General features: G+C 41.7%; 3 protein-coding genes across 10 annotated transcripts in view; 1 reads left to right on the forward strand and 2 right to left on the reverse strand.

Annotated features, from left to right (window-relative positions):
• Positions 1–291: 291 nt before the first annotated feature.
• Positions 292–64,810, forward strand: HEATR1 (HEAT repeat containing 1). Of its 3 annotated transcripts, XM_036829116.1 has the most exons (46): positions 303–385; positions 688–861; positions 1,432–1,648; positions 3,497–3,638; positions 5,068–5,169; positions 5,613–5,753; positions 6,533–6,744; positions 6,899–7,032; positions 8,205–8,307; positions 9,221–9,331; positions 10,091–10,208; positions 11,304–11,411; positions 14,416–14,511; positions 14,953–15,041; positions 16,124–16,335; positions 16,676–16,797; positions 17,705–17,896; positions 19,548–19,731; positions 19,882–20,018; positions 20,774–20,966; positions 25,782–25,951; positions 26,338–26,496; positions 27,828–28,070; positions 28,325–28,456; positions 29,661–29,764; positions 29,935–30,078; positions 30,946–31,064; positions 31,161–31,282; positions 32,824–32,952; positions 34,419–34,649; positions 35,423–35,549; positions 36,954–37,114; positions 39,664–39,710; positions 39,818–39,941; positions 40,542–40,682; positions 41,192–41,481; positions 42,183–42,333; positions 43,300–43,458; positions 43,618–43,752; positions 43,877–43,981; positions 44,068–44,236; positions 44,720–44,874; positions 45,425–45,583; positions 47,228–47,336; positions 48,302–48,426; positions 62,495–64,810. In XM_036829116.1, the coding sequence occupies exons 2-45, from the start codon at positions 720–722 to the stop codon at positions 48,388–48,390; spliced, it is 6,429 nt and encodes a 2,142-aa protein (XP_036685011.1). In that variant the 5' UTR covers positions 303–385; positions 688–719; the 3' UTR covers positions 48,391–48,426; positions 62,495–64,810. The 3 variants fall into 3 exon arrangements, with proteins under 3 accessions (XP_036685010.1, XP_036685011.1, XP_036685012.1); XM_036829115.1 differs by lacking the exon at positions 62,495–64,810 and having other exon boundaries at positions 292–385; positions 48,302–48,603; XM_036829117.1 differs by lacking the exons at positions 303–385; positions 688–861; positions 1,432–1,648; ... (2 more) ...; positions 5,613–5,753; positions 62,495–64,810 and adding an exon at positions 6,322–6,416 and having other exon boundaries at positions 48,302–48,603.
• Positions 49,276–78,382, reverse strand: LGALS8 (galectin 8). 4 transcript variants are annotated; one of them, XM_036829118.1, is made up of 11 exons: positions 78,229–78,352; positions 75,664–75,810; positions 59,535–59,623; positions 58,412–58,622; positions 57,380–57,499; positions 56,730–56,786; positions 55,932–55,958; positions 55,688–55,810; positions 55,110–55,198; positions 54,206–54,371; positions 49,276–51,440 (listed from the first exon to the last, which is right to left on the reverse strand). In XM_036829118.1, exons 2-11 carry the CDS (start codon positions 75,703–75,705, stop codon positions 51,291–51,293), a joined length of 1,074 nt encoding a protein of 357 aa, XP_036685013.1. In that variant the 5' UTR covers positions 75,706–75,810; positions 78,229–78,352; the 3' UTR covers positions 49,276–51,290. The 4 variants fall into 4 exon arrangements, with proteins under 4 accessions (XP_036685013.1, XP_036685015.1, XP_036685014.1 ...); XM_036829120.1 differs by lacking the exon at positions 55,688–55,810 and having other exon boundaries at positions 78,229–78,382; XM_036829119.1 differs by lacking the exon at positions 56,730–56,786.
• Positions 78,383–102,081: 23,699 nt separating this feature from the next.
• EDARADD (EDAR associated death domain) overlaps positions 102,082–144,179 on the reverse strand; it is a 52,944-nt gene continuing 10,846 nt past the window's right edge. For 2 of the 3 annotated variants that reach the window (XM_036829123.1, XM_036829125.1), the window contains exons 3-6: positions 141,252–141,291; positions 135,555–135,613; positions 115,047–115,092; positions 102,082–103,148 (exon numbers count right to left, since the gene is read on the reverse strand). In XM_036829123.1, coding sequence (XP_036685018.1) covers positions 102,766–103,148; positions 115,047–115,092; positions 135,555–135,613; positions 141,252–141,291 — 528 coding nt within the window. In that variant the 3' untranslated portion in view covers positions 102,082–102,765. The remainder of the gene's footprint in view (positions 103,149–115,046; positions 115,093–135,554; positions 135,614–141,251; positions 141,292–144,179) is intronic. The other variant, XM_036829124.1, reaches the window with a different exon arrangement.

Raw genomic sequence — 144,179 nt, forward strand, 5'->3', positions numbered from 1 at the left:
GCCGGTACCTAGTAAAAGCTGGATACGTATATGTTGAATGAATGATTCCGGCTACAGAACCTTAAAGCTCACAAAAGGCCCGCCCAGAAACTGAAACTTCCAGCCACAAGCCAAAAACAGACCACTAGCTCCCAGCTAGCGGACCGCAGATTCTGTAGTCTGTAGTCCGGCGCGGCGGAGGGGCGGGGCTTTGCCGTCTGGGGGCGGAGTCGCCTTTTCTCATTCGGGCAAGCTTGTACCTCTTCACTTGCCGTAGTGCCTGAAACCGGAAGTTCGCGCGAGGAGTGCTCCATATTTCCGGGCGAGAGCTGGACTTATTGGTACCACGTGGGAGCTGCTGTGAAGATTCGCTGGCTATTGAGTCCTGCCTGAAGTTGAGCTCCGGGTGAGCAGGAGCTGTGGGTCGGGTTGGTATACAGGGGAGCGTAAGGTGTCCGCGGGTTTTCGAGTCTCCGCGGAGTCGGGGCTGAGAAACGTTCGGCGCGGCCCCCGGGGCTGTAATTAGCTGTTAACGCTGTTGCTTTAGTGTTTGCACCTCCGGCGTCCGCGAGTCCCTGGGCAGCAGGTGATGTGTCCGCGGCCGCGTTGAGTACGGAGGAAGGTTGCTTGTACGTGAGGCATTTGCTGCTTACCGTTAAGCCACCTTCTTAATTTTGTAGAGGCTTCTCACGGGGTTATGTTTCTTAGCCTGTGTGTTTAGAAATCCACTGGCCTGAAAGATGACGTCGTTAGCCCAGCAGCTCCAACGACTCGCCCTCCCTCAAAGTGATCCCAGCCTCTTATCTAGAGATGAAGTTGCCTCTTTGTTGTTTGACCCCAAGGAAGCGGCCACCATTGACAGGGACACCGCCTTTGCCATTGGTGAGCTACCCTTTAACTTAGGAAAGCTCTGGGAAGCGTGTGTTTCCTGGATGTTGGTGTATTTTTTTGTTTTCTTTTCTGACCCGCCTTCTTCCTTAGCGGTTTCTAACTTGCTAACCTGACTTACGTTGTTAAGGGAAAGAGAATAACAAAAAGCCATGCGCTAGATGCGTGAAATGTATATAGGCAGCGGCATCTGAATGTCACAGGTGATAAACAAGGTTGGGGGGTCATCTAAGCTGTAGAGAGGAGGAACAGTCAAAAGGGGCGGGAGGCTGTGGCTGGAGGGTAGGGGAGGAGCCTTCCTAGGACTGGCCTAATTATTGTATTGAAATTGTATTGTATTGAAAAAAGAAAAAAGGCCCCCTGCCAAAAGGTATTTCTGTTCTCCTAGTTGGTGAGATGAGATTTATTCTCTATGTTGGAAACTAGAAATCTATGTTTGGGACTGTATTACAGATTATATATGCTAAAAGAATTCAGAGAGTTTTAGGCAAAAGTAATACTGTAAAAGAGGGGTGAGATGAGTTTGCTCGCAAAGAATTGTTAAATAAAGTGGCCTTTTCCTAGGATGCACTGGCCTGGAAGAGCTGCTTGGTATCGATCCTTCCTTTGAGCGTTTTGAAGCACCGTTGTTCAGCCAGCTAGCAAAAACCTTGGAGCGGAGCGTTCAGACCAAAGCAGTGAACAAACAGCTGGATGAAAACATTTCATTATTTCTTGTCCACCTGTCTCCTTACTTCCTGCTGAAGCCGGCACAGAAGTGTCTGGAGTGGTTGATCCACAGGTAGCAAATGGAATTACGGAAATAATTATGGGCTAATAACATTGATCTTTTTACATTTGAAGTTTAAAATTGAAAAATCAGGTGTATTAAGAGATTAACACGATTTGTATTGGGTGAGGTAAGCATGCCCTTCTACTGTTGAACTCATTTCTGTTGATATTGAGAAGTAGAACTACTGAAGATCTTGAGTGAATAGTCTAGCCTCATTAGTTCTGAGGGGCTCGTGTCAGTTTGCCGTTACAAATTGTTACTGCATATTTGGGGCAAAGGGTGTTATTAAACTTCTTGCCAAAATAACAAAAAGAATGGTTTGGGAACAGGGTAAGAGTATTCTCTAAAATACCATAACTTAAGAAAAACAATAATAGCTAATGTGTATTGAACATTTATACACCAGGCCTTGTGGTAAGCACTTTGCGTGCATTATCTCAGCACTCACGACATTCCTGTGGGGAGATGCTTCTCTTATCCCCATTTTACAGTTGAGAAGACAGGTGTAGAAGAGTTAAGTTGGCTGAGTCACATGACTGGTAAGCAGAGATGCAAATTTTGTTTCCAAGGTCTGATCTTTACTCTACTTTGGAAATTGTCTCAGTAGGTTTATTCAGTTTATTTTCTCATTTATTTGCATTACACTGGTATTACATCATAGTTGACACATTTTAATTTTTTCTCCTAGGTATGTTTTAAAAGTAGAAAGGCTTCCACTTCATTAATTAGAGGCGTGGGGGTAAGGGAAGCCAGTGAATCATTGAGAAAACATAAGTGTAACCTGGGTCTTCTCATTATCGTATCATTAGATTCATCAGTCAAAAAAAAATCAAACCTGTACTATTTCCCTCTGTCTTCTAGCATTTAATTTACCCCAAATAGATCGTTACTGTAAGGAGTACTTTTTTCGTTTGGTTTTACATTTATATATTCATGTAACTTATTTATTTAGCAAACATTAAGTTCAATACAAGGATGAATAGGCTGCCCTTTCTTACTGTTTTGAAAGAAATGCCACAATAAGGGTGTATACAAAGTTTGGGGCATGTGGTGCTGCCTGAAGTAGTTGAGGAAAGCTTCATGGAGAAAGTGATGTCTTGGCTAGTATTAAAGCCATATTATAGAACTAATAAAAGGCAAGGGGCGTGGTGCTGTAAGAAAGGTACAGGTGAAAGGATAGGAGAGTTAAGACAGATGTAAGAGGGATCACTTGGCTGGGAGAATTAAGAAAAGCATCTTGAAAAAGAATGCATTTGAGCTAGATCTTAAAGGCTAGACAGGATGTAATGGATCTGACAGAATTAATAAATCTGTCTTATGTTATTAGGGTGGCATGACCAATACCAAGTTTTGTAAAGTTCATAGACAAATTAAATATGGTTGTAATTTGATCTTTTTTTTTAATTCAAAGAAGGTAATATGATTTTCTTTATCATTAGTCTTCTGGTTTTAGGATTATGATAGTTAGGTGAGGTGAGGAAACTGAGCTGTGGAAGGTGAACTTTGGAGCATGGAGAGAAGCTGAGTGTTGCTGCCTACTTGACCAGTTTGGTTTGCTGTTGGTTTGACTGCATTGATCCCAAAGTCATGTTAATGTAATAATGGATTATAAAAAAAGTTGAGAGAAAGTGAATGGATGTCAATTTTGATAGTGAATATTTTAAAATGCTACTGCATGAGAATTGGCAAACCCTGTTGAGTACTTTCATGCCTATGCTTTAAGTGCGCTATACCTTGCTTATAGTTGTATGGTTGCTTTAAGTGGGTTTAGCTCATTGTTACACCGTTTGGACACATAAGGAAATACACGCTTGTAAGTTTTGTGTCAGTTAGAATTGTTTGCTTTTTTTTCCCCAGGTTCCATATCCATCTTTATAATCAGGATAGCCTCATTGCCTGTGTTCTCCCATACCACGAGACAAGAATATTTGTGCGGGTTATACAGCTTCTAAAAATTAATAATTCAAAGCACAAGTGGTTCTGGTTATTGCCAATTAAGGTATGCTTGTTGAATGACATGTATCTATAATCATTGCAAACCTTCATTAAAGGTATAATTTGGAAAAAATTAAGTCTTTGGTGCTCCTGAGAGTAGACCAAGTATTACCTCCATCACTTTTATTTCCTAACTTCCAGTTGAAACTGTTATGAATAATAGCTGGCTTTCATTTAGTACCTGATATCAGGATAGGCAATTTGTATTTTATTATCTTGGATTCTCACAAAATTCTGTTTTTACAGATGAGGACAGGTTCAGAGAATTAAGTTACTTGCCAAAGTTCATGTAACTCTAAAGTGGCAGAGTTGGGGTTTGCATCCAGATCTGATTGTAAAGCTTGTCTTGCCACTATACCATGCTGTCTGGCATTTTAAATTTTGGAACTGAGAAGCTTAAAACAAGTTAGAGGTGAAGAAATGCATAAAATACTTACAAAAATTAAAAGGATAAGGATACTTGAAGGACTTCGGGAAATTATTAAAGTTGTGAAGAAGATGCTAGAAAATTAATTTACAGATGAATAATAGGATGGTTGTCTTACAGGAAAGCTCTGGCTGAGATCAGATAGCATGATTTTGTAGTAAAACAACTGACTTGCCATTATCACTTTGTTTGCATCTATAGTAGAGGAAAGTAGATGTATGTTGTTAGCAAGAATTTTACTGAATGTTGAACACGGCGATTCAGGCCAGCAGGAGGGCAAATGGGGATGAAAGTAGGTTAACAGGCTGGGCCTGTGGAATGAGTTAACTTGATGGGTGATGACAGGAGGTCCATGGTCAGAATTAGTAAAAAGAAAGGGAATGGGAATTTTTAATTAGAAGAAAAATTTAAGTGTTTGCATGTAAAGCACTTGAACTTAAAGAATGTTCAAGAAGAGAAGGCCAACCTAAAATAAAGCTTCTTAATCCAACTACTCGACGTTCACTCTGCTAATAACATCAAAATTATTTTTCCCCTAGTCTACACACAGACCCTGCTGTTCTCTAGGCACACATGCCATGCACAGTGCTAGGCAGTGGGAAGAGCAGTATAAGCTGACCGTGTTCCTCTCTGTTTCTATTACTAGTGTTACTGTGAAGCAGTGACAGAACCATATCACATTGGCTCAAAAACCAAATTTAACCAGTAGAGTTACTAAGAATCTAGAGAATCCAGATTTAGATAAATACATATCAAAATGCAACACGTGATAATTGAGCGTTTTTCACCGAGTACCTCCACACTCATTGCTTGGCCTTCTCTTGAATTTCTAAAGTTTGCACAATTTTATGTGTTAATTTCATCTTTACCAACAGCGATAAGGAAAGACTATATTTCGTATTTATGAACTGCGGCAGTTTGAAGCTGTTACTTTGGTAGCTACTTTAAAAATATGATGAGTTGATGAATGTCCTAAGTAATAGCTGGTTCTTTCTGTCTATAATAGCAGTCTGGAGTGCCCTTAGCTAAAGGAACGTTGGTTACCCACTGCTACAAAGATCTTGGATTCATGGATTTCATTTGTAGTCTGGTGACAAAATCTGTGAAGGTGAGTAGTAAACTGTTTCATGAACGTATAATTCCATTAGAAGGTTGCTTCCTCTTCATAGAGAAAACAAATGAAGGCCTTCTCTAATAACAGTGGGACTTTGAAGAAGTGCCCTTTTTTTAAAGGAACTGCTGTTTTGGCACATGAGCAGCTTGATCAGTCTTTCATCACCAAAGCTGTTTTTCTACAAAAATAAATTATTCTCTTCCTTGCCAGATCCTATTTACAGTGACTGTTTAAACAAAGACACAATCTAAAAATGTCAGGAAGGTTGTTCATTCTTGTCATATTTAATTGAACTATTAGATGTGTTTATGTAATGTTACATATGGTAAAATTAAAGTGTCAGCCTGAAGTAGTTGAGAGCTGTAAATATTTTTATACTTTCATCTGATTGGCCTTTCACTCTTAAAACTGTGTGTGGTTTGTGGTTTTTTTTCCAGATTTTTGCTGAGTATCCTGGGAGCTCAGCTCAGTTGAGGGTGCTCTTAACTTTCTATGCTTCTACCATCGTGTCTGCTCTGGTGACCGCTGAGGACTTATCCGACAATATAGTCGCCAAGCTGTTCCCGTATGTTCAAAAGGTTGGCCCCGCTCATGTGTAAAGTAGATTATTTTGTACCTGAAGGAATTTTCTTGCTTTTGAAAATTTCACTTAGACATCAATGTTTTTACATTGATAATTTATTTCAGGTGGTTAATGAGATTTAATTTATAGGTAAAAAATATGACTTCTTAAAAACTTACCAGAGGGGGATCTTAGCTAGGGCTCCTTAGGGATGAATGTTGGCTGTTTGGCCCTGCCATCTTCTCCCAGATTCATGTTACCTCAGTGGAAAGAGAACGGATTAGAAAATCTCTTCAGGGCAGAGGCTCTCTTACCATTCCTTTTGCATTGACTTCTGCTTCTCAGTGTTTCTTCTCCCCAAGTGCCTCATTGCCTCCCACCGTCCCAGATTCCCAGTGGAGGAACTGCTTTGCTTTCCACCAGTGTCCCGAAATTATTGTCTTTAATCAGGCACTGTTTTATTCCTGATTGAAGTCTCCCTTACACAGGTGGATGTTTTCATATAAAAGAAGACTCCTTGGCTCCTGTTAGGATGTGTAGTGGAGGTTTGAGTTGGGAGACCTTCTGAGATCCCTTCTGTCATTCAAGAGACTTGTCTCATTTCCATGTCCCCTTAGGAAAAGGGGCCAACATCTTGATTTTTCACTTCCGAGGAGTGTTGACTCTCAGTGTGTGTTAGGTTGTATTAATCTCTAATTTATGACATTTCCAATTTGTCAAAGTAAAGTAACATTTTAAGTAGGATAAAATAACACAGTTTGTCTTTTTTTTCCTTATATTTAAAAATATATTTAGGGATTGAAATCATCTTTACCAGATTACAGAGCTGCAACGTACATGATAATATGTCAGATTTCGGTGAAAGTGACCATGGAAGATACCTTCGTCAATTCCTTGGCTTCACAGATCATCAAAACACTGACCAGAATTCCCTCTCTGATCAAGGATGGATTGGGTTGTTTGATAGTGCTCCTGCAGAGACAGAAGCCAGAGAGCCTGGGGAAAAAGTACGTATAATTGAATTGGCAATGATAATAATTACAAGTGAATGAAGTTATTTTGAATAGTTTTTTTCCTAAGATAAATTTTACACGATTTTTAAAAATTGCCATTCATTGTCTAACTTGTGAAGTCAACATCTTATGTCTTGCTTCTTCAAAGGCCGTTTCCTCACTTATGTACTGTTCCTGATCTTGTTACACTACTTCACGGGATTTCTGAAACATACGACATCAGTCCTCTTCTCCGTTACATGCTTCCCCATCTGGTTGTCTCCATTGTTAATCATGTTACAGGTATGTGGTTTTACATGTTGTGTCCAGAAACTTCCTTTCTCAGCTGTGATTCTCTTAAAATAGGAACCACATCCTTGTTAATATCTTGAAAATATTTAGAGTTTCTGCTAATTGTTTTTGTGTAATGTATCTATTTTTCTGAATAGAGAAACATTGGAGGTGGGGAGCATGTTTGAAGGAAATCCTTGTTAAATGAGTAATATGCTCAGTGTTGTTTTTTTTTTAAAATATGTGTTCTCACACAGTCTCTACATGAAAAAGACTGGAATTATTTTGAAACAATTAAAACACATTACTCAGTAAAACTTTCCCTTCTCATTTAGGTATTTAATGAACTTTAGTGATTCATTTACAATAAATATCCAGTTGCCAAAACAGTTTTTCTCCCTTGAGTCACTGGAAATATAAGACCAAGAAAATCTCATGCATGAAAATCCAAATTTAAAAAAAGTCCAAAAGTTAATTAGAAGGTGATTATTTGCATTATACATTTTTCACCCTTCAATAAATATAGAAAGACAAGGAAGAAATACTTGGTCCTGTTGCTACTGGACTAAGAAAGACATACTAAGAAAGTCATTTCTAAAGTTATGTCCATTTATTGGAAAATAAGATTTGCTTAACTCCATCTCAGTTTAAACGTGAGTTTCAGAAACATGACTAGCATGAATGAAAGTGTACTTTTCCTGTTCTGATGGTGATGAGTAATGAAGCCAGGGCTAACATTCATTCATAAATGTGGAACGGAAGATGACAGCTCTTGGTTCGGTAAGGAGGCTTTGAGATGAAGCTTAGCCTGTATTCAGGATAGTTTATTGAGATGTAGATTCAGGTCCCAACTTCACCGCTTGTAATGTGGCCTGGGGAAAGACTATATTCTTTGGACTTCCGTTTCATTCATGAGAGAGGCATGATAGTACTTGTTTTTAAAAAATATAGAGAATATCAGGTAAAGGATAAATGAGGGTAATGTATACAAAAGTGGTTTGAAAAGATATAAATGACTAAACAGGTGAAGTACACTTTTGAAAATAGGTAAAAAGCTGGATGTCGTTATGTACGTGTTTTAAAGTAATTCTTGTAGAAAGATTTTCTGCTGTAAAAAAACTTAATAGCATACACATGCGGGAAACGTTTTCCCCAATCAATTTTAATTTGTTATATATGCTAAGGAGAAGAAACTGAAGAGATGGATGGTCAAGTCTATAGGAGACTCTTAGAAGCCATACTTACAAATATATCCTTGAAGAACAACTTAGACCATTTGTTGGCTAGGTAAGCTGTTACTTTTGACATGCTTTTGATTTGTATTTTTGTGGCTTAGTATACTTTTCAGGGTTGGCTAACAGTTTTCCAGTATCCCTTTATAATGTATTTCTTGCTTTGTCCATGCCATTTCATCTAATTATAAGTACTTAGTCCAATAATTGTGGCAACAGAAAATGTAATTTCTCTTGTTTGTCTTTAGTGCTTATATGTGGTCATGGAAAGTTAACAGTGAAACGAAATTTGGGTTATACTACATGTAATTTGTGGTTGTTTAAAATTTTCTAGTACTAAGTGGACCAAAATGCCTGAAACAATACATCACAGTTGGTAATCAGTAAATATCAATTAGAAACTTAATACTGAGGGTTGGCATGAAGTAAAGATAGTTCAGCCTCCCGTTTTCTTTTCTTATTTGAAGGGCAGCTCGATGCAGTGAAAAGAATGTAGTCATGGTGGTCGGATGTAGGTTTAAATCTTATCACCTCCGGCTAGTAGAATAATAAGTTCTGACGGTCAGGCTGCGTGGATCTCGGTTTGCCGTTGTGTATCGTTGGGCAGGTACCTATCTGGTGGGCGTGTCATTTGTGTCCCTTGCTCCCATAGTTGGCTTGTGAATTCAGTGAGGTTAAATATGCAAAGTACTGTTGAGAGCTTGGCTCTGGAGTCAGACAAGGGTGGAAAACCTGCTCTACTTTATGTGGCTCAATAGGGCTCACTGAGTATTGCCTCTTGTTGCTGTTCTTGTTTGACCTCAGGCAAATTATAAGACTTCTTAGTCTGAGTTTTTGTATCTGTAAAATGAGTCTAATTTCTATCTTGTAGAGGTCTGACAGAGAGAATATTTCTAAAGCACCTAGAACGTAGTAGGTATTCAGTAAATAGTAACTCTCATGTCTGCGGTATTTGTTTTGTTCTGCAGCCTTCTTTTTGAGGAGTATATTTCATATAGCTCACAGGAAGAAATCGATTCTAATAAAGTATCTTTGCTTAATGAGCAGTTTCTTCCACTTATCAGACTTGTAGAAAACAGGTGAGTTGTGTGTGTGTTTGTGCCCTTCTTAATGTGTACCTCTTGTTTTATAAAGAGATGATTCACAAATCTCAACTTAATATAGTGAATGAATTGTAAAGATAATGTTCTTTTTTTTTTTTTTTTAATGATATTCTTGTCTGCTTACATTCTTTTTATGTATGTATGTATGTATGTATGTATGTATGGCTGTGTTGGGTCTTCGTTTCTGTGCGAGGACTTTCTCTAGTTGCGGCGAGCGGGGGCCACTCTTCATCACGGTGCGCGGGCCTCTCACTATCGCGGCCTCTCGTTGCCGAGCACAGGCTCCAGACGCGCAGGCTCAGTAGTTGTGGCTCACGGGCCGAGTTGCTCCGCGGCATGTGGGATCTTCCCAGACCAGGGCTCGAACCCGCGTCCCCTGCATTGGCAGGCAGATTCTCAACCACTGCACCACCAGGGAAGCCCAGATAATGTTCTTTTCTACCTTTCAGGAAGGGACAATTATAGGATTCAAATATATTTGAAATATAAGGGAAAATAGGGGTTGTGTGGGGACTATGGAGAGTATAATTTTTTTTATATAGACTTTTTGTTGTTGAAAGAGTCATAGTAACAAACTTGATCAATATCATTTGGTTTTACGTATTCCATTTGTCAAAAATTTAAGTCTCAATCTCAGTAATTTAAAAAATTATATTTTTTCTTTTATACATATACGGTGTGTGTGGTTAATAACTTTGTTAAGAGTAATGAACTAACTCTTTAATTTCATCCCAGATATCCCAAAACGTTAGATGCCGTATTAGAGGAACGCCTAAAGGAAATTACAGACCTAAAAAAACAGGAGCTTTTTCACCAATTTATCTCTCTTTCTGCAAGTGGTGGAAAGTATCAGGTAACTTTTTTTCAGGGGAATTATGACACTTACGGGTATTTGTGTGGTGGTTGAAGAGCTCCGGAAGGAAATTTGCTACTTCACTTCTGTTTGGGAAGTTTCATAGAGAGAGAAGATTTTATACAGTTTGCCTAGTTAGCTGAAGTAAGACTCTGAGGCAGGAATTAAATAATTGGAGAAGGGTACAGTAATTTTTAGATAACTGTGAACCTGACACTTATTTCTGGTAAAGCGTTGTTTGGAAATTTTGCATATGATGCTCGTTAGCAATCACCAAAAGATGGCCTAACTTAGGTTTCTAGTGTTCCTTATCTTTCTCCTCTACCCTTATTTTTCCAGTGCAGTACCCACCAGCCATGTGTGGCTATTTAAGTCATTGATTAGGAAAAGGGAAGTGGATTTTGTTTCATGATTATGTTAGAACTTCAGAAATTTTCTGGTGATTCGCCCTAAGTCTTTATACTAGAAGTTAGACATTTAAGTAGTTCTTATAATTAGCCTTGAAAATAAATGTTAGGATGAGAAATATGATTGTTTGGGTTTTTCTCCTCCATAATTAGACTTTCGTCTTTAATGGTATTTCATTTCCAAAATCATATGTTGATAGACTTCCTTCGTAGTCTAATTATCAATACATAAATAAAGTTGCCACTAATTTGAGTGTCACTGTCACATCATTTAGATGAATTGCATTCTCTTCAGTGATCAATTTTTTTGATTTATATTTTCATTTAGGCGCTAATACAGTGATTTATCTTAGGTGCTTTTCACCTTGGAATCAGATATACATAAAGAATACAAAATTACTTCATAGAATTACTTCACTAATTTAAACCTACATGTAGGCACAAGTATACATGAAATCACAACATTCACAAAAATTTTTTTTATCTGCTGTTACTCATACTATGTTCTGGAGACAAAGATTTTGCTTTACTTTTTACTTTCAGTTTGGTTTACTTTTTGGTTTCTGAAATTAGATGGTGGTTATTGAATAAGTTGGGCAGCTCGGGGTGGTTTTCTCTGGTTCTTCTTGATCATGTGCTGCTCAGATTGAATGGCGAGATCATGTGGTAATTGTGCTGAATCCTGTAGTTTTTAGCAGATTCTGATACCTCCTTGATGCTCAGTCTGAATCACCCACTTGCTCCTGTGAGACTTCTGGCCATTAATCATCTGAAAAATGTCATGACAACATCAAAGGTTTGTGTCAGATAGCCTTCATTTGTGATGTTTTTATCCTTATGATGAGCAGTGTAATTCTAGAATAAGAAATTGAAGTTACCACCTAGAATCAATATTGTTTAATTATAGAGATAAGCCTAATAAAGAATATGGGCATTCATTGGACAAAGATTTAGGACCATACATGCCAGAAGCCACCATTTTAACCTGTATATGTTTCCACGTTGCAGATGATTAGGTTAGCTTTAGTTAAGAGTTTTCCAACCTGGGATTTATAGATTAATTTACAGAGGGGCATAAATTATCTGAGAATTTTTTAGTTTTGAAATTTGAATTTGATAGTCTTAAGTTTAACATGAGCGTATTTGGGGACATCAGAATGATAGCTTTTGGAGCCCTGTTCATGATTTCGGTACCTGCAAGTTGCATTTGTCTTTAAAATTTTGGTGGCTTCTGGTAGTAAGTACAGAAGCTGACTTAATTTGTAAATAAAGCCTTTATAACAAAATGATATTTTACAAAGACTTTGCAGTGATTCAAATAGAGCAGTATTTTCCAAACTTTAGTCATTCAAGCAAATTTTTTGCTGTATTAGCTGACCACTGATGTTAATTTTTTTAAAAATTTTTCTTTAGTTTCTTTTAAATGGACTCATTTTTTCACATAGCTTTCTTTTTTTTTAATTGAGTTATGGTTGATTTACAATATTATATTTCAAGTGTACAACATAGTAATTCAGTATTTTTATAGATTATACTTCATACAAAGTAAATACAAAATATTGACTATATTCCCTGTGCTATGCATTATATCCTTGTAACTTAATTTATACCTAGTAGTTTATACTTCATTATCCTCTTCATCTATTTCACATAGCTTTTAAATCATGCGTTTGAAGTGCTAATTGTATGTAGATTTTACTGTAGTTAATACAGTTTGAAATAAGAATGTTCATCTGTGTACTATCTAAAATCATCTCATGTACTACCATTTGCATATTTGGAAAATTTCTAGATTAGAGAAAAATGCTAGCAGAGTTTAGTTTCTCCATAGCACATAGTAGTATAAACACACTGAACTCTAAACTTGTGTCATGGCCATTAAAACCAGACTCGTATTACAAGTAGAATTTAATTTCAGCTAATCATAATTACCACGTTAAGTTTATTTAATTTTGAATTTTACTGTTTTTAGTTTTTTTACTTTTCAATTTGTAATTTTAAAAATATTTAAAGATATTTTTGTTCTCTTATATTTTTAAAGAGTTATACTTAATTTTTAAAATGGTAGATGTATTCAAATTTGAAAAATATTGCTTGGCTTGATTCATTTCTGATCTGGTACAAATTATGTTTCTTTCATAAATTGCTGGTAGGTTTGTCTCATTGATTTGTTGGATAATTAAACTCAGCGAATACTGTTCTTTGTTGTAATAGGAAGATTTCAGTGCCTAGAATAAAAAGCGGGATTCCTGGAATCTCCTAATATTCTTTTTTTTTTTTAGTTTTTAATTTTTTTAATTTTTTATTTATTATTATTTTTTAACGTCTTTATTGGAGTATAATTGCTTTACAATCTCCTAATATTCTTGAAGCCATTCTTATCCTTCCTGCTTTTACTCTTAATCCCGTCCTACCCTGTCCTCCTCTGGATTTGTTAGTTTTTTCAGTGAAGGGCAGTGTATACATTCAACTTACAGGCTTTAGTATTGTAATTGCAGTTAATGTCTGTCTTTGCATGCTTTGATTTCCTTTTCCCTTCTCTGTTAATGTCCGGACATAGGTTCTGTTCTGTTCTCGAATTCCAGATTGAGCTATTTGGCTACTTATTAGCTTTTGAGAAAATTTTGGCATTTGGCATTAAACTTTGACTTCAGTTTTGTGAATTTTAGGGATTTTACTTTTTGTCTCCCAACCTTCTGACCTACATTATTTTCTGTGGGATTATTTACTTGTTTTTTTTTCTTTTCACCACCTACAGGTAGAGATATATTCAGTTTGGTTAGCAGTCTTATTTTTCTGTTACTGTGAATGATTTTATGCTTTATTTTCTTTTGTTACTTAAAAGAAAAATATGAACTTTTGGGGGCAGACTGCAGTCATCAGCACGTGTCATTATCCTTGTAAAAACCTTGAAAATTAAAAGCTAACTTTTAACACTGCTTACTATGTCTAAAGCACTGTTTTAAGTATTGATATGTATTATTTGATCCTGTAACAACCCTTTGAGGTAGGTATTATTATTAGCCCTATTTTATAGATGAGAATAATGAGACCTAGGAAGGTTAAGTAACTTGCTCAAGGTCGCACAGCTAGTAAGTGGTGGAACTGGGATTTAAACTTAGACATTCTGGTTCTTTAGTTTGTGCTCTCCCAAAATCTAGGTTCTCTTTTTTTTTTTTTTTTTTTAAATTATTTATTTATTTATTTATTTTTTTAATTTTTATATATGGCTGTGTTGGGTCTTCGTTTCTGTGCAAGGGCTTTCTCTAGTTGCGGCAAGCGGGGGCCACTCTTCATCGCGGTGCGCGGGCCTCTCACTGTTGTGGCCTCTCTTGTTGCGGAGCACAGGCTCCAGACGCGCAGGCTCAGCAATTGTGGCTCACGGGCCTAGTCGCTCCGTGGCATGTGGGATCTTCCCAGACCAGGGCTCGAACCCATGTCCCCTGCATTGGCAGGCAGATACTCAACCACTGCGCTACCAGGGAAGCCCTCTAGGTTCTCATTTTAACAAGATGAACTCTTTAATGCAAAAATTGTATTTTAATTGCACATCTTATTATATTTTCAATGGAAACTGGAAAGAGTTTGTACCAAACAATTATTCATCTAAAAAGGACTTCTAGAGTTTGCCTAGTTCAACGCAAGTGTGCTTAGTTTTTAATTCGCATCTGGGGCAGCAGAACCTGTGTTCCTTAACTGGAATTCTGGAGTGCTTTTCACAAAACCATACTTCCTTTCTAATGTAAAGTCTTCAGAGGTTTTAGCAACAACTAAGTTAATATTTTTTTTCTATTGCTCAGGAGAGTATCGATGAGTCTTTCATTAAAGAAGCTATTTTAACCCGATTAGGTGATGATAGCATAGACGTTGTCTTGTCAGCTATAAGTGCATTTGAGGTGAGTGAATTTGTTGTTCATTGACGTGCATGTTTTGTTTGTAAATATTTACTTACCCTTCTCACATGAATCTCTGCTCTAGGCAGCAACATATTTGGAAATTACGCTTTCACTGGAAATTTGTTCTGTTGAGAGCATAGACTTAAGCCTGGTTGGGGAAAGCACATGGGAGTAATTAGATTATACAACTTTATATATTTGGAAGTTCTTTTAAAAAGGAAAAGTGCTTTGTGAATTTTTATCAGTAGTAAATACGTAGGGATCCTGGGAAATTGGATCCTGAATGGCACTTTTAAGAAATTGGTCTCCTAGAACTTTTAAATTATACTGGAATTCTTGGGAGATAAATTCTTTATAATTCATAATTTTTTAAAGTTCGTTTAACAAGCACCATATTTGAAGCAAACAAAAATTTACTTACAGGTATCTTTTTCTCTCTAGATTTTCAAACAACAGTTTAGTTCAGAAGTGACAGTTTCAAATCTCCTGAATCTCTTTCAAAGAGCAGAACTTTCAAAAAATAGGGGATGGTATGTATTTGTATCTCCTAAGTAAATTAATGAAATTCTTTTCTTTTTAATAAATTTATTTATTTATTTATTAATATTTGCCTGCTTTGGGTCTTCTTTGATGGGCGCAGGCTTTCTCTAGTTGCGGCGAGCGGGCTTCTCATTGCGGTGGCTTGTTTTGTCGCGGAGCACGGGGTGTAGGTGCACGGACTCAGTAGTTGTGGCTCGAGGGCTCTAGAGCGCAGGCTCAGTAGCTGTGGCGCACGGGCTTAGTTGCTTCGAGGCATGTGGAATCTTCCCGGACCAGGGATTGAACCCGTGTCCCCTGCATTGGCAGGCGGATTCTTAACCACTGCGCCACCAGGGAAGTGCCTGAAATTCTTATATCAAGTTCACTTTTATTTGGGTTTGTATGGATTTGTTGTAGTATTCTCTATGTTTGAAATTTTTCTTAATAAAATGGAAAAAGAAGTGTATAGTGTATGATATAATACTGAGATCTGGGAAGTAGGATGGGAAGGAGCTTTAATTTTTTGCTTTATATAATGTATTTCTACTTTACAAGGATAATATATTACACTTTATAATTAAAACAATTACAAATATATTAAATAAAAAATAAGCTCAGAGGCACATGATACCTTCTGTAATGTTTTGATGAGCTTTCGTTATTTCACTTTTGGCACCTAAGCTTTTTGCATGGAAAAGTGACTAAGCTCCTTAGAGGATAAGAGCACGTCTTACAGGTTTTTGTGTCCTGTTTAGTTCTTAGCGTATAGTATGTGTTCAGATAATATTTTTTGAACTGATGAGTGAATCTCTGATTTCTAGTGGAGTTGAGATGTATAGTGTGATATGTTTTATGTTACAGTTAACCTAATGATTTCTTAAAAAGAAAGATTTGACAGAGTTGGTTTAAAATTAATGTTCCAAATAACTCCTTTGTTAGCATGGATTTTAAGTGATATCTTGATGTTTCTCAGTAATGTGTTTGGTAAAGAGACCAGGATGGTGTCAATTGAGCTGGAAAAATGTAACAATGATTTTTTGCTGAACTGAAGTCTCTCATGTGTCTCAACCAAATGTGTTTATGTATCTTTTAGGTACAGTGTGCTTGAGATAGCAGCAGACATACTAATTAAAGCAGAGATACTGAGTGAGAATGATCAGTTGTCGAATCAGGTTGTGGTGCACCTGCTGCCATTTATGGTCATCAACAATGATGATATGGAATCTGCTGAGGTGAAAATGGCTATATATTTATCAAAATCAGGAATTTGCTCTCTGCATCCTTTATTAAGAGGCTGGAAAGAAGGTAAGAAATTCAGTTGTTTTTTAGAAAAAGTGAACAGGTGACACTTTAAAAAAGAAGATAACCGTAATTAAAAATTGGCAGTGATTGTTATTTGAAATTGTTCATTGTGTTACATGCCAGCAAGATTTTAAAAAATTTTTGCTAATATGGAAAGTATACAGTGAAAAGGACACTGACCCACTGAAGAATTCGTAATTTTATGAAAAGAAAAATAAAAAGCAAACCTTCGTAGGAAAATTGTAAAACTTTTGCCTAAATTCTTTACTTGACATGATATTTAGGTGAGTGTTAGTAACATAAGGGCCCTCTGGTGTTCAATTATTATTATTTTTTTAAACAGCTCTTGAAAATGTGATTAAAAGCACAAAGTCAGGAGAACTAATTGGTGTAGCAAGTCAGAAGATGATTGAGTTGCTGGCTGACAATATAAATTCAGGGGATCCCTCTTCAATGTTAAAGATGGTAGGTATGTTGTCGAAGTCAACCCCCTGGGTTTCCTTCTCATAATCTTATTGGATTCTCAGTGTTTGCTTTACTAGATTCTTCTTCTTCTTTTTTAAAAATAACTTTTCCATTCTTGAGTACTTTGTTTTGTTTTAAAAACATAGTGTTTAGTATATTTTGCAGATTGTTTGAAATCCTTAACATTTTATGTAATTTATTTCATCCTGGTTTTATATTGGACCAGTAGGAATATAATGTCTACTTTTAAACCTTTTCTCCTCTCATTTAAAATATTAAAGTCATATTTTTTGTTAAAATAGCAAAATATAATCTAAAAGAGGAGAAATTTTCTTTTGCCTTAGTAAATCTTTTTTTTTTTTTTTTAATTTTTATTATTTATTTATTTATTTATTTATTTATTTGGCTGTGTTGGGTCTTCGTTTCTGTGCGAGGGCTTTCTCTAGCTGCGGCAAGCGGGGGCCACTCTTCATCGCGGTGCGCGGGCCTCTCACTATCGCAGCCCCTCCTGTTGCGGGGCACAGGCTCCAGACGCGCAGGCTCAGCAGTTGTGGCTCACGGGCCTAGTTGCTCCGCGGCATGTGGGATCTTCCCAGACCAGGGCTCGAACCCGTGTCCCCTGCATTAGCAGGCAGATTCTCAACCACTGCGCCACCAGGGAAGCCCAGTAAATCTTTTAAAGGCATAAAAACATCCAGTTGGCAAGTGCAGTTGTGTTCGTTATAATTTCTGAAATTATTTATTTTTATAGTTACCCAGAAATCAATGCTTACTACTTTTTTAAGGTTTTATATTTATCATCTCACTCTAAATATGAAATACATGATACCTAGATAGGCAGAGGTAGAGAAAATTGTTTTTATGCAAACCAAGAGCAACCATTCACGGAGTCTGTCTATTTTTCAAGGTGGAGGATTTAATAAGTGTTGGAGAAAAGGAGTCCTTTAGCCTGAAGCAGAAAGTGACTTTTCACGTGATCATGGCTGTACTTGTCTCCTGCTGTTCATCTTTAAAAGAAACTCATTTTCCATTTGCGACAAGAGTCTTCAGTTTGTTGCAGAAAAAAATAAAGAAGCTCGAAAGTGTCATTACTACAGTGGTAAGGAGTGCAAACTCTCTGGAAAGTTGAATGTTAGAAAAGTGACTGCCTGGCCTGTTAATCACAGCAGAACTGAAAATCGGGGGCTGAGATGCTGAGTCTTTGGATTCTAGGGGTGGAATGTGAGGCAGCCTTGGGTAGCAGTAGATAGTGGATTAGGTGCTGTCTTCCTTTTGCAAGAAATTTAATTGAATCATGGAATTTCACGTTTGTGGTGTTTGTGTCTGATAGTTGACTCTCCCCTGTATCATCTTTATTGGGTAATTATCCAAGCTATACTTAACTACGTCTAGTGGTGAGGAATTCACCAGATATATTAGTGCTTGAATAAAGTAGTGTTTCATTCTGTTGTTTACTGGAATAGATCTTTTGTATTATTTTAATTTGGATTTTGCCAGCATACTATTATCTTTGACAGTCTTACTAAGGAACATGTTTCAGTTGTTGATATTTTTACCAAACATCACACCTTGGGGATATAGATTACTTCTTTTAATATCTGCCATAGAATAGTGTCTTGTACTTAATAGCATCTTGTTTTTATTTGTTCTCCAGACTTCAGAGGGTTCCTTGTTGTAGGAGTTGCTCAACAAATCCCATCTTTTTGACGTTCACTTATACCCTCAGGATTTTATAAGTTCTGGTCATAGCCATTATAGCTAAATTTATGTAAACTTTAAGAGACTGAATCTTCATATTTTAAAAAGTAACCCAGGGAATTCCCTGGCAGTCCAGTGGTTAGGACTCGGCACTCTTTTACTTCCAGAGCCCAGGTTTGATCCCTGGTCAGGGAACTAAGATCCTGCAAGCCACGTAGCGTGGCAAATAAATACATACATACACACCCACATACCCAGATGAGCCCTTCTTAACTTCTTTCTTTATTTTTTTGTAAGTGTGGTGACCTGGACTGTATTTGTTCTCAGTTGTAAATTGTGGACAAATCGGGTGTTTTATACATACGTAGATAACAGGTGGTTTTATATTTGATGCCCTTTCTGAGAGACCCGAGCATCTTTTTGGCAGTAGCAGCACTTTGAGCCAATGAAATCCCTCACCAGAGACATTATCTTAAAAGTCTGGCTTTGGGTTATTTTACTACCAAGTTATTATTCTGCGCTCACCTATATGGAGTCTCGTTTGTTGTTTTCCTGCGCCATTTCTCATGCTTCCTTTTGGCACTTGTAGTGTAATATCTAAGCACCTTAACGTTTTGCTTCTTGTTTAGAATCATCCGCAAGTTTGGGGATTTGACCATGTACCTTCTTCAGATAAGCAGTAAAAGTATGAAACGAGAAAAGTCCCTTTAAGGATCTCTTGGAAATCCAGTACCTTATTTTTCTGTTTAGAAACGTGCCTACCCTTTATTTGACAAGGATAAATTATATGAATAACATCTGTTTTTAGGGACGGTGTTTTAAGAAAACATAGATAAAATGAAGCCATGATGAACTTATTTGTGTCTTGTGAATAGTGATGGTTAGATCTCTTTAAAAATCTGATTAAAACTATTATTCCTCTCCCCACCCAAATACACATATAGACAGAATTTTGCAAATTACCAGTCATATAGCCATTGCAGTCCATCTGTATAACCCACATTCAGAACCCCGTTAAACTTGTGCTGTTTTTGCTTCCTTTGACATTTCAGGAGATCCCCTCAGAATGGAATTTTGAGCTGATGATGGACAGAGGGATACCATTGGAGCTGTGGGCACATTATGTAGAAGAGCTCAAGACCGCCCGGAGGACTGCTGTGGAGGACTCAGTTTTACTAGTGTTTTCACTGAAAAATTTTATTCATGCACTAAAGGCTCCTAAATCTTTTCCTAAAGGTAGGAAAAGCTGTGAATCTTTTGAATGTGATACTGTGGAAAACTGAGTTATTGATTCCACAACTTGTTCTTTGTCTTGAATGAGAAGTTCCCAGCGGTGTATTCGCATAAGTTTATGCACCGTTTCTCCTTCTCTTCACATGCCCGTAGACGATACCTGGTGGAATCCTGAACAGCTGAACGAAGACAGCAGAGACTACTTGTGCTTGCTCATTGGGCTCTTCGAGATGGTTCTCACTGGTGCTGACACCGTCCATTTTCGGGTTCTGATGAAACTTTTCATGAAGGTACCAGCTCACCTTTTTCAGGCAGACTCTCCCCTTGAAGAAGATGTTGTAGATTCTTTGAGTTATGACAGTTTTTAATGAACATGAAAGTAGACTTTTAGACAGTGAGGAGCGTGTGGTGATGGATGCAGACCCTGTAAAGCAGTGCTGATTCGTGACACCAGTCGGTAGGTTGGACGGAGACTGACATTGCTGCCGGCCTCCTCACGTGTTAGGCCTACTCAGGTGTTTAATAATCACAGTGGCCAGATACGTTCGGTTGACTACTGTCATTACCAACGAGAAACTGCAGTTCAGAGAGGTGATTTAGGATATGCAGTCGCTCAGTGAAGAGACTTCATCACGGCACCGTGACCTCCATGCTACCAGGCCCAGTGGTCAGTTCTTTGCTTTTGTCTTACTTGCCTTCTCGACAGCATTTGACACAGTTGACACTGCTCACTCCACCCTCACGGTACTTTCTTAGTGAGGCTTCCCGACATCACTTTTGTCTTGGTTTTCTGCTTGGCGACTTCATCCTTTCCATTGTTGTTAAATGTGTTCAAGTGCAAAATTATAGTGAGTCGTCTGAATTCCTTCACACCCTTCCCAGTCGGTTAAAGTACCAAGCAGAGAATAATTTTAAGTGACTAGACAAAGCAAAACGTTGCAATAAATTGTTTTCTGTAATTGTACACTAGTGGAAAGAGGATTTGGAACCAGCTTATGTGAGAAAAAATTAAATTAACCTTCACTGTGTTTTGTTTTTAACGTAGGTACATCTAGAAGATGTTTTCCAGTTATTCAAGTTCTTTTCTGTTTTATGGACCTATGGTTCTAGCCTTTCAAATCCACTTAACTGCAGGGTGACATCCGTGCTGCAGACTCAAGCTCTTTATGTGGGCTACGCGATGCTCTCTTCTCAGAAGGCTCAGTGTAGACATCATCTGGCATCCGCGTCTTCTCCAGGTACTACAAGTAGCATCGTTCTGTTCCGTCGTGACCAGATGGTAATGCTTTCTCCACGTGTGCTGTGTGAAGGTTGTAGTTTGGAGAATTTCTTTTTATTTTTTTATTAGTGTGGGTGCACACTCTTTCTGTCTGTGTATGTATGTATTTGTGTATGTATTTTTGTGTATTTGTAGACTGTTTTTGGTTACTTCTAAGTATTGCTTTTAAGTTCTAAACGTCAATGGCAAAATCTCACCAAAACAGATAATAAAAATGGCAGGTGGCTAATCATGGGTTTTTCATATCCATCTGTTCATTTTTTGAATAGTAACTGGGCTGTCTAGGGAAGCCAAACCATCATAATACAATTCAGCATTCAACTGATTAATTATAAAATTGGTCTCCATTCAGGCAACCCTCCTGGATTTATCTCTTTTATCAGGTATAAAGTAATTTTCAGGTTGGGCGCTCACTAATGAAACACCCAAAAATAAAACTTCTGTTTTTATAAAGTAAGTTGTAAATTTTGCAAAAGATGCAGAATTTCACGAAGTTGATAAACATGCTGTTGAGAAGTGGATTGACTTGCAAAGCTATTGACAAATGAGAGGATCTGTCAGAATTAGACCCTATAGTGATTGAAGATGAGCAAGTTGATGAGGATGACGGAATCATTTAAGTACCAGAGGAATGACAGTGGCCTGTGGAGAATTTGAACATGCTCTTGATTAAGTTTTTTATTCCCAAATCACTTGTTATAAATGTTCTGTGAAAGCAAAGTGAATGACCATACATTTTCCCCAGAACAGTTTCTCAATATTTATCTTTTATTAGCTCCTTGAAAGAGCACATAATTACAGTTGTAACCAAAATTTTGTTATATGTGAGATAGATATACAATTTTAAGTTTTACTTACACAATAAAATCCCATGAATGTAATTTTTTCTCCACTACTTACTGAAATATTGCAGTCCCTTTTTTAGGTGGATTTACTTTAAAGAAGGTTTATTCAGGTTTTTCGGATATGAATTTCCTGGACTTTTTTTTTTTTTTAACATCTTTATTGGACTATAATTGCTTTACAGTGTTGTGTTGGTTTCTGCTGTATAACAAAGTGAATCAGCTATATGTATACATATATCCCCATATCCCCTCCCTCTTGCATCTCCCTCCCACCCTCCCTATCCCACCCCTCTAGGTGGTCGCAAAGTACCGAGCTGATCTCCCTGTGCTATGCAGCTGCTTCCCACTAGCTATTTTACATTTGGTAGTGTATATATGTCACTGCTACTCTCTCACTTTGTCCCAGCTTACCCTTCCCCCTCCCCATGTCCTCAACTCCATTCTCTACGTCTGTGTCTTTATTCCTGTCCTGCCCTTAGGTTCATCAGAACCTTCTCTTTTTGTTTTTTAGATTCCATATATATGTGTTAGCCTACAGTATTTGTTTTTCTCTTTCTGACTTACTTCACTCTGTATGACAGACTCTAGGTCCGTCCACCTCACTACAAATAACTCAATTTTGTTTCTTCTTATGGCTGAGTATTCCATTATGTATATGTGCCACATCTTCTTTATCCATTCATCTGCTGATGGACACTTAGGTTGCTTCCATGTCCTGGATATTGTAACTATTGCTGCAGTGAACATTATGGTACATGACTCTTTTTGAATTATGGTTTTCTCAGGGTGTATGTTCTGGGCATTTAAACTTTTTGAATGAATACATTGTAAACATCTTTCTATATTAATAAATACAGAATTATATATATATTTTAAATGTCTGCAGAATATTCTGTGTGGAGATACCATAGTTTATTAAAATAGTTATCTACTGTTAAACTTATGAGTTTTCAAAAAAACAAAGTCACAAGTAGTTAGATTTTCTAATTAGGTATGAAATGTGCTATCCTTTGGCATCAAAGGCAGTGGCTTCTGAGGATTATATGCCTCTTTGTAAACAGCATGACCAAAGGACCTAACTTTTCCTCTGGTATTGCTGCAAGACGGGCTCCCTTCCTACCCCTGCTGTCTTGCCTTCTGTCACCTCCCCACTTCCTGAAGTACTTTTGCATTTATGCTGCCTAGATATGTCACAGTTACTCCACTGAAAACAGGAGAGATGCACTCTGTTCTTCATGCAAGCTCAAGGACCACTAGAGTCCCCCAGGGCCTCAAGTAGAGGGCCGCTTCCTCATTGCACCGGTCCTCAGAGCACTCCACTGTGAATCCACAGTGAGCTTCCAGCCATACCTTTTCCCTTAGGAGTCTAGGAAGTGTTGGCTGTTATTTGTTTTCATATATTTACAAGAAAATATTATGCTGTGCAAAAGAAAAAGGGTTTGCAATATTAATATAATTGTATGAGTTCACTTTTTGTCAGTGGCTTGGGAATCTAACCAGTTTCTTTACTTTCTGTGCAAATATGTATTCCAGCTCAGGCTTGCATAGAGCAAATCTTTGCTAAATGAGTAAGAGTTTAACGTTTGTAAGCTGGAGGCTGCTGTTGGTTTGTTATGCCTTATCAATATAGTAAGTTTATTTACATGTTTAAAAGCAAAACTCAAGTATTTTTTTCAGCTTTTATGTAAAATATGCTATTTCAAATCTGAAAAAAATTAGTTGGGAGAATGAAGTCACATAGATTTTTAAGTGGAAGGACATACTTAACAGCTGATTGCTTAAATAATGTCGTTTAACCCACCTTGGGTTCCAGTAACTTACTTGAACATAGAAACCATAGTAGTTAGTACTTTGTTTTTGAATTTGGCTTTTTCTGAAAGCTCTGCCCCACTCTACTGGGAATTTTAGCAAACAGATATCATGGCCTGATGCTGCCCTTTGTATGAATTCAACTTCTCAGCTGTTCATTTTTGGCTTTACTTTATAAATTAATGTCATGGAGACCAGGAGGGATTTCCAGCTTTCATATGACCTTCTTGGAAGAGTGTGAAAGCTTGTCACACTCTTTCTTAGCATTCCAGAAGTAGTATATGTAGAATGGATCATTTCTAGCAAGATAAAAATCACCAAAATTTGCCCCAGTAGATAGTATGGAATAAAGCTTAAATAACTAATTACCATAAAAGGACTTCAGATGTCTCTTTATCCTGGAGACTTTTCTTCAAAAAAACCCTGATTCACTTGATTTCTACCAGGTCCTTGAAGCCGGTTATTTCAATGTTATTGAACTGGGCAGGGCATAGAACCAAGGAAAGCTACCAGATTCTTTGTCTAAAACCAGCACAACATCCTTACAGATAAAAGACGATGGCTGTATTTAATAATGATGCAAAAATTCTAAATAAAATACTTGCTGGGTCCAGCAACATTATTTTAGAAAGTAAACATTTCCCCAGAGTTCATTCCAAAAATACAAAGTTGGTTCAAAACAAGATATTCTATTATATAATTGGCTAGAGAAAACCCATATAATCATGTCCAAAGATCTGAAAAGGCATGAGATAAAAATCAGTAATTACTCCTAATTAAGTGACAGCAGAGTAGGAGTAACATGATGAAAATACTTCCCAAATCAAAAGCTAGTATTTTTGCCACGTAATTGGCGAAACAAAAGCATTCCTGTTAAATTCATCATTTTTATTGAACATGGTTCTAGAAGCATAGTAGGCAAAAATAGATACGTTTCAGATACTAATGAGATGTATGAATGACAAAGCTGACATCCCAGATCTGTGGGGTTCTTAGGTTGACTGTTAAACAGGACATCTGCTAGCCATTTGGAAACATTAAAGAAGCTTGACTCTAACCTTATTCCTTAGACAAAAATTTCACCTGAACTAAAGATTTCACATTAAAAAAAACTTAGCTTTAGTGTTAGAAGAAAATGTGGAGTACTAGAGGTAGATACTTTTAAAACTCTTTTAGAGTGGGGAGCACCTTTCAAAGCAACATGTAAAACTAGAAGAAAAATTCTTCTATAAAGCTCTAAAATTTCCGCATCAAAAAGAAAGTGAAAACAAACATCTATTCAGGACAAAATATCTGCAAAGTATCATGCACAAATGGGTTATTTCCTCTGCACTCTTGTGCAGGATGTATGTACAGGGTGTTTGTTGCAGCAGTTTTAATGCCAAAAGACTAGAAACAATCTAAACTTTTACCAGTAAGGTAAAATACAGTAACCAGTAAAGTAAAATACAATGGAGCATTTGTATACAGTTTTAAAAGGATATTTAATGTAGATACGTATGTACTTAAATGGAAAACCCTTCCAATATACATTGAGATGTGATAGCAGTTGGTGCAGAACAGGATATGTATGCTATGGTCTCATTTGTGTGTTTTCAAAAGAATATAACAGAAAATGTCTAACAGTTCTCTAGCATAGAAAACAAATAATTAAACAGTGACTGGTCTTCAGAGAGGGAGTTTGAGTTGAGAGGAAAACTTGCATCATGCACCCTTTGGTACTATTGAAGTTTTATACTGTTTCAGTGGGGTTTTTTTGTTTTTTTAATAATTTTTTTTATAATTTTTATTTATTTATATTTATTTTTGGCTGTGTTGGGTCTTCGTTTCTGTGCGAGGGCTTTCTCTAGTTGCGGCAAGCGGGGGCCACTCTTCATCACGGTGCGCAGGCCTCTCACTGTCGCGGCCTCTCTTGTTGCGGAGCACAAGCTACAGACGCACAGGCTCAGTAGTTGTGGCTCACGGGCTTAGTTGCTCCGCGGCATGTGGGATCTTCCCAGACCAGGGCTCGAACCCGTGTCCCCTGCATTGGCAGGCAGATTCTCAACCGCTGCGCCACCAGGGAAGCCCTGTTTCAATGTTTTGAATCGTTACTTAAATTTTTTTCCCTTTGGTTTTAGTGGTGACATCTCTACTCATTAATCTGGGAAGCCCCATAAAAGAAGTACGTAGGGCTGCCATTCATTGTCTCCAGGCCCTCAGCGGAGTGGCATCCCAGTTTCATCTGGTCATAGATCATGTGGTTCCTAAAGCAGAGGAGATCACCTCAGATGCCACCTATGTTGCTCAGGTAAACTCAGTAGCAAGGAAGATTGAGAGTGTGTATGCCCGTGTGGACACATGAACCTTTTTCTCCTTTCTTGACATTCTGCTTTGCAGGGATTTTTATTGACTACGTCATTGAATTTAGAAATTGATATGTCAATGTCTGCACATCTTTCTTCCCCCATTTTAAAAAGATAGCAATGCCATGTTTCATTTCTGCTATCTTTTTAATGGCTAAAAGGCCAATGTTTAGTTTTTGATAGTAAGCTACCTGATGGGTAGTGATACCCTTTCCTATTAAGGGTATTGAAAATCATGAGCAGTGTCGCATCATTTGGGAAAGAATCTTCCATAAGTAGTACATGTAACTTTTTTTTTTCCAATCCGGTTTTTTTTTTTTTTGTATCCCAGGATTTGGCTACTTTATTTGAGGAACTACAGAGAGAAAAGAAGCTGAAATCTCATCAGAAGTTGTCTGAAACTTTGAAAAACCTACTTTATTGTGTATATAGTTGCCCATCTTATATTGCAAAAGATTTGATGAAAGTACTTCAGGAGGTCAACAGTGAGGTATGTGCAATTTAAGTGGGCTGTCCAATCCACGTGATGTTACTAAAGATTATTGTAACTGCTCACGTGTGCGTAAGACTTTGTGAGGGTTGCATATATACACTCAGATGTGAACATTTTATTAATTTGGGAGGGGGAAGAGTTGAGGTGGAGAAAAGAGATACAGGATACAAAAAGCAAATATTAGTGAGTTTCTTTCCATTTAAAAATTGTGTGTTATCCCTGTCTCATCATTGATGTGATTTTAAATGAATTTTACAGTTACACAGGGAAAAACACTGGCGATGCACTGCTGAAAAACTGTTAGTTTTTGTTTGTTCTTCAGGTGAAAATCCTCCACAAAATAATATATTTGAACATAAAAGTCTGTGCACATTCCAAAATCATTTACTCATTTTTAAAATGTATGTGGCTGTACATTTTTCTGTGGGGAGAATCCAAAGCTTTCATTATGTTGTCAAGGAAGCCTGTGATTCAAAAGAAAGAGGTTGTGAATCACATGTTTGTGTGGTGGTTTGTGCTGGTACAGAAAAACTGCTCCTCATCCTCGTGTTCCAGAAATGCCCGTGGACCTTACCGTTCTTGGACTGACTGCAACTTGCAGAACTAAAAGAGGGATCCAATGGAGTAAAAGCCATTTGATTATATTGTCTTGTTGTCAGCAAACAGATGGCCTTTATCAGCTCTGTGTCGTCCCTGGTATAAACAAGGAATTGACAGTCTTGGTCTGTAAAAAACCAAGTAGTAAATATTTTAGGCTCTGTGGGCCATACAGATTGTGTTGCAGCCACTTAGCTCTGCCATCGTGTTGCGAAAGCAGCCTCAGACAGTATGTAAACAAATGAGCATGCCTGTGTTTCAGTAAACAAAATTGACAAAAACAGATGGTCCTCTGGACTTGGCCTGCAAGCCATAATTTGCTGACTCCTGGTTGAGTTATTAAAGACTTCAGATACATAATTTTAATTAATATTAATTACACAGCATTGGAAATGTAGTGTAGAAAAACTAAAATTTATTTTTATAGTCCAAAACTTTAGTTTGTATTTCCTGTTTTCAGAAGGTGTTAGGATGCTCACAGATTATTTTTCCTGTCATCTCTAAAGGGTTTGGATCTTTTGACTGTTATAGACTGAACTGTCAGAGGGGACCTGGGTGCCTTAGTTGGATTAATAGCTATCCCTGTGTCTTAAGAGGTCATTATTTTATTGTTTTTTTTCCTCCAGGCTAAGCTCGCAGTCTTGCAGAATATCTTTGGATATCTTTGTACAGCAAGCAGAAACTTATATCCATATAGATAACTATTTACTAATAAATTTTCCAAACTTTAGATGGTGCTTTCTCAGCTGCTGCCTATGATTGAGCAACTGTTAGAAAAGATGCAGAAGGAGCCCACAGTTGTCCTGAAAGATGAGCTTATTGCTCTGCATCTCATTCTGGGAAAATATAATGAACATTCAGCTTCCCTTTTACATAAGGACCCGAAGAGTCTAGATATATTTATAAAAGCTGTGCACACAACAAAGGAACTTTGCACAGGAATGCCAACCGTTCAGATTACAGCCCTCGAAAAGGTTAGTGATTTCTTTCAGAAACTGAAGCATGTTCAGGCTTTCAAAAATCTGTAATGTTTTACTTCAAGAAAATAGACTGGGCATATTTTAAAGGAATATGATATATTTGACCCATTTTGCAAAACTGAATGATGTTCATGAGTCATTTAAACTGACAAAATGGAAAACAGTTTCACATTGTAAAAGAGAATGATAAATCATGTTTGGAATTCAAGTTTGTTCATTTATCTCAATTGCCTTTTTTCTGCCTCTAGATTACGAAGCCATTTTTTGCAGCTATTTCAGATGAAAAGGTTCAGCAGAAGCTTTTGTGCACATTGTTTGATTTATTGGTGAACTGTAAAAACTCACATTGTGCTCAGACTGTTAGCAGTGTTTTTAAAGGGGTAAGTTGCAAACTTCCTGCCATTTGTTTATTGATGTTTACTCTCTTGCAAGTAACACCATGTTTAAGCTTCCTCTATTTTTTTTTTATACATTTGGTGTAGGATTTTATTATTTATTTATTTATTTATTTTTGGCTGTGTTGGGTCTTCGTTTCTGTGCAAGGGCTTTCCCCAGTTGCAGCAAGCGGGGACCACTCTTCATCGCGATGCGTGGGCCTCTCACTGTCGCAGCCTCTCTTGTTGCGGAGCACAGGCTCCAGACGCGCAGGCTCAGTAGTTGTGGCTCACGGGCCCAGTTGCTCCGCGGCATGTGGGATCCTCCCAGACCAGAGCTGGAACCCGTGTCCCCTGCATTGGCAGGCAGATTCTCAACCACTGCGCCACCAGGGAAGCCCTAAGCTTCCTCCATTTTATAATGCTTTTAGGAAGTCAGATGTTCCCATTAACCAGAATCATGGAAAAGGAGGTCATAGAGAAGTGCAATATCAATGTTATAAGTCTTCATCATTATTTTTATTGTATGAAATAATTATAGTTTTGAACACGTAGGGTGTATGTTAGTTTGGATCTTATTCATATTAGGGAGAATCTCCCTCTTATGCAAGAACAGGAATGAATGGTGGCTCCATGTTCAGCTGGGTCGTGGATTATTCTGCTTGATTTAAATAGTTGTTTAATGACATATAGAATGGAATTGAGAATCTGCTCATTGGTTTATATGTATATTGAAACCTAGCTGTAGATCAGAATAACCACCTAGTTACTCAGTGTTTTGCTTTGTTGTGCTTTTTTAGGAAAATACTTTCACAAAAATAGATAATAGTGTGGTAAAGTCTTAGTATCCAGATTCTGCAGTTTTCAGAATTTTAACATAATTACTTAGATTTCTAAGATGAGTTAAGTGGAACAAATTAAGGCACAGAGCAGTGTGTATAATATGCTCCTCTGTGCATGTGTGTGTGTGTGTGGTCTGTCTGTCTGTCTGTGTTTAATATTTATAGAGCTGTTGGTATATGGAAAATTTCCCAAGAATACATAAGAAATTGTCAATGATATTTGCCTTTGGGGGTTGGGCTGGGCTGTAGGGTTGTAGGGGGACAAAGTGGACAGAAACATGTTCATTGTATCTGTTTGAATCAACGTAAACTGCTCTAATTTTCACCCATGGAATCCTGTCATCACCCATTCTTCCTTCATATTCCAGATTTCCGTTAATGCTGAACAAGTCAGAATAGAACTGGAGCCACCAGATAAAACTAAGTCCTTAGGCACAATTCAGCAAACAAGGAGGCAGAAAATGCAGCAGAAGTAAGAGCTATGAATGCATGAGAACACTGTTGTCCCCCAGGCCTTGGATGTTTTGGAACCATTGTGATTTTTTGATACCCATCAATTGGGCATAATCGGATACAGTAATTTTTACTTATTAGCGTTGATAATGTTTGCTCTTCTAACTTTTTGTCTTGTCTGTTTCCCAGAAAATCACAAGATCTAGAATCTGTTCAGGAAGTTGGAGGTTCTTACTGGCAAAGAACAACCCTCATCCTAGAATTACTGCAGCACAAAAAGAAACTCAAAAGTCCTCAGATATTGATACCGACACTTTTTAACCTGCTCTCAAGGTAATGACACTTGCCTTTGATCTGTGAGAGAATGAGATTCTAATTCTTGCCCATCTTATTTTATTTAACATTCTCTTTTCACATTCTCTTCTTGCTTAGCTAGTCTGTAAAATAGAGCAAGTTGAATACTATAGTTGAAAGATTTAAAGAATGGTTATAGGAACCGGTTGCCAGGGCCCGAAACTAACCTTCATCCTGTATTACATAATAAATGAGCACTTTCTCCAGCCTACTTTCCTTCCTCACTTTCAACGCCATGTCCCCGGGGGCATCATTACTTGTATTTAAGGATACAGTGTGACACCCGCTATATTTTTTAGGTGTGCGTTATTAGATAGCTGTAGTGTACGCATTGCATCGCAGATGTGTGCTCTCGTCCAAAAAAGAAAGTAATTCTCAAGGTTGTCCTCTAAGGAGATTTAAAATAGGTTGACGGAAGGTGCAATAGAGAGGAGAGGTAATGTGACGTAAGCGCCTGCCTGCACTAGAAGACTCAGAGTTAGAAATCTTACATCATGTTTATAGACTTGATGTTTTTGGGTTTTTTTAATAAGTTTATTTATTTATTTTTGGTTTGGTCTTTGTTGCTGCTCGCAGGCTTTCTGTAGATGTGGCAAGCAGGGGCTCTAGGCACGTGAGCTTCAGTAGTTGTGGCACGCGGGCTCAGTAGTTGTGGCTCATGGGCTTTAGAGCGCAGGCTCTAGACTTGATGTTTAATGTTAATGTTTTATTAACATTAAATGTTTAATGTTAATGTTTTAAATTAAATGTTTATTTAATATGTGTTCTGGACAGTGGTCATTAATGCAGCACTGAAATTGTACAACTCTTTCATTTCCCATCATTTCTGTTCCGGGCATCCTGAAGGTGTTTAGAGCCTTTGCCACCAGAGCAGGGAAGTATGGAATACACCAAACAGTTAATTCTAAGTTGTTTGCTTAACATCTGCCAAAAACTCTCTCCAGATGGCAGCAAAATACCAAAAGGTGTGTACTTTGTTGGAAGGAAAGGGGGGGAAGGATTATCTACTCTGAGTATGAATGTACCTACCACTTAGAGATTTTTTATTTCTCGCCCTGTAGATGTTCTCGATGAGGAGAAGTTCAACGTGGAATTGATAGTTCAGTGCATCCGCGTTTCTGAGATGCCTCAGACCCATCACCATGCCCTTTTACTTTTGGGTACTGTTGCTGGAATATTTCCTGTAAGTGTTAATGATTTAAGACTTACGCAGATATTTTTTTCCGTGGAAATGCGTAGGCCTGCACTGTTGTGAATTCAGTGGACATTTTGGATATTACAGCGCTAATGGGACTCTTGGCCCTGCTTCTTCAATAGCTGAGACAGTAAGCTGGTTGATCTTGCTAAGCTTTGGTTCCCCTTTTTGTGAGGTGGAGAATAATAGTAACCTTCTTCGTAGGATTGTTGTGAGAATGGGATTGGATAATTTATTGTTAGCACTTAGCACAGTGCTTGGTGCAATGTAGCTATCCAATAAGTGGTGGTATTAGTGTTATTTGGAAAAAATCCCGTGAATCCTCAGGTAATCCTCACACAGCTTTCAACCAGTGACTTAAAATTAATTTGATTATAAAGTACCTCAGTTAAAGAAATCGTGTTCCTTATAGAAATACGTCGTTTAAAAATTTTTGAAGAGATTGAAATTATTTTCATGTAGGGGATTTAGGTCAGATGTACTTAACCTGGAGTTGGTTCTCCATGACCTTTAGCGAGCGGGTCTCTTAACCTGCTAAAATCATATGCAAGATTTAATGTGTATGGGTTTTTTTCCCCCTTGGTGTAGAGTCAGTAGCTCTCAAAGGGGTTGATAATCCAGAAAAAATTAAGAATCATTGATATTTTTCTTTTGTTTTTATTGAAATGTAGTTCATATGCCATATGAATATATAGTTAATTGCCACCCATTTAAAGTATACAATTCAGTGGTTTTAGTTTATTCACAGAATTGTGCAATCATCACCATTATGTACTTCCTAAACTTTTTCATCAACCCCAGAAAGAAACCCCGTATGCATTAGCATTCACTGCCCGTTTCCTTTACCACCAGCACCCCTGATCGACCTTCTCTATCCTAGACGTCTCCTGTGTAAATGGAATCATATAATACGTGGCATGTTTTGCACTTCATGTAACGTTTCCAAGGTTCATCCATTTTGAAGCTTGAATCAGTATTCTTTTTATGGCTGGATAATATACCATTGTACGTGTATACCACATTTTGTTTATCATTAGTTGACGGACATTTAAGTTGTTTCCACTTTTTGGCTCTTAACAATTATGCTGCTGTGAACACTCGTATAGGAGATTTTGTGTGAACATGTTTTCAGTGTTTTCAATAGGAGTGGAATTACTGGGTCATATGCCAACTTAACTTTCTGAGAAACTGTCAGACTATTTGAGCGTCTGTACCATTTTGTACCCACCAAGCAGTGTCTGAGGGTTCTATGTCCCCACTCCCTCACAGCTGTTATTGTCTTTTTTATTATAGTCATCCTAGTGGGTATGAAGTGGTGTCTTCCGATTTGGATTTTGCATTTTCTTAATAACTGATGTTGATCATCTTTTCATGTGCTTATTGACCATTTGTTTATTTGTGGAGAAATGTCTTTGCAAATCCTTTGCCTATTTTTAATTTGAGTTATTTCTTTTTATTGCTGAGTTTAATGAATCTTGATACTTGATGTGCTTAAAATGGAAAATATTGAAAAATGTGTTTTCTTTCAGGATAAAGTTCTACACAATATCATGTCTATTTTTACATTTATGGGAGCCAATGTGATGCGTCTAGATGATACTTACAGTTTTCAAGTTATTAACAAGACAGTGAAAATGGTAATTCCAGCACTTATGCAGGTAAGCTGTCTTTCCACCATCATTGGTGTTATTTTTCTGATTTTTAAGATTTTTAAGATTTTACATAGCATGAAATTCAAGAAGTGGTAAATACATGACATGAAAAGCCTTTCTGAAATGCTCAGGTATTTGTGCCCCTTAAATTTGAGTGGTGAACCTAAGGAGTAATCTTGGAAACAATGTCTTTTCCAGAAATACCTATAAACATGCCAGGCTGGTTCTGCTGTACTGCCAGGGTATAACTCTATAAGTGCCTGAACATTCCTCTGACAAAGTGAATTTACATTTACCGTGTATCTCAGGACATCGCGTCAGTTTGATAAGACCCCTGTGTAGGTCGATGAAATAGGAAGTTTTAGAGCAAATGTGTTAACATACAATTCAACAGACATTTACCAAGCATTCCCTTGAGAGCTCAGTACGCAAAGAGATGAGTGAGATCTGGTCTCTGCCAGACTAGTCTCAGCAAGGAGTGAAGATTTCGAAACTAAAAAGTAGCCTTGAACGTGAATGGGCATGGCTGTCCACTTGCGTTTTCTGTTTACCCTCACTGTTGTCACTGTCTTTCCTCATGCTATTGACCATTTCAGCGATGACCATACCCAGCACTTCCTCCTTTTAATCTTGGTATAAGGTTGGTGTTCTCTGTCCAGCAAGTTAGCCGCGACAGGAGACGTATATAAAAAGGAAAATAACGATACGCATTAATATGGTATATGCCAGTGGAATTTGATAAACACTAAAGAGTTCAGAATAGGGGAAGGTCCACGCGGGCCGGGATGATCACACAGACTTGATTAAGAAGTGGACTTTGAATGGGTCTGAAGAGGAGGTAGGATTTGCTCCCTGAAACGGCAGGCAGTCCCGGCCTGGGGATGGTGTGCGCAGTGTGTGTGAGGGATGTTGAGAGCCGAAGCGGGTGGAAGTAGGGGCACCGGGTTAGCCATTCGTGCAGGTGTCTGTTCCTTCATCCTTTCATCCGCTAGGCTGTTATCTTCTGAGCACCCATACCAGATGGTTTGAACTTTATTCTGGAAGCAGCAGGGAGCTGATGGCCTTACCGTGCTCTGCTTTTCAGATTAAACCGTTCTTCTCGAGGCACAACTCAAATCCTGCTTGGTTTTTGCAGGACGGCCCGAGAGCAGCCTTGCTATCAGGGCCCGTCCTTGGCATCTGCCATCTAGTGCCGCCTGTTACCTTTTCACAGGTGTATTGTGTCTCGTGGAGATGATACATCTCCTTTGGGGAAGTGCTCACGCCTTGCACTTTGTAGTCCCCTGGGGGCCACAGAGTGCCGAGGACATAATCTGTGTACTCCTTGAATACTTACCGATTGGTCTCTGATTATTAGAACTCCTTTGACAACTTTTTGGGGGCACATCTGAAGGCCTTTCTGTGCCTACTTATAGCTTGTCTCGCGGAGGGTTATTTGCTTCTACTCACTGCCCCTGCTTGCTGCCCTGCAGTCTGACGGTGGCACCTCTGCAGAAGTCACGAGGAGCGTGGAGGACATCGTGGTCAAGATCATTAACGTGTTCGTGGATGCGCTGCCCCACGTGCCCGAGCACAGGCGCCTGCCTGTCCTCGTCCAGCTTGTGGACACACTGGGCGCAGAGAGATTCCTCTGGGTTCTCCTCCTCCTGCTCTTTGAACAGTATGTCACTAAAACCGTGCTGGTGGCTGCCTTCGGAGAAAAGGTCAGAGCGTAGCGCGCGGTGACAAGAAAAAACGGGTGGTGTTTCACACAGATTTTGTGTCACTTTCCACTTGAAACATGGGGCTGGTGATGGTTAGTGTGCGTTACTTAACAGTGTGTGCTCAGAAGGGCTTTTAAAGGTGTTTCTAGCATTCTCTGAAATTGCTTCCAGAGCCCGAGGCACGGAATACCCTCAGGAGCAACAGGGCTTCTCCTGAGGGTGACTTGACTTTTCTAAGAAACTAGGCTGATGCCGTGCTGGGTGGGTGTATTTTAATTAAGCCCCAAAGAGTACAGCTGTACAGGAATTAAACTGTGTCTCTTGAACATGGTTTTGAAGGCATTTTAGGGGGCAGGGGAGGAAGGTCGGTGTCACTGAAGTCAGTGAGATGCAGGTGACAGTTTTGAAGAGCCCTGTTTTGAAGAGAGATGAGGGCAGAAGTTACACGTCCAGGGCTGTTTTTAAATGGCTTCTTAGACGTTGGATCCAGGAATAGATCTAGAACCTACTCCAAGTAAAGTAGTATGTTCATTTCTGCCAGATATCATAATGCAGTGTATCCTGGAATTATGCCTCATAATTCTCATAAATTGGCTTTTTTATGTAAGAAGCTCAGTACCTGATTCCTCTGGTCATACACGTGACTATAAGGAACAGCATGGAGTGGCTTTGTGTGCTAAGAAGTACTTTTAAAACATTTCCCTTATTTCTACTTACTAAGTAACATAAATTTGAGAGGTACAGTTTATTACCTATTTCTCTCCCCTACACAGGATGCTATTTTAGAGGCAGACACTGAATTTTGGATTTCAGTCTGTTGTGAATTTAGTGTCCAGCATCAGATCCAAAGCTTGATGAATATCCTTGAGTACTTAATGAAGCTGCCAGAGGAAAAAGAAGGTGGGCGTTAAGTCTGATGTTAATTACTGTTTAATCTGGAAGCTTGAGAGAGGCAGGAGGTAATGCAGCTTGTCTTCAGAACCCATGGTGCGTCTTTAGAAGGATTTTTTTAAGTAAGTTAGTAATTTTTATTCGAGTATACGGTTGTTACCTTCTCCAATGTTTATGGAAAACAGTGAGCGGGATTTCTGCTTGCCGTTCCTCACACGTTGGCTTTCAGGCCTCTGTGCCTCTGCGCTGATGTGTGGGCTGTGGCGTGTTCCACGTGTCTGGGATGAATTGACGGTGAAGTGACAGCAAGTTAGCAGCATCTTATTAGCTATATCTTAGTTTCCCATTAAAATGTGAAGCCTTTTTTTTTTTTTCTGTCTGCACCGTGCGGCTTGAGGGATCTTAGTTCCCCAACCAGGGATTGAACCTGGGCCACGGCAGTGAAAGCACAGAGTCCTAACCACTGGCCCGCCAGGGAGTTCCCGTGAAGACCTTTATAAGAAGAAAAACAAAACAGGTACCACGGCAGTGGTAACTAAATATGAAAATTTTACCACGTAGGGGTCTTGAAGAAAATTCCGCTCATTGCAGCACCGATGAGGTTGGCTTAAGAAAGGGCTGACGTGTTGACTGTTCTTAGTTCTCTGCCCTTTGGAGCAGAACAGTGAGGTACATTAGAAAGAAGGGTCTGAAGACTCCGCAGGGACTGCTGTCTGGGTGACCGGCCGTTTACCTTGCCTGCCCTGCTTGGCCGGGTTTGGGAGGGACAGAGCTGGGAGGCGCCGGTGAGCTGTGTGTGGTGACGTGTGGAGGACGAAGCCTTCATTCGAGTCGCTCTCCAGGACGGTGGTTTTAAGGGGCCCACCACGGACCCCCAGCCATGGCGCCCCAACCCCTTTCGTATTTGATACATTTGAATGCGGGATTCTACGGAGTTTTAGGACAGACACCTGCAGCTTTTAGAGTTAAATGTTGAAGGCAAGGGATGACCCCCCCTTTAGTCTGTTGTGGGCCATCAAAGTAAATGTCTCTGCAGCTTCGGAAATGGGGCATGGAGCCAGTTGAGACTCCTTTTGCAGTATCTTTGTCTTCTATTTGTTTGTCTGAGTTACCTTGTTTTTTGTTTGGTTGGTTTTGTCTTACATACTCTATTCTCAGGGCTGTTTGGGTACTTTCTTGGTAAATATACTCCTATCTTTCACTGGTTTAGAAGAGGAAAAACTGGGTATAACAAATTATATATACACATGCATATGTATAATAATATACATATCGTATATTATGTGTATAACAGAGTAACAAATTTCTCTCTAAAAATTGTATCCATTTACCCTGCTCATTATGTCTGTATCTAAATACCAAAGAATCAGGTCGAAGATGAGTGAGGTCACTTGTTCTGTTGCTCTTTTTCAGAAACCCTTCCCACATCAGTATCTTACAAGAGCGACTCACAAGAAGAAATGCTACAGGTTTTTAACATAGACGCTCACACCAGCAAGCAACTGCGGCATTTTAAATTTTTGTCAGTGTCCTTCATGTCTCGGCTTCTGGCTTCCAATAATTTTATCAGAAAGGTGAGATGTTCTTTAAATGTGTTTGCTTTTTCTGAAGGAACTGTGTTTTAGGCTAGGAAAAACAGCTTGGCAAGTCTCTCATGAAAACGTGAGGCATGCCTGTAATAGAAACAGACAGTGCTGTTCACCTCAACATGAACACCTGTTGGGCACGATCTACTAAGATTGTATATACGTAAACCCTGTGGCTCAGCAGTTCTGTTCTCAAGTGGTATATACCTGCAGAAGTGTGTGAACATGTGCACCAAAAGACATCGACAAGAATCTTCGTGGTAGCATTGTTCATGGTGCCCAGAACTGGCCACAACCCAAGTGTCCATCATCAGTGGAGTGGACAGAGCGTCTCTTCATAGCTGGACGTGGGTGAACCTCAGGGACACACGGCCATCTGGTGACTCTCATCAGCATAATATCAAAGGAGAGAAGGCAGACACAAAGGAATGCATCCTGTGATTCCGGTTGTATGAAGTTCAGAAACAGGCAAAACACACCTGTGGTTTTAGAAGTAACGACAGTGTCTATCTTTGGGAAGGAGGAAAGGGCAGGGTCAAGTAGGGGAGGGATTCTGAGGTGCTGATAACATGCTGTTTCTTTACCCAAATATAGTGAGCTCTACACACATGATTTGTGCACCTTTCTGTTTGTGTGCTTTAAACTTTAAACTAGAGAGAAAGAAGGAAATACAGAAACAAAATGAAGAAATAAAGAAACAGAAAGGAGGATCCAGGGTCATGACCAGGAACATAAGAATGGCTGAGCATTCAAATATCTGTATTCTGTTTCTGTTATAACGCATGAACAGATCCAGGGGGAAACCTATGATCATTGAAATATTGAGAGAAAGAATTTAGTGAATCCAGTGCTTATTCGTGATTTCAGAAAAATAATCCTCACCATTGTGAGATGGACAGAACTCCTCAGCCTGATAAAGACATCCGTCGGAAGCCTGTGGTTTACGGCACACTTCATGATGAGACATTAACATGTGCCTGTTAAAGTCTGGAACAAAGGTGCCCTCTGTCAGTATTCCTACTCAGCATAAGAAATGAAGTGTAAGAATCAGAAAAAAAGAGAATTGATGAGCTTGTAGAACTGGTAGTTAGCTCAGCAAGCTCACTTGAGAGTGATCAGTGTAGACACTGCTCTGTGTCAAGCAGGCTTGCTGAGGATGGTGGTGCTTCCCAAGCACGTGGGTGGGTCAGTGTGACTGGACACCAGGCGGACACACCCACGCGATGTAAGACACGTGCTCCATGGCTGGTAGCACCACATGGCAGTGGGGAGAGAAAAATGTCCAAGAACTAGAGCTGGCACGGTTTGTTTTCCAAGTGGGGGGAAGAAAGACTGATCTCATATATAAACAAAAGACAGTTTTAGGTGGCTTAAAAACTTCAGTGTGAAAAGAAGTACTTAGCACTTTGAGAAGAAAACCAAGGGAAAAACATCGTTGTAACTGGAGGGTGGAAAAGAATTTCTTAAGAACTTCAACCAAAAGCCACCATAAACAAAATGAAAAGAAAGCCACAGACTAAAAGAAGGGTATTGCTGTTTATAAATCAAGAAGCGTCCGTTTCCGTTAGAACAACTGGCAAAGAATAGGAATTCACTGAAGAGGAATCACAAATGGCCAATGTGACGAAACAACCTCCCTAGTAAGAAGGAAAATTCAGATTATAGAGGATACCACCATGATGTTATCAAACTGGCAGGAAGTTTGAAGTTAATACAAGCAGTGGCAAGGCTGGGGGGACACGATCATTTGTGTACAGTGATGGGTAGCAGGAGTCGGTACAACCACTTCAGAAAGTGCGGGCAGTGTCCGTTCAAAGTGAAGATGCTCACCCCTGCCATCTAGCAGTTCCCTTTCTCTACGAGAACTTGCCTGGATGCTCAAGGAGAAAGGTTCTTTTTTAGCACTGTTACTAAAGGGGGAAGAAAAGGGCCATAAAACTAAATATCTACCAAGAGAGGTGAGTGAATAAATAAGTCGTGGTACCTGGAGAGGAATACTGTGTGCAGTTGAAACGAATGAACTAGAACAACGTAAGTCACCACAGACAGATCTCAAAAATCTAATGTAATCAAGAAAGCGTGTTGCCGGCTGATACGTACTCTGATAACATTCAGCCGCAGATTCAAGTTTGTGGGGCTTGGGGTGGAAGGAGATTGGGATTAGGGAACGATACAGAGGGGACTACAGCTGTATCCTTAAGTTTAACACCTTAAAATTAGATATGGGCTAACGAAAGATTAGTATTTCAGAAAACTAATAGGTGTTAATCACTTGCTGTATTTTTCTGAATCTTTGTAGTACTTTACAGATAGTATGAATATCTATAGAATGTAATCAAAATAAGTGAAAAGACTAATTAAATTAAGGGAAATGGAGTTATCACAGTATGACAGGGGTGATCTGGACCTGATTAAATTGTAATGTCAGAAAACACTGGGGGAGTGAGTTCGTCAGTCTCCGATGTTTCATTGCACTTCAAATGATTTTTCATCATCGGCTGTCATACTGTTCTAATGACGCCTTCTTTAAAAATTAGGTAGTTGAAAGTGGCGGTCCTAAGGTGTTGACAGGCCTTGAACAGAGGTATGTTACCTTTTTTAAAATTTGTATTTGTAAATAATTTCAAACTTTTAATCAAAAAGCTGGAAGAAGAGAACGCAAGACTCCCTCATGCGTCTCCTGTGTTTCAGGTTGCTAGAAATGGTTCTTGGCTACATTAATGCTGTAGCACAGTCCATGGAGAGAAACGCAGACAAGCTCACTGGGAAGTTTTGGCGAGCACTCCTCAGTAAAGCTTATGACATGCTGGACAAGGTGGGTGTTTATTTCTCCCTGTCTTCTGTGTTTTGTTGCTGTTCTATGTCATCGTAAAGTTATTTAACAGAAAGTTTTACTGTAAGGGTAAACTTAGCAATAGCTTAACAGAAAGCAGCCCAGATTTTTCTTGGAAAAGAATCTCTTGATGACTGGAGATCATTTTATCAGGAAAACAGTTGTTTCCCTACCAATTGTGAGAACATGTGCCTCAATAAATATGATGCTTTAAATATTGATTCATGTCCTGCTATATAATGTTCGCTTTATTCAAGTGGAATAAAAGATAGCTATTCAGTGGAGCTTGTAGTTCACCAGTAAAATCAGTGGCCAAGACCGCTGTTGCAGATCCAGCTGAGGCGCTTAGCCGCGTGGCGCTGAGCAGTTCACAGTGTGAGCATCCTTTTGTCGTTGTTGTTGTTTGTTTGATCAATGTGGTTAGTCACGCCTCCCTGAAGGGTTAGTGCAACAACTAGATAGTGAGAGAAAATGCCTCGCACCTAGAAGGTGTGCAGCGAATGGAAGTCTGTCTTAAATGAGTCATCCTCCCTTGTGTATTTTTTATTTTCCTTTTTTGTTAAATGTAAAACTGCTGTGTAGGTCAATGGCTTGCTGCCCACAGAAACCTTCATCCCTGTGATCAGAGGGCTGCTGGAGAACCCACTGCCGTCTGTTCGCCGGAAAGCTTTGGATCTTTTGAACAACAAACTACAGCAGAAAACCTCCTGGAAGAAGAAAATTGTAAGTGAAGACTGCGCTACAGACCCATTTCCCATTCTTGGCTTTATCAGAGCTGCATTCAACTCCTTGAAGTTTCTCCAGCGGTACAATTTAAATAGGGATATTATTATCCAAATACAATGCTGTGGTGCGTGTGTGTTTAAAATGTGATGCTAATTCTGATAGGAGCACGTATATATGTGTTATAAGAGCTCTTAGAGTGGAATTGCAGCCTAGTAGTATTCTTGCTTAACATGGACCATATGTTGCCTTAACTTTAGCACGATTCTAATCCTCTTTCACTCCACATGGGTAGGGTGCTTTATATAAATACAGAATTGGTCGCAAGCACGTGCGTCCATTTATTGGTAAATAAAGCAGATGGAGAAAAGGTCGCTTGTGTTTAATCGTGTGGCGTAGGACGTCTTGGTCTGATCTCCATTTAGGCAGTCTCAAGCAGTAAACATGGAGAAAAGGACTAGCATTTTGTTTGTAGCTTTAATTATTTGGGAAGTTTGGCTCTTTTTCAGGTTTCCCATTTCCTGGAACTGGTCCCAGTCCTTGTGGCCATGGTGAAGCATAAAAGAAAGACATTAGAAGAACAACCAATAAACAGACAGACAGCTTTATACACCTTGAAGCTTTTATGCAAGAATTTTGGTGCAGAAAATCCAGAGCCTTTTGTCCCTGTGCTGAACACTGCCGTGAGGCTGATTGCTCTAGGAACAAAGGAGGAGAAGAACGTCCTGGGGGGTGCCCTGCTGTGTGTGGCCGAGGTGGTCTCCACGCTGGAAGCCTTGGCCATCCCTCAGCTCCCCAGGTATGTCGAGGGGACCTGACACAAGACCACCGCACGAGGTTTCTGGTATCAGCTGGAAAATAAAACCTTAGTGACTTTTTCCCGACTGTCAGTAGAAGTTTCATAAAATTAGATTTGTTAGAGAAGTGACCTTTTCTTCAAACTGGAAAATAATAACATTCTCGTTTACCTGATGTGTATTGTCCCCCAGTTTTTGCTCCCCTTTGACCAGCGTTCCTAGGAAGCAGTAGGTGACAACACTGCTTCGTAGAGGGGCCCAGCCGGTTGGGCCACAGCTGCCAGGTGCTGGCCGCGCCAGAAGTGGCCGCTCCTGGCTCTCTCGTTGGCTCTGGTGTTGGCCAGCGTGCAGCCTCGCCAGCTTGCCAGGGTTACGCAGCCTGTCAGAGCTTTGCCGTCTACAAACCGAGGCAGCACCAACCTCACAGGATGCCCGTGCGGCAGTGTGTGCGGGGCTTTTTTGCCCAACACACAGCAAGTGTTAAACTGAAAGGTGGTGTTATTATTTAAGGTGATGCTGGGTCAGTACTGCGGGCACTGGGAGAGCTCTTGCTCTCGGTCACATAAACCGTGTAGACGTTTTGTGGGACGTCAGAGATGTAACGGGCATGGTTATTTGGATGTTTTCAGAGTGACTTCTGCTCCGTTCTCCGTTCTCTACTTCTGCTTAAAGTTCCTCTGAAGCTTGTGCCCTTTCTTTCCAGCCTGATGCCACCCTTGCTGACAGCCATAAGGAGCACCCGCGACCTGGTCTCGGGCGAGGTCTACCTGCTCAGCGCCCTGGCGGCCCTGCAGAAGGTGGTTGAGACCCTGCCGCACTTCATCAGCCCCTACCTGGAAGGTGTCTTGTTGCAGGTGAGCTGGTGACCACGGGGGGGGGAGGGGAAAGCTTACAGATTTGATCATTTTATTCGTGCTTGACGTTTTTCGTTTGGCAGGAAGATTCTTATTTCTGAAAAGAGGTGCTTGTTTTTAGTGAATGTGTCCCTTTTTCACTGCCATCATCCCTCCTGTTCAGTCATGACGTTGGTATGGGTGTCACTTTGTCATGAGGCTCTTCTCTTTTTTGACTTTGCAGGATGTATTTTATTGCTTTTCCCCCCATGAGCTCCTTGGCCTTGGTCTGGTAGAGCTTCTTGTAGAAACAGGCATGCCCACTTAGTTCCTCACGTGAAGGTTTCTTAACCCTAAGGCGTCTGTCGGAGCAGAATGCCTGTGTGGCAGTCCAGACGGCGGGCTAGTGGCGTTTCCAACGGAATGCAAATGCCCGAGAGTGGCCTCCCGCCCCACCCCATGCTGTTGCATTGATCACTGGCCATTTATGAGGTTAGGAGCCTTAAGTGCCGTGACGCAGATGACTTAACCGATTCACATACTCTCCAGCCAGGCCTTGAAGGCAGACTTCTTATAGAAAGGGACCTCTGCATCTGAGGAGCTTTCTAGATTCTTTAGCAAAGGAGAACGTGACTCTCTCTCCTCATGGTCCCCGGATTCCTGTTCTCTAAGATCGTCGTTCTGAGTGCTCTGTGTCCTGCCGTCCGCCATCTGCCTGCATTCCTGACTCCCTCTTGGAAAGAGGCATCGGTCCGTTTTTATCTACTTAATACTACAAATAAATATTTATTTTTATTTCTTGTATTTTAACATTCGGGGTTGGCATTGACAGGAATGCTGCGTTGATGGTAAGTGCGCTGAGCTTTCCCAGGCACCAGCGTTTGGACGGGCTTTTCCGTCCTTACCAGGACTTCCTGTAGGTGTGCAGACAGGTGCTCCCGGCGAGGACCCGCGGTGGCCTTGATCGTTGTTGTTACATCCCTACAGGTGATTCACTTGGAGAAAATCACTAGTGAAATCGGTCCTGCCTCCCAGGCTAATGTCCATCTCACGTCCCTTAAAAAGACCCTGGCTACCACGCTGTCACCCCGAGTCTTACTGCCAGCCATCAACAAGACATACAAGCAGATTGAGAAGAACTGGAAGGTTAGACTGTACTGGGTATTAGACTTTGGAGGAGGGAGATGTGGTACTGAAATGTTTAGATTTTCACTTAAAGAAGAATATGGTGGTTTAGTTCCATCATAAATGCATTAATGAACTAGAGGAATATTAACAATTGGCGTGTCTCGTGACTGTTTTCAGAATCTCATGGGCCCATTTATGAGCATCTTGCGCGAGCACATTGGGGTGATGAGGAAGGAGGAGGTCGCCTCCCACCAGCCCCAGCTCACCACGTTCTTCCTGGAGGCCCTGGACTTCCGCGCCCAGCACTCTGAGGTAGGCGTGTTTCTCCCCCCACCCCCCATCCTAAACTTCTCACCTAACTCAGACCTGTTGTACTTGCCAAAGTTAGGGCTAGATGTCACTACTCTGGCTAATAAATCAGCTCTTCTGGTTTCAGAATGATCTGGAGGAAATTGGAAAAACGGAAAATTACATCATTGACTGTCTCATGGCCATGGTTGTAAAACTTTCTGAGGTCACATTCAGGCCCCTGTTCTTCAAGGTGAGCTCTTTTCCTCTACTTCTCCTTTTACTCACGTATCAGTTACAAGATCTGAAGAAGAAACTAATGCTACTTTGTCTTTTTAGCTGTTTGATTGGGCTAAAACAGAGGACGCCCCAAAGGACAGACTGTTGACATTTTACAACTTGGCAGATTGCATTGCTGAAAAACTGAAAGGGCTTTTTACCCTGTTTGCTGGCCACTTAGTGAAGCCTTTCGCTGACACCTTGAACCAGGTGAACATCTCCAAAACGGGTAGGTAGCTGACTCCAGGTCAGTTGGCACACTTGCTCTGTGAACCTTGCGTGAGATACAGTAAGTATAAGGAAGGTGAATTCTTTATAGTCAGTTGTCAGACACTGAAGTGTTTTAGCATGTTATTAATTAACTGACTCACTTGCGAGGAAGAATAAATGGGCAGTCCTATGTTATTGGAAGTAACTCTAAAACATTAAGATTGGTTTATTCTTTAATGCTAATAAGCAGTCCAATTGCCAAACTAAGCAATCTTAATAACCAAGAATCTTAACTCTGAAAGAACAAGTCACCCCCCCGAGAGACCGTCCGTTTAATTTGTGCTCTGCCTTCGTCCTGACTGTGATTTCTGGATCATTTTAGAAATAACCTTCTGGTTATAGTTCTGTTAATAGCGATTTGAAGTTAAACACTGGAGATTAAATTGTGAAATTCAGCTTTTTTGTTGTTTTTGTTTCCATTTCTTCTCTCCCCTATCTACAGATGAAGCGTTTTTTGACTCTGAAAATGACCCTGAAAAGTGCTGCTTGCTACTGCAGTTTATTCTGAACTGTTTATATAAAATCTTCCTCTTTGACACCCAGCATTTTCTGAGTAAAGAGAGAGCAGAAGCCTTGATGATGCCCCTGGTGGACCAGGTAACCAGTGGAATCATCTTCTGTTAAAAGATAAGGAAGCCATCAGTGTTACATGCCTGCAGGGTTTATATCGACCAGAACCACAGTTTGCTGGTGTTTTTTTCCTTTTCATGAAGTTTTTATTTCAAAATTGATTTCTCATTTTTCATGGATGTATTAATAACTTATCTTTGTAGTGGCGTTTACCGAGTTTTACTTTAAATTTTTTCAGATAAGAGGTATGATGTAAGGTGTATTAGTTAAGTTTTTAGTTCTTAAAAACTGGGTTCATTGAGAGTGTGTCGGGATCTGGCTGCCCTCCTCTCAGAGGTTCTGCAGGGGGAAAGGGATGATGCTAAGGGCGGTGCTTCCATTTGAGTTCTTAGAAGGTAGTTAAATTTGCGCGCTCTCTCTCTCTCTTGAGCAAACAGTACCTGGTTTTTGAGAATAAACAGCACCTTGGGTTTTGAGCCTGCTGATATCAGGAAGGGTAGTAAAGTACTATATACATTGAGTATTTTCTCAAACAGCAGTGAGACCCGTTGCTCAGTCCTTGTCTCACTGTGAACAGCTGGAAAACAGGCTTGGAGGAGAAGAGAAGTTCCAGGAACGGGTGACGAAGCACCTGATCCCGTGCCTTGCACAGTTCTCAGTGGCCATGGCAGACGACTCGCTTTGGAAACCACTCAACTACCAGATCCTGCTGAAGATGAGGGACTCCTCACCCAAGGTTAGGAGCTGCAGTGCCAGCAGGGACGCTGTGCGCTCTCCCTGGGGCCTCACCGGTCTGCACTGCTGCGTGTCTTCTAGCACCAGGGTCCAGCTGTGTCAGGCCGAAGGTTGAGCTGAGAAACCTGGTTTTCACTTACAGGCCAGTTATAAATAATGGCAGTCCTCCCCCAGCCCCATGGTGTGCTAGACACGAGCACTAAAATACTTTACACTTTTAAATATTGAAAAGACTTGAATTCCTCATGTTTCTTATGCACCATTTAAATGTCAGTGTGCTCCCAGAGACAGCATGCTTTGTCTACAGAACACTCCTTTGAGTTAGAGCAGAGTATTATCCCTGTTGTGTATCGATCTCAGGCTTAGGACTTGGTGGAGTAACGCACGGTAAGGGCTAGCGGTTGATGCCCATTAACGTGGGGGGGGGGGGATGAGCGGAAGTTTGGAAGTTTTCAAACTGTTCTAGCAATGAATCGCCATTCCTCAAGCTAATTATCACACTAGAACCTCAGTGGATAAAACAGACTGAAGCAGAATTTTGTTAATAAATTTATTAGTTGAAATTCACAGCATTTCTTTATTAGGAAGTATGAAAACAATGAGGCTGTTTCGAAGAACCCCCAAATTTTATTTTATTCTTTTTTTCAGATTAATGTTTTTATTACTTTAATTTTTCTAGTTCAGTTTCCTTTTTACACATGAAAGGATCGAAGTGCCCAAGGTTTTCTTTTTCTAGGTTGGCTTGAAAGATCCTGGAAGTAAAATGTAATTAACAAAATATATTTTTCTTCTTCTTATGCTAATTCTTCTTCATAGATGTATGGATGGGAACCCCCAAATTTTAAATTGTAGGATCTTACAAAGTTGCAGCATTAAATTTGTTGTTTTGTAATATGTTGTTTGATTGTACAATATCAAGAAAATCCTGATTGAACACAGGCAGTTAACAAACGTTTTTTCAACAACTCACTTTGCTCTATCCATATATTCTTTACCAGAATAACCCAAAACCAGAAAGAAGACTAACATAGCTTTTGTTTCAAAGTGAATCACTAACAAAACAAACAACTGGTTGCATTCCTTGTCATAGACAAGTCATGTGAGCAACACTCCCATCTTTAAGTTCCAAAACTAGGACATTTATGACACAATGAGTGTGTTTTTTAGTCAGGCTGGGGTGGGGGTGTGGCCAGAGCCGGCGCTGGCCCCTCACACAACCACACGGTGACCCCACTCAGGGTCCTGAGGGCGGGAGTCCTGCCGGGTCAGCGTCACCAGCGGCCAGGCCAGCCGGCGGCTCCAGTGCAGTCACATCTGATGACATACTTGAATTTGCAGGTGGCATTTTTACTGGTTTGTTTTAAGAAAAATGTTATAAAAAGACATTCACATGAAAGGCTTGTAGTACTAGAACACAGATTGAAAAGCACTGATTTATAAGGTTGCCCATATTATAGGCGGATCCCGAATTGTTAAACAAACTGGTATTCCAAGATGAAAGTTGGCCAGAAAGTGAAATAAACTCACGTGAGGTAACAGTTTAAAATTCGGAGCTCATCTCAAGTTAGATCATAAAGTAATACAAGAATACTAGTTTGTTTTTTTTTTTTTTTAATTATTCTTCACCTTTTTTTATCCCTTTCAGGTTCGATTTGCTGCTCTGATTACGGTGCTGGCACTGGCTGAAAAACTAAGAGAGAATTATATCGTCTTGTTACCGGAATCCATTCCTTTCTTAGCTGAATTGATGGAAGGTAATTCCCAAACTATTAAGAAATAATTAGAGTGAACTTCTGTGGGAACGTGCCCAATGAGAATGCACATTTGGATAGCCTGTGCTGAGCTCGTGTCTCCAGCGCTCTGTGCAGAGGCTGAGCACCTGGTTTGAGTGGGGTGCAGGGGCCGCCTCGCTGTCGTTTGAGATTTGTTTATAGCCTAATCGCGCTATCTTTACTTTTGTGTTTTTTGCTGACAGTGCAGTCTATGGTAGTGTTTTTCTTTAACCTCATGCATGTCTACAATTGAATATTTTGGTCCACAGATATAGGGTTATTATACCAGAACATCCAGTGCCACTAAGGCTGCAGTGGGGTGGCTGCGTGTTAACGACCAGCACTTACTCCGTGCTCTATGTGGATGATGCCGTTATCCCCCTTTTATAAAGGAGAAAACTAGAGGCTTTAAGAGATTAAGTAATCTAGCTGATAAAAATGTGTGACAGGTGGAACTGGGGCTTAAGTCCAGGTTTGGGCAGTTCTGGACGAACGGCAGGACGAGCAGTGTGCCACCACGCAGCCCAAGAAATAACAGCGCAGCTTATTAGCGGGGTGATGGAGGCGAGCGGACAGATGCCTTCACATTAGCGATTCACTGCTGATCCAAAACCAGGTGCCTGCACCTTTGTTTCCTCCCTCCTGGAGAGGGGCTGTGTGAACTACTAAAAAGAGTGGCTTCGCTAGGCATCTGGAATTCTCATCTGTGCACCACTCTTTTGGGGTCTGTCTTATTCTGCTTCCCAAGTCCTAGACCGAAAGAAGGGAAGGAAGGAGGAAGGAGGAAGGAGGAAGGCAGAGGAGGGGTTCCCAGGACGGCTTCCGCCTCCACGTAGTACTGCGCTTCATTCCTCTCTCCTGGCCAACGGCCAGCGGATGCGAGGCGTGAAGACCCAGGCTCTGAGAACTGAGGCAGGAAGACGGACTCATTTTCATTGTGTTTTTAGATGAGTGTGAAGAGGTGGAGCGCCAGTGCCAGAAGACTGTCCAGCAGCTGGAAACCGTCCTGGGAGAGCCGCTCCAGAGCTACTTCTAACACCCGGGCTTCTGGTATTTCATGCTCTGTGCAGAGGTCAGACTTATTTTTCATATTTTTATTTGGGTGTTTAGGACATATTACTTTGGTGCCGTAACACCTACTTGGACTTCTTTACAAAATTCCCACCTGGTTTGTGCTACCACATAACCCTCTCCTGCCAGTTGTACAGAATATACAAAAAGAGTAAACGATACATGGTATTTTTATACAGACTGCTGTTTGTTTAATTAAGACCATCGATTATGGTCTTTTCTGAGTGATGTTATTACCATTACATACATGATTAATTTTAGCACCCAAAGCTAACCCCCCATTTAGACGGTAAAAGCCTTGACTTTCCTGGTAAGGACTATCTTTTGTACGTGGTATCCGTGTCAGAGATTTCACTCAAAGCAGCTCTTTTACTTCACAGAAAATGAGAGTTAGTTATTCAGCACCCGGCAAGAATGCTTTGAACTGTAAAGCTATTTGGACTTGTACTTTTCATTTTGGGTAGATGACACGTCAGTCTTAATCTTTGCGCGTGCTCCTGGAGGGGAGTCATTCTGGAATGCATTTTCTACTCTCGACTATGATCGTCTCTCCTTTATCCTTCAGTCTGTTGGGGGGCAGGGGGTGGAGGCAGTAGGCTGTTTTTATAAGACAGCCACACCTGACTGCTCCCACAAATAACGAGGGCCCGGAAACACCAGGTGGTAAGAAGGAGCCCCTTCAGGGTTAGAAATGCTCACATTTCTATTGGTGGTTAACCAAGGATTACTTTTATGAGGAGTAAAGTAAACAGATTTTTTTTCAAAGCTTTGAAGTTCTCTAATCTCTGTACTATGTCCTGGTGAAGCTGCAAAGTGAGGGCGCAAAGAAAAGTAAACAAATCTGCCTTTATTTTGTTTAAGGCATTTTATTTATTTATGCCTTTTTAAAATTTAAGGCATCTAAGCACTGTTCCATAGATGTTCAAATCAAGTCTGAAAGCCCTTGATCTAATTTAATACAGAAACTTAGTGTGGAATCGTGACAAGCAAAAGGCTGACGTGCAGTTTGGAGACAGCTTGCTAGGAACGCATATTTCTCTTTATGAAACATCTCAACGTGATTCATTAATAAATGCTAATAGCGTCTTTTCAAAAACAATCTTAAGATTTTGTACTTATTCTATCAAAGAAATGGTCTGACTTCTTAGTGTCATCCACATAAAACGGAAATGAACTACGTTTAAGACTTACAGGAAGCAAGGCAAGTGGGCTTTTCTTTTTTCCTAAGTGGTCCACAGTTTCCACCATCTGCCAGGCCCTCTGATGTTCTTTTCTGGAGGGGGAAAAAAACCTTGGGGGATTCTAGACCCTTCTTGCCTTCTATAGCTTTCCCAACATCCTCTCCTCCACCAGTGTTTTTTTTTTATTTGTTTGAGCTTGGCAAGACTGAGCATAATAAATTAATATGAAAAGGTGGAAAAGAATTAGGTGCTAGAAGTTTCTACACTGAGTACTTTTTAAAAGTAAGACTGGTAATAGTATTCTTTCCACTATAGGGATACAAATAATACCTAACCAAAAGCTGTTATGAAAATATTCCCAAATCCTGGCAGAATTCAGCCCAGCGATTTAATATAAAATGATCTGACTGATCTAGCTTTTTACCTCCCCACTCCCAAGGCTTTGAAATCCCCTGTGACAAGATCTGACCTGTAAGAATTCTACAAAGAACTTCTGCCAACTCGCTTCAAAGAATAACAGAAAAAATTACAGAAATGCAACAACAGTTTAACTTGCTGGTACAGGTTTGATTTTAATTACTGAAGGGAGAATAGCGTTTTGATCTCAGTCACTAACGATGATGGGGTCGTCTTAGAGGAGGAGAGGCCGTGCTGGCTGCGTGCGGACAAGCAACAGACTCACACCGCCTCTCTCTACTCCACTGGTCTCTGCTGGTCTATTTTACTTTCTGATAGGGCCTGTTCTGTAATCAACCATTAAGTCTAATGTTGGCATTGCTTTGTTACCCGCAAACATTTTACAAATTGAATCCATCTCTCGTCTACCTTAAACTTTCTATAGAGTATATGCAGAGGAGACCTCTGACTCACCCTAAATTCCAATATTCTAAAATAATACTGGTACAGAAGATCAGTGGCCTGGAGATTGACGTCAAGTTTATTTCAGCACCATTTGGTTTTGTTCATTTTGCTTTGTTTTTTGCCTCTATCTTGTGCTGTGTTCAGATCTCATAATGATATTTGGTAATGCTTACAGCTAGAAGAGCTAGATATTATGCTAAAGAAAATCGCCAGATGTAGGTCAACATCAATCCTCTCAATTACGGGATACGATCAAACACTGGGTATGAAGGGCAGCACTGGAGGAAGAGTGGTGTCGCCTATAGATTAGTGTCCTTACGTGATCTAATAGAATAATTCTTTCTTTTCAGTGCCTGGTGGGTTTATATAGTGCATGGAGGAGAAACAACGGCACAGTGGCAAAGCACGGAAGGCTCTGAGCTGAACAGAACAGGGAACGTACGTGCCCCACTGTGTCCTCCCAGCTCCCAGCACAGTGCCGGCAGGAGACGAGCGCTCCGTGCAGGGTGGCTACTGTGTCACGGCAGGCTCTTAGTAAACACTTGCTGAATGTGAAGCAGGTTTAAAAAAGAGGCGGCCAGGGTGCAGGAGAGCGAGCAGAAAGGCCTGTTATAATAATGGCTATAAGCTGCTGTTGCCTCAAATGTCCTCATTTTTTGCTTGACAAAGCCTCACTGCATGACATGGACTGAGGACACCCAATAGGACTTCAGCTCACTTTAACAATATATATAAACCATATCATGAGAGTAAGATGCATTTTAACAAGGCCAGTGTTACACAGAAGTCATCTGTGTTTCAGTTTTTGTAGCACACCTGTCAGCTACCAGCTCCTTACTTCCAGTAAGTGGATATCGCCATCAATTTCCAGCGTGTCGACATCACTCAGGTCTTTAAATCTGTGTCTGTACTCCAGGCTGTGCACACCATTTACCGCAACCTTGAATTCTCTAACATCACAGTAAATTATCATCTGGAAGGAAAGTATACACAACATTAGTGGTGCCCCTGGGCTACAGAGTTTGTTTCCCGCGCACGAACGGCGTGTCACAAAGTAAACCATTTGGTTTCCTCTCCCAGCCTGCCGCCACCGACTCCCGGCTGCAGTTTCCAGGATCTGACTAACGTGTATCTGCAGTGGCACTTTCTGCCTTGTCCCACTCCAGGAAGTGACTCTCACGTGCCTGGACCCTCACACTGTCCCCAGGGCCTGCTGGCTTCCTGTCCTCGGCACGCGCCCTCTCCTGCCCCGTGCTCCTGGGTAAGCGGCAAGCCGCCCTCCTCGCCGACACTTGGGAAGGAGAAAATGGCTGACCGTGACACTCGTTCACAGAAGAGCTGGTTCCCAGTCACAGGCTGGGAACCAAGGGGCTTGGATCCTCACTTCGCTGCCTCAAACTCGAGGGTCTTGGGCAACTCGGACAATGTGAAATCTCAGAAGTTTAGGGCCCTCGCTAGGGATTGCACAGCTGCTTGGTGACCCTGATTCCCACCCAGCTCAGCACATCCTGCCTGTTTCTCCAAAGCTCTTCAAAGCTCAGTGTTCTATGAACCTATGAGTTTTGGCAGAGATACGGTTCAGAGTCCTCACTGGTGTTAAGCCCTTCAGAGTTAACTGCTATCCTTTGAAGTCGCTCGTACACCTAAACCTCTTACTTCTGCTACCACGTTCCCCGTGCCAGTCTGGCCACTGACTACCATGTTTCCCACCCACACTGCACGGGCCAGTTGGGTGAACCCACACTGTGCTCTCCCCGGAGGCCAGACTGAGGCACAAAATCTGGATCTGCAAAGCAGCCAACTGAGTGTCTTTTTTCTTTTGCTAGGACTAGTGGAAATGGCTGCTGGGGGAGATTAGGAAGAGGGGGAAGTTCCATGGAGAACAGCAATAACTGACACAGATGAAGGCGGCAGGGCTATACAGAGAACTGGGGAAAATAGCCGTAACTGGGGATTATATGCCCACAACGATGGTGGAAATCCCAGTTTCAACCAGGTGGAAGGGACCTTGGTGATGGACATTTAACAAAATCTCAAGAGAACACGAAACACACAGCCTCATGCTCAGAAGGGAACACAAACTGGCATTAGATGGAGGCAGCGGGAGAAGAGTTCTCTAGACTAAGTCAGAGCAAGTGCAGCGCCAGCACGTTCTGTTACAAATGGAAGAGAAATGGCAGGCAGCCTAGTGGACACACTGTTGCAAAACAAAGAGAAAAGAAAAGTACATACATGCAAACATGGAACACCAAGATCCCTCAACCACCTGAACAGCTCCTAAGAACATGAATTTGATAAAGAGCTCACAGATGAAGTTATAAAACCGAAAGATATTTTTTAAATGATTACAGCTGGAACTAATAGGTGAATCTGAAATGCCACGGAACAGAAGATACTGTTTAAAAGCAAAACAATGGCTTTAATGGAAAGATGTGAGAATCTCAATGAAAGCCTATTAAAAAGGCAGGAGTTTAAAGCTATTGGAAAAAAGCTATCACTACAAAAAACCTGACAACAATGATCCAACATGAGGACAGCTACTCTTCTTCCTGAAGTAGAAAACTAACAAAAGGAAAAGATTTTTTAAAAGAATGTATTATTGTCCTCTTTTATTTTAATACAGTAGTCCCAAACTTGGGGCTCAAATAGGTCAAAAACCAGGTCACGAGTTTCCAGCCACCAACCACAAGGATCAGCTTCCTGCTGGAGCGGCCGCCTCTGCCTCCAGTGAACCCACGCCACCCTTCACAGCCTGACGGCCGCCTAGTCAGCAAGCCCTGTGCCGCCCTTCCCACCTCCAGCGACTTGCCCGTACCATCCCCGAAATCCGGAAAACCCAGATTACCTTCCCCCCCACCTCCTTCTGAATTCCAAACGAGTACCCACCACTCCCAGGGAACCCGTGATGAGCTCACTCCTGTCTGTCACTCCCCACACCAGGGCGCTGCATTAGACGGGAACTTACGAATAAATATTAGTGCCAAATCACCACCTTCCGGTCAGCCTGATGTTCACGCTTTTAACAACTCTGAGGAGTCTTGTGAGCTCCGACGGTCCAGAGCATGTGACAGTTTAAAATGCTGGAGAAGCATGACCGAAATCAGTGACCCTAAATGACCACGTGAGCAGTGAGTCACGGAAGCTGGTGAGGGCACCCAGCCAACCACGCAGCACCCACGTGGCGAGACTACCCAGAAGCACATCTGGGGAGAAGCTGTGTTAGAATGTTCGCATCTCTGGGGGCTCAGGACTACATGCCTTCAAGTCCCGATGGTCTAAATGTGTCTGTCTTTGAATATATACAAACAGGACTGCCTGGAAGAGAGTACTGCCACCTAAGCTGTGTGTCACCGGGACGACGGATAGTGCCGCCAGTCTCGTGGCTCCTACGTCCTCACGTTCACTTAGGATTAAACGCGCTACTCCCGCCCTGAGACAAAGTTCCTGTTAAAATTCCTATTAACTAATATGGGGCTACACAGAAATTGTCATCATGAAAACAAATGTCAGATAATTCCAATGCAAATAACGTGGCACTCGACTGGCTTGGCCGTTTATGCTGATTATCTGCGTTATAAAAGACGGCATTCAAAATACAATCTCCAAATAAACAAAAACCACACACAATCTCCACATATTAAGTTGGACTCAATTTAAATGGACCATTTATCTTACATCTTACCCCTGCCCGCAGGATTCTTTTTCCTGTCCCATTTTCAAAAAAGATAATTATCTCACCTCAAAGTACATCCCAGGACTAAAAGGGAAACAGGTAATATTTCTCTCTTCTTCTCCCCAGGACTGCTGAAGAAAAGAATTTCTTACAAATGCTTTAACATTCAGGCGTGGGTTCAGGTGGAGAGCAATATCCTTGGATTTTCCTGATAGTAGATCAACAGCAAAGCTTTTGAGAGAATTTAAAACAACTAATTAGCCAAGTAAAAGAGAGGAGTCCAGTTTCTGCAATTTTAACAATCAGAATTAAACTCTGATTACACAAAACATGTACACACAAGGACCCAGGAATGCCGATGAAGGTGGAATTTAAAATTCCGAGTCAGCATACCGTTGGTGTAAGTATGTTATTTGCAAAATAAAAATATGAAGAACTTTAAAATCCACGTTTAAGGCTACGGGAAGAAATTAAAGGGTGAGAGCAAGTGACCCAAAGGATCACGTCTGCTGCAATAGGGTCCTTCCAAGCAGGAAGTCTTTCAGCATTTACAAGTGCACTGTTCTTCTTCAAAGTGTACTACTTGCTAGAAAATAGCTCTCATTTCAAGCTTTCAGAACTCTGAACACCTCTGGAAAAGGTTCTAAAAGCAGGAATCTTATAAGACCCATGGCAAGAGGAACGAGCCCTAATAAAAGTGATCTGCTCTCGCAGAGCTGCCCTGCAGTTCTACAAGGGTGGGCCTCGTGGACAAAAATGCCACCCTCCTGCCTGGCCACAAAAAGCCTAGGTGCCGCCAACTACTAGTTGTCAGCAGTCCAACTTCCTCTGGCTTTCAGAGTTTCACTTTTCAAATGAAGCTTATGACATTAGCCCGACTTACATCTCACAAGATTGTTGACAGGGTTACAGCTGTAAGAGACACACGCAGCAGCAGCTGCATTATTACGGCCACTTACTGATACTGACCCTTTGGCGTTTGTATTTACTTCTCCTTTTATGACGACAGTCCGTCCAGGGCCCATTGAGGAGTTCAACCTCGCCACGAACGGCAGAGTCTGCAAAGAAACCCCAGTTAGCATCAGGAAGCCTGCAAAAAGGGATCTTGAGGGAAAACTGCCGAAAGACACTGGGAAATGTTTAAAGGCCATGAACCCCATGAAGGGACAGACCAAGTCTGCCTTGGTCCCAGGTGGGTCCCTGGCTCACAGCAAACACTCCATGTTTCAGACAGTGAAATGAATGGATGTGGGGAGGGACCTGACATCCTCTGCCTGAGTGAAATGCCCTCTGAGAAAGTCACCTCGGCTGGCCTGAAGCGTGCGCTGCCTTCAGCCTGGAGGGGAAGCGGCTGAGGTAGGGGGAGTTACAGAAACACACACTAATGGCTCAGGGACCTGATGTCCAGTTGACTGACAGCCGTCCAGGACACCAATGCAAACGCAGAGTGGCTGCTTTGGGCTTGTACTGAGGGTAGAGGTTACACATACCAGCTAACTAACACTTAACTTGTTAGACAGAATTAAGAAAATTTTGGCTCTTCAAACCTTTGACAAACAGTCGGTAGGTAGTATTTTGGCGCAAGTCAAAGTGTGATTGGCCGGCGAACCTTTGCTCTTGGTGTAGACAGTTCTGGGGACGATTTTAGAAATGTCTCCTCTATTACTAGGCTGTAGGGAAACAGTTCTGCAATAAGGTATGGAATGAATGAAGCTGTCTTCCAAGGCTTCAACTATTCATTTCCTGGGCAATCTTATAAAAGGTTCCACACGTTATAGCAAAAATACTTACAAACTGTGACACGCCAGACTTTTGTACCTATTGGAAGAGAAAGAAAAAATACAGACGTCTGACGGGGAAGAAATACATTTTATAACATGAGCAGTTGGGTCTTACTGGCTGTACCACCCAGAGCCGGGCCGGCAGTGCCTGCTCCACTCCGGGGGGACACGCAGGTGGCCAGTGCTTTCTGACCGAGTGCTTTGGAGCTGCAGAGTGCCACTCAGGCTGGGAACAGACTGCCTGTCCTGTTCATCTGAACCCTATAACCTCCACCACAAGCTGAGCATTTCCCAAACGCCACATGTGGGCTTCAAACACATTTTCCTTGTTCTTCCCAGGGTGCTCCCCAAATGCTGAGATTCTAGTCTGTCTAGGAACGTGCTGAGATCAGTAAGGCCTCACTTTCTCCACACTAATAACAGCAAAAAATGTCTGAACCGCAGTTGTTTCCACAGGGGGAGAAGATACACGTGGAAGTTCGTTCGCCGATGCACTGGCTTTGCTCACTATTTATAAACACCTCCTGACAGCCCTATTCAGCAGTTCAGAGAGTTCTTTGTACAGAAGATTGGTGGGTAGTGGTCAGATCCACTGAGAGTCTAAACAGCAAAACTTACAGCACGTGGCACCCTGACGTATATGCCTCAATTTTCAAACGATTACTCCCAGCCTATTAATTACTAAAAACATAAGTTTTCATATTAAAAACATAGTTTTTTTAAAACTCAGCCTGCCTGCCACCTAATTTACATGGCAACTAAAAAAACATTTTTAAACTGGTGGTTCATTAAGAGATTTAATATTTACATTTTCTTCACTTATCTCTGTCCATTCCAGAGTAGATGCTTGGCTACTTCTTAAATCCTGAAGAAAAGTTCAGATTAATATTTAACATCCGTCAGAATTCTAAATATAACCTGCTTGACATACCAAAAAAAATTATAAATGGTATTAAACATGAAAATATGATAGAAAATTATGATCCAAAAATGCATGACATTAGCTTCCTTCTCCCCTCTCTCAAGCTGGCAAATGTTAAAATCAGAACTAATGTCAAGAAGAATGTGAGCAAATGAATACAAATCTTGAGACTACTTTGTTTTACTCTCTTTGGAGGGCAGGTTAGCAATTTCAATCCTAACTTAAAATGCAGGTATCCTTTGACGTCCCACTTCTAGAAACGATCCTAGCGAACTGCTCCACTGTGCTCCTGCGTCAAGGAAACAGCCCCTCTCCAGCTGTAAAGGCTGTTTGTTGTGTTGTTACTGTTTTGGGTTTTTGTTGGGACCATGCTAGGTTTGAGATCCTACAGACAAGCCCTGGGCAATGACTAGCATCCTACTAGTCTGAAAGATTTACTTCCAAGACATTAACACATTAGCGAGGGACATATTTACACAGTTTTCAAGAAAACATCACCAAAGACCCCCCGCCGCCCCCTGTGGAAGGGCACTGACCGAGCTGAAGCTGAAACCCACGGAGTGAATGATCACTTTGCCATAAATGCCCAGGGTGTCGATCTTCTCTAGGCTGATCCTGTGGGCGTAGATCAGGGTATGTTTTCCATTGACAGCCACCTGGACAAACACAGAAGACAGGCCCCCCCACCCCGAATAAAACAGTTAATAAATGCATTTTAGCGGGTTCCTCCCTCTCCCGCCAGATGTCAGTACTTGTAGGAGTGTCGGGAAGACACGCCGAACACAGTACAGTGTCTGATCTCAGGGAGCTGAAAATCCCATTGGCAGGCAAAAGAAACACAGGAAAAAACCAAAGCTCTACAGCACGGACAAGCATTAAAAAGAACAATACAGACCCAAGTACTCCAACGGCCAGAGGAGGGATGAGGGGAGAGAGGAGATTAGGGGAGAAGCGCTGGTGGGAGCGGGCTCTGAGGGTCGGAGGGGTCTGCACCTCGGGTGGGGGGTCTCCACCTGAGCCGTCAAGTCCCCCGCAGGCTCACGGGCCAGGGGGTGGAGGCGCCCCCCCGGACCACACACACCCGAGGGAGCACTGACGACACGCAGCGGGGTTGCTGCAAGCTCCTCTGGGTTTAGAATCCCAAGATCCTACAGGACTAGGCCGCGGCAGGACGCAACTTTACAAACCCCGACTCCTACGCCAGGATCCCATCTGTCTGTCAGTTCAGACTCCCCCACCCTGCGGGTCCTGCTGCCCGGGGTTTACTTTCCCATCCTGAGTGTAAGGCTGTGCCAGGTCAGAAGGAAGCTCAGCCCCGCGAGGAGCAACGATCTAACAGAAAGCCGGCTGCGCTGGCCTCGCCCTCCGCCGGCACGGCGACCCCGGCAGGGACGCTGGCTGTGCCCGCCTCACAGCAAGGTCCCCGCCGGGCCCTCCTCTGGAGGAACATGATAAAGGTAAACTCTTCTTCTGGATTTAGGACACGCAAGGGTGAGTTCACTCGTGAAAAGCTTCCCTCGTGCTTATTCTCACAAATGAGGATCTAACCCCTGTTCTCCAAAACCTGCCTGGAATTTGTCTTTCAGCACCATGATCACGATCTCAAAAGATTTTTCTTTCTTGAAAGGCATGTCATAGGTGATCTCTTCCCAGCCCCACTTCTCATTTTTCAAAGTGTTGCAAACAATGCAGTTGGCCCTTCTGAACCGTGGGTTGAAATGAAAGGCCACGTCCGCTCGAGGTTTCACGCTGCTGCCACACTGTAAGTCCACCTGGAACCTGAGGAGGGGAACACAGGCCGCGTGAGGACTCAGGAAGGAAGGCGGCCTCGCAGGCCTGGCAGCGCAGAAACCCAGGCCGAGTGACAGCTGACGGATCCTCTGTTCACTCGCATGCTTTTGGGGGTGGTCCACCACAAGCACCCACATTGCGCAGTCTCCCCGCAGGTGGGTTCGCCCAGGTGCCCCAAGCTCTGCCGATGCGGTAGAAGTGAAGTGTGCAAGGAAAACTCCTGGAAACGGTCCCAAAAGTCAGTTGGCATCTGCCTTCTGTCCACCCCCCACCCCTTCCCCCCAAATAGCACATGGTCCCATGCAGCTACCCAAACACAACGTGAGGACCAGAGTCCTAGCTTCCAGGAACCATGAGAAAGAGGACCTCACCCTGCGATGGCAGGGTGAGAGCGTGAAGAGACCCACTCCAACAGCTTGCTGGTGTGCGGCCTTCAGCCCTCTGGACTGTCCCCTTTAGATGTCACGTTCACATCTTATTTAAACCACTGTTGTTCAGGCATCCACCACATAGAGCCGAGCCCAACTCTAGCTGATAGAGCCTCGTCCAGACTTTACCCAAAGCAAGCATTAGATAAAACCACCCAGAACAGGTCTTAAGAGATGGTGTGAAAATGTTACACTGTAACTAGACTGTGTCCCTGTCATCTGACCACAATTCCCTTCATTAACCGTATCTCTAATTCTTTATACTAAAATCTGACTTATAGCAACAAAAAATCCAAATAACCTGTATTTCAGTTTTTCATTCCAATTTCCTCAGCACCGTGGCCAGGGCTGCTATAAAAGCAAAATCAGGCCTCCGAGTATCCAAAATGGTCTCTCCCTCATGATTTTTTGTTGTCCCACAATCACAACGAGTTTATTCTTGTTCTTTTCTCATCTAACAGAATGACTTTACCTGTCTGAGTCACTAGGAACATGCCCACGTAGTACAATCAAAGTTCCAGGCTCCAACTGCTCAGAAATGGTCCCAACATAGGGGATTATCTAGGAAAAAAATAATTTTAACAAATGTTCATTTACAGAATCAAAAGACTACATTCTTAAAGGCTGCACATAAATATTACTCAGCCATAAAAAGGAACAAAACTGTGCCATTTGCAGAGACGTGGCTAGACCTAGAGACTGTCATACAGAGTGAAGTAAGTCAGAAAGAGAAAAACAAATGTTGTATAGTATCGCTTATATGTGGAATCTAGAAAAACGATACAGATGAACTCATTTGCAAAGCAGAAATAGAGACACAGACGTAGAGAACAGACATATGGATACCAGGGGGAAAGCAGGGGTGGGATGAATTGGGACAAGGGAATTGACACATATACGCTACTATGTATAAAATAGATAACTAATGAGAACCTACTGTATAGCACAGGGAATTCTACTCAGTGCTCTGTGGTGACCTAAATGGGAAGAAAATCCAAAAAAGAGGGGATATATGTGTATGTATAACTGATTCACTTTGCTGTAGAGCAGAAACTAACACAACATTGTAAAGCAACTATACTCCAATAAAAATTAATTAAAAAAAAAAAAAGGCTGCACACAAGTCTGCTCAGACCCTAGCATTTTCCAGGTCCTCCTCACCATTCAAACAGCTACACCGGAACAACATGGCTAGGAGACTCGCAACACCCGCACACCACTCCGAGTTCTTTAGGAAAAGACATATTCTTCACAGTACTTTTTATGTGGCTGGGGGTTCTGTGAAATGCCACGCCCCACCCCTCGGTCTTTCCTAAAGTTCCACTGATCCCAACAGCAGGATCCAGAAGAGGCCAGGCCCTAGGCCGGTGCTGACAGAGAAAATGACAAGCACTCACTGCCTGCAGAGGCGCCCCAAATTCAGCCACTCTGCCGCAACTGGGATTGCGTGCCGCGCCTTCCCCCCTGGGCTTCCAGGCTGCACCCCACAGGGCACTGCCAGGAACCAGAGAACTGCATGGTCTGAAGGATGCGCTGTGGGCGCCTGTGGATCTCTCAAGACACAGCATCTCCATAGCCCGCCCGGTCCAGGGTGCAGGCCTGGGCCCCGACTGGTGGTCCCACACAGGATTCGGGTCTCCCCCTCCCCGCTTCTCACCTGGAAGCCAGCCTCTCTGTCCGGGGCCTGACATGATCAGATCTTGTCACTCCCCTCCCCCGGGTGCTCCGCCATCCTCCCGGGCCACTGGCTACGTGGATGCATCTCCTGCACCACGACCACCTCCCTCTTCCCCCTGGGAGCCTCTGACCGCGCCAAGCAGGCCAGACACCAGCATGCCTTACGCCAAGCCCACCCGCGTTACATCTATGCTAAAATTGATCCAAGGTAGCTCTGACTGTCAGGAAGAAAGAAAGAAAACAAGAGAGGTCGTATAAAAGTAGTTGTAAATCAGTGGCTCATCGGCTGAACATCTCAGCTCAAGCAAAATCTCCTCTGTGGAGCCTTTCTCAGACTCCCTGGGCCAACTGAGTGAGCCGCCCTCTGAGGGTCATCACGGCACTCTGTACTCTGTTCATTTGCAAACATATGCCTGCCTACACTATGAGCTGCATGGGGCAGGACTGGGTCATCACCTTTACACCCCCAGGACAGAGGTCAAGAGATGATCAATAATCACTTGGTGAATGAATGAGCTCTCACCAGCCCGGAAACTGGGCTCTGGCAGGCCTCACATGTAGGCCTCACATGTGCAGAGGAGCGGCAACTAAGCGGCTGCTGAATGGAGTGTTGCTGCCTTAAGCAATACGACAAGAAATCACCGAATCCAGTTGTCATCTGGTGTCACGGCAACTGCTGAGGGCAGCACGGGGGGGATGAACAGAGCTTATCAGACCAGAAAACGAAAAACATAACATGTATAGAGCACGGCCACAGCTGCACATCAGAGTGGATGGTTTTTGTGTATAGAGAATGTGGAAGCAATTACTCCTCTTGGCCACAGCCCAAGAATAAATACCTGCACGTTCCATTCTGTAAATCTCTTAATAAAATGAGAACAGTTTTTGTAACTTCAGATTTTTTTCTATGTTCAACTTGTATTTATGCAGATTATTTAATAACACAAAAATGTCAGTGATACAATTATCGGTGAGAAAGTGGCCTACAAAACTCCATACAGTATGGTCTTAACCAAGTTAATAATAAACATTAAAAGGGAAAAAGAAAACACTGTAAAGAAATAAGCCAAAAATGTTACAACACTTTTCTTGAGGGATGACATTTTAATTTTCTTCTTCATATAGTTGTATATTTTCCAGATTTATATAATAAGTACTTATAATGTTTATAACCACAGATTTTTTTTTATTATATATTTAATTTTAGGGTGAGAGTTTTTTTTTTTAATTGAAGTATAGTTGATTTACAATGCTGTGCCCATCTCTGCTATACAGCAAAGTGGAAAGAGCTTTTTGAGACCAACCATCTACTCCCATCACTGCTAACAGATTGTTACAACTGTTAATGAGTTGTTCCAGTCTGAGAAACAACTGCACTGCAAGCGTGGGCCAACTGCTGTTTCAGTTGTCCATATTAACGCTGTCTACTTAGGAAAGTACCCTAACTTCTATCAACAATACTCAACTTTTTTGGACCATGTGAAGGAAACAAATGCCCGACAGCCCACTCACTTACTCACAAACATTGCTCCTAAGGAAAGGGAGAAGGGTGGTTTTCTAGGCAACTCCAAGCTGAGGCTTTGATGTTTCAAAAATAATTGATGTAAAACAATAAAATACAGATATGAACACACTAGAGACAATACCATAAGCTTAAGCCCTAGTTAGGTTTGGTGTTACCTGCCCAAACATCCTAGCTGATTCATATTGCTTTGCCTTTTTTTTGTCATTCATTAAATGTCTGCTCTACACCAGGGTCATGTTACGGTAGCCTGCAGCTGGAAAGAAATATGAGTCCCGTCCATCTGGGAGGAGCTGATACAGTTGGGAAGAAGTCAGATACCTATGGAAAGATGATTAGAGTGGCAATGTGATACTGTTTAGCGGTTCAAATTGGAATCTCCTTCCACAGCTGGAAAATCCTCTGCCTTATAAACATGAGACCTCATCTGAACTGTGGCGAGAGCATACGATGAAAATCTGTCCATCGGTACCCCCAGCTCAGACTCTGAGTCAGAACTCGTGACAAGCAGCAGCTAGAATCATGCAGTATTCGCTCTGGCCAGGGGGCAGCAGCTACATCTAGGGTCAGAGGCAGCAGTGGCACCAGTGGTGTCGCCAGTGCAAGAAGTACCACATTTGTTCAGTGGTGGTGACAGACGTCTCTTAGTGAGAACAGCCCTGCAGCCTGATTTTGGCTGTTGTCTGTGATGCTGTAGTTGACAAGCCTGGTTCTTCAGTCCTGCCTGCTGATAGATATCACTTAATAAATTCCTTTTCTGCTTAAATTAGGGGTTGGCTTCCGTGTTTACAACCACAAACTCTGACCAAGTCAACATCCATAAAAATGGGGCAGTAAGTAAGTGTTGAATAAATGCTTCAGAAAAATGTATAAAGAATTCTAAATGAGGTGGCCAAAGTTTATGAAGGAGGTATGATTTGAGCTGGGAAGAATATGGTTAGGCAGAGAGGAGAAGGAAGCCAGTTCAGGCAGAAATGTCCGTTTACAAAAGCAGAGAGGCAGGAAAAGACAAAACGTATCTGGGAGCCAGTAAATAGTAAGGGAGCAATTAAAGACAGACAGAGTTAAGGTCAGATTTTGGAAGGACATAAGGAAAGTGGGGTTTGGGAACAACAATCCAGTGGGGGTAAAATTCACTGGAGGGCAGGGGATTATCTGTGAGACTGACTCCTTCCAGTAAGCCTGGCACAAGGAGATAAGGACATAATCCAGGCTGATGGTGGCAGACACTGAGGGGAAAGGGGAGGCAGGAGATAAACACGAGCTATTTCAAAGGAAACTGTCTATCTGGGGCCACCACCTACAATGGTAACACTGGGGAAGAAAGATTTCAGAGAGAAGATGCTGAGTTTAGCTTGGAATACTTTTAGTGTAAAGGGTCGGCAGGACATCTAAGAGGGAACATACTGAAAGAAGTGGAACACTCAGGACCAACATTAAGTGAATGGCCAAGACTCAGAAGTCAGAGTAGAGATGATTACTAAGTAAAATGAGAGCTACTAGATAAACAGAGAGAGGAAAAGTCAGGAGCAAAGCCTCAAAGGCTGCCAGATTAGGGGGTGTGCATAAAGAGTTAACACAGAAGACCTGGCTGCTATCTTTGAAAGGCCTCCGTCCAAGGCTGGCCCGTGGCTGCTGTCTAGGAACTTGGATTTGGAGAGAGCACCCACCACCCTAGGTGAGAAGGGTGGGTTACCCACCTAAACTGTTTGTGCAAACACTATGGTTTATGCTAAAAACCTGCTTTCCTGTTTAGAGTCTGGAGTTTGGGTACGTGCTAGGCAGACGCTATCTACGCACCAAGCCCTCGATAAAAACCCTGGGCAAGTGAGTCCCTAATGAGCTTCCCTGGTAAAGAACATTTCACACGTGCTGTCACAACTAGTTGCTGGGAGATTTAAGTCCATCGTGTGTGACTCCACTGGCATAATACCCTTGAAATCCTGCACTGGTTCCCCCTGGACTTCACCCCATGTGCCTTTTCCCTTTGTGATTTTGCTTTACATCCTTTCACTGGGATATATCACAGCCATGGGTATGACTCTATGCTGGTGAATCATCAAAACTGAGGGTGTGTGGGAGACCTCGATGCAGGGGGTGAGAAGAGAAAGAAGAGAGAAGGATCCATCAGAGAGGGCAGGCATATCAAGGAAGTCGATTTCAAAAATGGGAGGACTGTCAATGTCTTTAACATGGAAAAATAAGGAAGATTCCCCCCCGCTGCCCCCAAAATGATACTAAAATGGATATCATACCCTCTGACCCAGTGATTCCACTTCTACAGATTTATCCTGTAAAACACTAGCACATGCGCAGAAAGATGCGTCTAAAGGATGTACAGCACAGCACTGGATACAATCATAAAAGGAAACAGCTCTTTAACAGGGGACTGGTTAAATAAGTTACAGTACATCCATACAGTGGAAAAATTATGCAGCCATTAAAAATAAGTGAGTAGAAGAATTAAGGACTCCAGGAGGAAACAAGATGGTGGAGTAGAAGGACATGCTCTCACTCCCTCTTGTGAAAATACCAGAATCACAACTAGCTGCTGGACAATCATCGACAGGAAGACATTGGAACTCCCCAAAAAAGATACCCCACATCCAAAGACAAAGGAGAAGTCACAATGAGATGGTAGGAGGGGCGCAATCACAGTAAAATCAAATCCCATAACTGCTGGGTGGGTGACTCACAGACTGGCAAACACTTATACCACAGAAGTCCACCCACTGGAGTGAAGGTTCTGAGCCCCACGTCAGGCTTCCCAACCTGGGGGTCCGGCAACTGGAGGAGGAATCCCTAGAGAATCAGACTTCGAAGCCTAGTGGGAATTGATTGCAGGACTTCGACAGGACTGGGGGAAACAGAGACTCCACTCTTGGAGGGCACACACAAAGTAGTGTGCGCATCGGGACCCAGGGGAAGGAGCAGTGACCCCAGGGGAGACTGAACCAGACCTACCTGCTAGTGTTGGACGGTCTCCTGCAGAGGCGGGCGGTGGCTGTGCCTCACCGTGAGGACAAGGACACTGGCAGCAGACGTTCAGGGAAGTACTCCTTGGCGTGAGCCCTCCCAGAGTCTCTCATTAGCCCCACCAAAGAGCCCAGGTAGGCTCCAGTGTTGGGTTGCCTCAGGCCAAACAACCAACAGGGAAGGAACCCAGCCCCACCCATCAACAGTCAGGTGGATTAAAGTTTTACTGAGCTCTGCCCACCAGAGCAACAGCCAGCTCTACCCACCACCAGTCCCTCCCATCAGGAAACTTGCACAAGCCTCTTAGATAGCCTCATCCACCACAGGGCAGAGAGCAGAAGCAAGAAGAACTACAATCCTGCAGCCTGTGGAACAAAAACCACATTCACAGAAAGACAGACAACATGAAAAGGCAGAGGGCTATGTACCAGATGAAGTAACAAGATAAAACCCCAGAAAAACAACTAAATGAAGTGAAGAGAGGCAATCTCCCAGAAAAAGAATTCAGAATAATGATAGTAAAGATGATCCAGGACCTCGGAAAGAGAATGGAGGCAAAGATCGAGAAGATGCAAGAAATGTTTAACAAAGACCTAGAAGAATTAAAGAACAAACAAACAGAGATGAACAATACAATAACTGAAATGAAAACTACACTAGAAGGAATCAATAGCAGAATAACTGAGGCAGAAGAATGGATAAGCGACCTGGAAGACAGAATAGTGGAATTCACTGCTGCGGAACAGACTAAAGAAAAAAGAATGAAAAGAAATGAAGACAGCCTAAGAGACCTCTGGGACAACATTAAACGCAACAACATTTGCATTATAGGGGTCCCAGAAGGAGAAGAGAGAGAGAAAGGACCAGAGAAAATATTTGAAGAGACTATAGTCGAAAACTTCCCTAACATGGGAAAGGAAATAGCCACCCAGGTTCAGGAAGTGCAGCGAGTCCCATACAGGATAAACCCAAGGAGAAACACGCCGAGACACATAGTAATCAAATTGGCAAAAATTAAAGACAAAGAAAAATTACTGAAAGCAGCACGGGAAAAACGACAAATAACATACAAGGGAATTCCCATTAAGGTTAACAGCCGATTTCTCAGCAGAAACTCTACAAGCCAGAAGGGAGTAGCATGATATACTTAAAGTGATGAAAGGGAAGAACCTACAACCAAGATTACTCTACCCGGCAAGGATCTCATTCAGATTCAATGGAGAAATCAAAAGCTTTAAGACAAGCAAAAGCTAAGAGAATTCAGCACCACCAAACCAGCTCTACAACAAATGCTAAAGGAACTTCTCTAGGCAGGAAACACAAGAGAAGGAAAAGACCTACAATAACAAACCCAAAACAATTAAGAAAATGGTCATAGGAACATACATATTGATAATTACCTTAAATGTAAATGGATTAAATACTCCCACGAAAAGACACAGACTCACTGAATGGATAAAAAATCAAGACCCGTATATATGCTGTCTGCAAGAGACCCACTTCAGACCTAGGGACACATACAGACTGAAAGTGAGGGGATGGAAAAAGATATTCCATGCAAATGGAAATCAAAAAGCTGGAGTAGCAATTATCATATCAGACAAAATAGACTTTAAAATAAAGACTATTACAAGAGACAAAGAAGGACACTACATAATGATCAAGGGATCGATCCAAGAAGATATAACAATTGTAAATATTTATGAACCCAACATAGGAGCACCTCAATACATAAGGCGAATACTAACAGCCATAAAAGGGGAAATCGACAGTAACACAATCATAGTGGGGGACTTTAACACCCCACTTTCACCAATGGACAGATCATCCAAAATGAAAATAAATATGGAAACACAAGCTTTAAATGATACATTAAACAAGATGGACTTAATTGATATTTATAGGACATTCCATCCAAAAACAACAGAATACACTTTCTTCTCAAGTGCTCATGGAACATTCTCCAGGATAGATCATATCTTGGGTCACAAATCAAGCCTTGGTAAATTTATTAAAATTGAAATCGTATCAAGTATCTTTTCCGACCACAACGCTATGAGACTAAATATCAATTACAGGAAAAGATCTGTAAAAAATACAAACACATGGAGGCTAAACAATACACTACTTAATACAAGTGATCACTGAAGAAATCAAACAGGAAATCAAAAAATACCTGGAAACAAATGACAATGGAGACACGACAACCCAAAACCTATGGGATGCCGCAAAAGCAGTTCTAAGAGGGAAGTTTATAGCAATACAATCCTACCTCAAGAAACAGGAAACATCTCAAATAAAAAACCTAACCTTGCACCTAAAGCAATTAGAGAAAGAAGAACAAAAAACCCCCAAAGTTAGCAGAAGGAAAGAAATCATAAAGATCAGATCAGAAATAAATGAAAAAGAAATGAAGGAAACGATAGCAAAAAAAACTAAAAGCTGGTTCTTTGAGAAGATAAACAAAATTGATAAACCATTAGCCAGACTCATCAAGATAAAAAGGGAGAAGACTCAAATCAATAGAATTAGAAATGAAAAAGGAGAAATAACAACTGACACTGCAGAAATATAAAGGATCATGAGAGATTACTACAAGCAACTCTATGCCAATAAAATGAACAACCTGGAAGAAATGGAAAAATTCTTAGAAATGCACAACCTCCTAAGACTGAACCAGGAAGAAACAGAAAATATGAACAGACCAATCACAAGCACTGAAATTGAGACTGTGATTAAATATCTTCCAACAAACAAAAGCCCAGGACCAGATGGCTTCACAGTCGAATTCTATCAAACATTTAGAGAAGAGCTAACACCTATCCTTCTCAAATTCTTCCAAAATATAGCAGAGGGAGGAACACTCCCAAACTCATTCTACAAGGCCACCATCACCCTGATACCAAAACCAGACAAAGATGTCACAAAGAAAGAAAACCACAGACCAATATCACTGATGAACACAGATGCAAAAATCCTCAACAAAATACTAGCAAACAGAATCCAACAGCACATTAAAAGGATCATACACCATGATCAAGTGGGGTTTATCCCAGGAATGCAAGGATTCTTCAATATACGCAAATCAATCAATGTGATACACCATATTAACAAATTGAAGGAGAAAAACCATATGATCATCTCAATAGATGCAGAGAAAGCTTTTGACAAAATTCAACACCCATTTATGATAAAAACCCTGCAGAAAGTAGGCATAGAGGGAACTTTCCTCAGCATAATAAAGGCCATATATGACAAACCCACAGCCAACATTGTCCTCAATGATGAAAAACTGAAACCATTTCCACTAAGATCAGGTTGCCCACTCTCACCACTATTATTCAACATAGTTTTGGAAGTTTTAGCCACAGCAATTAGAGAAGAAAAAGAAATAAAAGGAATCCAAATTGGAAAAGAAGAAGTAAAGCTGTCACTGTTTGCAGACGACATGATACTATACATAGAGAATCCTAAAGGTGCTACCAGAAAACTACTAGAGCTAATCAATGAATTTGGTAAAGTAGCAGGATACAAAATTAATGCACAGAAATTTCTGGCATTCCTATACACTAATGATGAAAAATCTGAAAGTGAAATTAAGAAAACACTCCCATTTACCATTGCAACAAAAAGAATAAAATATCTAGGAATAAACCTACCTAAGGAGACAAAAGACCTGTATGCAGAAAATTATAAGACACTGATGAAAGAAATTAAAGATGATACAAATAGATGGAGAGATATACCATGATGTTAGATTGGAAGAATCAACATTGTGAAAAAGACTCTACTTCCCAAAGCAATCTACAGATTCAATGCAATCCCTATCAAATTACCAATGGCATTTTTTACGGAACTAGAACAAATCATCTTAAAATTTCTATGGAGACACAAAAGACCCCGAATAGCCAAAGCAGTCTTGAGGGAAAAAAATGGAACTGGAGGAATCAGACTCCCTGACTTCAGACTATACTACAAAGCCACAGTAATCAAGACAATATGGTACTGGCACAAAAACAGAAACATAGATCAATGGAACAAGATAGAAAGCCCAGAGATAAACCCACGCACCTATGGTCAACTAATCTATGACAAAGGAGGCAAAGATATACAATGGAGAAAAGACAGTCTCTTCAATAAGTAGTGCTGGGAAAACTGGACAGCTACATGTAAAAGAATGAAATTAGAACACTCCCTAACACCATACACAAAAATAAACGCAAAATGGATTTGAGACCTAAATGTAAGACCGGACACTATAAAACTCTTAGAGGAAAATATAGGAAGAACACTCTTTGACATAAATCATAGCAAGATCTTTTTTGATCCACCTCCTAGAGTAATGGAAATAAAAACAAAAATAAACAAATGGGACCTAATGAAACTTCAAAGCTTTTGCACAGCAAAGGAAACCATAAACAAGACGAAAAGACAACCCTCAGAATGGGAGAAAATATTTGCAAACGAATCAACGGACAAAGGATTAATCTCCAAAATATATAAAGAGCTCATGTAGCTCAATATTAAAAAAACCAACAACCCAATCCAAAAATGGGCAGAAGACCTAAATAGACATTTCTCCAAAGAAGACATACAGATGGTCAAGAAGCACATGAAAAGCTGCTCAACATCACTAATTATTAGAGAAATGCAAATCAAAACTATAATGAGGTATCACCTCACACCAGTTAGAATGGGCATCATCAGAAAATCTACAAACAACAAATGCTGGAGAGGGTGTGGAGAAAAGGGAACCCTCTTGCACTGTTGGTGGGAATGTAAATTGATACAGCCACTATGGAGAACAGTATGGAGGTTCCTTAAAAAACTAAAAATAGAATTACCATATGACCCAGCAATTCCACTACTGGGCATATACCCAGAGAAAACCATAATTCAAAAAGACACATGCACCCCAATGTTCATTGCAGCACTATTTACAATAGCCAGGACATGGAAGCAACCTAAGTGTCTATTGACAGACGAATGGATAAAGAAGTTGTGGTACGTATATACAATGGAATATTACTCAGCCATAAGAAGGAACGAAATTGAGTCATTTGTTGAGACGTGGACGGATCTAGAGACTGTCATACAGAGTGACGTTAAGTCAGAAGGAGAAAAACAAATATCATATATTAACGCACGTATGTGGAACCTAGAAAAATGGTAAGGATGAGCCGGTTTGCAGGGCAGAAGTTGAGACACAGATGTAGAGAACAAATGTATGGACACCAAGGGAGGAAAACAACGGTGGGGTGGGGATGGTGGTGTGCTGAATTGGGCGATTGGCATTGACATGTATACACTGATGTGCATAAAATTGATGACTAATAAGAACCTGCAGTATAAAAAAACAAACAAGCAAAACAACTAATACTAAACTTTCTTTGGGTTATTTGTATGGAAATATGTTAATATAAATGTTTCAGACATTACATGAAATTTCTAAAAATCTTATATGTTCTGGTATAATGTTACAAGTCATAATTCTAGTTATTACTTTAAAATGTATATCTCAGAAATGGTTAAATTTCCTTGTCAATTGCATTATTATGAACTTTCATCATACCTTTAACCATGGTCATTTTTAAGTCTTTTGTCATTTACAGACAGTTCTGGGTGTACTGTGATGCTTTTGCAAATATGTTCCTGTAAAAGGGTTTCATCTTCAAGGAATTCATGGAAAAGACTCTGACAAGTACAGGTTTCTGGTAACTGACTGTACTGCTGAAGTGAATGAATAAGCATTTTCAGAACTCTAATGGAAAACTGATGAACTCATAAAAGTGCTAACAAACTATCAAGATGAAAAAAAAATTAATTACATGGGACTGAGTGAACTGATGAGGATGATTATAATTTTTGTGACTTTCTGTTTGAATAAAAAAAAAAATCCCACAAGGACTCAGAGGCAAAAAATATACAAATCAATTTTCACTGCAAAGTAAAGGAGCTGTTACAGTGGAGGATTACTGGACTGAATGTCAATATTATGACATAGTATGAGTATGTTTCGTGTTTGGTAATTGCAATCATTGTTGCTTTTGTTGTGGTCATCCATTTACAATGCTTGGTGTCAGTCTATTTATCTCTTGTAAAAATAAAATACAGTGTGTGTGTATGAAAAAAAAAGTGAGTAAACTCTAAATATGCTGGTATCTGCAAAATGTGTTAAATGAAAAAAAGCAGGGTATAGCAGTTTATACAGTATGATATAAGCATGTAAAGAAACAGGGTATACAAAAGGTGACACACACAACGCATGCACACAACACACATATTCTCAGGAAGGATATACAAAAATCTGGGAGGAAATGATTGCCTTTAGGGAGGGCAACTGAGCACCAGGTAGAAGGAAAATTCATGTTTTAATGAAACCCTTAAATACTGCTTGAATTTTTAAAAATGATTTACACATATTTTCTTTATACTTTTAAAATAATAATAAAAAAGGAAAAGCCACTGAGTTTGATGACATCAATGAATTTAAAATTTTAAAGACAGATTATCTTCAAACTGTTAGGGGCTTGACAGCGTGGAAGGACACTGAGAGAAATGGAAAACCACAAAATGGAAGCTGGTTTGGGAAAGAAGATGGGAGTTTCATTTTGAACTCACAGTCTTCAAAGGCTGGCAGGGCATCTAAAAGGGCTGGAGATTCACCCTGGGTGAAAGGGCAGAACTGTACGCAGACTGTATGCAGACTGTATACATATTCAAAAGGTGGTCAGTAAAGACATCAGAGAAATAAAGACAGACACTGAAGACAAGATTGATAAAGAAATTAAGAGAGTAAAAAAATCAGAGGGCAGGGAGGGATAAATTAGGAGCTTGGGATTAATAGATACACACTATTGTATATAAAATAGATAATCAGCAAGGACCTACTATAGAGCACAGGGAACTCTACTCAATATTCTGTAATAACCTATGTGGGAAAAGAATCTGAAAAAGAATAGATATATGTATTATGTATAACTGACTCACTGTGCTGTATACCTGAAACTAACAGAACATTGTAAATCAACCATACTCCAATATAAAATTAGAATAAAAAAAAAGAATTAGGATTCAGAAAAAAAAAAATCAGATGGCAGAGCCATGGTGAGGAAATTAAGGCAGCAGAAATCGACTCTCTCAAGATGGAGGTCAGAGACTTCCCTGGTGGTCCAGTGGTAAAGAATCCGGCTTCTGAGGCAGGGCACGCGGGTTCGATCCCTGGTAGGGGAGATAAGATCCCACGTGCCGCGGGGCAACTAAGCCCGAGTGCCACAAACTACAAGGCCCACGCGCCCTGGAGCCTGCGCCCCACAACTAGAGAGAGAAAACCCACACGTCACAACTAGAGAGAAGCCCACGCACCGCAACAAAAGATCCCGCGTGCTGCAACTAAGACCTGACACAGCCAAAAATAAAAATAAATAAAATAAATATTAAAAGAACAAAAAAGGGAAGTCAGCAAAAGAAGAACAAGGGAACAAAGATGGGGGAAGGACCTTCAGAGGTTAAAAAGAAAAGATTTTATTGTTTTGTGTTGTATTAAATTGCAAGGTAGAAACGGAGCTACTTAGAATACTAAGGAAAAAAGGATCAGTGTGGAAGTAAGGATCTGAAGGAAATTGGAACCGATGAGCTTTTCAGGGCCAGGTGGGATTAATGTTAGTAAGTGGTTTGTTAACTAGGAGTGACAACCAATCAGTTTAATTTCTAAATAACTTCTCAACTAACACTTAATCACGTCTTAACTCTATAAACAACAATAATAAAATATTTAAGCAGATATTGAGTTGCCAAACAAGAGATTTCACTAAGGGCATTTCTGGTATGAAGATACCGTCTTCCAAATTATTCACTCAATTTGAGTGGAAAGAAAAGTGAGCCGGGCTTCTCTGGTGGCGCAGTGGTTATGAATCTGCCTGCCAATGCAGGGGACACGGGTTCGAGCCCTGGTCCAGGAAGATCCCACATGCCACAGAGCAACTAAGCCCGTGCGCCACAACTACTGAGCCCGCGCGTCACAGCTACTGAAGCCCATGCACCTAGAGCCCGTGCTCCGCAACAAGAGAAGCCACCGCAATGAGAAGCCCATGCTCTGCAACGAAGGGTAGCCCCCGCTTGCTGCAACCGGAGAAGGCCCGCGTGCAGCAAGAAAGACCCAATGCAGCCAAAAATAAAATAAAATAAATTAAAAAAAAAAAAAAAAAGGAATAGAAAAGTGAGCTGGACTTTTTTACGTCTTGGAATTCTATCAACTGAACTAGTCAATGAAATATACTACGTAGGAAAAAATTACACAGGCCAGTTATACAATTTATCTTTTCCAACAGTTAATATGGACAGAATTTGTCTACCACAATTTTTAAAATATATTTTTAAGTCATTTTTATTGAATTAATTTTAATAACACTGTTTCACCTGGTTGGCAACTGCCCCAAACCAAACTAAAACAAAGCCATTGTGAATGCTATTCAACATCCTCAAAGTAATCCAGTTTGTTTTTGTATTTGGAATATATTGTTTCAATAGTTACACTTTTTTTTTAATAGTTACACTTCTGACATCACATAATCAAGTAAATAGAGCATACTATATTATTCAAAAAGACTTTATGCATTTCATTTAAAAAATCATTTTGCAAGAGGCTTCAGCTTTATCATTGACACATTCAGTACTTCATGCTCTCAAAATAAAAAACTGCCCTAAAGCTAAGTTTTTTACTGATATTAATGAATAGTATTCAGGGTTATACGAACTAAAATTTAACATTTTACGGTATAGGAGGCAATAAATGTGGACCAAAATTTTGGAAACATTAAGAAATAAAAACAGAAAGATGGCAGTTCCGTGTCTTCACAAGGCTTAATAAAGAGTATAGCAGAAACTCAATCAACACTCCCCTGTTGTTGAACTGATCACTAACAAAATAACCAGAATGCAACAAAATATTTACTTTGGAAAGTTATCATGACGGTATCCTCAGAACAGCACAAGGCCACCAGGAGCCCTGAATGCAGCTTCTGCTGGAAAGCAGCACTACTTCTGCAGGCCCCCGTCCTCAGGAAATGATACGTCAGCTGATTTTTGTTTGAACTCTGTAGTCGAGGGTGCTAACCCCAGAAATTACAGGAATCATCATTACACTCTAATACCAAGACATGCAGGCATTTTAAGCTATAAAATTATTTTCTAAATAACATTCAAATAAGACATGTCTGTGATGAAGGGCAGAGCCGAAGAGCATTAACCCGACCATTCATCCCTCCTGGCTTGCACCAACATTACTTCGGTCTCCCTTGGCAGGCAGCCTTTTTTTTTTTTTTTTAAATCTTTGCAGAAAGTCAGTCTACAACTTTGAGATGTTTTTAACTCTTAAGATGCACGAAATTATTTTAAATGTCTAGCTGACTTCAAATTCAGCAAGTCTTCCTTTTTAAACATACTACAATTGAAGGCTATTTCTTCTAAGCCTCATTCCTGCACAATGACAGTAAACCTCAGGGGAAAAAAAAGAGCTACAGCTACAAAGTAAATAACAAAAAACTGAATCCACTTACACTAATAGGACTGGTTTAAAGCCTTACTTGAAGCCTTACCAAGAATCTCCTATAAAGGGTTTACAAAAAACAAAAACAAAAAAAGGCAGCAACTCTATCTCAGACGTAAATTCAGGATTCAGCTTCAGACACATGGAAACTAGAGATTTCTAAAGATTCGCACACCACATGAAACTGGAACAAGTTCGTTACTTCCCAGGACGTACACTGAAATTTCCAGCAATTACATTCAGGGGTTCCTGGACCAGCCTGAGGCTGGGACATGACCATTAGTTTTTCTCATTCTCCATCTCACCACTGGCTTTTGACATTCCCCTGCTCAACTACCAAGCAGGATTTGAAAGGCAGAGGGAAAAGCTGAGAAATTAACTTCTCGTGAACAGGTCTAATTAAAAAAGAAAATTAAAATGTGTAGACAAAGAAATCCATTTTCCCCTGAAAATTATGTCTTACGATGGTCTGAGCCTTCCCTCCACTGTCCTCCCACGTTCTCCGTTCATAACACGTCTCATCGCCTTATACAGTTGACCCTTGAACAACACAGGTTTGAACTGCGCAGGCTTGAATCCACTTACACTCGGATTGTTTTCCATAAACACACACCACCTGATGGGTGGTTGGCTGAATCCTCGGATGCAGAACCTCGGGTACCGAGGAGGGCTGACTAGGGAACTTGCGCATCCGTGGAGCTCCAAGGGCTGGATCTGGTTTTCAGTCAGGGCCCACTGCAGTCCCACCACATAGCAGGTGCTTTATGTTCACTCAATTTTACTTCTGCCCCTACCCCACAGCAGTGGGTAATTACTATCCAGTTGGACTTGCTCTCAACCCTGCCACAGGCAAAAAGTGATTTTACAGAAATTACTTACCGGGTTATAGACGACATTCTGTAGACTGTTTAAGGACATCATTCTTTTCCACCTTATTGTTGACTGGGGTCTCTCTTTTGGGTAGGATCTAAGATTTTAAACAAGTTTCATTTAAAGAATTCCCAGATTGAAACTGAGGCACTTGACCTGTGTAAAATCAAAATAGAGGGAAAGAAAAATAAGCACCATTTTTCTTCATAACTATTTTTAAGTACATAAATTATTTTACTGATATTTACCAAATAACAGGATGCTATTACGAAGATCTGACTCCAATTCTTATCTAATGTACTTTACTAAATAATTTTGGATTATGAGTACAGGAAATATTGATTTTAAAACTACATCAGTAGAAAACTTCTAATTTGGAAAATTTATTAAAAATACTTATTACTGGGAGTTCCCTGGTGGCCTAGTGGCTTTCACTGCTGTGGCCCGTGTTCAGTCCCTGGTCGGGGTACTGGGAACCCGCAAGCCAGGCAGTGCAGCCAAAAAAAAACAAAAACAAAAACTTGCTATTAAAATACTAAACCAAATAATAGCAAATACTCCTGTACAGCTATCTGAGATATTCATTTAACTTTTCTCATCTGTATAATGAGAATAATAGTATTCACCTCACAGGTTTGTTCTGCGGATTAAATGAATTAATAAAGCAATGGAATAGTACGTGCTTTATAAGTTTTATCTATTGTTATTAGTAGAAGGGATTGCTCTTCCTCTTCCAAATTAACAAGTCAAAAGGAAAAAAAAAATCCAATGCCTCAAATATTAATTTCCATGTGGCTAAAAAAAAGATAAAAGATAAAAGCTTTAAAGGTAAAAGTACCCATCAGTACTACATATAACAGCTCCAGGGAAGACCTGAAGACTAAGCAGAACCAAAAGAGAAACGAAACTCAAGCTTCCTACCATTTTACTTCCTCCAATTCTGTCATTATACCAAAGGGCAACACGCACTGATCACATCTATTACTTTTTCTCTATTAAGAAAAAACTGCATCTCCAACCCTGGATGCAACATAAACTGAGTGGTTAAGTTATGGCAAGAGGTGTTAGGTGAGCAGATGCAGGTTGTGAAAGAATTCACAGAAGTATTAACAAGGGAAGAAAAGAAAGCTTTTATTCACTTTCCAAGGGAGGAAAGGGGCCAGACGCATAGAGTGGCATCGGCCCTGAAGGGTGGCGGTCTGAGTCTTTTAACGGGTTTCAAAGGGCAAAGTGCAGGAAAGAGCGGGTGGGTTCACATCTATTTTGGCCCACAGTTGTGTTGGGGCTTGCTGGGTTTCTATAGGATGTGGTTTTTCTGAGAATCTGTAACTTTTTGTCTTCAGTAATTTTTCAGTCCTTGGGTGTCAGAAAGAGACTTGATAGTGGCCTTTGACAGGCATTACTCTATTTTGAACAATGTCAGATGGGCTCACAAGAGGGATTTTGCAAATGTAATCGACACCAGCTGATGTCAAGATAGGGCGATTGTCCTGGATTAACTGGTGGGCCCAATGTAATTACATGAGCCCTTAATAAACAAAGAAGCCAGAGAGATGCGGTAGCAGAAGAAATCAGAGATTTGAAGCCTGAGAAGGATTCAACACATTCTTGGTGGCATTTCGATGGAGTGCGGGTGGGCACACACGGAAACTGCAAGAAGGAAACAAACCTAGATAACAAACTAAAGTATCCCGTAAGTTGATTCTTTCCCAGAGAACAGAGCCCAAACTGGATAACACCTGAACTTCAGCTTGTGACACCCTAATCAGAGTACTCAGCCTGGTCCCCCTAATTTTTTTTGGTCCCCCTAATTTTTGATCTAAGATCTGTTAAGAAAATAAGTGGGTGTAATCAAAACATCAAGTTTTATGCGCTAAATGTATACAATTTCTATTTGTCACATATACCCCAATAAAGCTGGAAAAACAAAAACCCTGCATCCCTCTTGGTTTATAAATGTAACCCCATCTATTAACTTACACGTTAGTCAACACCTCAGAACTGTCTTGCTCCATCAAACTCAGGAAGCATCAACAAGAGCAAAAACAAAGGATACAGAGATGCCATAGCCACATTCATAATTTACATCGTTAGTAGACAGTGGAGGACAAACGTCTCCTAACGTTTCACACTGCAGGAAATGACTCTGCATCTCAAAAGAGTATGTTCAGAGCCCGGGAGGGCCACGGAGGTCTGTCATTAAATTTAAAGAACCCGTCATTTAAAACACCGGGAAGGAAACGTCCCCGGATTCCACTGCGCGAAGGCGGCGCTCGGTCCCGGGCGGGGAGGTCGCAGGTGCGAAGACAGCCCCGGGCGAGGCGGTGGTCGACAGCGGGGCTCCCCACAGGGACAGCGCCGGCTGCCCGAGGGCCGCGACTCCCGACCATCGCTCGTCCCCGGGGCGCAGCGCGCGGGGCACTGCCCGCCGCCCGGCCCGACCCTCCGCGGTGAGGACCCGCGCGACGGGGCTACCGGAGCCGGTCCCGCCCGTCTGACTCTGACACGGGGCCAGAAACACCGCATCCCCTCCCCGGCCGGCGAGCCCACCGCCGTGACCGCCCCCCGACTCACCCCGGGACTGGCGTCGCGGACGCTCTGCGCAGGAAGCTGTTCTCTGGCCGCGGCGCGTTGTGCGGGTTCCCGGCCGGGCGTGCGCGGGCGGCGACGGGAAGCGAGAGGAGTCAGTCCGCCGCCATTTCCTGGTTCGCGCGCCCCTGGCGTCGCCGTCGGCCTTGCGTCTGCGTGCGGGGCGCGCTCGCGGCTCCGCTGGGCTGGTGGCGGGTCCGCTGCTGGCCGCCTCCCCGGCTGGGCCCCCTGCACGGCCTCGGGGACTCGGACCGCCAGCGGCTTGCTGCGAGACGAGCAGAGAGGGAGTGGGCAGAGTGTGTGCTTCCAAAATTCCCGGGTGGATCTGGCCGACTCTGCCCCGCCGCCGGGGTTGGGGGGCCGGGAAGTGGGGAAGAGAGAAGGAGAGACCTTCTGCTCCCTCGGCCCGCGTGTGCCCGGCCTCCAAGGCCGGTGTGGACGTCGCACAGGCCCCGCCTCGACCCGGCGATGGCCGAGAGGGGCCCACGCGGCCAGAGGGGCCGTCTGTGACCTTCCCTGGTCGCCCGGGTCAACGGGGTCGGTGCCAGGTATTTCTCAAGGTCTGCTTCCTTGTCTGCCTTGGGTCGGAGTCCAAACAGTACATACAGTGCAATAAAGGAGAAGCTGACTTGCAGGCATCCCGGTGGGTTTTTTTTGCCACACCTCTGGGTGTAAATAAAATGACGGGGGAAATGGGTTCAGTATAGCTGGACTGAGTCCAGCCCGGAGCCCCCATCCAGTGAGTCTAACTTGGACTTAAGCCACTGCGGCTTATCTGCCAATTTTGTGTGTTGTTGTTTTCTAAGTTACATACTACCCTGGGGAAAATGTCAGCAGTAGAGAGCACAATTCTGAGCACGGTAGATGTTCAGAAATAACCAACTTTTCAGGCAAGTGCCCATAATGACTGCCAGTTTGACCTGTTGGCTGTAAAAAACGTCAGCGAGAAATACAAATAAAGTTATGTAAGCTACCTTGAACAGCTGGTATAGTTTGTTTTCTGTTAGGGATCACAAAGTTCTTATCTTCCTACTTGTCTCTACTTGATTTTTAACCACGTTTCCTTTGAAAGGCATGTTTTGGTGTCCCTGCTCTGGGCTTTCTCCTCTGTAGCTTTGGGTTTTATTATTTTTTATTTAAATTGAGAAATTCATTACACACCCAATACCATCGAACTCACATTCTGATTCCCTATGACTTTTCTCTCCTATTCATTTTCCAAGTTTGCGTCACTCTTTAGGATACAACTTCGATAGCTGTATTTAACCGTTAACATACACTGCTTGGGATTTGTATTTATCTTTCTGTGTGTTGTGTTTTATCTATCCAACTCGAATTTAAATTGAGGAGAGGAAACTGTCTTGAATATTCCCCAATGCCTAGTGTAATGCTTTGCATGAAGTAGACATTCTGTAAATATTAGGTTGAAATGATAGGTTATTGATAAAGTGAGGAGCGATTGAATGTCTTCACAACTTTGCCTGGGTTGATTACCTCCCCCCTACAAAGTAAGTTGAAATAAATACACATCAATGCTCCACTTCTTTGGTAATTAGAATTTAGGTATAAATGGGACTGTGCAAAAGGGCCAGAAATCCTGTATTGGTGCAGTAATTCTGCATTAAAAGATCCACAAATCCAGAGAATTTATCTTAGAAAAACCCCTTCGTTGGTCCGGTTTTGTTCAATGAGCTCCGTATGTTTTTCTATCTTTTAGAATCAACAAATATGTACTCGATGTCCACCATGACAAGGCACAGTGACAAGTATACAAAGGGCTTTGTAGTATTTGCCGTACAGGGCCCTCTAGACGCAGAGAAGTGATATAAATATACGGAAGTCCCACTTCTCTTCCTTGGATTGTTACAGTAGCCTCTTCATTGATCTCCCTGCTTTTGCCCTTCCCCCTGCAGTCTATTCTCAACACAACAGTCAGAGAGATCATGGGGAAACACAACCTAAACAATGTTACTTTGCTCAAACCTTCCACTAGCTTTTGCTCCTTCTTTGAGTAAAGATCCAAGTCCTTACACTTCATGACCTGCCTCCACCTCCACACGCTCTGACTTCATTTCCTACTAAGTTCCTCCTCCCTTATTCTGTACCAACCGTACTGGCCTTTGTGGTGTTCTTACCGCCTGCCTGTCACACTCTCAGCTCAGAACTTTTGCATGTGATGTTTCCTTTACCTCCTTAAAGTTGAGTAATGACAGTGAGTAATGTCGATTCTTAGTGAGGCCCTTCCTGACCACCGTATTTAAAATTGCAAACACCCTCCCAAAACACACACACACACACACACACAATCCCTATCACTCTTTCTTGTTTTTTCTCTAGCATTTACCACATTCTAATATGCTACATTATTTACCTTTTTATTTTATATTACTTCATCCACCAGACTACAAACTCCATGAGGACAGGGAGTTTTGACTGTTCTTGTTTTAATGGTGCTTAATCCAGTGGGGGACACAGACAGTGATACATTCCGGAGAAGATTAAGATAGGATGATGTATAATTGGGAGCACTTGGGTGGCTACTTTAGTTGCATGCCTGGGAAAGCTTCTCCAAAAAGGTAAAGTTTAAGTTGCTAGTGAATGAAAGAAAGGAGGCAGCTAACCAAAAGGAAAAGACAGCTTATGGCGCGGGAGAAATATTTGCAAACAATGCAACCGACAAGGGCTTAATTTCGAAAATATATAAACAGCTCAATATCAAAAAAAACAAAAAAACAAAAAACCCAACAACCCAATCAAAAACTGGGCAGAAGACCAAAATAGACATTTCTCTAAATAAGACATACAGATGGCCAAAAGGCACATGAAAAGATGCTCAACATCGCTAGTTGTTAGAGAAATGCAAATCAAAACTACAGCGAGGCACCACCTCACACCAGTCAGAATGGCCATCATCAAAAAGTCCACAAGTAACAAATGCTGGAGAGGGTGTGGAGAAAAGGGAACCCTCCTTCACTGTTGATGGCAATGTGAATTGGTGCAGCCACTATGGAAAACAGTATGGAGGTTTCTTAAAAACTAAAAATAGAGTTACCATATGATCGAGCAATCCCACTCCTGGGCATGTATCCGGAAAAGACAAAAACTGATTTGAAAAGATACGTGCACCCCAATGTTCATAGCAGCACTATTTACAATAGCCAAGACATGGAGACAACCTAAATGTCCACTGACAGATGACTGGATAAAGAAGATGTGGTACATATATACAATGGAATAGTACTCAGCCATAAAAAAGAATGAAATAATGCCATTTGCAGCAATATGGATGGACCTAGAGATTATCATACTAAGTGAAGTCAGAGAAAGACAAATATATCACTTCTATGTGGAATCTAACAAAAATAATACAAATGAACTTATTTACAAAACAGAAACAGACTCACAGACATAGAAAACAAATTTATGGTTACCAAAGGGGAAAAGGGGGGAGGGATAAATTAGGAGTTTGGGATTAACAGATACACAGTACTATATATAAAATAGATAAACAACAAGGTCCTACTGTATACCACAGGGAACTATATTCAACATCTTATAATAACCTATAATGGAAAAGAATCTGAAAAAGTATATATATATGAATCACTTTGCTGTACACCTGAAACTAACACAACATTGTAAATCAACTATACTTCAATTAAAAAAAAGAAAAGAAAGGAGGCAGCTACATGAAGATCTTGGGGGAGAGCATTCTCAGCTGAAGGAACAGCTAATGCAAAGTCTCTAAGGCTCCTGAGAAGACATTTAGTGTGTTCGGGCACAGAGAGGCCACCAGCACGGCTAAGCATAGTAAAAGAGGGGGAAATTATATGAGATGAAGTCATGGAATTTGATGAGGTCACCTGGGCGAGTAGATAGACGGAGAAGCTGACCTAGGACAGAGCCCTAGGGAGATTAAAAAAAAAAAAACAATAAAAGAGGCTGGGAAGAGGCGACCATGGAGACCTGCTGAAAATGTGTCTTAGCAACCAAAGAAAGGAAGTGTTTCAAGAGAGTAGAACAACCAGTTGTGGTGTTAAGAGGTCAAGGAACACAGAAGTGACCAATAGATTTAGCAACATGGAGGTCATTGGGGACTGACTCTGAAGTGGGTTGAGACCTGAGGTAAAGAAGTGGTGGGACTAATGACTATAAATATCTCAAGAAGTGTCGCTGTGAACAAAGAAGTGCAGAGGCTAAGGAAGCAGTGGGGTAAAGGGAATGTTTTGATTGTCTTGTTTTTGTTTTTGTTTGTTTTTTAAAAGAGAAGATACTACAGTGGTGCCTTTTAGACTTTTATCAAGTAAACCACAATAAGAAATAAATACATTTAGGGAACCTAAATGTATTTAGTCCAGTGGTTTAGTCCTAAATTTAGTCCAGTGGTTAGGACTCTGTGCTTTCACTGCGAGGGCCCAGGTTTGATCCCTGGTCAGGGAACTAATATCCCACAAGCCATGCGGTGCAGCCAAAAAAATAAAAATAAAAATAAATACATTTACATTGTGACTTGTTACATATGTACTTAAAATCATGGAAAAAAAATTTCACAAAACGATACTCTTGTTATGCATGAAGCATTCTAATTTTTCATTTAAAAAAATATTGCTTATAACTCACTAAAATGTGTGCAAGACTAGATGTTACAAATTATTTGTAGACAACTGCCTTAGACTTCCAGAGATGAAGGGATCATTTCTGGTTGGATCAACTTCTTTTCCATTTATCTTTATTGTCCTCTTTCCTTACCCAAGAAGCCACATTCACAAAGTACAAATTTAGAAATAGTGTGATATAAAAATATTAAATATACACACACTACTTTATATAAAATAGATATACAACAAGGAGCTACTGTATAGCACAGGGAACTATATTCAATATTCTGTAATAACCTACAATGGAAAAGAATATGAAAAAGAATATATATATATATAACAACAAATCACTTTGATGTAAATCTGAAACTAACACAACATTGTAAATCAACTATACTTCAATTAAAAAAAATTAAAATGTGAAGTAATATATATTGCCCCAATTTTCAAAAAACTAGTAAAAAAAAAATCACATGATTTTAGACTTATGAATTGAAACTGTATATACTCTTGCTACTTGGCAGGATTAGTTGACTAAACAAATACCTGCCATATTTTGTCAACAATGTGAACTATGTTGTTTCAAGCTAGGAAACACCTCTGGTAGTGATTTTGCTTATTATTGTGTTGCTGTGTTATTTTTGTTATTATAATAATAGTAATTTTTTTAAATGTTGGCCTTCCAAACATTCATTAAATGGTGGTGCCATTGATGGGAAAATATGCTCCCAAATCAATAAGTTTGAAATACAAGTTAGATGTGATAAAACATTGTAAAGAACTTTAAATAATTACTTTGATTTTTTTCACTAGAACTTCGGAGCCAGAACTCTAGAACCTTTAGCAATAATAATGATAAATAAAAGCGATATTAAAGTAAAAATTTGCCACAAAAGTTATAGACTTATGAACTCTGAGAACACATACTCGGCTTTCCATTTATTCCCATGGAAAAATTAGTCTTGAACTATGCAGGTTTTAAATTATGCAGTCTTTAGGAGCGCATTCTTTACAAAATCACAGCACTCATATTTCTCATGCGTATGTCTACTTCCCAGGGAAGTTTGCATGGTTGGCGTCATCTTCCTCCTCTATCTTCCCCATTCTCAATGGACTCATTTCCTCTTTGAATCGTCATGCTTTGAACTCATGTCTCCCACACACCAATACTAGTACCACCTATAAGGACTCAAACTCTTTTCTCACCCTCCAGACACCCTGTGTTCAGACTGATCAGCCTTACCTCTTATGTTCTACAGGATCATGTCCCAAATCTAGTCTTTTCAGGTGTGAGAAACAAGCTTCTAGAACTATGGCTCTGTCATAAAATAAAAGAATCTTGGAGATGGGAGAAATCTTCAGAGTAGTGTGGATTAATTTATCCCAGTGGCTCAAAGAATGAGATGCTGTCCCATTTTTAAAATACTTTTCCTGAATGGCTTGGCACACTATGGTATGTTAACTAGAAAATGTTGTATTGTTATTTGACATGAAAATATATCTGAAATTATCTAAAAGTCAAAACAAAATAGAATCCTTTAAAAGTTTATATATATATATATGTATATATATAAATTGGGCAACATGTTAGGCTCTAGAGACACGGTAGGTAAAAAATATAGCTTTCCTGGAGCTTAAATCCAGTGGGAGTTAGACATTCAGTAATCACATATATGGAATTTTAAAAGTGCAAAAGAGTCCTGTCAGTAACTGTCAATGTTCATTGTGATCTTTGTTCCTGCAAAGTTGCTGCAACTCATAAAACCATTAAAAGGCCTCCCTCAGCCTCGCTCTCTCAATATTTAACCAACCCGTCTTGCACATAGCTAATCTCCTTCCAGCTTGTATTTACACAGCTCATTATAAAATAAAGTGACAAGCGAAACCTCAAGGGAAGAATTTCCGTGACAGGCTGAAGCAAGTAAGAAATCCAGGTGGTTTTTCCAAACAGAAAAATGTTATTAAGTCCAAATACTTAAAATTTTTTTTATTTTGGAAATTTCAAAGCATACACATAAGAGATAGTGTGATGAATTCCCATCCACTCACGGTCCAGCTCCAACATGGACATATCTTATCAACATGTCCTATCTTGGTTCATCTACTCCTCACCTACTGTCTCCCCACCCCGGCCCACTTTGAAGCAAATCTCAGACTTCATTTAATCTATAAAACTTCAAAACTGGTTGTTAGACTTTAAGGTTAATAAGACCCAGGTTCAGTTTTTTTGGCCAGAAGGCTTCATAGGTGGTATGTGTTTCCAACTGCAAGTCAGCAGGAGAAACTGAAAGTCTGGTTGTTTTTCTATTAGCAATAATCACTCCTCTGATAAACCTCACTGGTGATGACATTGCAACTACGCCAATACTGGTTGTTTTTCTTTGTATGATATCAAGACTGGTCAGTGGTTTCAGCTGTTCTCAGCCTGATCCATCCATCTATTACAAAATTCCCATCAGTTTTTGATCAAATGGTTTTAGCAGCTGGCTATTGATGTTCACTGCCTAGAGCCATTATTTCATTAGAAATTGAAAAGTGGTGATACATCAATTCCAACATTCCTCCTGCATTTATGAGTTAGAGTTCTTCTATAACGAAATATTGTTTCCTATTTGGTGACCCCAAGGTGAAGTTTACGCCAGAAACGCAGGCCAAATGCTTGATTCCTTCCCTTTACTTAGGAGTTTTCTTAATAATAAGCTGCTTTCCTAGCCTCCACAAAAGGTAACCAATGAGTTGGTTTTTTAAAATGTCATTATGAATTCATGAATATTAATATATTTGATGTGTTTCTTCTTTTTCCTGATACTTAAATTATCCCATCTATAACCAAAGGGGACCCCTTTGAGCTGGCATCTGTCTTCTTTTGACACAACATAGTAATCTTAGTTAGTTTCCTTGCTTCCTGGTATGACAAAATATCCCAAGATATCATTTTCATTTCCTTCCAAACTTGGACTTAGCAGTTTCTCCAAGGAAAGTTTTAGTGGGCAATGGTATACAGAGACTACAGTTTTGGAAAGGGGTGTTCATGGCAACTGGGTTGGTTTCTAGACTTCCTCAGTGGATAGAGCTAGGAAAAAGGTTTTTTGATATTTGTTTTTTGTTTTTAATATCTGAGTTTATACTGATTTCATTCAATTTAGGATTACAATGTTTTCATTTAGCTTTTTTATTTTATATTTGTACCTCATTTTTCTTATGAAAATCTTAGTTTCTAACAAAATTACTTATTTACTTTATCCTGTCATATATAATAGTTTCAGGATAAAAATATAAATATTATCAAAACAATATGATTACATAACCAAACTAAGGTTTATTTGCCATCTTTTTCTGTCCTGAGGCTATATCTCACAAGATATATATAATCAAATTTTTGTGTTTTAAAGTAATTTGACAATACTACCCAAAGTGATCTATAGATTCACTGCAACCATTATCAAAATCCCAACAGCATTTTTGCAGAAATAGAAAAAAAAAATCCAAAAATTTATATGAAATCTCAAGGGAACCTGAAAAACCAAAACAGCCTTGAAGAAGAACATAAAAGTTGGAGGCCTCACGCTTCCCGATTTCAAAACATATTACAAAGTTAGTAAGCAAAACAGGGTAGTACTGGCATAAAGACACACACACAGACCAACATAACAGAATAGAGAACCTTGAAATGAACCCTCGTGTATATGGTCAAATGATCTTCAACAAGGGTGCCAAGACCACTCAACGGGGGAAAAACAGTCTCTTCAACAAAGGATACTGGGAAAATTGGATGTCCACATGCAAAAGAATGCATTTGGATCCTTAACATACCATATACAAAAATTAACTCAAAATGGATTGAAGAACTAAACAAAAACCTAAAACTATAAAATTCCTGGAAGAAAATAGGCAGAAAACCTCATGACATTGGATTTTGGCAATGATTTCTTAAATATGACACCAAAAGCATCGATAATAAATTTAAAAATAGACAAATAGGACTACATCAAACCTAAAAATTCTGTGCATAAAGGACACAACCAACAGAGTGAAAAGGCAACCTGTAGAACGTGAGAAAATATTTGTAAATTATATATCTGATAAGGGGTTAATATCCAGAATATATAAAGAACTCCTACAACTCAACGGCAAAAAGACAAATAACCCAATTCAAAAATGTGCATAGGACTTTAATAGACATTTCTCCAAAGATGATATACAAATGACCGACAAGCATAAGAAAAGGTGCTCAACATCACTAGTAATTAGAGAAATGCAAACCAAAACCACGAGATACGCCTCACACCCATTAGGATGGCTGTTATCAAAAAATAATAAGTGTTGGCAAGGATGTGGAAAATCGGAATTCTTTTGCACTGTTGGGAATACAAAGTTGTGCACCCGCTATGAAAACCAGTATGAAGGTTCCTCAAAAACTTAAAAATAGAATTACCCTATGATCCAGCAATCCCACTTCTGGGTATATGTCCAGAAGAACTAAAAGCAGGATCTCAAAGAGATATTTTCATAACCATGTTCATAGCAGCATTATCCGCAATAGCCAAGAGGTGGAAGCAACCCAAATGCCCATTGACAGATGAATGGTAAACCAAATGTAATATATTCTGCCTTAAAAAAGGGAGGAAATTCTGTCACATGCTACAACATGGATGAATCTTGAGGATATTATGCTAAGTGAAATAACCCAGTCACAAAAAGACAAATACTGTGTGATTCTACTTATATGAGGCATCTAAAGTAATCAAATTCATAGAAACAGACAGTAGAATGGTAGTTGCCATTGGCTGGGGGAAGAGGAAATGGGAAGTTGTTTAATGGGTAGAGAGTTTCAGTTTTGAAAGTTCTGGAGATTTGGTGCACAGCAGTATGAATGTACTTAATACTACTGAAATTTACACTTAAAAATGGTTAAGATGGTAAATTTTATGTTATGTGTTAAACACAATTTTTTAAAAAAAGTAATTTGAAACAATGTATCTCTGTGAGGAAGCCACCATCTCAATACACCATTAGACTCATTGGTTTCATCTTGCTTTCAGTTCTTGGGCCTTGCTTTTCATTTATTTCATTTTGGTTTAATTTTGGTTTATAATTTTGTGAAATATATTACATGGTTTCAAAGTCAAATTTACAGACAAGATACATTCAAGGAAATCTAACTTCCACCCCTGTCCTCTCCATGCTGTTCCCTCCCTCTTTCTACAGGTAACATAGCTCGATGGTTACCTCTCTCTCTATTCATATTCTCACCTTAGACAAGAGGTGGCACTCCATCAATAGTTTTGCATTTGGCTCTTTTATTTCACATATAGCTTGAAGATCTCTCTGCACTAGTATACTACAGAGACATTCCTCATTTCTTTTTATAGCTTCATATTACTCCATGGTGTCAACATACCATAGTTTACTTAACCTGTGGACATTTGGATTGCTTATCTATCATAAGTAATGCTTCAGCACATAACTTTGTGTACATGTCCTTGTATATTTGGCACACTGCCTCTGTGGGATTCCTAGAAGTGGCATTTTTATGTCAAAGGTTAAATGCTATGTAATTTTGCTAGATATGAGTCCAAGCACTTTTTGAGAATTCATTCAAATTCTCTGTCCCTACTCTACTATAGAAGAAGATCCAGGCTACTCTGATGGGAAAGGGGTGTTGGAGGTGAGGCCTGAGAAGCTGTACTGAGAAACCTCTCACCTGAGATGAGAGAGGAACAAAAAAACCAAAGGAGTAAACAGGACCAGGAAACACATGGAAAGTCAAAGTCAAGAAGCCAGGAAGGAAATCTAGGGGATTTCAAATAGGGACCAGGAGGAGATATGGAAGCTTCAATCCAGGAACAGAAGTGTGGGAATAATGAATGCACAAAGGTTGGGAGCAAATTGGGAAGTAGTCAAGGTAATTACCCAGAACAGCAGCTGCTTTTCTACATTCTTTTCTTGGCTGGCTGGAGCATAATGCAAAGTCACAGAGTCATTGCATATGTTTATAAAATGCACAAGGGCGATTAGCTGAAGGAAGACATGGTAGCTGAAACCCAGTTTCTACTTTACTTACTAAACTGATGAAGTGCTCCATCTTCAGGTGCAAAGGAATAGTGGTAGGGTGTAGACCACCTTTTTCTAATTTGTACAAAGGTGACACATTGTCCAGCCATGGCCTTGCCCAAGTTAGCTGGGCTTACGGGCCATGCAGAATGGGCAACAATCACTCAAAATCTCCTCCCACCTTAGTAGTTATATTCATTTTTCTTCTATAATTTAGCTATAATATTGCACTTTTAAAGTGCAAGGAACTTTAGGAAAGTGAGGGTAAATTTTACGGTCTTTTGCATTTGAGCCATAGGTAGAGTTGTTTATTTTAATAAAATGGTTTGTTTTAATAAAAATGGTTTCCAGGTTGGGCTTCCCTGGTGGTGCAGTGGTTGAGAATCCGCCTGCCAATGCAGGGGACACGGGTTCGAGCCCTGGTCTGGGAAGATCCCACATGCCGCGGAGCAACTAGGCCTGTGAGCCACAACTACTGAGCCTGCGCATCTAGAGCCTGTGCTCGGCAACAAGAGAGGCCATGATAGTGAGAGGCCCGCGCACCGCAATGAAGAGTGGCCCCCGCTTGCCGCAACTGGAGAAAGCCCTTGCACAGAAACGAAGACCCAACACAGCCAAAAATAAATAAATTAATTAATTAATTTAAAAAAAAATGGTTTCCAGGTTAAACAGCCAACTGGTTAAACCTTAGGGTTGTGTGAGGTGAGGCATGTTAGTACTTTTGTTTATTTGGAGGTAGGAGAAGCAGGAGAAACAGCAAACCATGAGATACCTGGAGATGATATAGATCTTTATGTGTAAGATCTTGAGCTTTGGCGTTTAGAGAGACAAGGAATTTAATCCTAGCTCGACGATACACTAGTTCAGGTAAGTGGTCTTTAAACACTTCTGCTCACATAACCTCTAATGGAATTTTGAAAAACTATGTAACCTTCCCTTTAACATTGTTCTGGAAGTCCTTGCTTATGCAATGAGGAAAGAAAGGGAAATAAAAGGTATACAGATTTGGAAGGAAGACATAAAACTGTCTTTGTTCACAGATGACATGATCATCTATGTGGAAAATCTGAAAGAACTGGCAAAAAAATTTCCTGGAACTAATAAGTGATTATTTCAAGGCTGAAGATACAATGTTAATGTACAAAAGTTATTGCTTTCTAATATACCAACAATGAACACGTGGAATTTGAAATTAAAACCACAATATCATTTATATTAGCACTCCTGAAAATGAAATACTTAGGTATAAATCTAATAAAATATATATGAGGAAAACTACAAAACTCTGGTGAACGAAATCAAAGAACTAAATAAATGGAGAGATATTCCATGTTTATGGAAAGGAAGACAATATTATCAAGATGTCAGTTTTTCCCCATTTGATCTATAGATTCAATGCAATCCCAATCAAAATTCCAGCAAGCTATTTTATGGATATTGACAAACTGATTCTAAAGTTTATATGGAGAGATAAAAGACCCAGAATAGCCAACACAATATTGAAGGAGAGAACAAAATTGAAGTACTGACACTACTCAAATTCAAGACTTCAAGCTACAGTTATCAAGAATACCATGGTATTGGTGAAAGAATAGACAAATAGATCAATGGAACAGAACAGACAGCCCAGAAATAGAGCCATATAAATATAGTCAACTGGTCTTTGACAAAGGAGCAAAGGGAAAAAAGTGGAGTAAAGATAGTGTTTTCAGCAAATGGTGCTAGAACAATTGGACATCCACATGTAAAAAAATGAATCTAAATACAAACCTTAGGCCCTTCACAAAAAATAGCTCAAAATGGATCTTAGACCTAAATGTTAAATGCAAAACTTATATAAAACTCCTAGAAGATAATATTGGAGAAAACCTAGATGACCTTGGGTATGGTGATGCCTTTTTAGATACAACACCAAAGACACGATTCATGAAATAAATAATTGATAATCTGGACCTCAATAAAATTAAAGAATTCTGCTAGCAAAAGACAATGTCAAGAGAATGAGAGGATAAGCCCTAGACTGGGAGAAAATGCTGGCAAAGATACCTCTGATAAAAGACTGTTATCCAAAATATTAATATATAAAGAACTCTTAAAGCTTAACAACAACAAAAAACTACCCAATTTAAAAATGGGTCAATGACCTCAATAGACACCAAAATATACAAAGAACTATTAAAACTCAACAATAAGAAAATGAACAACCTGATTTTGAAATAGGCGAAAGACTTGAGCAGATACCTCACAGAAGAGGACATGCAGATGGCAAATAAGCATACGAAAAGATGCGCTGCATCGTGTGTCATCAGGACAATGCAAATTAAAACAACAATGAAATAACACTACATACCTATTAGAATGGCTAAAATCTGGAACACTAACAACACCAAATGCTGGTGAGGGTGTGGAGCAACAGGAACTCTCATATATTGCTGGTGGGAATGCAAAATGGTAGAGCCTCTTTGGAAGACAGCTGGGCAGTTTCTTACAAAACTAAACATACTCCTACCACATGATCCAGCAATTGCACTTCCTGGTATTTGCTCAAAGAAGCTGAAACCTTATGTCTACACAAAAAGCTGCACATAAATGTTTATACAGCAGTATAATATAACTGTATTTATAACTGCTGAAACTTGTAAGCAAACAAGATGTCCCTCAGTAGGTGAGTGGTTAAATAAACTGTGTTACAACCAGATAATCAGTGCTAAAAAGAAATGAGCTACCAGGGAATTCCCTGGCGATCCAGTGGTTAGGACTCTGCGCTTTCACTGTGGAAGTTGAGGGTTCGATCCCTCGTTGGGGACTGAGATCATGCAAGCCGTGTGGCATGGCCAAAAAACCCCCCAAAAACCAGAAATGAGCTACCAAGCCATGTTCCCACTGACCTCTCCCTCACCTTCCTCCTTTAGACCTAAAGATGCCTACATCTGTTAGCTCCTCACTGGTTTCCTTTAACTCTTGTAATTAGCTCCTTTATTAAATCTCCCTGATGGAACTTACATTTGCTTCTCCAAAAAGACACTGACTGAAACAACTAGAAATTCTAAATTCTAGCTATCAAAGATAACCTTTAGCTTCCTAACACAACAGTTGCCTGTCTTCATTCCTGGACTTGTTGGCCCCTTGAGGCTGGGGGCTGTCAAGAGCTGTCATTGCATTCTCAGAAGTGAGCTGAGGGCCTGACCACAGTAAACGCTCAGTAAATGTTTGTTGACTGAACTAATGTGGTTTCTTCTATTAGTGTCTTTTTTATTTTTTTGGCCACGCCGCACACGGGGTCTTAGTTCCCCCACCAGGGATCGAACCCGCGCCCCCTGCAGTGGAAGCTCGGAGTCTTAACCACTGGACCGCCAGGGAATTCCTCTATTAGTGTCTTTTTAACATTAAAACTAGAAACAGAAATCATCTAAAAGAGGTAAAATCTGTCCGAATCGGTCACTCCAGAAAACTAACTCTTTTTTTGATCTGGCTTGTTTCAGAGACATACATGTAGAGGAAGAACCAATTTTTGCCATTTATTTCTCTTCGTTTACCTGGTCCGGTTGGTTCTCCCGTGTTGTTATTTACTGAGTCCACAGCAAATATATGATGACTTTCTGTAACTTGGCCCAATCCACCAGCTACTGCCCTGATCACTTTGGCCTCTTCGGTGTTTTGGCCTGTGCTGTGCCGGGAGAGGGCGGCAGGGCAAAGAGGTTAGATGGATGGTGGTACTTGGATCAGGGTCCCTAGCTCCACAGACTGTCTGAGGAGCAGGATCTTCAGCTCCCCAGGGGACAGCAGGGGTCCAGGGCGCTCTCATCGTCTAGCTGTCACCAAGGAGACGGAAGGCGCATTGTTTGGTTGGACTCACTGAACAGTCTTCACGGGCTTCAAGACCAGCCTCTTCCTCACTTAGCCCTCCACCTTCGCCCCACTCCCCTCAGCCACAGACGCCTGGCTCTGAGCTGGGAGCTGCTGTTTCTGCTTTACTCTCCCCTGTGGAGGCAGCTTTGGTTACTTTTTTTTTTTTTTTTTAACGTTTTTATTGGAGTATAATTGCTTTACAAGGGTGTGTTAGCTTCTGCTTTATAACGAAGTGAATCAGTTATACATATACATATATCCCCATATCTCTTCCCTCTTGCATCTCCCTCCCTTGCTTTGGTTTTTTTTTTTTTTTTTTTTTTTTAAAGATTGATTGATTGATTGATTGCTATGTTGGGTCTTCGTTTTTTTTTCTGTGCTAGGGCTTTCTCTAGTTGCGGCAAGCGGGGGCCACTCTTCATCGCGGTGCGCGGGCCTCTCACTATCGTGGCCTCTCTTGCTGTGGAGCACAGGCTCCAGACGTGCAGGCTCAGTAGTTGTGGCTCACGGGCCCAGTTGCTCCGCGGCACGTGGGATCTTCCAAGACCAGGGCACGAACCCATGTCCCCTGCATTAGCAGGCAGATTCTCAACCACTGCGCCACCAGGGAAGCCTACTTTGGTTATTTTTTATGTTTGTTTGGTTTTTTTTCCCCAACTGGGATACAATTCACATAACATAAAATTCACCCCGTTAAGCATTTTAAGGTGTACAATTCAGGTGCTTTTTAGTATATTCACAACGTTGTGCAAGATTCACTACCATCTAATTCTGGAACATTTTTGCTTTGATCTTTGAAGCCCAGAAAATGAACGAAAGGGGTTGAACCTCATTAAAATAAAAGCTCCCCATGTCCGAGAAGAATTCATGGTTTGGTATGTAAACCCCCTCATTTTGTATTTATATTTATAACCTTTTTCCTCCTCAAGGACCATGATATTGTAAAAAAAAAAAAAGTTTTTGCTTTATTTAGAGTCTCTATTAATTCATTAGTTCCATTTCATTTTCTCAGCATATTTCCAATTGCTTCTGGATGCTGACGATACAGAGTGAACAGCGAACAAGGCCCCTGTCCTCTGGGGTTTGCAGTCGGGCAGGGGTGAGACCAGTAATCAAGTTATTACTATTGGGGTGAGTGCTACGGGGTGAATAATAGGAAGGCAACCAAGTCTGGGAGCCAGGTGCCCTTTCCCTGAGAAAGTGGTGTTAACGGTGAGACCTGGAGGCTGAGGAGGCTGAGCTAGGGAAGGCTGGTGTGTCCAGGTCTGAGTGTAGCCAGGGTGTGGACGGGGCAGACGAGGCAGCTCGCGGTGAAATCTTGGGTGGGAAGGGAACGACGGCCAAGGGGACCTCGCAGTTCAGTGTGGCTGAAGCATCAGGAGCTGCGGGCGAGTGGAGCACGATGACATGCCGCACAGGCAAGTCACAGGGCCTTGGAGGCCACGCTGCCAATATGGGACTTGATCTTCAATGGGAACCCCTCGAAGGCGTTCACGTGGGGATGGCAGGATCTGTCCACGGCAGGGAGGCCACTTGGGAGACCGTTATCGGGTGAGAAAGGGTGCCTGCTTGGGTGAGGACGGTCATGAGGATGGAGGGGAGGGAACAGACTTAAGAGACATTTAGGAGGTGGAAGAGCGAGGGATGGAGAGGGGGATTTGATGATGACTTAGAAACAAGGTGGATGGTACGACAGGGAACTCTGGTGAGGAACAAGTTTGGACGGAAGAGTCATGGGTTCCCTTTAGGATGGGTTGGGTTTGAGGTGCCTGGGAAACATCCGCGTGCGTGGCGATGTCACGCTGGTAGTTGTGGGTGTCTGGCAGCTCAGAGGACAAGCCTGGACCAGAGAGATAAAGTTAGGAGAGGCAGAAAGTAACCAAGAAACCGCCCTTCACATATAGATATCACAGCGTCTGAAGCACTTCGTCAGACTGCTTATTTACTTGTCTTTCTTTCTACGTCAGTGATTCTCACTTTGTTCTGCCCGTTCCTGGACGGGTGTGGCATTTTCTCCAGGAACGTCTCTCATCGTGTACAATGACTCTCCCTCGTCTAAGGTTCCTGGAGGGTAGGAAGGTGTTGTTTATCTTTGCATCCCCGGGACGCATTTTAGAAAGTCACTAGGTTTCTGACTGATGACTGACCAAGAGAACACATGAATCAACGATTGTGTTAGAATCTGCATAAAAGCACCAATTAGAGATATGGTTGACATCAATTTAATTTTGTAGCACCCAGTATTACAGTTTAAAATAATTTCTATTTATAAAGAAAACATAAAATCATGCAGGACATCAAAATGAAGGCAGGTTAAAAAGTACAGCACGAAGATACAGAAAGGATCACAAAAATTCAGTCGTTTAGAAGCATAGCTGAAGAAGTGTCCCCCATGGAGCTTTCAAGGGTATGCCTCAAAGGCAAATGGTCACTGGCGGTCACATCAAACAGAAGAGCACGGCTCAGCTCAGGAAGCCACGAGAAGCTACCCTCTACGTTTCCAAAAGGGTTGATAAACTCACAATCATTTCATTTCGAGTTGCACCGTTGACTGCTCTGATCTCTTCGATTCAGCTGTGGAGTGATTTCCAGGAGGCATCCTCGGCTAAACATGGCCACGGGGAGAGAGAGAAGAGCCTCTCCTCCTCTGCTGTGGGTCTTCCTCTGGGTGATCTGGACCCCCAGGTGTGGCCCCCCCACGCGCCCGGCACTTGGATCAGCGTCACGGCCGTGACCCTCTAAACATGACGGAAGCAAGACTTACCCTCTCATCCATTTATACCCAAGTGCACACGGTTCAGAAGGTGGAGTCGGAATTTCCAGGTAGGAAATCATAGAACAAAGAGGGAAACTGTTTCTCAGTCAGTTCCTTGGGTGCACGCAGTTCCGTATGTTTCAGTTACAAGGGCAGAAAACAGTTTCAACGTTCTTAGGGCCAAAGTGTCATTAAATATGAAAGACAATCCAACAAATTGCTTCTGCGTGTCTAAGTGAAAAAAGGAAGCCGATGTTAGCCCGTAGCTGGGAGAGAGAAGGCCACAGGCATATAGAAGAAACCTGATTCAAGGAGTGAGGAAATGGCCCTAAAACAAGCAACACACAGAGCAGAAACATGGACCTGGAGGAGAGGAAAATTCTAGAACAGAGAAGGCAGATGTGGAAAAATGTTATAAGGAGGATAGTCATGGCTCAAAACTAAATGAAACATATTCATTCATCTGAAAAAGGGAAAGAAAATTTGCTAGACCTTAGTTATTAGGACTGTATTTAAAATTATGTGTTTTTCTATCATATATCATAGAGGAAGAGGAAAGTCTAGTGCTCCTGGTTGAAGTCTGCTGTAACTGAGGGAGATCGATCCCTTTGCCTTTTTGCATAGAAGCCACTGTTCTCATGATGTTAAAGACGGAGCATCATTAAATTGAAAGCCAAAGAGACTGACTAACCACAGACAGCTAACCTTAAATCTCCACAGAAGAAAAGTCCTTCTGAGTGTTCAGGAAGAACCCCCAGAGTGAGGAACTGTTATTAGAGTTGCCTGTTACACATTTCATCTGAATGACGGGTGATGTCATGATGGGGACCTTCAGGGGAATGGAACCCTCATCTCAATCATGCCGGCCCCATTCCACTTCTAATATTTGTCAATCTGTAAAATAACTGCACTCTTCTTATCTTTTAGTGGGGCTACTTCTAAGGGTTCTAACATAAAACCGATAATCAGTAGAAGGTTGGTTCTCGGCTGGTCTTAAACAAGCCTGAAAGGATGGGAATAGATTTCATCCTCCAGCAGAGGGCAGTACCACATTAAAATTACTATTCAGAAAAAAACAGAGGTGCAGCATCTTTTGTCTATTACCATGTATTTCCTATATTATTATTTTTTTTTCTTTTTTGCCTCGCCAGGTGGCTTGCAGGATCTTAGTTCCCCGACCAGGGATTGAACCCGGGGCCCCTGAAGTGGAAGCACGGAGTCCTGATAACTGGACCACCAGGGAATTCCCTCTATATTATTGAGTACTTATTATTTAGTGTCACAAAAGTGGAATACTCGTTCATACAAGTTATCTGAAATATTGATGGGCAATCCTGGCATACAATTGAAGCCCTAACAATTTTAAATCTTATAATTTTAAATAACCCTGTGCTTTATTTGTGTCTATCTTCCACTTGAGTCTGCCTGTGTGTGTATATGTCCTGGGGGTGTGCGGTGTCTAAAACAGCTTTGCTTTCCATTCCTTTCCAAGTAGAAATTTTCTATTGCAACCAAATAAAATGCTTATTACACAGAGCCTCATCACATAACATCATAACATTGCAGATAGGAGTTTTGTTTAAAAGAGTGTATCTCGGAACTTAGCTAAAGAGATTTCATCCTTCTAATAGCAAAAGGACCTCATCAGAAGCAGTTTAGTTCATAAGGTGGTCAATTTAACATGGATCCCTACAGACAGTATAATAAGCAAAGCTCTTAAGTATTTTCTTTAATATAAACTTATTTATTTTATTTATTTTTGGCTGCACTGGGTCTTCGTTGCTGTGCGCGGGCTTTCTCTAGTTGCTGCGAGCGGGGGCTACTCTTCGTTGCGCTGCGCGAGCTTCTCATTGCAGTGGCTTCTCTTGTGGAGCATGGGCTCTAGGCATGCGGGCTTCAGTAGTTGTGGCATGTGGGCTCAGTAGTTGTGGCGCACAGGCTCAGTAGTTATGGCGCACAGACTTAGTTGCTCTGCAGCATGTGCGATCTTCCTGGATCAGGGCTCAAACCCGTGTCCCTTGCATTGGCAGGCGGATTCTTAACCACTGCGCCACCAGGGAAGCCCAAAGCTCTTAAGTATTAATGAACTTAAATAATTTCCTTTCTTTCCACTTTTGCCTTTGTAAAGTATTGGGTTGGCCAAAAGGTTCATTCGGTTTTTTCCGTAAGATGGCTCTAGTAGCACTTAGTTGTCTTCAACTTCATTCAAAACAATTTTGTTAGATTGTATGTGACAGCTGTCATATCAGCGTGCATTTAAAAAAGACTTATCAAAATTGGTGAATTTTTGTGTAGCCATTTTAATATTGAAGATGGAAGAAAAAAAGCAACATTTTCCGCGTATTATGCTTTTATTATTTCAAGAAAAGTAAAAATGCATGGAAATGCACAAAAAGATTTGTGCAGTGTAGGGAAAAGGTGCTGTGACTGATTGAACATGTCAAAAGTGGTTTGCGAAGTTTCGTGCTGGAGATTTCTCGCTGGACGATGCTCCACAGTCAGGTAGACCAATTGAAGTTGATAGCAATCAAATCGAGACATTAATTGAGAACAATCAACATTATACCACGCGGGAGCTAGTCGACATACTCAAAATATCCAAATCAAGCGTTGAAAATCATTTGCACCAGCTCGGTTATGTTAATTGCTTTGATGTTTGGGTTCCACGTAAGTGAAAAAAACCTTCTTGACTGTATTTCCGCATGCGATTCTCTACTTAAAGTAATGAGGACGTTCCGTTTTTAAAACAAATTGTGACGGGCGATCAAAAGTGGATACTGTACAATAATGTGGAACGGAAGAGATCATGGGGCAAGCGAAATGAACCACCACCAACCACAGCAAAGGCCGGTCTTCATCCAAAGATGATGTTGTGTATATGGTGGGACTGGAAGGGAGTCCTCTATTATGAGCTCCTTCCGGAAAGCCAAACGATTAATTCCAACAAGTACTGCTCCCAATTAGACCAACTGAAAGCAGCACTCGACGAAAAGCATCCAGAATTAGTCAACAAAAAATGCATACTCTTCCATCAGGATAACGCAAGACCGCATGTTTCTTTGATGACCAGGCAAAAACTGTTACAGCTTGGCTGGGAAGTTCTGATTCATCCGCCGTATTCACCAGACATTGCACCTTCAGATTTCCATTTATTTAGGTCTTTTTTTTTTTTAATTCATATATTTATTTATTTTTGGCTGCATTGGGTCTTCATTGCTGTGTGTGGGCTTTCTTTAGTTGCGGCGAGCAGGGGCTACTCTTTGTTGTGGTGCATGGGCTTCTCATTGCGGTGGCTTCTCTTGTTGCAGAGCATGGGCTCCAGGCGCATGGGCTTCAGTAGTTGTGGCTCGTGGGCTCTAGAGTGCAGGCTCAGTTGCTCCGCGGCATGTGGGATCTTCCCGGACCAGGGCTCGAACCTGTGTCCCCTGCATTGGCAGGCGGATTCTTAACCACTGCACCACCAGGGAAGCCCCATTTATTTAGGTCTTTACAAAATTCTCTTAATGGAAAAAACTTCAATCCCTGGAAGACTGCAAAAGGCACCTGGAACAGTTCTTCGCTCAAAAAGATAAAAAGTTTTGGGAAGATGGAATTATGAAGTTGCCTGAAAAATGGCAGAAGGTAGTGAAACAAAAGGGTGAATATGTCGTTCAATAAAGTTTTTGGTGAAAATGAAAAATGTGTCCTTTATTTTTACTTAAAAACCAAAGGTACTATTTGGCCAACCCAATATCAGCATATTTATGCTTTTACAGTATTTATTTGCTAAAAATTAATGTTAAAGAAAGTTATTTGGGGTTATTTCACAATTGAATTATAGTTCTACTTTAGTTGAGATTTACTTTTGATATTTCTGTATGTAACACAAATAAAAGTCATCCTCCATTTGGTCAAGGTCTAGAATCCGAAAGAACTTTAATTAAAAACAATGTTTGGTTAAATCTCTCTCTGCTAATATCATACTCTTAATAATTAAAACTTTTCATAAGGTAAATGCCAACAGATACAGATGTCAATATGAGCAAATATTGGTAGAGTGAAATTAAAACAACACATTTTTATCAAATCCCGTATTTTAAAAAAATCCCTTCTACCCTGGCATGTCCCCTATGCAATTATAATAGAAACTTAAGCTTTCATAGCCAGTGATGGAAATTATTAGCCATCAGGGCTTTCAAACTAATGCCGCCAAATGGAGAGATGAGTGGGTGGTGCTCTGTGGTCTCACAGTTTTCCTGTAATTCCTGAATATAAAGGACAGGACCTCCCTGGTGGCACAGTGGTTAAGAATCCACCTGCCAAGGCAGGGGCCATGGGTTCGATCCTTGGTCTGGGAAGATCCCACATGCCGTGGAGCAACTAAGCCCGTGCACCACAACTACTGAGTCTGCACTGTAGAACCCGCAAGCCACAACTACTGAGCCCACATGCTGCAACTACTGAAGCCCACATGCCCTAGGGCCCGTGCTCCGCAGCAAGAGAAGCCACCGCAATGAGAAGCCCGCGCACCGCAACGAAGACCTAATGCAGCCAAAAAAAAATATATATATATATATATATATATATATAAGGAGCGTGCTTAGCTCTGCCCATAGCTAATCCACCTGAATTCTATGTCTTAACATTTTTGAGCCAACTCAAAGATAAGTTCAGCTGACACTTATGAACAAGAGCCATGTTCAAGAAATCTATGAGGATAAATTCTGCCTAAAGTCAGTTTTGAGACTGAAATCCGAAGTTTGGAATTTTGGAAACATGTCCCATAGAAGCAGTGCCAGTAGGGACCAGTGTTCCCAAGTCGGCCCACAAAAAGCTGTTAATTCAGGAACTTGTGAAGCACAGAACTGTCCGTTCTACAGAGCCTGACCACCAACAGTGTTTCCGTGAGAAAATTTTCATCATTTTCCGGATTTCAACTCGGGGATGTTAGGAACTGGTTCTTGATTTTATTTGCAGCTGTGGCCCTATTGGAGGGAGTTAGAAGCCCATCTCCTTCAGCTGCCGTTCTGACCACCAAGAGTGGCCCTTCCATCGCCTCCTCCCAGGCTGCCCTTCATTACTGCAGGTGGAGGGAGACTGTGGAAATAAGGGAAGCCCTCCCACACGCCCTCCACCGGATGATGCTCAAGCTGGGGGTGGACGTGCCATCTGGAGGTCAAGGCCTGGAGGGCGAGGAGGAAGGCGCAGGCTGGGGAGAGGAGCAGAAAGGGGTTTTCGCTCCCATTCTCTGCCCTCTCCCCTCCCCCACTGCCTCTAGGGTGGTCACAGACCCCGCAGGCTGGGGTCGAGCTGAGGTGACAAGTCTGTCTGGGTGGAGAGGACTGTGAAGGGAGGAGTGCAGGGAGTCCCCAGCTGCAAGGGGAGGGAAGGGAACTTCGGGGGGCTCCTGGCCAGGCAGCAGTGAGCAGGACGTCTGGCAGGCTAGGACCCGCTCCTTCTATCCCAAGGTGGTGTCAGGATGCAAGGAGGATCTGGTACCACAAAACACTAAATAATCACAACCTTTCAGTTCCACTTCCCTAAAATGTCCATAACAAATGCCAAAGGCTCATCTATACTTTCCCACAGTACATTCCGGGCTAACACATGAGAACATGTCACACGCAGCCTAATGAGAACACGGTACATAAAATCAAACTCCTAGAAGATAAGAGCGCCCTTACAAGCTCTGTACGGTGCCTGGAACACGGCTGACAATCAATACATAGCAACCACTCCCTAGATGTCAAGTTGCAAAAGACCCCGTTTTTTAAAAATCTCTACATTTTATTCCTGGCTGTTACTTTGAGTACATCTTTTGATAAACCTGACATTTATCTGCTAAATCTGACAAGACGAGCTAGGTGTGACTAGCACTGACTGAATCAGAAGTGATAAGTGAGTCTCTATAGTAATTTTGCAAGTTTAGAGTTTACATTTGACGGTGAGGCTGACTGTATACCAGCAACCTCATAAAAACTGCTCTAACTGCTAGCGGGAAAAAATGTCAGTGGTTTAGGAAACAACTTTCTTTTGAGTTAATCCTAATCTCTCTTGTACTCCAATCAATGTCATTCATCATTTTGGCTTATTTTAGTCAGGGATTTAAACAGAATCCTCCCAAATTGGACAAAGTGCTTTAATTTTCTAAACTTATAGCCAAAACCAAAGAGCACTTCTATGAAATCGTCAAGTAAACCAAGGCTTCTCTCTCCCTCCCCCCGCCCACCCCCCAAACCTAGAAAATTCTAATAACAAACCCTCCCATCCACCCCACCTTCCACAGTAAACCATCAAACAAGAACATGGGATATTCTTTGGACCGAATTTTTCATTTGGTTTAAAATCCTTTGAAATTTAGGTTTTAATGCATAGCTTCCTTCCCCGTATCACCAGTAAAGATTTCTCTTTCTTCGCTAAAGTGCTGTGTAGTATTATTGGGCCCTATTTTAAGGTGGGGTAGTAGGTGCTAGACGGGGTTGCATTTCACCCACAGGCCAGGTAATTTTTACTTCTTAACTGAGCTTTCTCTCGGGGGTGAAACACTCAGCCTGATATACAAGACATATAAGTAAATATTAAATTAATTTTTAAAAAGCCAAGGGTACCAAAAGGGCCTACTCTTTGTCAACACCTTTCCCATGGTCCTTATTACCCTGCTAATTCCTGACTCTGTCCTCCCAATAACCATCGGTTTTTGCATTTCTTTCAAAAATACTCAAGCAAAGTTCTCTTTGATAGTGCACAGATTATACAAGTATTTGAATAAGAAAGATGGCATGTGTCCTGAAGAGTATCACCACGCAATGCCAGCAGCCTGTGAATTCACCTAAGTACTTTACAACAAAAAGAGTAACAGACTAAAGGGAAACTTCTCTCCGGGGTTTTCTTCTAAGCTGTGGGAGTGTCATTAATCATAAAGGATCTTGTGGATGAGGACTTTTAGTTCTGACTTCAATCTTCAGTTTTTAAGGGAGAGGATACTTTTATTTTCATCATGGCATGAATCCACTCTGATTGTAGCTTTGGCCCTGGTCCCTATAGGAGCCTACAACATATTTTTCCCAATTCCAGATTCAAATATTAAATAAAAACAGATGTGCAAAACTAAAGGAAAATCCGCCACCAAAAACACACCCTACCCTCCACAAAACCACCAGCTTTGGGGAAAACCAAGGTCCGCTGTCCCACGTCCTTCGCCTAAACTTAAAAAAGAACAGATTCACATTGCTACTTAACCTGGGCTCGTCTCAATGTCCGAAGAGGCCGATGAGAAGAAGCCGAGGTCTAGAAGTTCCTGGGGTGCTCTCCACGCCCCCTCCTGGGCCATTCTTCGTCCACCCACCTGCGCAGGACCTTCTCCACGTCGGCCCTGTGGTAGAGCCGGCAGAGATCCATCAGCTGGCCCACCGTCCTCTGACTGTTCCGGAGTAAGAACTCCAGGGTGGGGCTCTGGGGCCGCTGCTCCAGGAAACACAGTTCATCGTAGGGCATGCCCCACTTGCTTGCGAAATTCCTCCAGTTTTTGACTGTTGGGTGACAGGGATCCAGCTTTATCCTGATCACGTCTAGTAAGTCCTGGTCATTGAGCAAGTCGCTGATGGTGGGGGCCAGGAGCGAGCAGGAGGAACAGGTACAGTTTTCTGCGCAGGACGCGTCCTTGCTTGTATCTGCGGGGACAAACGATACGGTCCACGTGTCAGCAAGAGGCCCAAGAGGCGCGCTCATCTCTTCCGTCCTTTACTTTCCCGCTGAATGGTTCATAGCGTCAGTGTAAGTACCACAGCGCATCTTACAGAGATTATTTCAGGATACTCATTTCTACATACTCACCAATAATGTGTTCTTCTTTATGCCAAGGATGGCTGCTTTGCCGGAAGCGGTGGCAAGATTTTATAAAGCCAGTTTTCCTTTCTTTCTGAGACTCTCTGTCGCCCAGGCTGTGCATTCGTGAGACTGCTGGCCAGAACGAGGGCTCCAAGGAGCAGAGCTTTCTCCGTGGGCAAACCGGCAGTCCAGGGGTGTCGGACTCTGCCATCTCACGAGAAACCAGCCCATCCTCAACCCTCACCCCTTTCAACTTACAAGTCAGCCCTGACAGCTTCTTAATGCCAAGCACAGCATGTTAGGGTGTAAAGGATTGCACAATTCTTTAAAAGGTCTTTTTAAAAAAAAAAAAATACACACACACCCAAAACTGGAATATCCACTCCATATGCGTTATTTGAAAATGAGTGATAATTGATAATGCCAGAAAACTTACTTTTTAGATTTACGGCCACCTTATCATGCCTTTGCCTTTATCTCTGTTTTCTTCACCCATGGGGTTGCCTTTGAAGTGAAGCCAACACCCTGAGGTGCGCAGCAGGTGGGACGAGTGGGTGGCTTTGAGCTCAGCCTCAGCAAGAGCAGCCCCAGCGCGGAGGAAGGACAACCTTCCCCATCAGTCATCTTTGGCCTCATGCAGTACCCGGCAGCATGTTAGCAGGAGGGTGAAGTTAGTAGGTAAGCGGTGAGTAGGTCAGAGGTAAGAGGTTAGCAGGTAAGAGGCAAACCAGTTATAGTAAAATTTCAAGCAGGGTCTGTACAGCATGGCAACCCAAGCGACTTAAAATATGCAACAGCACTGGGTCTCCTGAGCCCTCTGACCAGGGACATTAACAGCCAAAGGTGACACTAGAGATCGCTGGCTTGGAGAATTCTGGGAGGTTATGATGACCTTTTCTACACTGAGCCGTGTGGACTTCCCAACTTCGGAAAGTAAAGAATTCAGAAAAAGGGACTCACTTTGGTGACTGTAAAATTGAGAACCAGCAATTTTGAGGCAAGCACAAAGTAAAAGATAACAAGAGCCGTGAAAATTATGTTCATTCTCTTTGACCTACTAATGTAACTTCTGAGAATCCAGCCTAAGGAGATCATCTAGAATATGTATATACATGAACATTTTAATTACAGTTTATTCATAGTACCCATTTTTTAAAAAACAGTTTAAAAAGTTAGGGGACTAGTGGAATAAATTATAGTACTACTTGATGGGATATTATTTAAGTAATTATGAAGACTACGTAGCAACCTAGAAAATGTTTGTGCTCTCACATTAAGTGGAAAACGCAAGATGTGAGGAATTTACGTACTCATTAAAACTATGGAAAAAGTCTCTGTTAATATTACTATGGAAGGAAATGTACAAAAATAATAATAGCTGTTGTGGTTAATGTGGTAGGATTATGTTTCTATTTTCCAAACTTTCTCTAGTGGTGGTGTATTTCTATGATAACTAAAACAATGTATTACATTAATAAATATATTGTTTAGCACAGAGAAGGGTTAGCAGTGGAGTGAGTCTCCTCTTTGCCAAGCTTTACTTAGGCCTTTGAGCCCACCCCTTACTTCTTTCCCCATGATTTGTTTCATCAAATATCTCCTTTCCTTCCCCTCATCTCCAGCCACCCAACTCTACTGATTCTCTTTCCTTCATCTACAAATATGTACAGGGCTCCTCTATCATAAAAAATAAGAACCTCAAATTGCCCTCCTCCGGCTTCATAACTCACTGAAGTGACTTTCTCTTAACTCTTATTTACTGTTTTTATAAAATGTATTTATTTATTTATTTTTTTTTGGCAGCACCACACGGCACGTGGGATCTTAGTTCCCTGAGCAGGGATCGAACCCGTGGCCCCTGCAGTGGAAGTGTGCAGTCTTAACCACCCGCCAGGGAAACCCCGATTTACTATTAAACTTCTAGAAGGAGAATTCAAAACCTGTTGCTTCCAATGCCTCATCAGGTTCTTAATCTTCACCTTCTTTGGCTTTGAGCAGCATCTGACCCAGCCTAGTTCTTGCCAAACCCTGTAGAGACTGGACCCAGTTCCCTACACCACAACTGTGGGCCAGAGTCCAGTTCTGATGGGGTAGAAGAGTCCAGAGAAGCAGATCCCCACCTGACTTTGAGGATCACCCAGACCTCCTGCTGCTGCTAACGCCCCCATCACACCAGCTCCCCTTGGATTTGGCTGCCTCTGGAACTGGGCCCAAGACTCTTTTGCCCCTTTGGACACTGTCTATTGCACTGCAGGCTGTGTTTTCCCTGAAGGTTCCTTCTGAAAGCCAAGCCCCATATCCCCAGGCATATCCTACCATGTCCTGGACACATGCCTTCTCTTGTCAGCTTGATATGCTAAGATCCCAGCCGGTCTCATTGCTGAGTCCTTGGGAGTTCCAAGGAAGCGCTCCAGCCCTGCTCTCAGCCCGAAGTTTTCCCCTTCCACGTTCTCTCCCTTTGGTCACCTTCTCCACTCCCAACAACCTCTACAAAACTCTCCCACTAGAACAGAAGACCCTTTCTTTTTGCATCTGCAGGACCCAGTACAGCCCTTGGCATACAGTAAATGCTTAACCAACGTGGACTGAATGAGTGAGTGAATAAATGAATGGTCAGCCCTGCCCACTCACTTGGGCTCCAGAACTGACTACTGGAAAGCTCCTCTTGATGTTCAGAAGACATCTCCAACTCAAAGGACCCAAAACAGCACTTAAATTTCTCCCGCTGTGCACCCAAAGCACCTCAAGTCCCCTATTTACACTTGCAGTTTCCCAGCATCCTTACAGACTTCTTCACTCTATCCAACCAGTTACCAGGGTCCCAGCCTCCCCTGGAAGCTCTCCACACCTCTCTTACTATTCCCCGTGAATTCCTTGAATATAATCTGGGCTCCAGAGAAGGGGGACTACTCAGTTCCCTGAACAGACCACCTGTATTTTCTTTTTTTTCAAAGTTTAATTAAATGAAAAGAAAAAAACTAATATAAGCTCAGTGTAGAACATTTAAAAATTATATACAATTGTGAATTTTGTATAAACTTGAACATTTAGGGTTTTCCCACATTTTCATGACTATGAGTAACAATTCAATGCAGATCCTTACATAAAAAAATTTGGGGCACATCTTTAACCATCTCACCAGTAATGGGATCATTAGGCCAAACGTTATGAGCATTTTTAGGCTATCAATGCATATACGCTAAATTGCTTTCCAGAAATAAATGCTGCACCAATTTATACTCCAAACAGAGTATAGTGATGGTGCTTATTTCACTTCACTTTTGTCAGCACCAAATATTACTTTAAAAAATCTTTGTCAGTTGCATAGGTGGAAATTAACAAAGATTTCCTCCATGCCTTTTCTGGTATTTTCTCTCTGATCAGTTATCTATCTCTCTTCTTTCTCTCGCCCTTTCACTGAACTTCCCTTCAGCTACTGAACTTCATCCATTCTATAAAACCCACCTCAGATACACCCCTTCATGAAATCCCCCAGCTCCTGCCTAGAATGCTGTCTCACCCAGAATCCCATCATTTTGTTTGCATCTCCTGACTCTGCCTTGCAGTGAGATACTCTGTATGGTTTTTGTTGTTGTTTTTGTTCCTCATTTACCTTAAATGCCCTGAGAACAGATCCATATCCTTCTGTAGTATGTCCCACATCTTACAGCTCTAAAATGTTCAGGGGGCTTCCCTGGTGGCGCAGTGGTTGGGAGTCTGCCTGCTAATGCGGGGGACACGGGTTCGAGCCCTGGTCTGGGAGGACCCCACATGCCGCGGAGCGGCTGGGTCCGTGGGCCACGACTGCTGAGCCTGCGTGTCTGGAGCCTGTGCTCCGCAACAAGAGAGGCCGCGATAGTGAGAGGCCCGCGCACTGCGATGAAGAGTGGCCCCCGCTTGCCGCAACTGGAGAAAGCCCTCACAGAAGCGAAGACCCAACACAGCCAAAAATAAATAAATTAATTAATTAAAAAATAAAATAAAATAAAATGTTCAATTACATTTACATGTAATATAGTGAGTTATTCTTCAGCTTCATTAATAACGGTGTACAAAGAAGTAAGACTAGCTACATGGTGGGACAGAAGTTTATTTATTTAAAAAAAAAAAAGAACTGTCTAATGGTGAAGGTGGTTTTGCAGTAAAAGGGGGAAACTGCAATTTTCTTTGCGTCTATTTAAAGGTAGGGTCAAAATAATATTCTGTCAAGTGGAAAAGAAAGCAGCTTACCAAAGGGTATGTATAATTCAGTTTTTGTAAAAACAAAATAATACAGTCATTTATATCCACATAAAGTATATGTTATGCACACATTCATGGGCATAGAAAAAATCTGGAAGTACATATAACAACAATGTTAACAATGGATATTTCCTAATTTTCTATAGTTACTGCGTTTAGTTGGGTACTTAAAAATATTTTTTAAATGTCACAGAAAAATAAAGTAGGATTTACACCTCTAAGTCCAGAATTAAATGTATTAGTGTCTGAAAGTCTGCTCTGTATTACCTCCATAAGACTCAGGGTTGGCAATGTTTTCTCCTTTAGTGTCAAGAAGAAGAATGAAAACATCATTAAGGATTCTGTGAAGCTCCTCTAAGCCTTCTAGTGTATAAGAAGCTTCTATTTCTTTGAAAAACTACATAGACCACAAAATTATCAGTTTGTTTTAAAATATATGATGTGTCAAAAAGCCTATTGACGTTTTCCTTTTGTATTTTCAATGACACAAATGCTAAGCCATTTAGTGAACTGGAATCTACCGAAACCGCCAACAGTTGTGAATTTAAAGTTGCCTTTTAGAATCATAAACTGTAATTAGCTCTCTGAGGACTTAAACAGAGAAACGTGTTTCTTTTCCTATGAAATACATCTTGTCCTGCCCTGCTATAAACACCTATCATGTAACAGTGCACATGAAAGGAAAGATTGGGTGATGCCTTGGGGAAGAAACAATCGTGGAGAGAGACAGACTTAGGACCAAAGAAGTTTTCATCAGAAATGGGGAAAAATGGGATTATTATTTGATGCTTCTCAATAGCAAGCACAGGATGGCTGTAGAGCAGAAACTCAAAAACTGTTTACTAAATGAATGAATGAGAACTGTGCTTTCTCCTCAGGAGACAAGGTAGGTTCCTTACTACTGTTTGATGAATTTTAGGACCTGAAAAGAGAATTACTAGTAAAGGGAAGAGAATGTTGCTGATGTCTGCTGGCAGTTAACAGATACGGTGGAAAATAGAACAGAATTGGCCTTCAAATACAAAAAGACGGATTGACTCTAGATTTGGGGGAAGGAAAGGAGAGTGTTATTGAGAAAAGGGAAGTTAATTATGTATAAAAATTCACTTAGATTCTCTAACAAGTAGGGTCCTCACTTGTCATATTTTGACACTTGACTTGGGTATTTTCCACCGATGCAAAACAAGAATGTATTACACCATTAATTTATGATGACTTCTTATTGTAGCGGTCAAAACCCTGGAAGGACTTGCCCTCTGTAAGTTCAGTCTGAGTACTGGCTTAAACTAAGGAAGAATTTGTCAGCGGAGAAAGGGCCAAATTTCTCAGCGATTTTCATCACCACAGTAACTGTCATTTATCAAATGCCTAACGTATAACCGGCCCTGCACTGAGTCCTTTACACACATAATCCTGAAGCATCCGATTCTGCATGTGTATCAGATGGGGCCCGTCAAACCCTGGTGCTCCAGCTTCCCAGAGCTTGACTGCTCATGGCACTGAACGTCCATGGACTTTAGATTCCTCATCTATCACATGGAGATGATAATAATTCCTACAGCTCATGCATTAAATGAGATAAACGATGTGAAAGCATTTTTGTCAAGTCTTATGTAAATGTTATTTAATGATGTTAGGTTTTACATTTATTTTTTTTTAAGTAGACTGGGAAAAAAAGAATCCCCATGTCATCTGGCCTCTGTTGACACCGCCTAGCTCACCACCTTTTCTACTGCTCCTCACTGCCCACACTTGTCCCTAGAACACTAAGCTCAATGCCGCCTCAGGACCTTTGCACCAGCTAGTTCTGTCCCCTGGAGTCCTCCTTCCTCAGATCTCCACATGGCTGGCTTCTTTGCATTATTTAGACCTTGGGGCACCTTCTTAGCTAAAGCAGCATCCTTTCCCTGCAGGCAAAACCCACTGTACTCATTTATTTTCCTCAAAGCACCTACCACCACATGAAATTACTTATTTGTGTTTATTGTCTGTCACTCCCAACTAGTATATAAGCTCCAAGAGGAAAGGGGTGTAGATGTCTGATGTCACCACTTCATTATAGGCACATAGTAGGCACTCAATAATGTCTGCTGAGTAAATCAAATGAATGAAGAATGGGACACAGAGAAATAGTCAAATTAGAAACCTCTGGGCAGCCTATGAAGAGCTATCAAGAGATTTTCAGACGAACTGAAAGTTTTTTAGTGCTGAGTATATACAAGGCAGAAGAAAGATGACTGGTTGCTATGGAGACAGAGTACACTGAGTACCACAGAGATTATCCACATGAGCTTTAGAGGCGTGCCGACCGTCAATACAATCGACACTGTGCAGGTGTGCAGCTTGGACAGGTTACTGAACTTGCTAACGCCATGGCCTCCCTCTCTGAACAGGGAGAGCGATACCTATTTCATAAGGTTGTTGAGAGGATTAAATGATATCATCCCTTAAAGCCTCATCCCAGTGCATGATAAGTATGCAACAAAGAATTAGTAACTGCGGGTAAGGAACCATAACCAACAGTCTTTTTTAAAGCAGTGGTTCTCAACCTTGGCCAAAAAATGGAACTCTCTGACCCCCCTTACCCTGCCCCTCCTGCAGAGATTTACAAAATCCTGATGTCTGGTACCACCCACGAGATCCTTATTTATTTGGTCTAGGGTGCAGGCAGGACATGGGAATTTTTTTTAAGCTCTCCTGACAATTCTAATGTGCAGTCAGGGTTGAAAACCATTGCCTTAAAGACATCTACAGAGTAAGTTCTTAGTCAGAAGGGCCTGCCAAGAGTAGATTTTGGAATGACAGCTACTTCTCTTTGAAAGATACCGTGTCTGCTTAGTGATTAGGAGTCTGTGGATAGATAATACTTCCCTACACTCACAAGCAGAAGAATGGATTTTCCTACGGGGCTTTTTTTGCCCCTCTCCCCCTATTCTTCATCCTCTCTCTCACACACATTTTTCATCAAACCTTAAAGAAGAGTTCAGAAATCAAGCATGTTCATCGACAAGGTATGTCTATGTCATTTAAAGCAAAGTAAGAAACAGTTCGTGTCCAATGATGCAGTGTCTAACTCTCAAGTTTGAGGCTGGCAGGTTATAAAATGCTGGTCAATTAACAGTTAATTGGAACAAGATGCAGAATTCACAAGGGTCATGATTGGTTGAGCCTAGAAAATGGCTTCAGTCAGGATGTCAGCAGTGGATCACAGATTGACTTAATGTATCTCCCTGCAGGGGACGTGCCGTTTTATCTTGTACGTCCTGGCTTTTCAAGAGCGATTACCACACGGGTGTTTTCCTCCAAAGTGCTCAGTGCCACTGCTGGCTCTCAGATCGTTTATAATAATGCTCCTCACGATAACTAGGTCTTGAGTTAGCTCAAACAATTAAATAGTAAACATTTTATACTGGCAGCTTTGCAAACAGCAAAACATTGTGGTTCTAAAATAAAATAACTGTCTCCTAGGTGTCTATTAATTATGAGATTTGGAAAATACCAACAAGTGTCAAAAGTACGGTCAAATACTTCTGCAGTTATGTTTGTTAAGGGTGTAAATTCATGCTTTTTTCTGTGTATGGTGTCCGATGTGGTTGGAAATAAATATATTTAAAATGCCAGTTTACGGCTTTGAGAAATCACTGGGGTGCCCACACACCACACGACTCATCAGAGGTAGTTATTTGCTATGAGCTGGAAAATGATGAAGAATGATTTTTATCTATTAAGAAACTGACCCAAGGGCTTTTGGTGGGTGTTTGATCTCTTAACCAAAGGGAAAAACAATATGGTTTCATTTTCCCTCTCTGAAATACCCTTTTAAGAAGACATCAAGTTACTAACGTCACTGGGGAGGATAATTGACAAACTGGATGGATCTTGGCTAGTAAACCACGCAGGGCCATTCTGTCATCAAACAAAACTGGAGTGTAGGGTTTCCCTGGTGGCGCAGTGGTTGAGAGTCTGCCTGCCAATGCAGGGGACACGGGTTCGAGCCCTGGTCTGGGAAGATCCCACGTGCCACGGAGCAACTAGGCCCGTGAGCCACAATTGCTGAGCCTGCGCGTCTGGAGCCTGTGCCCCGCAACAAGAGAGGCCACGACAGTGAAAGGGCCGCGCACCGCGAGGAAGAGTGGCCCCCACTTGCCGCAACTAAAGAAAGCCCTCGCACAGAAACGAAGACCCAACACAGCCAAAAATAAATATAAATAAATAAATAAATTAAAAAAAAAAAAAAAACTGGAGTGTAGAAGGCACGTTTAAAAAAAAAGAAACACACATAAGAAAGGACCCAGGTTAAAATTCAACATAGAATTTTACATGAATTCTGAAATTATGTGACACAAACATATTTACTAAGTGTCACTTTATGGACCTAATTTGAAAAAAATGAAAATCCTATTGTACATTCACTTCTATGGGGAAATTAGGTTTAGATTAAGCAAGTGCTGAATTATACAAGGTCGTCAGAAAAGTCAGTCTTGAAAAACAGGTAACTGTGGAGAATAGGTGGGGAGGCGGGTCATGGTCCAGGTGATAAATACCGCCACCAGAAGGGAGAACAAGAAGAGGTTTTTAACTTTACTATTTGGGAGTTTTCCATTTCTTGTTTGTTTTTATAACTGAGGCTTATTCCTTTAATGCCCAAATGTTTTCACTTTGAAAAATTGCCTGAAAACGTTGTAAAACTTTAATGTCTCCTGGGGGCTTGCTTCTGTATTCAATGGTTCCACCCAGGGGGCTTTGCTTTTCTAGTAGTAGCTGATTCTGAATTGTACTCTTATTCTCTCCTTGATTACAAACTGTCATTTCTCACTCTGGTCAATTCCCTCCTTCTATCCTAGAGCCCTCCGTTCTCCCCATATTCCTTATTTTAACCAGATATAAACTGGATTGCAGGTAACTAAGGTTTTCATATTGCAAGAATTAAATAAAAGCCAGGCTCTGAGTTAAGGCTTGACCAAGGGCCTGATGCGGGGAAAGCAGCAAGCTTCTGGGAAAGGTGTTTCAGCGGCTCGGAGGCTGACTCTGTGGGAGTCGGGGTGGACCTTGGCTTTGTTCCAGATGGAAACTCTGAGCTGGAAGCCTGACCTTCACCCCCATGTGTGACACTCAGGTATTCAACGCGTGTGCTACACAGGTGATGCGTCTGACCAATAGAGAGGCAGCCTGGTCTGGTAGCTGGTGGGGACGGGAGTGTTGGGTCTGGCCTGGGGCTTGACTCCCACTTAGGACCTATGTGATGGGGCACCAGCCACGGGACCCAGGGCTACTTCTGTTGCATCCACCTGGTGAAGAAAATAACTGAACCCACAGAGTTGCCATGAACACTTTTTTTTCTGAGTATATCTCTAAAAGTGCTTGAAGGGGGCCTGGTACATGGCAAATGCTAAATTAGTGTAAGTAAAACAATAAGATAAATCTTACTTAGGTGGCTACTCTCATTCAAAGAGGAAATATAGGGATCTGCTTTTGCCCTTTCTTCCAAGAGCAAAGCCAATAAGTCAATGTCTCTCATTTGCTTGTTTATGGAAAAAAAAAACCCCAAACCCAACCAAACACCTGTACACTCCTCTGGGCAAAGCATCATGCTGGGTGGTACAGCTGTTGACTTCAGCACTACAGTTTCTGCTGTCAGTAATATTACCTGTTATCACTGTGAAAAGTTTATTTTCTTTGAAAATCTTCCATTTCATTTTGACACAGGTAAAAATTTTTAGAGACAACCCGAAATTTGATTACTCTATTAATGACCTTAACTCATAAGAGTCTTTGAACGGTTTATAGATATTCCTGAACAACTTACTTGATTCATTCTCATTTTAGCTGACGTTTCACATTAGAGTGCAGGGTGTTAGTCTTTAAAAAGTTTAAATGTAGATTTTTTTCAATTAGAAAAGAAATATGTACTTGTCACAGAAAATCTAAAAACTCAGATGAGCATGTGGAAAAAAAATTTCATGTTCTCATCACCCAGGCCCATCACAGTTAGCCTTTTAGGGATTTCCTTGGTTATTTTACCACGTATTGTATGTATTTGCCTACACTGGATCATTTGTTATATATACATTTGTATATACAGATTAAAGTTCTGGGGGTAGATTTTTCTGATACCCACTCATGCTAGAAATTTTTTAAATACAGGATAGTGAAAAGATTATTAAAATTGCCTCTGCCTGTATGCAAAGATGCTTTCCCCTCCTCCACCTCACTCAGCTAGGTGCTTCTAATTTGAGCCTGTGTCTGCTGCAGTATTTGTGGAAGAGGGAAAATTATTAGCCCACGGCCTTAACCTCTAGTAGGGGCAGATTCTGGTCCAGAGAAGGTGAGTTCCATTGGGTGCCTGGATGGGACCCCAGACATTGGGCCTGTCCCATGAAACCTGGTAGGTAAGCGCCACCGGAAGTTCTCCTGGCCCAATTTCTCCTGGATTTCTCTAATCACAGAAGGACAGAAGCTGAACTGGAACCAGAATCCCAAATTCTGTCTTCCAGAACTACACCTTTGCCATTTGGCCTCCTTAGAGAGCCTGGCACACAGTGGGTCTTCAAGAAATAAAAATCTGTTGCATGACAAAAAACCACCTGGAATCTCACCACCCAGAGATAAAACTGCTGCTAACATCATGTTTCTAAGGGAAAAAAGTTGATTATGCACCACAAGTTCTGATTTTCAGCACTGTTACCTGGGCACAGCCTGGGATTGATGACAGATTATCCTAAGGCTTTTATGAGTCACCAACCCTTCCTTAAAAAAGAAACAAACAAACCCCTGATGAATCAGGCCATTCAATAGGTGTTTTGAAAGACATTTTAAAATGTTGGTGAGTTTCTTTTTTTTTCCTAATTATTATTTTGGTAGCTTATTTTAATGCTCACTCCATATTTTCCCCATGATTAATTAATGAGGAATCTAAACATTGCCAGAGTTTCTATCCTACAATAAAGAATAAAAAAGGCAGGAGGGGATGAGGCAGGGGAGACAAACTTCAAATGTTTCTTGGTTAAACACACTAGAAGCAGAAAACGGTGGGCACCAGCACATGGTCTAGCGTCAGGAGGGGCCCCTTTGGCTCCCTAAGTGCCGGACGAGGGAAGCAGGCAGCAGGTGCTGAGCAGCCCTTCCCACGCCGACTCAGTTTGCCTACATCCCATTGTTCGTTTCCACCTGGCAACGCTCTCCGCCAACACTGTGGCTCCCAGAACTCAGAGGGAGGGAGGGTCAGTTCGACCCTCACCTGATCCTAAACCCGTCCACTTGAGCAGCCTGCTGTACCCCGCCCAAGCAAAGGAGGGTTATTAACACAGAGAAAATACTCTCTGAAGGCTTTTGTGAAATCCTGTAAGATTTCTTTGCACTTCACTGTGGTGTGTGGTTGGAAAGCTTCTCTAGTGTGTAATACAGATTTTGAAAGTTAATGATAAACATCTCAAATGATCTCGAATTTAGCCACATTAGCTATCACTGAAGCCCAGATACCTTTAGAGTCAATCATTTACCTGAAAGGGGATCTCCAGTACTGTCTGGAAAGCCATTTTCTTCTCCCTTAAAAAACAAAAAGCAATCTTCGTTAAAACCATACCCATACATGATTGGAGATGTTATCAATTTTTCAATTTAGTTAAATTTCCACCAAAAACTGTCGGTGGGGGAAGGAGGACGGATCTTAAGAATGGTATTTTAATGCGTAGTAAGGCAGACAGAGAAAGACAAATATCATATGGTATCACTTATATGTGGAATCTAAAAAAATGGTACAAATGAAGTTATTTACAAAACAGAAATTGAGTCACAGTTGTAGAAAACAAACTTACGTTTACCGGGGGGAAAGCAGTGGGAGGGATAAATTAGGAGATTAGGATTGACATATACACACTACTATATATAAAATAGATAACTAATAAGGACCTACTGTATAGCACAGGGAAGTCTACTCAATACTCTGTACTTACCTATATGGGAAAAGAATCTTAAGAAGAGTGGATATATGTATAACAGATTCACTTTGCTGTACACTTGAAACTAATACAACATTGTAAATCAACCATACTCCAATAAAAACATTTTTAAAATGGGTAGTGAATGATGTGTCTCTCCCTATAATATAAGCTCCTGGAGGGCAGGGGCCCTTGCCTATTTGCTCTCCATGCTGGATCCTCAGTGGCCAGAACAATGCCCAGCACACAGGAGACACTCAACACATGTTTGTTAAATGAATTACTGTCCTTATTTTTTAAAAAAGTATAAGTGCACATAACAACATGCTACTGTTTTGGGTTTTTTTAATTTCACATTATGGACTATTTCCCTTATTTTATTTCCTATTTACTTTTTGTTGGGCTTGTTGTTTGTCAGTCCAGGTTATAATTCTTTCCTGTATCTATTATACTTTTTAAGTACATATTACAAAGCAGCAAAGAGAAACCGTTAAAAAGCAGCGACCAATTCCCTTGAGAGGTAACTGTGTTTCTGCCTGCCTGAGGTTCCATTTTTACAACCAAGGCCATGTTACAAGATACACTACCTGGAGGGATTTATCTGATCTTCTTGTAGGGTGTGTGTGTGTGTGTGTGTGTGTGTGTAAGGGTTTTCAATGAAGTCAGCAGAGGAGACCGACCCTAGTATATGTCTATGTTAACTCCACCTTTATAAAACTAAAATCTCTCAGCAGCTAACAGTACCCCCTCCATCCCTAGTATTGCAGAAGAAGCACTAAGAGTTTGGTCAAAGCCCTGGGTGTAAGTCCAGCTGCACTCATAACCTCAGGCACATCACTCACCAGCACCGGCTTCTGATTCCCTATTTGTATACTGAGGTGGCTGATAGATTCGCTTATCGCTAAGATGCTCCACATTCTCAGGTCTCTGAAAGTTTCACCCTTAATGATGTGTTAACTCCCTGGTGTATCAAACATTTTAGACAGTCTCTTCCTCTTAATCCCCTAAGAAGCCTTTCTCCTCGCTCCGAGCTCATAAATTCCCATGTCTCGGCAGTGCACAGACACTGGTCTAATTACAATCCTATTTTTTTTCACACAAGAAGTATTCCTATGTCTTACCAGCTAGATTTTGTCCCCTAACTCATCTCAATACTGTTTTTGTTTGAGTCCTGTTCCTTCCCACTGTCCTCACTAGTACAAAAAGCAAACTGTTCACCATAGGTATATACAGTTTGTAAGAGTTTGGGCAGTTTCTAAAAGAACAAAAATTCCTCTCTGCAACTTTTTACTTCTGCAAGGCGAAACCCAGAAGCTCCGAGATGTTAAGGCCACTATTCATTATTCACCCGGTCGTGTGGAGACCTGCCTTTTCGCATCTGCGCGGCTCCAGCAGGACCAGGCAGGCTTGCCTTCCCATCAACACAGTCACGGTTCTGCTCACTGAGTTGGAAACTTGCGCGGAAGAAGCAAAAACAGGACCTTCAGTGTCGAGACACACAAATGTGAGCACTTGACGGATTTTTGTGGTACTAACGAGGTCCTGCTAAAACATGAACTATCCTTTAAGTAAAGACCATGTTACACGGCATATCTGACTTGATTTCTCATCATCTGGAGAAAATGTTACCAAAATCAGTGTCTGGCCAGACTCATTCCCCTGATGCAGACGAGGGACATGACTCAGAATTACTTGTGAAGGTTGATGGGGACAGAATTTAGATCTGCAATCTCTATTCTTGCTCTGATTATTATGTTATGCTACTTTTTAGGTTAGTTTTGTAAGAGCGAAATCAGAAAAGACTGATTTTTGTGGTTTTTAGGGTCTTACTGAAACCTCATTCATCAACTCTTTTCTGAGTAGCTAATAGGTACAAGCTCCTTCAGGGGAATCCACCTACAAAGATAAAAGGACCTGAACCCTTGACCTCAAGGCCTGCCCTCAGATATGCTGGGGAAACAGAGTCGCACACGAGTAACTAAAATACAAGGCAGAAGACGGTGCATTTCAATAGGAAGGAATAGATCAAGTCAGAGGGCAGAGGTTTCTTCCAACAAAACCACCCAGAGGAGCTTTCTTCAAATCAGAGGCATCTGAGATGAGCCGTGATGAGGGTCTGGAGAGTGGGGACGGGGAGGAAAGGGCATTTAGCCGGAGGTTCATGTGAGCCCAAAAAGAATGGAAACAGATGGGGCCCCTGTAGGGTGTTTTGTCGGAAGCAAAGGCAGTGAGGGGGTGATGGAGGGGGATGAGGTGGAAAAATGGGCTGAGGCCTGAACGCCAGTCGCAGGCGATGGGAGTCACTAAGGGGCTCTCACCAGAAGCAGGGCATCCTCGCAGCTGTAGAGGATCAGAGCGGGAACACGCGCCCAGCTGCGCGGTGGAGGGATACACGGGTGGCCAGGGACAGTGGGGCGGCCAGGTGATTTGATGGAGGCGGGAAGCACGACTGACTCAAAGGCAAGGATTATGAGGCCCCCAAACCACTCCTTTGCAAGAGGAAGGGATAAAGCTAGAGCCACGGCAGGGATACAGCCAGGACGTGGGCAAGTGAGCGGAGGTGAGACGAAGAGCGAGTCTGGAAGATGAGATGGATGAGACAAGATCTCGGCAGGAGCTGAGGATGTCTCTGGTCCTTGGGAGAGGCCGGGGCAGGAGACAGAGACATGGATGCTGACATGGTCACGGGAGAAGAGACAGGCCACGGAGGGCATGCAGTGAGGTCACAACCTCGAGGAGCACCCAACGGCCTACATTTCGGGGGCGAGGGAGGGAATGAGAAAGGAAAGCAGAGGAGGCAGGTCGGAGAGGAGGAGAGAAAAGGTCAGGGCTCCAAGGGCCACGTGAAGATACGGTTTGGTGAGGAGAAGAGTGGTTTCTGAAAGCAGCTCTAGCAGAGCGGTGGGAGCCAATGCACCGCTTCTAGCTGCTTCATTTTCTCCCGTCTTTGAAGCCTCGGCTTAGACATCACCAGCTCTAGGAAGCTTCTCCAAACTCTCAGTCTGGGTGACGGGCCCTGGGTGCTCCCACAGCATCCTGGACCTGCCACCCCCCAGGGCGCTCGTTACACTGGGTGGGGAGGTTTGCAGTATCTCTTCTGCACTAGACTCTAGATTACGAGGCAAAGGGTCTCCTCCATGCTGTCCAGTAGTGATTAACACACGTCTGAGACAGATAACACAGAAGATGTGCGGGAGGGGAAGTGAGGGAGGAAGGGAGGAAAATGTGGGAGGGAGGGAGGAAAGAAGACTTAAATCCAGCCCAGGCTCTGAGTTCTCCAGACCCGAGGATGTTGCTCTTCACGCTGCGGTCCTTACCCGTCCCCCATTCCCTCCCACCCTGCTCTCTGGCCTCATCTCCTTGGTCACCAGTGTGCGCCTCCACCCCCAATCCATCCTTCTCACCTGGCTCCTGTCACTTAGTCACTGTCAACCATCTTAGTGATATGTTTAAAAACACCCTAGATGTGTCCGTCAGCTGTGGGCCTTGCCAGTCCTTAGCTCTGCATGATTCTACTCCACCAGACTTGCTCTAAATGCTCAGTATTGCTGGGGAAAAAGAAATGACAAGCCTCACACATTCATGAGCTCACAAATCTGATCTCAGCTGGGTCCCAGCTGCTTTTTGGTCATTCTTGGTTTCCTTTCAAATTGTCCTCATCAAGGCCCTGTTAGGTCCTGTTCCAAAGCTCTTCTGTTCAGAGATTTCTGTTCAGAGGACTCGTTTTAATTCTGAGTGAAGTTCAAGTGCAATCTGTTGGTTTTTTTGGAAACAACCTAAATGTCCATCAATAGATGAATGGATTAACAAAACGTGGAATACTATTCAGCCTTAAAAAGGAAGGAAATTCTGACACATGCTACAATAAGGATGAACCTTTAGGACATTATGCTAAGTGAAATAAACCAGTCACAGACATACAAATACTATATGATTCCATTTATATGAGTTACCTAGAGGAGTCAAATTCAAAGAGACAGAAAGTAAAATAATGATTACCAGGGAGTGGGGCAAGGGAGAATGGGGAGTTAGTGTTTAATGGGGCTAGAATTTCAGTTTGGAAAGATGAAAAAGTTCTGGAGATGGATGCACAGCAATGTGAAGGTACCTAATGCCTCTGAACTGTATACCTAAAAACGGTCAAGATGGTAAATACTGCATGTGTATCTTACCACAGGGGTCCCCAACCCCCGGGCCGCGGACCGGTACTGGTCTGCAGACTGTTAGGAACCGGTCCACATAGCAGGAGGTGGGCAGTGGGCGAGTGAGCAAAGCTTCATCTGCCGCTCCCCGTCGCTCGCATTACGGCCTGAACCATCCCCCCCCCCAATCAGTGGAAAAATTGTCTGCCACGAAACTGGCCCCTGGTCCCAAAAAGGTTGGGGACCACTGTTTTACCACATAAAAATTTTTAAAAATCGCCTTAGGAAATCTGAAGGTGATCACAAAGTTGAACACCAATGGTTTATATATCCAAGTAGGCTAAAGAAAATCCCCATTTTGTAAAACCTTTCCATTGTGAATACGGGGGAATTGCCTTGTATTTGGGCAAATTTGTTAACCACTGCTGAGAATTCTTTGAGTAGAAAGTTGGCTAGGTGACACTAATTTTGCACTTTGGTGAGTTAATAACCTGGCCGTCGGGTCCCATTTCTGCTTAGGGAGCTGCAGGAACCAGTTGCTGAACAAGAGTCCCTCGTGGAGACTTACACGTGGTGATTTCACACCAGGCTCCGAGCAGCAGCAACCCCAGGGCCAAGAAGACACTCGGGGGAAAGCTCTCAACTCAGAGATGAACATGTACTCCGTGTGCCGTCCACACGGGGGGATGGACTGATGGGCCGAACATGCTGACAGACTGATGGGGAGGGTACTAACCAGCACCAGATTGATGGGGCCAGGTACCAGGTTTCTGGGAAATGTGCTCTTCTGGACTGTTCGGTTCATCTTTAAATGTCTCTGCTTAGGGACTTCGCTGGTGGTGCAGCAGTTAAGAATCCGCCTGCTGATGCAGGGGACACAGGTTTGATCCCTGGTCCGGAAAGATCCCACATGCCACGGAGCAACTAAGCCCGTGCGCCACAACTACTGAGCCTGCACTCTAGAGCCCGCGAGCCACAACTACTGAGCCAGTGTGCCACAACTATTGAAGTCCGCATGCCTAGAGCCCGTGCTCCGCAACAAGAGAAGCCACTGCAATGAGAAGCCCGCGCACCGCAACGAACAGTAGCCCCGCTCACCGCATACTAGAGAAAGCCCGCGCACAGCAACGAAGACCCAACGCAGCCAAAAATAAAATAAATAAATTTATTTTAAAAATGTCTATGCTTAGCTAACTAATAAAGAGCCCCATCTTTATAATTTTGCAAACTAAGGGGAGGATTACAGTGGGAAAGCACTCAACAGGTTGGTTAATTTGACTGTAGCCTAAATCTGGTTGGAAACCACCATGAAGACCAAAGTTATCACTGCCCACCTGGTGGCAGCAACCTACACGACAGACAAAGAGCCTGAGAAGAAATGCCTCCCTTGCAAATGACTTAACACCGAATTACTTAACTAGCTGCTTTGGGAGAACAACCAATGCTAAAGCTTAATGTCTCTGCTTTATGAAAATATTTTAGTAAATGGCTTTCAAAATAAGATTTTAAATGCCTGAGTGTGCCAGAGTAACAGGGCTTATATAGCATGGATTTAGACTGTTCTAAATCTTCTCCCATCACTCAGCCAGTGCAACTCAAGCACCTTTCAACGCTATGAATTCCCAAGACAGACCCAACATCTGTGTAACTCTTCTGAATGTGTTTACTGATTATCCACTTCTAAACATTAGGACTAGACTATGTCTAGTGTAGGGTTTTTCTAAGCAATTTATACTCGATATTTTTTTGTTTGTTTGTTTTTTGGCTGCTTCATTGTTGCGCGTGGGCTTTCTTTTAGTTGCGGCGAGCATGGTCTACTCTTCGTTGCAGTGCGCAGGCTTCTCATTGCGGTGGCCGCTCTTGTTGCAGAGCACGGGCTCTAGGTGCATGGGCTTCAGTAGTTGCGGCTCGCGGGCTCTAGAGTGCAGGCTCAGTAGTTGTGGTGCACGGGCTCAGCTGCTCCGCGGCATGTGGGATCTTCCCGGACGAGGGCTCGAACCCGTGTCCCCTGCACTGGCAGGTGGATTCTTAACCACCGCACCACCAGGGAAGCCCTATACTCAATTCTTTTCCTGCAAATTAATTACTATTGTAGTAACTGTTTACTTTCATTTTTATTTTTTACTGAAGTATAATATACATATAGAAAACTGGACATATCTATTTATTTGAAAGTATACAGGCATAGCCTGGAGATATTGCAGGTTTATTTCCAGACCACCACAATAAAGCGAGTATCTCAATCAGGCAAGTCACACGAATTTTTTGGTTTCCCAGTGCATATAAAAGTTATGCTTACACCATCCTGTAGTATTAAGTGTACAATTGCACTCTGTCTAGAAAACAATCTACATACCTTAATTTAAAAATACCTTACTGCTAAAAAATGCTAACCATCATCTGAGACGTCAGAGAGTCATAATCTTTTTGCAGTAGTAACGTCAAAGGTCACTGCTCCCAGATCACCATCACACATATGATAATAATGAAAAAGTTTGAAATATTGCAAGAATTACAAAATGTGACTGAGAGACACGAAGTGAGCAAATGTGGTTGGAAAAATGGCGCTAACAGACTTACTGGATGCAGGGTTGCCCCAATTTGTAAAAAACACAATATCTGCAAAGCGCAATAAAGCCAAGAGCAATAAAACAAGGTCTGCCTGTATTCCAGCAACTGGCTTTTAGAAATGTGTTTCAGTCAGGATACATTCATGAAGCACCTATTCAGTGTTGGCAACAATGCAGACCCCTGATACTGCAAGGTTACGATCCAGTAATGGGACAAAGACACGCACGTAAACATCGATACCACAAGGAATAACGTGTGAAAAAGGCACAGACCGAGTGCCAAGGTAGCACAAAGGTGGGCAGGAACTCGAGTGAGACCTCAGAAACAGGGCAAGTTTCACTGAGGATGAAAGAATTAAATCTGGAAGAATGGGAATTTGAAATGAATGTTATGGTGCTTTGCTAGGATGAGAGCAAACCTGTGGGTTTGTGTACATTTAGTTCTTTCTTCTCTTCAACGAGTTTTCTATCCAATTACAAGGAAGACCTGCTACTCTTGGAGTTGAAGTGCAGGTCAAAGACTGCAGTGGCTGTTCCTGTGACTTCAAGGCAGGGACACTCAGGTGTAATTTCATACCTTGGCTATGGTTTCAAAGATGAAAGAGGGAGGGGTTTTCCCTATGGGGGTGAAGTATAGTTGGTTATTGTTCAGAAATATCACAAAGTATTTTACAGGAGATTATGGCCTATGTTTCTGCCTATGTTTCTGTCATTCACAAATCCTGGGCCGGAGGATACAAGCGACGCTGGAGCACAGACCAATCGAAGGTTCGAGATGAGGAAGTGCATTCATGAACTCTTTATTTCAGTCTCTGATTTTCCTGTGCTGCATAATTGTGTGCTAGTTGAAGAAAGACCACCTGGCTTCAAGGGCCAATATATGAAAAGTTTACTGAGCCAAAATACCACCTAAATGTCTGGATGATTTAGTCCATCACTTTTCTTTGAAGAAAATACCAAACACACACACAAAATAACAAGTATTCAAAATCATACTGTTTTTCAAAAAAGCAGCAAGAGATACAAAAATCTTTTTCTCCTAATCTCTCATCCCAGCTCCCTCCCCAGAGGTTACAACCTGGGGCACATGCTTCCTCGGTCCTTACTGACAGCCACACTCGCAACCTATATAGAGATGTTGTTTAGCCCCAAACCATACTAGTCTACAACTTGGTTTATTTGTTTAACAATATATTCTGAGTATCTTTTAAGGTCAGTGGTCTCTCCTCTTTTCAATGGCTTAATAGTATTACACATGTCAAAGTACCAAAATTCATTCAACCACTTCCTACCTATGTGCATGTAAGATACCCACAACTCTCCTCTGTTTCAAACACACTCTGCTATGATGTCTGTGAGATCAAGTCCTTAAAGTGGGACCACTGGATCAATGGGTAATAGATGGCTGCCAAATAATTTCCTGAAAGTTGTATCAATTTACACTCTCAACCGTGTATAAGGGCAGCTGCACCCTGAAACCCACACCAACCGGAACTTTAAGTGAAATTCTAGCCCACTTGTGAAATTCAAAGGCATTACAGTCCACAGGGCACTGAACAATAATGAGAATAGAAGCTGTTAGGTCAATTAGAGCAGATAAAGTAAAGGACCCCCCGTGCAATTTAATGATTAATAAACAAACTTCTCTTTATGCTGTTCTCAGGGAAATAACTACCAAGTGCTAGGAAGCAGGCATTTTTGCCCTTTAGCTTGTACCTGTCTTACCACATTTTCTTTTGACTTGGTCCCAAAGTAGAAATAAGTCAAAGACACAGGCATGAATAGACTCTATCAAATTAGAGTACTGTGATTTTTCTTTTAAAATTTCATTTCTGGAAAGCAATCTACAGATTCAACACAATCCCTATCAAACTACCAATGGCATTTTTCACAGAACTAGAACAAAAAATTTCACAAAAAAAAAAAAAAAAAAAAAAAAAATTTCACAATTTGTGTGGAAACACAAAAGACCCCAAATTGCCAAAGCAATCTTTAGAAAGAAAAACGGAGCTGGAGGAATCAGGCTCCCTGACTTCAGACTATACTACAAAGCTACAGTAATCAAGACAGTATGGTACTGCCACAAAAACAGAAATATAGATCAATGGAACAGGATAGAAAGCCCAGAGATAAACCCACGCACACATGGTCACCTTATCTTTGATAAAGGAGGCAAGAATATACAATGGAGAAAAGACAGCCTCTTCAATAAGTAGTGCTGGGAAAACTGGACAGCTACATGTAAAAGAATGAAATTAGAACAATCCCTAACACCATACACAAAAATAAACTCAAAATGGATTAAAGACCTAAATGTAAGGCCAGACACTATAAAACTCTTAGAGGAAAACATAGGCAGAACACTCTATGACATAAATCACAGCAAGATCCTTTTTGACCCACCTCCTAGAGAAATGGAAATAAAAACAAAAATAAACAAATGGGACCTAATGAAACTTAAAAACTTTTGCACAGCAAAGGAAACCATAAACAAGGTGAAAAGACAACCCTCAGAATGGGAGAAAATATTTGCAAATAAAGCAACTGACAAAGGATTAATCTCCAAAATCTACAAGCACCTCATGCAGCTCAATATCAAAAAAACAAACAGGACTTCCCTGGTGGCGCAATGGTTAAGAATCCGCCTGCCAATGCAGGACACACAGGTTCGAGCCCTGGTCCGGGAAGATCCCACATGCCGCAGAGCAACTAAGCCCGTGCGCCACAACTACTGAAGCCTGCACACCCCAGAGCCCTGTTCCACAACAAGAGAAGCCCCAACATTGAGAAGCCCATGCACCACAACGAAGAGTAGCTGCCGCTCACTGCAACTAGAGAAAGCCCATGTGCAGCAACGAAGACCCAACAGACAAAAATAAATAAATTAATTAATTGGAAAAAACCCAAACAAACAAAGAACCCAATTTGAAAATGGGCAGAAGACTTAAACAGACATTTCTCCAAAGAAGATATACAGATTGCCAACAAACACATGAAAGGATGCTCAACATCACTAATCATTAGAGAAGTACAAATCAGAACTACAATGAGGTATCACCTCACACCGGTCAGAATGGCCATCATCAAAAAATCTACAAACAGTAAATGCCGGAGAGGGTGTGGAGAAAAGGGAACCCTCCTACACTGTTGGTGGGAATGTAAATTGGTGCAGCCACTATGGAAAACAGTACAGAGGTTCCTTAAGAAACTAAAAATAGAACTACCATACGACCCAGCAATCCCACTACTGGGCATATACCCTAAGAAAACCATAATTCAAAGAGAGTCATGTACCACAATGTTCATTGCAGCACTATTTACAATAGTCAGCACACGGAAGCAACCTAAGTGTCCATCGACAGATGAATGGATAAAGAAGTTGTGGCACATATATACAATGGAATATTACTCAGCCATAAAAAAAATGAAATTGAGTTATTTGTAGTGAGGTGGATGGACCTAGAGTCTGTCATACAGAGTGAAGTAAGTCAAAGAGAAAAACAAATACCATATGCTAACACACATATGTGGAAGCTAAAAAAAGAAAAAAAAAAAGGTTCTGAAGAACCTAGGGGCAGGACAGGAATAAAGACACAGACATAGAGAATGGACTTGAGGACATGTGGAGAGGGAAGGGTAAGCTGGGACGAAGTGAGAGAGTGGCATGGACATATATACACTACCAAATGTAAAATAGCTAGTGGGAAGCAGCCGCATAGCACAGGGAGATCAGCTTAGTGCTTTGCGACCACCTAGAGGGGTAGGATAAGGAGGGTGGGAGGGAGATGCAAGAGGGAGGAGATATGGGGATATATGTATACATATAGCTGATTCACTTTGTTATACAGCAGAAACTAACACAACATTGTAAAGCAATTATACTCCAATAAAGATGTTAAAAAGAAAAAATAAATAAAATTTCATTTCTGGGAAGTTCATTATAGAAAAAAGGGACTCAAGGTCCTGAAATGATGACTGTGGTTGGGTGGCATGAATTTGTAGTGGGAAGAGCAGTTTGCATTTCATCATTTTCTCCAGGAATCAAAAACAGAGAAAGGAGGTGGTCCTGGTCCACCTAACCTAGGGCTGGGCAAGGCAGGTTCCACCCAGAATCAGCAAGAGCATCACCAAAATGCCTGATGAGTGGAGGCTGTTAGCAGCTAAACTATGGGCAGAGGGAGTGAGGGGGAGGAAGCAAGAAAACAGACCAGGTTAGGTCACCGATGTGGGAGGGACTGTCCCCAGGGATAAGATGTGATGGTTCCATGGATGGCAGAGCACAGTGAGAAGGCAGGCAGGTCATTGGAAGATACAACCCAGAATAAATAAATGTAGGCTAGAAAAAGTAAGGTGACACAACTTGAGGCACTTAAACACCAAATGGGAGATAGATCATTATCTGTTTTAGGCAAAATTGTCTAAGGTATTAAAAGGCAGAAAGAAAAGATTCACAGCTCTTAAAGACCCTAGTCAAGTTCACCTGGTATTATTCACATAGGTTTCACTTTCTAATGGTTAGTGCATCTGTTCATTGATTCTAACGTAGCACCTTCCATCACCATGTTAGAGGAGAGATAGTCAACTCTGTAGACTGATGGGAAGGTAGATAAATGAAGCACAAAGGGAGCAGGGAGACTAAGGAGCACAAGGCAAGAGAGATTAGAGACTGAAATTCACAGAATCGAACAGGTGGTTTCCATTCTAGCAAAACCAACCCCTCGAAATTCCTTCTCCCTCCTCTAAATGCCCAGACAGCTCTGTCTCAAGAACCAACCTTCTGACAGCCTGTTTAAAGAAAGTGCAGCCTGTTTGGACTGGGAGATGGTGACTGCAAGGCTAAAGGGAGTCCCTCTCACCAGAGTTAAAAATGCCAAGTGTAAGGAAATTCCCTGACGGTCCTAATGCACTTCCACTGCAGGGGGCCCGGGTTCGATCCCTGGTCAGGGAGCTAAGACCCTGCAAGCCGCATGGCACGGCCAAAAAATAAATAAAATAAAATAAAGGAACTTCATAAAATCCAGATCAATAATGTAAAATTCACAACGTTTGCCATCCAATAAAAAATTAATAAACATACAAAGAAGGAGGAAAATCTGATTAATAACTAGGAGAAAATATGTCAATAACAAAAAAAAAACCCTTAAAAATACCAAGTGCAGGTTCTGGGCAAAGTTCTCTAGTTTTATCTGGTTCCCCATCTCTAAACTTCACATCAGGGGCGAAGTAAGGAATGACCAAGTATTTCCTAAAAGCAGAACAATCTGATTTTCCCTTAGAGAACAAACGAAAGGACTCGCCAATCTATCAAACAGATCTTGTTGGAGCTTGAAAGGATTGCTGCATATCCAGAAGGGCAGGTAGGGGCTGACTCACAGAAGATACCATCTACGGCGAGTGCTGGTGGGGTCCATTCCCTGTTATTAAAACACACGTAACTGCTTCGGGTTTGCAGATGGTCTCTGCCAAGGCAATGAGGCTGCTGGACGGGATTTTGCCACCCACCTCTCAGTCCACTTTAAAGACAAGAGCAACCCCTCCATTTACCAATTTTGTTCCAGTAGTGTTTACCCTAGTGCTAGTCTGTCAGACTGACAGCACTGAGAACTGTGGAAAAGCCTGTCTCCCTAGATTTAGGCCAGGCAAGAGGCCCAGCAGCAACTGGTAACACCAAGTGCTACCGATTCAGAAATGCTAGGCATGAGGGGGTGGATGGGGGTGGAGGGATGATGGACAAGGCCCCAGGTCCCAACTCAGCCACTCAACCACTGGCTCAGGTCCCCTCTGTGAGACAACATGATTTCTATAGTCCCCTTCAGCTCTAAAGATGCCAAGTTGTCAATTTGGGCATCTGGGCCCAAACCCACTTTCTAAATGGTCAGGATTAGCAATGCCAAGCCTCCCCTCTGATTTAGTACCAGGAGGCACCAAACTCAGGAGATAAGGTATAATATAGACAGGGCTCCAGCCTCTGTCGGAACAGAGGGTGTGCGGGAGAGCTGGGAGGAAGGTGAGAGCCCAGACGGTATGTGAAGGGCCAAGGCTACAGGGGAGAGTCCTGGCTGAGATACAAAATATGTGTCCTTGGAAATAAAAGACTTCTGTTTCTTCGGTGAATAAATAAGATACAAAATTAATCTCTTGGGCTGCTACTTTAGCATCAGTTGTTAAAGACACTTTTCTGTCTTGGCTATCATGTTATGCTTTGTATAATACTATCAACGGACCAGCATGCTTGGAGTTTCTGTGGTTTAAAACTGGATGTATGTCCCCTGCCCGCCATTTACTCTGGGTAATATAACGTGGAACTTTAAAAGGCTTGTTTAATTTCGAAGACATCAATTAGCTGTTGACAGGCTTTCGATAGATAAGACAACATGTTTTTAAAAATCTGGTCGTATTTATGACTAGGAATTGACTTTGAGTCTTTACAGCTTGCTTAGTGGAAGAACAAACTGTCAGTGTGGCCTATTAGGTCTAGCCTGTAAATAGAGATGTAAATGTAGTCTAAGGAAATATATAGCCTTATATGGTGGGGACTGACACTTGGACATCCACCATAGCAGTATTGAGAACAGTAAAACACTTGAAAGAATCTCAAAGTCCCATAATTGGGAAACTCAAGTAACGCTATGGCATAGAATATAACAGGATAGGGGATGGGATGTTTTCCCACTGTCTTAAGAGTTTTAATTGGGGTCCCAAGCTGAGGACAATGGTATGCATACACCCCATGGAGAGGTGCCAGGTAAACCCCAAAGGACCAGCTGAGAAGGGCCAAGAATAGTGGTATGAGCCCCACCCTCAGCTTGTAGAAGAGGAAGAGATTTCTGTGAAGGACTCAGTGGAAGAAGTGAGAGCGGGGGCTGCTTTCCTTCCTCTGTCTGTAAGGAGGAAGGGGCAGCTCTCGGCTCCACCCCCCAAGCCAAGTGAAGGGGGCCTCAAGACCACCACTTGTTGGGTTCATCTTAAAAAAAGATGAACTCACTTTTTCCCCACTGCCCAGATAAGCCATTTTCTTATTTTTCGACAGTGGCCCCACTATGCACCTGGTCACCAGCTGGAACTCTCTGAAGCAGATCTCCAACCCTCCCTTCTCTTCAGTCCCAAGTCCTGTCAGACACTGAATCCCTGACATCTCTCCCTCAAAATGTGTTGTTATTACTTGGTTCTTCTTTTTCTTTTTTTTCCAGGCATCATTAGGGGTTGAATGGTGTCCCTCCAAAGACACACATTGGAGTCCAAACCCCCAGTACCTCAGAGTGAGACTGTTATTTGGAGAGAGGCTCTTTACAAAGGTGATCAAGTTAAATGAGGCCACGAGGGTGGGCGCTAAACCAATATGACTGGTGTCCTTAGAAAAAGGGGAAATTTGCACAGAGACAGGCACACACAGAGAGAAGATGATGTGAAGAGACACAGGGAGCAGACGGCCGTCTACACACCCAGGAGAGAAACACGGCACAGATCTTTCCCTCACGGCCCTCGGGAGGAACCAACCCTGCCCACACCTCGTTTTCAGACTCACAGGCTCCACGCTGTGAAACAATGCATTTCTGCTGCTTAAGGCACCCTCTGTGTGGTGCTTCGTTACAGCAGTCACAGCGAGTGAACACTAACGTCTTGGAATTACAATCCCCGCTCTTCATTCTTCCTTCCACAGCTGCACCGGGGCCCCTGGGATGAGCTTCCTATAACAGCCACTTGGGGTCTCCTGGCCTCAGTCTTTCTTCCTACCCATCCCCTTGACGAGCCACTACAAGGATAACCTTTCTAAGACTCTGTTTTTATCCCATCATTTCCCAGGGCCTGGAAGATGAAGCCTGTACTTCCAACGTGGCCCTCAAGATTCCTCTAGAGCAGCACCTCCCTCAGTGGCAGTTAGAGAAAACGTTGGCTGTTGGGGTACAGGTATGCCGGGGGTGGGAGAAACAAGCCTTTCTCTGATCGAAGAAGCTTGCTTACCTGTTGAATGAGCTCAGTAAATGTCTTTTCCCTCTGTTTCTGTGCTGAGACTCTCTGAGAACCGAAGGGAGAGGTCTCTTAGCTTAAACATTCCGACTCAGCTTTCCTTGCCGGAGATTTAAAAACGCCCAATTTCACTGAAAGCTCTAAGTGTGCATCAATGTCCCCCCAGCACCTAGGAGAGTAGTGGTGAGACATTCTTGGACTCAAATACTGGATGGATGGATGGATGGATGGATGGATGGGTGGATGGATGGATGGATGGGTGGATGGATGGATGGATGGATGGGTGGATGGATGGATGGATGGATGGGTGGATGGATGGATGGATGGATGGATGGATGGATGGATGGATGGATGGGTCATCATCTATTCGCTTGCAGTCTATTTCCAAATTACCAAACACTGTCATACCACCACCTAGTTCACGAAGGCCTATGGCCTCCCTGCTGTATGAACAGAACAAACTCTTTAGTCCCCTAATATCTTGGCTGGATTTCTTTTTATTTATTTATTTAAAAATTTTTTTTATATTGAAGTATAGTTGATTAACAGTGTTGTGTTAGTTTCAGGTGTACAGCAAAGTGATTCAGTTATACATATATATGTATCTGTTCTTTTTCAAATTCTTTTCCCATTTAGGTTATTACAGAATCCTGAGCAGAGCTCCCTGCACTATACAGTAGGTCCTTGTTGATTATCTATTTTAAATATAGTAGTGTGTAAAGTCAATCCCACTTCGATGGATTTCTTCCCTTCCTGCCCCATCCAAATGTCATCATTCAAGGCACAATTCAAATTTGCCATCAACTAACTCAACTTCTTGCCTTTACATCTAAAAAAGAAGTTTCTATCTTTCCCCATCCAACCCTTCTTCTAGTCTTGCCTCTGAAAAAGAGTTGAGGTTCTTACTTTTAAAATGCTAACTCATCTCTCTGTACCTTTGATAACTTTATTTATCTAACATAGGGGCACATATATCTCACCTTCCAGATTACAAATTCCTTGAGGGAAATCAATGTGCTGTGTCTTCTCCACAAGATATTGCTAAGGATGTTATCAATAAACAGTTGCTAAGAAAATTAATCCTCTCTACCTTCCACAGGGAAAACAAATCCCATTAATTATTCCACTTCTCTTTCTTCTCCCTCTTAATTTTTAATCTCTCCACTCCTGGTGATAACTTATCCTTTAAAATCTGTTGTTTCCCAACCTTAAAAAAAAAAGAAGCTTTTCCTGTATCTTCCAACACCTTCAAATAAAAGTTTACTATTTTTTCCTTGCTACCTTAATGAATTTGACAGAACTACATAAACTTTCTTATCACCCACTCACTCCTTCAGCCTTTTGCAATTATGTTTTTGTCCCTATGATCGAGCTCCTTCCTGAAAGGTCCCAGTAACATCTGAAAGGATAAATCCAAAGGTGTCTTTGTAGGCCTCGCCCTTGACCACAGGATGATGTTGACAGCCCTTTCCTTGGCACGTGAAGCAATGCCCAATCCTGGCCTTTTTCTCTCCTTATTCAACATGTATTTATTGAGACTTTACTGCGTGCTAAGGATGGAGGATACACTTACAAGCCAAAAAACACAGCAGTCCCTGCCCTCGTGGGGAGAGACAATGAAGCCATCAGCAAACATGTAACTATAAACTGGGAAAGTGCTGCAAAGGAAAGTACAGATGCCTCGACCACTGACAGCGTTCTTCTCTGGCCACTCCTCTGTCTGCCTCTGAGCTCCTTTTCTTCCTCTGGCCTCCAGATTGTCCCTCAAGGCTCCATCCTGGGCTCTCCTCTCTGCTTTTCCACAAGGACTCTCTCATCGACAGTCCCATCCTCCCCTTGGGCTTCAAGTGTAACCTCCTGATGCAGGAATCCTAAACCAACCCCCAATGCAGCCCTTCCTATCACACATCTCACATACCCCAAACTCTATAGACCATTATCTCCTTTTTCCACAGCCCACAAACAAACAAACAACTCTTAATCCTAAAAACACACAAATCTTATCGTCCTCCTGAATTCTCTATTGATATTGTCGGTAGCATCCCTCTCCCAACCACAGGCCTAAGACCTGGTCTCATCTTCTCTCCAGTCTCCCAGGGTCCCAGATGCGGTCATGGGACCATCCCTTAAAACCACCAATACCTTCCTTCTGCCTCTGTCTGGCATTCAAGGCTCTGGGACCCCGGATCCAACAGATCTTCCAGCCTCACTGCCTACAATCTCCCAATACTTCAGCTCCAGGCAAAGTATTTGTCCCTGACTCTTCTCAGAGCCTTTGCTTACAGCATTCCTTCTACCAGGAGTGCTCTCATCCTGCCCTCAGACACACATCCTCGAATCTATTTCTGTTATCAGTAAATATCAGAGGTGACAGTATCATGCAGCCATTCAGACGGATGGTAAGGCCATGTAGCAAACTGGACGAAATGTTTGTGAGATAATATTATATAACAAAAGCAAGATATAAAATTGTCTGCAAACAGTTTTAATAATTATCCTTATGAAAAAAATGTATAAGGGAATAAATACATCAATATGACAAAAATAGAGTATTAGAGTGGTGGGATTTTGGATGAGTTTTTTTTGTTTTTCTAGATTCTAAATTCCATTTAGTGTGGTTTTTAAAATATATGTATACTTCAAAATAGTTTTAGATTTACAGAAAATTTGAGAAGATAGTATAGAGCATTCCTGCACACCCTACACCGGTTTCCCTTATTACCAACACCATAAATTAGTATCACACTAATAATACCATATCATACCAATAATTTAATGTGGTTTTTAAGCCTTAAAAAAAATTACAGTTTGGTAAAACAAAAAAAACAGCATAAACAGAAGAAAATGTCATTTTTTTCATAACTTCTAATTCCAACTTAGCATCCTAATATTTACTGTTTTTCTTATTACCTCGGTTTCCACTTGGCATGGATTCTTGGCTACAAACTGGAATAAATTTTGCTTAACTATCATTTGCCATACATGTGTGCCTGTAGTTAAAGTAGTTGAAATTTTATTGTTTGACAAAGGTTCTGGGAAACATTTTCTATAACATAAAGAACCATGAGGGTGAATGAGACTCTTCACTCCCAATGCAGGGGGCCCGGGTTCGATCCCTGGTTAGGGAACTGGACCCCACATGCATGCTGCAACTAGGAATTCGCATGCCACAACTAAGGAACCCACGAGCCGCAACTAAGGAGCCCACCTGCCACAACTAAGACCCAGAGCAACCAAATAAATATATAAATAAATAAATATTTTTAAAACAAAGAACCATGAAAAAACTTTAAACAGCTGAACCATATCCACATTTAGAATCTAATGCTGTGTACACTGCTTCTCCAGGTCTGGAAGCTCTGCCTGGGGTCTGGTCTCCTCCCCCAACTCCCTTGGTATATTTCATGTCCAAGAATACCCGGTCTCAGAGCATATGCTCGACGAGTACCAGCTGTAACAAACTGTAGAAGTAGGATAGTTCTAATAGATGGGGTATTGATTTTAAATCACTAAAAGTAAAGGGTCCTTTATGAAATTTTATGACATGTCAGATTTCCATTTTGATGCCAGGATACCACAATGTTTTTCCGTGGCATCATTCAAAAAAGGTGTCTAAAATTGTCTTAAGTGAAGTGGATTTTAGTTTTTAAATTATAAAAATCAATGAAACAGCATATGTTAATATTCTAAAGAATGTATTTTCAACTTGCTTTTAATGTCTGAGCTATAGAAAATGAAGCCTGCGGATGTTTTTGTTTTTGTTTTTTTTAAACATTTCTCCCCTAGTGAGTTTTCTTTGTTCTAACTGCCAAGTTGGTTTCAAAGACTCTTTCTGGATATCTAGCAGTTAGAACAAATCCTATAGATTATGCAAAGAAATAACCAACTGCAGTAGGTAGGTACAGTGCTACTTTTTATAGGAATGTAAGACACCCTGTTTTAAAACAGAACTTAAATTAAAATCTCAAATAGGTTTTTCCCGCTTTTTTTAGTTGATAAATCTTTTTTCATCTTTAAAGACAGTCCACTTGATAAAGCCAGAACTATAACACTGAAATTAGAAAAAATACTGAACAGTGTCCTAATGCATATTCTGTACCTAATCTTAAATGATTTTGGAAAATCCCTAAAACTAAACAAACAACGTAACATTCTTGTATCTTCAAAGGAGTCTGTTATCGTATTGCAAAAAATGTGGGGAGCAAAACTTTATTAAACAAATTAAGGATTGCAAGAAGGGAAAAATTTATACTTTAGGTTCACTAAAATAGTTCAAATTCAGTCAATGTCAAAGTCAATCATTAGACTGTAATTCCAAGAAAAATGCTGAGTATCAGGATTAATAAATAAGAAAATAATATTCTCAGTGGGCGACTGAAGACCCCCAAATCAAAGTTAAAAGTAGCACCATTGACAATTTTCAAGAGAACCGTGTTTATGATTAAAATTGCTTGTTTTATCAACTATTGTATAACTCTGCTTCACTACAAAAATGATTTGATTGTCCAAGAATATCACTATTAATGATTTATTACTGACTGATGTTTTAAAAGCAAGACTAAACAAAGCTTCAAATTTGTCTTGCTAAAAATTAACTTGGTATCAATATTATAAAGAGAGCAGGACCCAACCGGTCTATCTTGAGGCAAGACATCCTTTTTGAGACATTTAATGTTCTAACTATAGTTTAACAGATGTGAGGTATTGTGCAGTTTTGCTAATGAGCTTTGAGTGAGTGAACAGAGATGGGCTGGAAAGTACAAGTAGTAACTGAAGCACACGGTGACCCAAGGAAGCTTCTGGAAGGATGTACCTCAAAAGGTGAACAATGGAATGTTCACAAGCGATTCTCAACCTTTTGGTACATTTTTGTTGTATCTGAAGTTTAAAATAACAAACAGTCTTTTATAATCAGAAAACAATAGATGTATTTTGGAAAACGACAATTAAAATAATATGTTAAACATAATAATATGTTAAAATTTGACATCTGATATCTGAACAAAGTAAAAGTTTTATAAAACATTACAAAAATGTTTTTAAACTACCCAGTTTTGTTGAGGCTTTTAAAAAAAGTTCCTATCCACAGCATACCAACTACACACGAAAGAAAGCAACTCTCCTTTCTACCGCAGTAACACTGATGGTTTTTGGCATATGGATAAATATTTATTTCCAAAAAATGGATTAAAGCTACCCCAGTTACTAAAAGTAACAGAAGCTGTATAGATATGCTACATTACTGGGATGCTTAAAGATCATTTCCAAACTTATTATCTAAAAATCCTGTTCTTTCTTTATTTTTAAAGCTCTAGAAGACAATTCCTAAATAAATTCTAGTTGGATTAGCATGTACTTAAGGGTAAAAATATAACTGAAATTATTCTTACCTGGTGTTGCACATCAGAATTTGTTGGGCAGTTCAAACTAATTGGATCACACTCCTCTGCTAGGGATTAAAAAAAAAAAAAAAGATGCAAGCTTGATCAAGAAAGCACATACTCTGTGGTTGTAAGGCCTAAAATTAAGACTCAGTATTATGTGCTGTTTACATCTGGTAAAACCAGGAGGACCTCGAATGGCCCAGCTGCAAGTCCCCCTCCCTGCTCTGCTCCTGTGGATAAGACCGCCAGCTAAACAACGCTCCTTTTCAAGGGGACCAGACACAGTCCCTGCTTATCCCTGAGCAGTGGGTTTCAGTTCCCTGCCAGACGACTGAATTATTCAGACAAGTCATCACATCCTTCCCTGGGAACCAGGGGTCACACACCCTCTTGACAGGACAGCGCTTGTCACCCACAGCCCCTGGTTGTTCACTCTGTTCCCAAGTGCAACCCCCATGCGACCCTGCATGGCGTGCAGCGTCCTCCCTCCCCAGGCTGTGAATATCCGTGACTCACAAGCTACTGTCAATCTCATCTGCCCAGTGTCAGGTGTCCTGTGTGTGGCCATCCCCATAACCCCAGGGCAGGATCCCTCCCTCATCAACAGGGTGAACAGGAGGTAGTCCAAACACGTTCCCCTCTGATAACCTTACAACAGATTCCATGGTGTTCACTGTTTGACAGTTTACTAAATCTCTCAGAGAGCAGAGTGGGATTATACTTGTCTTGATAGCTCACCCTCCTAAAAGCAAACCGAAACCACTTCAGTTCTATGGTTAAAGTGGGGATTGCCAGTGAAAGTCAAAGGAACATGATAGGCATGTGAAATGTCTAACACCTTTCGGAATTAACTGGTAGGAAGGAAATTCCACCCTTAGGTTGTCTTACATATGTGTTAACTTCACAGTTCCCAACTTGTGGTGAAGATTGTACAAATGCATTAAAAACTGATTTTGTTCCATCAGATTTTAATCTTTAACCACAGAATTCAACATCGCACTCTAACCTTGAAAATCGCCAGTAATATATTATGTTATGAAAGAAATGTTTAGTGGCATGTAAAATTTTAGAGTTAGTAAAGCCCTTAATAGAGAATCATTTAATTCAAGGTTCAAAAGTTAGGGCTGAGTGACAGATTGATTAATTCATCTATTTATTTTTACATTCCTTAACATTCTTTGACCTATTATAGGCTGGGCTGATAGATTTATTCATATAAGGGGCTATATTTATTGCTGCCTACACAATTCTAACTAAAGGTCATTTTTTCCTTAACATTATTATCTGCAAAATTTAAACTAAAAGCACGGTCTTTTATTAAGATTCCATATGGTATCTTTTTAAGCTGGAGCAGTAGAGATCTTACCTAGCCTTCTGTTTCTCAAGACAGTCCCAGCTCTCTTGCACCAGAGTCACCTGGGCTGCCTGTTAACAATGCAGATTCCTGGGCTCCACTCCAGACCTTCTGAATTGGAATCTCAGGGACCTCAGAAATCTGACACCTAACAAGCACCCCACAGAATTCGGATGCACACTAATTTTTCACAGCAAAAAGTAACAGACATGTGACTTCAGTCATACTAATTCTCACAATGGCCGGTGTCATAATTGTTAACCCAGCATTTTTGGACAAGTGGGGCTTTTTATTTCCCAACGCAATGTTAGCTTGAAATTAAAAAGCAACTTTTCTTACATGGTCCCCCAAGCACTCCTGTGGTTGTACCCCTCTCCCACCCCTCTACCCTCCATAAAAGAAAACACTTTCTCAGAATGGCCACCTTTGTATGTGTGTCGTAATTGGGGGAGGGGTTGGTTTGCTAAAACAGGAGACTGTCAGCGTCATGGCTGGGTGGAAGGCAGTGAACTTGTGGAATGAGCAGGACCAGGTCATGGTAAATCGTGCGGAAAGGAGGGGTTTTTAGTTTCATGTTACAACAAGGAAACCTATTAGCAAGATACTGTCAGTCAATCGGCAAGATGAGAAATCGTCTAAAATACAACACATTGGCCTGCTAGTTTTCAGGCAGACATTTTTACGTAGGAATTATTTTGGTGATCTCCTGAGTACTTGTTTATTTTCTCCCTTTTCAAACTGAACTACTACTTCTCCATTTAGTTAACGAATTATTGCAAATATCATCCATGCTTAAGTTCAAATTTCTCAAAATAATTAACAATAAAATCAGTCTACTTCTCTTTAACTTTATATCCGCTATTTAATTTTTTTGGACAATGGAAGGGCAGTAATGCCAGAGAAGATGAAGATGATAAAATCTTGATTGCTTTATGATGTAGTTATGTGCAATTTCCCCTCACTAGGAATAGTGCCTCAAAAATCAGAATTCTTTTTCCAAAGACACTTTTCTCTCAAAATATGAAGAGTCACATTCCCTTCAGAACCTTCAAGCCAGCAGTTTCTACGAGATACAGGAATTCTGTGATATAAAATAAACCCCAATCTTAAATTAGTCCTAAGTTTGGTGCCTACAGATTCTCACAGAGCACCTATCATAACAGAAGCCTGACAGAATGAACCTCCCGAAATCTCTAAATCAGGGGAGGCAGAAGCTACACATTTGTTCCCGACAAGAAAACAGGTATAATAACACGTTTCACCTCAAAAACGTGCTGATCATTGAAATCACACTAGATTCCCACAGTTGATTTATGGTAAAAGCACATTATTCAGAACCACTCTAGTGTGGACCGTGTTAAGGGACTATGTTGTACTGTCCAGGGGAAAAGCAGGAATATACTAGAATTATAATGAAGATTTTGTGAAACATGCTAATTTTCTTAAGAAAATACATTTTGAGGACTTTTTCAATCATATGGAAATGGTTCAAGTTAATTACAAACGACTCCTCTATTAAATATAGTAGCCCCCCTAGAATTCACTTGTGTCAGAGTCTGAATTGTTCTTAATATAATTAGATTACATTTACTTTTTTAAAAAATAAATTTATTTATTTATTTTTATTTTTGGCTGCGATGGGTCTTCGTTGCTGCGCATGGGCTTTCTCTAGTTGCGGCGAGCGGGGGCTACTCTTCGTTGCGGTGCACGGGCTTCTCATTGTGGTGGCTTCTCTTGTTGCGGAGCACGGGCTCTAGGCACGACGGCTTCAGTAGTTGTGGAGCACAGGCTCAGTAGTTGTGGCTCATGGGCTCTAGAGCGCAGGCTCAGTAGTTGTGGCGCACGGGCTTAGCTGCTCCGCGGCATGTGGGATCTTCCCGGACCAGGGCTTGAACCCGTGTCCCCTGCACTGGCAGGTGGATTCTTAACCACTGTGCTACCAGGGAAGCCCTACATGTACTTTTAAGCTGTAAATTAGTCTCTTCACTAATTATATATGGGCTTTGTTTCCCTAAAAACAACTTCAATGAGAAAATTACCATAAGCACTTAACGATGATATCGGCTCCATTATGGTATGTTTGAAAAAAATACTGCAGACGTTAAATTGTTATTAAATGCAAATGTTGGATATTACATAGAAGACGATGTATTTCTTGGAGATAAGAAATTATGTGCTTAATAACACTTCGCCGCCCCCCCTCATGAATAAGGACAGAGGAAAGATCTGGAGTTACTTGTCAACTCACCACCATTTTAATTAAGGTTTTGTAAAACTCAAATTCTAGGAGAAACCCAACGGTACAGTTACTGTATTATCAGGCTGCTAAGCAACAATCTTTTTCTCTTAAAACAGGAAATCATGTTCAAGAGTGATAGAAAAGGTCTTCGGATAGTTGCTGCAGCCAAGTCTACCTAAAACGGTGGTTCCACTCTTGCCTCTCCGCTATGAAAGCTTTCAACAGTCCTCTACCCTGACTGCTCACGATTCTTTTACCAGATTTCCCTCCACCCCTGTCGGATGCTCGTTGGGAGTCAGGTGCTGTTCCAGGCTCGTTTTGTTGAATTCTCACAAGCCCCCTGGGAGGTCGGTGTAATACTGTCCTCTCTGCACTGCAGACTGGACACTGGGACCCTGAGCCATGAGGTCACCTGCTGAGTCCTCTCAGAGCTGGCGGTCTGGCTGCAGCTCGGGTCTCTCCTACATGTCTCCTACATGTGGCATGCCACATTCTTGAAGCTTCTTAGGCAGGCTCTCAAAGGGAGGTCTGTGTCCCACCCACTCAGGTTTGCATTAAAAACACAGGTTTCTGGGCCTGACCCCAGACCCACCACATCATGATTTTGGAGTAGCGGGGCCCAGAATCTGCATTTTAAACTAGCTCCCCAGGTAATTCTTCACTGCACCCTAAAAATCCAAGGAACACGGCCCAAGACGGCCTCCGATTCGTCCTGGTGGCCTGGCTTGCACCTTCCACTTTCTTGCTGAACTAAGCACTCACAGCTTGGGGAATTCAGGACACTGAGAAGTCATTCATGGAGAGGGGAAAGGGCAAAGTGTGCTTGGGAGAAGCCTCCCCTAGTACAGCCAGGATTTGGGCTCAAACCTGGCCTTCAGCCTCGTTTCCCTACACCACTGCCGTTCCTGGGACGTGCACAGGAGGCAAAAGGAAAGAAACTCTAATGATGTCATTTCAGGGAGCAGGAAGAAGAGTCTGGTGAGTAGAGAATGAGGGAGGGGGACCTGGCAGAACTACAGACTTAACCACAGGTGGGCCCTGCCAGGGAGCTCCCAACCCCGCAGCCCAGTAACCCTGTAATACCCATCACCACAGGGGCTGCTGGGGAACCCCACAGCAGGCTGTGCTGGGAAGTCCTTCCTCTCCAGGAAGCCGGGGGGCCCCTGCCATCTCTGAAGCTGCTCAGATCTGATTGTTCCCCACCCCTCCTCTCTGGCCGGTCAGCAGAGCACAAGGTGAACGCTCCAGTGTGATAAGCGGCAGCTCGGCCTCCATACTGGATACAGCCTTGCAGGCTGCCCCAGGGGAAATTAGGAAAGGCTCAGGCCTTTATGGTCTGCACCACGCCTGACACATTAGCCTGTGGATCATAAAAGCAAGCTCTTTTTGCTTTGGGGCTTGACAGCATCCCTTGCCCCTTGTCTGGTAACAGAACCCTCTTTCCTGTGGTTTGAGTAGAACTGACTTCATGCCCTCCAACCTCGAGGCTCAGACCTGGTCACCCCTCCATCCTCTGACGACAGCAACTGATACAGCGATGGCCACATGACCAAACTGCTCCTTTCACGATGTGCCCCTAAAATTGTGCCATGTGTGCTGGGGAAAAGGCTCCCTCTTGCCCCGGCATCTTTAGCTGCACCACGTAAAGCTGGAGGTGTCAGAGACTATCTTTCTCACCACGTGGGGAAAGCCTGCTCGAGGATGGAGCCAACATAGAAGACAGAGCCATGGGGGGGGAGTGGGGGACTGAGCCTGAGACATCATTTAAATGCTTGGATTTAGCAGCACCCAGAGACTCTAAGCCACCAAGTCCCCCCCCCCTCATTTTAAACTACTTTGAGCTACATTTCTGACACTTGCAACCCACAGTCCTGGCTTTCTTCATTTTATGCATGTTAAAAACACCATAGGAATTTGATGTATAATTTGCTATAAAATAATTTCTACCTTTTAATAAGAAAATTCATACCAGAGAAAGTCAAATCATGCACTAAATTATCAGTATGTTTCTGTTTTACAATTTAAAAAAATGAAAAATTACTTTGACTAGTGCTTTGTTCAAGATATGAAAGTAATCACAAGTTTAAATTGTTACATTAACTGTACATACCTTTAGGGAGTCCCGTGTCTTGAATGGGATATTTGTCTGACTGTAGAAACCAACAAAAGAGGAGTGTTACTTTTAAACACCGTAGTCAGTTATAAGATCAAAGTGAAGAGAAAGCTTTGTCTTGGGAAAGTCATGATTTTAATTTAAATCCTTGCAAGTTTTTAGCCTTGGATTTATCAGTACGCCTGACCCATTGTTTGTTTTCACTCTCAATTTTATAGAAATGAAACCAAGGTGGATGAGAAGTTAATGTTGGAACATGAAACAGAAGAAGCCTTCAGCTCTGACCACTAACCCACACTTCCTCTCTTTTCTGCAGTGCTCTTCTATTTCCTGCAGCTCAAAATTGAGGGACATTTCTGTTAGTGAATTATGGGGACAGGCCCATCTCTTCTCACCATTTCTGTGACATTCATTGGGGCCAATACGCATGTGTTCTGGGCAGTACTCACAACTGGAGAGCTCTGTCACGGGTTGACTAGGACAGGAGTCAAAAGGTAACTATCCCATTAATTGCACGAAGATCTACGAGTTAGTTACCCATTATGCACAATTATGCACAATTCCCCAATGCTTTAGTTGAGGGCAGTACTGTTGCAGGGAATTCAAAATAGCAAATGCTCTTACAATCACATTATTTCTTTGTTGGTACTGACAAATACGCAGGTATCTAAGCTTCTGGAAGCTTCTACTGCAGATTATACAATGTAGTCATTTTCTAAAGACTTCCATGAGAGGAGTGGGAATGCACCCAATCTCCCTAGCCTGTCCTCTGACCCAGGCTCAGTTCCCACCATCATCTGCATCTGGGTCTTTGGGTCCACAGTCCTCCAGCCTTAAAAAAAAAAAAAAGCTGTACCTCCCAACTCTCCTGTAAGTCTCATCGCTATCTTCCTTGGACAGAGGAGGAAAAGAAACAAATGTGGAACCAGGGATTCTGTTTTAAACGCCTTTCCTTGGAGTTTCTTTGGAGCTAGGCAGTAAAGTTTCAGAACCTTCTAGAAGCCTCCAACCCCTTTCCACAAAAGAAATCAATCAATCATCTTTACGGTATCAGTTCAACCTTTGAAGGGGCTGGAGTCTAAGGTCAGACACACTGGTGGTCTAGCGTGTCTACATGACTGAGCCCCAATAACACTCTGGACCCCAAGGGCGGGGTGAGCTTCCCTGGTTGTCAATACTCTGTGTGTATCATCACACATCGTTACTGAGACAAGTAAACACTGTACACACAACGTCACTGACAGAGGGCAGCTGAAAGCTCCATGCTTGCAACTCTCCTGGGCCCTGTCCTATGCCCCACTTCCTTTGGCTGACTTTAATCTGAATACTTTTGCTGTAATAAACCACAATCCTGAGTGAAAAAAGAAATCAATCAATCACTCAATCATCAATCACAGAGAACTTAAAAATCAAATACTTTTCCCCCAGATTAAATCCTTCTCCATACTCTGCTCCCCAGAGCACGGAAAACACATCTGTACTATACTGCTTATCAGGCTCTTTTCAAAGTATTTGTCTATTTCCTCAGACAGACCGTGAGTGTTTCAAGAGAAGGGACCATGATCTTTGCATCCCCAGATTTTGACTCTGTTCACACTACATGAACGAACAAGCGCAGGTTTCCTGGAGAGACTGACAGTTGAGATGGGCCTAGAGAACGCCCAGGACTCAGATGACCGAGAGAAAGGAGCATGGTGATTGCAGATGGTGGGCATGGAGGAGCAAGGCCAGGTGGTTGGAAGACGGGCCAGCCTGTAGGAGAGATGCATGCTGAAGGTAGAAAAGGAAGACAGGGTTGGACACGAAATAATGGAGCCAGTTTCCATGGAAGACCCTGGAAAGGAGGTGAAGGGATTTAGGAAGGGTGCCGTTCTAGGATCGCGGGAAGCTTGGCTCATTTAACACAGCTGCCTGCTTCGTGCCCCACTCTGCATATGGGAAGACGGTCGGCACAGCCTCGCAGGAAGTCAGGCAAGCAAGTAATTCCCACACAATGCGATAAAAAGTAGGGACTATGGATAAGGCAGCACCCGAAGGCCCCAAGGCCGAGAAGCCTTCCCAGATAACACTTGAGCTGCGTGGCACGATGCACAGGAGTTCAGTATGTGAGGAAGCAGGGAGGGACCAGCACTCTGGGTATCCCAGGACGGGGGGAGGGCGTGGGGCACTTGAGGAGCAGCAAACAGCTACACACAACTGGCTCATCAGGGGGATGCTGAGACACGGTCACGGAGGACCTCATCTGCCATGTCAAGGACCATGTATTCAATCCTGGAAGGAATGTTAGAGTTGAAATGTGTCCCCTCCAAAAATACCTCGAAGTCCTAACCCCTAGTACCTCAGACTGCGACCTCATTGGAAACAGGGTCACTGTAGATAGAATTACTTAAGGTGAGGTCATACTGGTGTAGGGTACGCCCTTAATCCAACAGGACAGACGTCCTTGTAAGAGGAGAAGAGATAACAAGACACAGACACACAGGGAGAAGACGGCCACGTGCCACCAAAGGGAGAGAACGGAGTGAAGCAGCTACAAGCCAGGGGACACCAAGAACTGCCGACGACCATCAGAAGCCAGAAGAGGGAATTCCCTGGTGGCGCAGTGGTTGAGAATCTGCCTGCCAATGCAGGGGACAAGGGTTTGAGCCCTGGTCCGGGAGGATCCCACATGCCGCGAAGCAACTAAGCCCATGCGCCACAACTACTGAGCCTGCGCTCTAGGGCCCGTGAGCCACAACTACTGAGCCTACGTGCCACAACTACTGAAGCCCGTGTGCCTAGAGCCCGTGCTCTGCAACAAGAGAAGCCACCACAACGAGAAGCCCGCGCACCGCAACAAAGAGTAGCCCCCGCTCGCCACAAGTAGAGAAACCCCACGCGAAGCAACAAAGACCCAACACAGCCAAAAATAAATTTTAAAAATTA

Source organism: Balaenoptera musculus, chromosome 16 (assembly GCF_009873245.2).
Source record: "Balaenoptera musculus isolate JJ_BM4_2016_0621 chromosome 16, mBalMus1.pri.v3, whole genome shotgun sequence".
NCBI classification, from domain to species: domain Eukaryota; kingdom Metazoa; phylum Chordata; class Mammalia; order Artiodactyla; family Balaenopteridae; genus Balaenoptera; species Balaenoptera musculus.

What these genes read in the sequence shown, in the direction of transcription:
- HEATR1 (XM_036829115.1), top strand. Translation starts at nt 720, where the DNA reads ATGACGTCGTTAGCCCAGCAGCTCCAACGACTCGCCCTCCCTCAAAGT. An exon ending in TGTTCCCGTATGTTCAAAAG is followed by an intron (nt 5,754 to 6,532) that starts GTTGGCCCCGCT and finishes AAATATATTTAG; the next exon opens with GGATTGAAATCATCTTTACC. An exon ending in TCCGCGCCCAGCACTCTGAG is followed by an intron (nt 43,753 to 43,876) that starts GTAGGCGTGTTT and finishes TTCTGGTTTCAG; the next exon opens with AATGATCTGGAGGAAATTGG.
- LGALS8 (XM_036829118.1), bottom strand. Translation starts at nt 75,705, where the DNA reads ATGATGTCCTTAAACAGTCTACAGAATGTCGTCTATAACCCG. An exon ending in TGCTGAAAGACAAATTCCAG is followed by an intron (nt 57,500 to 58,411) that starts GCAGGTTTTGGA and finishes GTGTTTGTCCAG; the next exon opens with GTGGCTGTCAATGGAAAACA. An exon ending in CAGAGATAAGTGAAGAAAAT is followed by an intron (nt 55,959 to 56,729) that starts GTAAATATTAAA and finishes CTCTTCCAATAG; the next exon opens with GTACAAAAGTCTGGCGTGTC.